At 32.8% G+C, this 144,179-nt stretch overlaps 7 protein-coding genes and 1 pseudogene across 8 annotated transcripts; 2 read left to right on the top strand and 6 right to left on the bottom strand.

Annotated features, from left to right (window-relative positions):
• The first annotated feature begins 23,576 nt into the window (after positions 1-23,576).
• Positions 23,577-37,307, top strand: LOC145610775 (cysteine-rich receptor-like protein kinase 10). Its single transcript, XM_081666070.1, has 7 exons — positions 23,577-24,387; positions 32,792-32,932; positions 33,073-33,194; positions 33,639-33,849; positions 33,930-34,167; positions 36,752-36,902; positions 36,990-37,307. Exons 1-7 carry the CDS (start codon positions 23,577-23,579, stop codon positions 37,305-37,307), a joined length of 1,992 nt encoding a protein of 663 aa, XP_081522196.1.
• Positions 37,308-45,443: 8,136 nt separating this feature from the next.
• LOC145610774 (dynamin-related protein 3A-like) lies at positions 45,444-55,150 on the bottom strand. The gene is made up of 22 exons (XM_081666069.1): positions 54,602-55,150; positions 53,459-53,741; positions 53,306-53,334; positions 53,094-53,195; positions 52,893-52,961; positions 52,745-52,804; positions 52,521-52,634; positions 52,296-52,344; positions 51,980-52,089; positions 51,762-51,854; positions 51,565-51,657; positions 51,324-51,461; positions 51,132-51,218; positions 50,916-51,012; positions 50,115-50,302; positions 49,876-50,022; positions 49,736-49,788; positions 49,550-49,649; positions 49,171-49,328; positions 46,174-46,246; positions 45,548-45,647; positions 45,444-45,448 (listed from the first exon to the last, which is right to left on the bottom strand). Exons 1-22 carry the CDS (start codon positions 55,148-55,150, stop codon positions 45,444-45,446), a joined length of 2,697 nt encoding a protein of 898 aa, XP_081522195.1.
• Positions 55,151-78,723: 23,573 nt separating this feature from the next.
• LOC145610772 (uncharacterized) lies at positions 78,724-79,856 on the bottom strand. Its single transcript, XM_081666068.1, has 2 exons — positions 79,749-79,856; positions 78,724-79,065 (listed from the first exon to the last, which is right to left on the bottom strand). Exons 1-2 carry the CDS (start codon positions 79,854-79,856, stop codon positions 78,724-78,726), a joined length of 450 nt encoding a protein of 149 aa, XP_081522194.1.
• Positions 79,832-83,824, bottom strand: LOC145612392 (GDSL esterase/lipase At1g29660-like). Its single transcript, XM_081667767.1, has 5 exons — positions 83,561-83,824; positions 82,963-83,087; positions 82,472-82,711; positions 82,111-82,351; positions 79,832-80,201 (listed from the first exon to the last, which is right to left on the bottom strand). Exons 1-5 carry the CDS (start codon positions 83,781-83,783, stop codon positions 79,969-79,971), a joined length of 1,062 nt encoding a protein of 353 aa, XP_081523893.1. The 5' UTR covers positions 83,784-83,824; the 3' UTR covers positions 79,832-79,968.
• Positions 83,825-93,310: 9,486 nt separating this feature from the next.
• LOC145612548 (GDSL esterase/lipase At4g18970-like) lies at positions 93,311-97,992 on the bottom strand. Its single transcript, XM_081667898.1, has 5 exons — positions 97,726-97,992; positions 97,437-97,561; positions 94,682-94,921; positions 94,324-94,564; positions 93,311-93,657 (listed from the first exon to the last, which is right to left on the bottom strand). The coding sequence occupies exons 1-5, from the start codon at positions 97,952-97,954 to the stop codon at positions 93,425-93,427; spliced, it is 1,068 nt and encodes a 355-aa protein (XP_081524024.1). The 5' UTR covers positions 97,955-97,992; the 3' UTR covers positions 93,311-93,424.
• Positions 97,993-119,292: 21,300 nt separating this feature from the next.
• On the bottom strand, positions 119,293-122,155 carry LOC145612294 (GDSL esterase/lipase At1g29660-like; annotated as a pseudogene). The gene is made up of 5 exons (XR_014106568.1): positions 121,874-122,155; positions 121,052-121,176; positions 120,559-120,798; positions 120,189-120,430; positions 119,293-119,696 (listed from the first exon to the last, which is right to left on the bottom strand). The product of XR_014106568.1 is annotated as a GDSL esterase/lipase At1g29660-like (transcript).
• A 7,884-nt stretch (positions 122,156-130,039) lies between these two features.
• LOC145610771 (uncharacterized) lies at positions 130,040-130,639 on the top strand. The gene is made up of 2 exons (XM_081666067.1): positions 130,040-130,160; positions 130,203-130,639. Exons 1-2 carry the CDS (start codon positions 130,040-130,042, stop codon positions 130,637-130,639), a joined length of 558 nt encoding a protein of 185 aa, XP_081522193.1.
• A 4,924-nt stretch (positions 130,640-135,563) lies between these two features.
• Positions 135,564-142,017, bottom strand: LOC145611595 (GDSL esterase/lipase At4g18970-like). Its single transcript, XM_081666934.1, has 5 exons — positions 141,676-142,017; positions 140,394-140,518; positions 136,897-137,130; positions 136,207-136,438; positions 135,564-136,016 (listed from the first exon to the last, which is right to left on the bottom strand). Exons 1-5 carry the CDS (start codon positions 141,917-141,919, stop codon positions 135,742-135,744), a joined length of 1,110 nt encoding a protein of 369 aa, XP_081523060.1. The 5' UTR covers positions 141,920-142,017; the 3' UTR covers positions 135,564-135,741.
• Positions 142,018-144,179: the final 2,162 nt, after the last annotated feature.

Here is a 144,179-nt window from a genome sequence, read left to right as displayed (position 1 = left end):
TACAAAAGAGTACATATGTACATTAAGAATATATTACCGTAACAAATTAAATGGCAATGGTCCAGGAAAAAAATCTTTTTTTTTTATCTCCCTTCCAGTAAATAGTCATCTTCTTCAAGCTATCTACTGTATAGGAAGACTAGTCAAATTTTGAAATTTTGTTGGTGTCAGCTGTTGTGTACATGAACCTATCATAAAAAAAAACAACAACTAATAAGATAAAGAACAAGACATTGTATAAAAAGAACGCAAATTTTATATAAAAAGAACAACAACTTTATATAAAAAGAACACAAACTTTTGAGAAAAGAACACTATTTTTTTTACCTAAAATAAGGCTGCGTGTTAGACACGGACTTGATGCAGGAATTCACTACAATAAGTAAGAAACTCCTCTTCCAATTATCATCAAGGGGAGTGTCTGGATTACCTAACTTTCCAGCTAAATTTGTTAAGTTTGGAATACTCCCATCACTATATGCTTTTACTTCTTTCATCACCTCAACTAAACTTCATCCTCAAGGGCTGCATCTTTTATCTCTTCACCTCCTATTGGTAAACAATATACCCGGTGGACATCAATTGGTTGTATATCAATTTTCTTATTTTCTTCACATAAACAATAGAGACCATCAACTTCCAAATTCTCCACAAGTGTGGCTGAATACTTAGGGGTGCCCTTTTGGCATATCAAGATGCAAGAAACCGCCAAACCCCATATCTTCAATGGCTTGCAATTTCTCCTCGTGTTTTGTGCTTTGCAAAGTTCTTACCAAGTTTTGTAAAGGCTTAACAGTGTGCCTTTGCTTCAACTATAAATCCTTATCATCCTTTGTTTTCCTTCTCTTGTTTTTTGGTTTGGGCACACTAACTATTGAAGATTCAGCCTTTGATTGTGAAGTTGGTTGTGAAACACCAGCATCATCTTTCTCCATAACTGGGAACATAGGCTCTCCCAATGGTGCCCTCCTTTTCTTTAAAACAATTTTTTTCCACCAACATCCTCCACTTTTCCTTCTTCTACAACTTTATCAGTAGCTGGTTTCCCAGTTGACTTAGCTGGGTTAGTCTTCCTGACATTTTATATACAAAAAACAATTTAATATAATTTTTAAAGAACATTTACCACAATCAAAATGAACATTCTTACTAAAAAGATTAATTAAATTGAACATGATTACTTAAAAGAACACCCAGAACAAATCTACTGAAAAGAACATTTATAACATTGAAAAAAAACATCAACTAAAAAGAACATCCAGAATATGTAAATGAACACATGTACACCGAAAAGAACATTTATGATACATAAAAAGAACATCTCACTAAAAAGAACATCCATAATATATCTCAAGAACATGCACACTGAAAAGAACATTTATAACAATAAAAAAGAACATGCACACTGAAAAGAACATTTACAACAATTAAAAAGAACGTCAACTAAAAAAGAACATCCAGAATATATAAAATAACATGCACATTGAAATGAAAATTTATAATGCAGTAAAAGAACATCTCACTAAAAACAACATCCACAACATATCTCAACAATAGCACACTAAAAAGAACATCCAGAATATATCATGCAATACCTTTTCTTGGTAGCAATTTGTTTGAAACGATAATCTTTCTTCTTTTTTCCTTTGTCTTTTAATTCTTGGGATTCTGAAGGATCTTCAGTTTTGACTTCTTTTATTTGATTCTTCTTCTTTTTCCCTTCATTAATTTTTTAAAATTATGTATTAATTTAAATAATAAAATAACATACCCATATCTCAAAAAGAACATTATTGACATTATCTTAACCAAAAAGAACATCATAATATATATAATTTTAGTGACCCTACCAACCAGATCTACAATTTATAATAAAGTTTAAATGTCATTGAAGTTTTCAATAACCAAAAAAGGACCACAACAACATGAATATTCTAGATAATGATACTTTAACTTACTTGGGAATATCTTGATCCATAGTTTCTATGGATCTTAGGATGAGGGGGTCCACAATTGGTTCCATATCATCATGTTTTTTTTTACTCACATTTCCTTTTACTTTAAACATTTCAGAAAGTGGTAAAGATTCCCCATCTTCATCTAGTTCTTGTAATTTACTGTAAAACAATTACAAAACAACAACATGAAACCAACTGAAAATTCAATAATTTCAAAACCAAGAAAAAATTCAACTGAAAAATTGACAAGTTAAAAATTAAACTTTCTTGGTTTTCCTCCAATTGTTGTTCTTCTTTCTCCTCCAACTGTTCTTTTGGAACAATTTGTACTTCTATGCTTTAATCATTTAACACTACTAGAAAACACCCAAATTACGACGGAAATTTTCCGTCGGAAACACCCCATTTTCCGTCGGAAAACCCGTTTCCGACGGAATTTCCGTCGGAACCGGTTGTCGGAATATGCTTCGTCGAAAAAACGCACTTTTTCGACGGAATTTCCGTCGGAACCACTTTTCCGACGAAATCCAGTCCGTCTGAAGAGGATTTCGGGACTGGGAAAGTCCGTCGGAAATTTACGACGGAATGTATTCCGCCGGAAAATTCCGACGGACTTTCCGTCGGAAAATGCTTTAAAAAAAAGAAAAAAAAAAGCCTCCAAACCACCAGCCACCACCGCACAGCACCACACCACACCATCCCACCTAACCCGTACCACCGCACAGCACCAGCCCACCTAACCCATACCACCACCGCACAGCACCCGCCACACCAGCCCACCGAAACCTCCACCAGAACCCTAAAAGATCAGACTCCCCACCTAACCCAAGCCCACCCAAAACAAACCAGATCTACAACCCTAACCCCTAAAAACCACCACTGTGGCCACCGTCACCACCAAAAATATAAAAAAAAAAATGAAAAAACCACTGTGACCAGTCACCACCAAAAATATACAAAAAAAAAAAATGGAAGAAAAAATAAAATCATTAACCATTACCCACAAAACCCAAATTCCAACAACCACCACCTTCCACCACCATAAATTGTAAAAAAAAATACAATAAAACAACAAAATAAAATCAAAATTGGAAAAAAAAAATGCATACCTTAATTCGACCACACATAACTTTGAAATTGGGTTTAAGAGGCCAAATTCGACCATAAAAACTCTAGATCTAGAGTTTTCATGGTCGAATTTGACCCGAAAACCTTTGTTTTAAGCATGGAAAGAGAGATAATAAGGACGAAAAAGATGAAAATTGTTGTTGATGTTGATGTCGGTGATGGTGTTGTTGATGTCGGTGTTGCTGGTGTTGTTCGTTGTTGATGTCGGTGGTTAGTGTTGGCGGTGGTGGTGGGAGATTTGAGGAGGTCGAAAGAGGGGAAAGAAGAAGAGATAGAGAAGAAGAAGGAGAGAGAAGGAGCAGTAGAACGAGAGAGAAAGAAGAAGAGAACGCGAGAGATGAAGAAGGAGAAGGAGAATGAGCAGTAGATTTAGAGAGAGAAGGGGTGAGAAAGGAGAACGAAAGAGAAGGAGAGGAAAGAGGAGAGAGGAGAGAGAAGAGGAAAAAGAAGGAGAAAAAGAGAGGAGGCGGAAACTGAAATGGTTATTAGGGTTTCTAGGGGTTTTTTTGTTTTTTTTTTTAATTTTTAAAATTATATTCCGACGGATATTTTTCCGACGGACAGAAAATCCGTCGGAAAAAGTAATTTTCCGACGGAAATATCCGTCGGAAAGCACATATATTTCGACGGATCTTTATTCCGTCGGAAATTTCCGACGGATTTTCGACGGATTTGTAAATTTCGTCGGAAATATCCGACGGAATTTAAATCCGTCGGAAATTTCGATTTTTCCGACGGAATATTGGGTCCGTCGGAAGTAGTCCGTCGCTATTTCCCTGTTTTCTAGTAGTGTAAAAAAAAAAACCCAAAATGAACAAAATTAAACATTTTAAACTCCAAATTATTGACGAGAAACTGATTTCATGTACAAAATTAATACTTACACTTCACCAGAATCCACCATTTGTTCAAATTTGAAAGTTGAATTGTTGAAATTAGAACAATTTTTTCTAGGTTTTCACTTTGAAGATGATGGTTTTACTTTGAAATTTTTTGGAAAAATAGAAAAAAGATAGAGAGAAAAGATCTAGAGAGAGAGAGAGAGAGAGGGAGAGAGAGAGAGAAAAGATCTAGAGAGAGAAAATATTACTTTTGAAATGATTTTTACCCTCAATTTTTACCAAAAAAGGTGAGGCATGTGTCAGTTATTTTCCGAAAAAAATTAACCCACCTTTCCATTTCACGCGTTCTTTTTATCAAACCCTTTATGTTCTTTTATTAACCCATTTTCTTTACAACCCTTCTTAATGTTCTTTCTGTCTTTTTTAATTTGCGAGGGTTTTGCGTTTTATGTTTTAGCGTAGGTCGTTTTGATCGGGTGCACCATGCGCATGGTGCACCCCGGTGCACCAACCAATAATTGCATAGTATAGCTTTATCATTGGATGTTTGAACGATTTTTTGTAGAATTGTAGCTAGCGGGGGATCTAAACAAACTTGCCAAGTCTTAGTGAACAACACATTATTAAGTCGAGAACAATGAATGACAGTTTTCAATTGAGGATTTTAATTTTTGGCTTCAAATCCTTTATTATTTTCCTGTTTGTAATTTATGTTCGTCCTTGTTTAATTACTACCAGATTGTTGACTAGGGTACAATATAAATGTGTTTGATTTGACCAGCACAAAACACAAATAAAATAAATTAATAACCAAAAGAACAAAGCAAGAACATCAACAATTATACATTTCCAAATCTATGAGGACAAAGTGTTTAGTATTTAAATAGTTTATGTAACTCCACCGAGAGATTAGTCCTTAGGAAAATTTGATCGATCAACAAGATACACTTACAAATATAGTCCTCAATAGTCTGGTTGTTGGTAAACCTTCCAGTGGATACACCTCCAGGGAAATCAACCCCATAAGGCGGGAAATTTGCCTTAGCTAATGTTACAAGGTGGTTGTTGTTTCCAACATCGGACAGTGAGTCCCCGAAAATGAAATAACATGGCACTCTTGGTTCACCTTTAACCAAAACACCAAAAACCATAGAATAAACAAAAACTATAATTCTCAACATATTGGGATTTGGGAATTGATTGCGTAGAACGGTAGAAGAGTTAGTCTTAAGACTATGTGATATTGAAGATGAGAGTAGTACGTGGTCTTGGCCTGGATTGAATGTAGATACGATACTTATAGCAAGTCATTGTGATAAGATGCCCATGCAACGTACGTACGTCATTTCAAAACTTTAAAGTTTGATTGAAAAAAAAAAAACAATTATTGAAAGATTAAGACCAGCTAATGCCCAATGATTTTTTTTTTTTTGAAAAAAAATTGAAAAAAAGAATGTGTTTTTATTAGATGATTTGACCTGGATACCGGATACGCTACTTACATTGCATATAGATATTTTCAATTTTTTTTGGACATGAGCTTAAACAAATGTTCTTATGAGTTATGACTATGGATGTTGATAATGGATTACAATTTGATGTAGATTAATTGTTTTTTTTTTTTATTTATTCCAATGATATAAAAGTTGTTACTTTAGAAGAATACTACAAGAGGGGGTGAATATTAGTTAGGGAGAATTTAGCTAACTTCTTTGCAGAATTGATAAAACTAAGATAAAGGAACTTTAAAGTCACACAGAGAGATTTTACGTACGTGGAAAACCTCTTGGCCCTAACAAAAGAAAAAACCATGACCACTTGGGATTTTAGGAAAGATTCTTCACTATAATAGGGCAAACAACCTATTACAAGCTAAAGGATCTATCTTCAAGTTCCTCTGCGAACTGGAAGTTACCAGCAACAAGTCTCTCTACTTGCCACTCTTCTCTTCTCTATTCTCTTTTCTCTCTTTCTCTACTGACTTCTCTTAGAGTTCACTCAAACTCTTAATTCCCAATTACAACTCAAATAGACAATACTCTAGTGAAAGTAATTAAGAAAGTTAACTCTTAAGTAGAATGCGACTCTTGACTCTTTTAGAAAACAAGAAAGACAGAAAGATATGATTGAGCAAGGTGAAGTTTTCCAAAGAACAACTTCGAAATTTATAGGCAAACATAGCTTGATTAAAACGCCACGACTTCCACCACTTACGCCACTACTGCTGCACATCGATGCTACTTCTTTTCACCAATACCAGAGCTTCAAATATGTCCTAAAAACCAGGGAACTTTGAACCTCTTAAAAGTAATTTCTGCGTTAGTGGTGAAGACTAAATCAACAGTTAGTTGCGCAAGTTTAGGAAGCTAGTTTTTCTCATCCTTTTAAAGATATTTTTTTGAAATAAAAAGATATTAATTAAAGATAAAATCTGAAAAGACATTTTCAAAAACCATCTTTCCACTAGGCGAAAAAACCGCTTAGCCACCAGTTCAAAACCCCCCTAAGCCACCGGTTTTGAACCGGTGGTCATTTGGGGGGTGGCAATTACCCCAAGAAATGCCACCGGTTCAAAACCGGTGGCAAAAATGATTATTGCCACCGGTTAACCGGTGGTAATATTTATTATGGCCACCGGTTAACCGGTGGCAAAAACCCATTCCCGCTTTTTCTAAAGAGGTTTTTGACACCGGTTCTGTTCAAAACCGGTGGCAAAAATGGCCCAAAAAAATAATTTTTTTTTTTTTTTTTTTTTTTTTTGCATTTTTTCCACATAAATTAATATATAAACACTAACACATATATATACTTACATATTTTCATTAAAAAAAGGCTGTAATATTACAATTTTGGTCCAAAAAACTTAAAAAAAAATACTAGTCACTGTTAAATACAAGCTTATAGTTTCGCAGCTTCTTCTAGACGATTAAGTTTCAGCAGAAGAGAAGTTTCCTGCTCTTTGTAAGACAATCTATCAACCTATATCCAAACCAACAAAGAAAAAATCAAGATTATAGATCAACACATAGAAACTATACCAAGACAAAAGTAATATTATTCAATCATCTCACAATTTAGACGGAAGTATTACTTTATCTTTGATGCATAGATCAACAAACAACCATTTAATTAGGAAGGATTCATTTGAGAATTTCAGCACAATAATCCTCCCAGCTTATGTGAAATCTAATTAAAATAAAAAATAAAAAAAAAAACAACACACAACACACACGCAGCCACCACACACGCAACACACAACACACACGCAGCCACCACCCAATAGCAGCAACACCACCGCAAACACCAGCAATTAACCGCCACCAATTTAACCACCAACTAGCCCCTGCTCTGCCGCACCACCCTCCAGCAGCAGCAGCAAACTCCAGCCACACTCCTCACAGCCTCCACCCCAAATAACCACGCAACAGCAGCCACTAACAACCACCTCACGCAACCCCCTGCTGCCCCTTTATATCCGCCATCAAGACAGCCACCATCCTCCACTCAAACACCAACAACAACCCCAATTATCACACACGACCCATCACCCAAACCCACCACAACCCGTAACCGAACCCACAACCAAACCAAAACCCTACCCAACGCCACACCCACCACGACAGCAACCACAACAGCCGCAACTAAAACCCTACCCACCGCCAGAACCACCACGACAGTAACCAAAAAACGCGAAATTTTTTTTAAAAAAAAAAAAAAAAAACCAAAAAACATACCTTTATAACCGAAATTGGTTTGAATTTGGTTTAATAAGGTCAAATTCGACCATGAAAAGTCTAGATCTAGAAATTTCATGGTCGAATTTAACCTTAAAAACCATTAATTTGTTAACACCACCAACCACAAAAGCTTTTGACACCACCGCCGGCGACGAGAGAGCTAGGAGGAAAGAGAAGTGAGACGAGAGAGGGGTGAGACGAGAGAGAGAGAGCAGGAGAGAGTGAGACGAGAGAGAGTGAGCAGGAGAGAGAGTGAGACGAGAGAGAGAGAGCAGGAGGAGAAGGGAGGGAAGAGAGAGGCTGAGAGAGGATTTAGTTAGGGTTAGGGGTTTATATAGGGGAGGGGGCGGTTTTTTTTTTAAACAAAGCCACCGGTTTTGAACCGGTGGAATTAATATTTTGACCACCGGTTCGGTTCAAACCGGTGGCAATACCCTTCCAACAAAATCCCGCCCATTTTTCCTTATTTTTTTGCCACCGGTTTTTAAAAACCGGTGGCCATTTGGCGATGCCAAATTCAATTTTTCTACTAGTGTTCCTTTTTTCTAGCAATCAAAGAAATTCTATCTTTTTAACTTATTAAAATCACATTCCACTCATAATCAACTCCTAATTATTCTCACTTACATAAAACCTAAAACATAAAATTATTTGAGACTTTAATTCTCTAAAAAGTCTCTGCTCCAAGTCTTCTTTCCTTAGCTTTTGCTCCGAAGCTTCAGGTCCTTCACAGGAACACTGCAACAAGTCTTTTAATCTTTTAGCTCTTGTTCCTTTGCCACAAATTAATCCTGAAACTTAACGTAAGCAAACTACAAAACTTATCAAGGCATTAGTCCGTTTATTTGACTTGTGTTATCATTAAAACATCAAGGGCAACAAAAGTTAATAATCTAAAAAATTAACCACTTAGAGTTAGAAAATGGAGCATCGATCATGTTAGTATTTTACTATGATTTTTGATAATCCGGATCCTAAATCAATCCTATTTTCTCAATTAAGAAGGCTTAGAAGAATAGCAGAATAAGATTAATTTATACACAAGGAGAACACTTGTTTTAAGATGGCTAAACGCCGAAAAATTAGGTCAACAGTGGAAATTTTCGACCAAAAGTAGTATATTAAAACATTAAACCTTTTATTAGCTTAGCTATTGATTTCATACATCATTTTTATTATGTAAGTTGTTACAAAATTAGGGTTTTATTAGGTAATTTCAGACAAAAATTCCTTAAATTATTAAACATGTTTGCCACACAATACACTCAACTTGGCTAAATTATAGGACAAAAATACGCATGAAAAAATTAAGCAAATAATAAAATATGAAGGGAGTACAAGTTTTATAATAATGACTTGGCTAAGTTGGTTCCTTGCACACTTTTTTCAACGATTGGTTGTAAGGTCGACTCCAATAGGCAATAGCCCATACCATTTCGCTTCTTATTATGTTTTATTTTTCTATGACATTTATTGCTCATAATACTGATAGGCCAGTCAGCTTTTAATTCTTTTTTTTTTTTTTTTTTGGTTCAATAAAAGCTATAAATATCTAATTCGTACATGTATTTTTTATAATCTTTTCTTCTCATTCTTTGTTGTAATGTTAGGAAAATAATCAAAGGGATGTGTAGAATCACTATCCTTAAAGTATTATTTGCCCCCACTAAATTTGCACTTGGGAGATGGCAAAGATACTTCCAGGTTTTGAAGCATAAACTCTAATTGATTTTGTGAGGACTTAGGAGAAGACACATAACGTGCTGGTTTGAGTATTTATATACTTACCTTATATATATATATATATATATATATATATATATATATATATATATATATATATATATATATATATATATATATATATATATATATGTATGTATATTTTTTAAAAAACTATTAATTCCACAATCTTTCCTAAAAAAATCCCGCACTAATTTTCTTCTACTACCTCCGTTTCGTATTAGTTGCAACTTTGGAATATTATATATCTCACAAATAATACCCCAAACTTGCAACTAATACGAAACGGAGGTAGTATAATTTTTAATACTCTATCTACCATACTTACCAGTTATTATATTTAAGTATATCTATCTATCTATAACTATATACTAAAGGCGAAACCAAATATGACACGTGTTATCTTTTCGTTAAAAATTTTCTGCCAAAAGTTTTTTTTTTCTTTTTCAAAACAAATCTTCTTAGAAAATATTTAATATACGTAATATCGACATTTGAGATTCTCTGACGCTCGGTTTCGACGCTCCAAGCTCGAATTTTCGACGTTTAAGTATTTGATACTCGGGTGACAAATTAATTTCTTCCGAATCAATTCGTCGAGTCGGTTCGTATATTTTGCTTGGGTGTGACCCGAAGGGTTCAGTCAAGATTAAGCTGTAATATTAATTATATTAATATTACTGGTCGGAAGCGGCGTCCACCCAAGCCTTCCGATCACTTTACCTTACTGAATATATTAGCTTTCTAATAATTCTGAACCCGCTATCTGAATAATACACTTGTTCGAAGGACACCATTCCTTTCACCAATAACCCAACCATTACAAAATATATGATACCTAGTATATAATAGGTAAGCTATGCACGAAACCCGAAACTAATATGACAAAGTTATAAGCTTGGCAAACTTACACAAATTAAGCACATAGATTTCTTCACGCATAAACTCACATAAAATTTATGAAATGAGATCTCTACTATTTATACAAGATTAACTCGCATAGCAAGTAGGGTTTCCAAAAGATAAAGATGTTAATTTTCCAAATCTCAAAACACGGGTTTTAAGTAAATTATTTTGAAAGATAATCTTTTCGGAAAATAAGATAAAGAAAGATTTATCAAAAAGAATAATATCTTTTCATTAACTAGATTTTAAGCAAATAAAACATTTATAAAATCTTTTCTTAAAATCTATCCTTTTATCTTTTATGTTTTAATTAGATTTTCCAAGCATCTTTGTCACGCTTCTAATAGGTTTTGTTGGACTTAATAATTTTGATGATGACATAACCTCACTTACTTACCTACTAATAAAGGCTTGATTGTTTAAGTGTGTGATCAGTGCAAAGACTAGGAGAATTAAGTGTCAAGCAAAGATACCATGAGGAACAGGAAGGTCAGAAACAAAGCTATCCAAAAAGAAGAGTTCCCTCACAGGAACTGAGCAATGAAGACTTGAGAAAAGAAGGTTCCCTCAGGGAACAGAAGCAAGAGAAGAGAAGTTCCTTCCAAGGAACAGAAGCCTTAGAGTTGAAGCTTCATCAGTGAACATGAAGACTAAATATAATTTTATATTTTAGGATTTATGTAAGTATGGGAAAATTAGTTACACTTGAAAAATCTATGTGGAATTGGTCTTAGGATAGAACATTGTGCATGCTAGTTTTTAGGAAAACTGTTACAATTTAAATATTTATCTTTTTCTTAAATTAAAAAGATTTTATTTTTTTTTCTTTTTCTAATTTTCGGAAAATATTTTTTTAACAAAATAAAATCTCCCATGTTTTTCAAAACTTGCGGCCTACTCTCCCATGTTTTTCATCAGTCATGGCCACATTGAGGAGTTCATGGTTCCTTAATTCAAGGGACATGATCTTTTTAGTGGGTATGAGTAGTGGCGTAGTGGATTTGCTGCACAATGAAGTTTTTCCAATGCGTCTATTGCTCTATAAATAACTCATAATTTCTATTGAAAAAACTCATCCTTGCTCACATAAGTTTTAAGCTTTCAATCGAGTTAAGAATCCAATTCCACATAAGTCAATTAGAGTGTTCTTAATGTTCTTGTACTAGAGTTTTTAATTCTTTCTTTCGAGTTGTAATTTGGGGAATGTGGAAGTTTGAGTGAACTTCTGTATTGTGAGAAAGAGAAGAGAAAGAGCAGAGAGAAGAAAGAAAGAGAAGATAAGGAACTTGAAGTAAGAGTCTTTAGTTTGTAATAGGATGTACTGCTCTATTCTAGTGAAGATTCTTTTCCTAAAATCCCAAGTGGTCGTGGTTTTTCTCCTTGATTAGGGCCAAGGAGTTTTCCACGTAAAAATCTCTCGTGCACTTTTGTTCCTTCAGTTTATCTTTCTGCTCCTTTAGCTTACTTAGTTTTAATTCCGCAAAAAGTTTGGCTAAACTCTCATACTACAATTCAACTCCCCACCCCCCTTCTTGTAGTATTCATTGAAACAACAGGTTTCATGCATATCCTACCTAACATATTTAACAACAAATCTAGAAGATAAAATCTTAACTGATTTTTGTTGTTGCGCACACGTAATTGAGGATTACTTTGGCTTCACGCAGACCAGGACTAAGTTCTTGCTGTCACTTGTGCTCAAGTTCTCAACTGGAACAATAGTAGTGTTGGGCAAGGAGCAACATGAACAATGTCCTGCAGGCAGCAACATCAATAAAAGCCACACCCCGTCATAGTGTTGTACTACAGTCGTACAATTGTTTCTGCAGTTCTACTGTCAAGGCAAAGATAAGCAAAAAAAACTATTGTTATAAATTTGATTACAAAATTGATTATACAAAAAATTCCACCTCAAAATAAAGGTTTGAATTGAAGTGCATATATCTAGTTTCTACTATACAAAAATGTAATCAAGAGGTTATAAACTCATAATATCCAACATTTATCAAAAATAAAATTGAGTCTATACCTTGTTTCTCTAACATAATGAACAAAAGCACGGTGAAGAATTCTCAAAGTACATCTAAGGCCATATCAGTAAGGCCCAATTAGTAGGCTAATAGTGATAGCAATCATAGCATACACTTTATCTAGTTATTTTGTTAAGTAGATGAGATATAAAAAAGAAAAAACAAAAAATAGCTGATAAGGTAGCAACAATAACTTAAACTATATGATCTATTATTTCTTTCATACTAGGTTTGATTGATTATAAATCCATCTTACCCCTTCCATATATTTCTACAATGTCTATTACTCAGTTAGTGACATAGGTTGCTTGAGGTGGGTCCATCTACCAGGACATGGCATTATCCAGCTTCATTTTTAAGTAACTTATGGATTTAACACTTTGCTTACAAGGAATATGGTGAAAACACATTAGAAGTCAGCCTCTTTGGACTCTAATGCCTACTTTACTTTTTCATAATAGAAAAATAAATGGAAACTTCTCTTCAATTAAAATGGGAGACACATACATATAAATCCTTTGTCTTTCTATTTCCTCAATTTATTATTCAACGTGGATTCCTTACAATTTGATAGATTATTTCCTCCAAAAATAGGAAAATAATTAAGTGTAGATAAACAGATTGAGAAGAACAGGCATACATTGAGATTAATATACGGTAGTGCTCATTCATGATTAAAAGCAAACAATTCAAAATAAAGGTCTAGGTATAAAAATAAATCAATAAAAGAATGCATCTTTAGTAAAAGATACTAAAATGGAGGGCAATCAAATAATCAATAATCAATACTCCCTCCGTTCCACAATGATGTTCCTGTTTTGAATCTTTGACTTTTTTTAAGAAAGAGAGAATCTTCTAAATTTCTCTTAATCTATAAGAGCAAATATAGTCATGTGGGATCTAGTTTGATTCGTCTTGGTGAGTAGATTATTAATATCTAACTTTTATAATTTTTGCTAGTGTGAGATTAAAGATATTTGCGGTCAAAGATGGGTAAAATTTTGCATCGATTTGCGAAACAGGAACATCTTTATGAAACGGAGGGAGTACTGAATAATTTCATCATCAAGAGACCAGGACCACAAGGTCCAACAAATAGCACAATAGTGTACTCATAATAGGCACCATAACAACACAACTAACAGCACAAAATCATTAAACGTAATGCATATATATAGCGCAAGTTCAAGATAAACAACACAACTAACAACATTTAAATCAAGAAAAGCACAAATAATGCTTAATAATCAGATCGAACTCAACATCAGACTTAATGAAGATAGTGAAAAATCAATATTACAATCAATTAGCATAGTTGATTTTTTAAAATAAACCCTAGAATTTCAAACATATGCAAATAAAATTGAATCTTTAGTGAAAGAGAGATTACTTGGACCAGAACCATGGAGAAGGGATTTAGGCCCTGTTTGATTCACCTTAATTTTGCTGAACTGAAATTATTTTTATTGAACTGAACTTATTTTTTAATGAACTGAACTTAATTTTATTGAACTAAAATTATTTTTACTGAAATTAAATTATTTATACTGAACTGAAATTATTTTTACTGATTTTCTATTATAATTATTCTTTAAGAAAACTGAATTTTACAGAACTGAACTTATTTTTACTGAACTGAAATTATTTTTACTGAACTGAAATTAATTTTACAACTGAACTAATTTTTACTGAACTGGAATTATTTTTACTTAATATTATTTTTTTAAGGTGAAAAGAACAGGGCCTTACAAAGAAAGGATCTGGAGGAGTGGCGGGAGAAAGAGCTGAGAAATGAGGGTGAAGAGCGCAGCGACGAAAAGTGACAATGGTGCTGAAGATGAGGTGAAGCGTCGACGGTGGGGATGATGGTGGGTGAGATCCTCAAAGTAGCGAAGCGTCGACAGTGGGGATGATGGTGGGTGAGGGGGTTAGCAAATCACCAGTGAGGAAAGAGGGCGGTGAGGTTAAGAGAAGTAGTGATGGAGAACGAGAAATGAATTTGTCAGGGGTAAGGGATGAGGGTTTAGATGTATAGGGGAGATAATTGATTTGCTGCGATTTTAAAGTTTAACCCCTGCAAATGAATAGTTTATAATTAAAAAAAGATGCTAAATACAAAATTCGTCAATTTTTTTGCAGCGAATTACAATAAATGCAGCAAATAAATATTTTTCTTGTAGGGTTCGCAGGCTAAGTTCCTTCCAGAACTTACCGTCTTCAACACAGACCAAGTTAAGACCTCAACTTGCTGTCTTCAAGTTCTCGTTAGGGAACGTTTCTATTAGGGAACTTAATTCTTGTTAGAGAAGTCATCTTCTATTTTGTTTGGCTTTTCTTCAAAGGTCTCTTCATGTCTTCTTAGCTTGGGTTGCTCTTCCACCACGAAGGTCTAATTCACCTGTTCTAATCAAACACTCATAAACCTTCATTAGTTGAGTTTGCTTTAGATTAAGTCTATCATCATCAAAACCTTTAAGTTTAAACAAGAATTATTAAAAGAATGTAATTAGAATACACAAATTCCCAAATAATAAAACTCCTATATAATACATCAGAATTGTCTAGTTTGTTGAATAATTGATTTTCCTATCAATGAGATTTTCCTCTACCTCAAAATAATTAAAAAGTAAAGACTTTTTCACTATTCATATACTATGTTTGACCATAATTTTTAGTTAAGTATTACTCCCTTTGTCCATAATTTTTTTGCTCGATTTGACTTTTTACGATTTTCGAAACCCAAAAACGTGTATATCTCCATTTTTATAATCGTGAAAATTATAAAAATTTGATATTAATAAAATATACAATTAGACAAATTCAACAATATCCTACATAACTATATTATTTATTGTAGATTAATGAAAATTTATGATCAAAGTTATTAAAAGTTGACCCAAATGTTGGTTATTAGGACAAAAAAATTGGGACATAGAGAGTAATAACAAATTTTATCATAAAATGTGTTGTAATATACTCCCTCCGATTTTTTTATATGCATCACTTTCCTTTTATGGGTGTTTTTTTCATATGCATCACTTCTATATTTGGTAAAGTTATACTATATTTTATTCTCTCTTACTTTAAACCCCACTCAAATTATTTTATCATTTCTCTCTCTTCTATGTCCCCACTTAAATAATAAAATATCTACTCTCTCTCACATACTTTCTTTTTCATGGTCCCCATCTGTAGGCGTCGTTTGAAGTGCGCCTACGTAGAAGCATGTTGTGAATATGCTTGGCACTCATAGGAAGTGGGAATTGACATATACGATTAGGGACACGATTAGGGACAAGGAAAGTAGGGACCCGCCAACAAGTTTTTAAGGAGCTTGTAAACCGTTCACGGATCATAAAAGGAAACCACGATTAAGGGACAACGATAGGCAACAACGATTGGCCCGTGAAGGTTACACCCCATTCATAATCCATGAGATTACTAACTCCATATGGTTCGGAACCACGAAAGGAGGATCGGGGATGATGGTACAAAGTGAGTCATGGAGTCACATTCGCCCGTATTGGCCTCTACTCGATTCTTATTGTGAAAAGTATTCCTGCGATCTCAAAGGCATACAAACAAAATATTCAATTTGCTCCAAACTATTATTAAGCTAAATTGGTTGAATATTAATGCAACATATAATTCTAAAATATTGGTGATCACTTGATTGAACAACAAGATTAAAAAGAAACCTAAACCGGTTGTCCTAATTATCTAATTAGGCGTGATTTTCAATTACATATTCAATGGTGATCATAAAATAATAATAAAATAAACATTAATATTGGAAGCAATTCAACAATAATAACGTTAGTCAAAATCAAATAAAAATAATCCTAATCATGATACTAGCAATAAGAAATAAAAATAAGAGTAATTAATTAATTACTCACATTTCGCGTGTTCCTTTAAATTGCTACATCATGAATAAATTGTTAGTAACTTCAATAAAAATATAAATCAAATGGAAATTAAATTAAATAAAAGGTAGAGTTGATTTGGTCCAAACCCTCAGTTAATTCTACCTTTCACGCCTTGGTTTAAGTATAGAACTTCGGGTATTGTATGGACTCCATAGAGTGCTTAAGGGATATAAAATGAGAGAGTAGGGTGGCTAGAATTTAAGCTAGAGCAAGAGAATGAGAGAATATTTTTGGGGTAGAAGAGAGGAAGAGAGAAGGATTTAATAATCAAGCTTGTTCATGATTGAAAAAGGGGAAACATGACCTCTATTGATAAGGAAAAAAGAGGGGTCGAATCAAGAAAAGATAAGAATTCGAATCGGATAAAACTTTGCGATAGACAGCAGTTTTTACGATTTTTGTTTTCATCATATCTTTTGATCCAGAAGTCGAAATACGATGAATAAGATGTCGTTGGAAAGCTATTGAAGTCTACTTTCTAACCCAATTAGAATCAGATTAAAATATTTTGTAGAATAAAAGATATGGCCGAAATAGTGAGACGGTGCCAGTTTTGGATAGAGTTTCGTATTTGTTTTATATATTTTTCGTTATAGCTTGGAATTAATATTATAATATATCGTTGGAAAGATAATTTCAAGAGCTATCCAACCATTTAAGAATTAGATAAAAACTATGAGGAACGAAAATAATATCTGTCAATCTTTGAACGTCTTTCAATTCGAATTAAATTACTAGTGGAGTTTTATTCTATTTCAAACTCTTTAATCTTATCTTTTCAAAAAGGATAATTAAGATCTTTTAGAAGCTTATATAAGCTATAAGCTTCTAATTAATCCTAATTGGTTTAGGAATGAGATTAAATCCTTTGGACCCTCCACATGATCATTGGGTCGTAGGTAAGGTGGGCTTAGGTTCGATTTAGACTTAGTTTAGTATTTTGGCCATAACTTATTTGTTATAACTCGGATTTGGGCTTATAATATATCGTTAGAAAGCTCTTTTAAAGCCCCATCCAAATATTTAATTATTGGACCCAGATTATGGACCAAAATAAACAAGTCTAAACGTTTTTATAAAAAGGACACGAAATGAATGATTTTAATGGACACGAAATGAATTATTTTGGGTTTAAAGGCACGAAATGAGGAAAATAAGTTATGGTTTGGTAAAATGGGCTAGAAATGTATTGAGAATGAACATGGATTTAAGCACTCCAAAGATTATATACTCAACCCGACCAATAATGGCGGTGAAAGGTTGTTCATCATCGGGTTTGGTTTAGGGGAGACATTTTTAAGTGTCTACACCATCATACTTTTATTATAATAATTTATTCACCCACTCACAATATGATATTTATCTCCTAAAACTATGTGCATTTTTAAGTGATGCATATAAAAAAAAACAGAGAGGGAGTACGAAATATAATAGAGAAGGTATTGTGTAAGGCTTGCCTCACCAATAGTTTGGTGAATCAAGCCTTAAAATAACAAGTTCAATAATAATTTTTTTTTTACATTTTCTATTTTGTTTGTTCGAGAAAATGTATTTTTTATTTATTTTATTTTTATTTTTATTTTTATTTTTATTTATTTATTTTATTTTTATTTATTTGATTTTTTTAAAAAGATACTTATTACAATACTTAATAGAAGATACATAAAATTTGTTGAACAATATGTATTATTTGATAGAGGATATGTATACTTTGTTAAAGGATATTTATTTGATAGAGGATATGTATACTTTGTTAAAGGATATTTATTTGATAGAGGATATGTACAGTTTGTTTGATAATATAAATTATTTGACGGAGGATATCTATAGTTTGTTACAGGATAATTATTATTTGATCGATGATATAATCAGTTTGTTAGAGGATACATATAATCGTTCGAGAATATTTATTATTTGTTGGAGGATATGTACAGTTTCTTAAAGGTTATGTAGTATTTGATGTACGTAGGATATGTATTACTTAATGGATGATATACTTAGTTTGTTAGAGGATATGTATAGTTTGTTGGAGGATATGTATTATTTGTTGGAAGATATGTACAATTTGTTAGAGGATATGTACTGTATAGTTTATTAGAGAATATGCATTATTTGATAGAGGATATGTATTATTTGAAGGAAAAATTGCCCACAATAATCCCACCTTTGCCTCATCTGCCCAAAATTATCCCACCTTGATTTTTTTAATAATAAAACCTTTGATGTCTATCCGTTAAAAATGGTTTCAAGTGACTAGTAACCTGTTAAAGAGGTAAATTTTTTTTATTTTTATTTAAAGCATACGTGTCACCACATAATATGTCTATATTTTTAAATTTCAAATTAAATCGAATTTTTTTTATAAAAAAATAACGACAGCCCTAGCTAGGGGTGTTCAAAAAAACCCGACCCGATTTCCCGATGACCCGATAGATACCCGATGGGAAAATTTTTTTAAAAAGCTATTTTTTCGGGACGGGTACCCGACCCGGAAAAATTACATGTAATCCGGGTCGGGACATGGGACACATATTTTAATACTCGGGTACCCGGATTTCCCGAAAATAATAAAAAAAAAATAAAAAATAAATCTCAAAGTTTAGCCCAGCCCATTCAGTATTTCAGTTTTGTTCAAATAAGGGTTCTTTCTTTTCCCCTCTCTCTCCTCTCTCGCCGTTCTCTCTCTCTTCCCCTCTCTCTCCTCCTCTCTTCCTCATCCTCTATCTCTCTTCATTCCTCATCTGCCGCTCTCTCTCTCTCCTCCTCCTCCTCTATTCCTCTTCTTCTCTTTTTCTTCCTCGATCTGCAGACTGCCGCTCTCGTGCCCCTCTCTTCCTCTTTGCTTCGAAATAATTAGGGATCCTCTCTACTTCGAAAGACTGCAAATTAGGCTTCAAGCGACTCAATCCTGAGTTCACACGATTTCAAGCGACTCAAGCCTTCAATGTATGGTATTTTTAGGGGTATTTTAAATTTCGTTGTAATTTGTGGTTTTTAAATTTCGTTGTAATTTGTAGTAGATTTGAATTTATGTAATCCAATTGATAGTATTTTATGGTAATTGGACTAAATTCGTAGTGTATTTCGTTGAATTCGTGGTATTGCGTTTGTCTATGGCTATATTCTTCATTGTTCATGGAATTCAAGGTATCTGTAGTATATTTGTTTCCCTAGTTTTTTTTCCCTCCATTAGATTACAGTAGGATAAATACAAATTTTTCTTTTTTGACAATTTTTTTTTGTTTTTGAAACCATAAATACATAAAATTAAGATGCCCATAAAATTTCAAGGTATCTGTAGTATATTTATCTATTGACTTGTAAATGTTTTTTCATACCAAGTTTTTTTTTATGTGTTAAGATGCCTTCTCTATGTTAAAATTAAAAAAAAAAAAAATCCGGGTACCCTATGTCCCGACCCGAATAATTCGGGTACCCGAAACCCGGGTACCCAAGATATTCGGGTTGGGACATGGGACAAATGAACAACTATCCGAAACTCCGGGTACCCGGATTTGAACACCCCTAGCCCCAGCCACCCCACCCCTCAGCCACTGCCGATTTGAAGCCCCAGCCACCGCTAATTTCAATCCCCAAACAACGTTGAAGCCCCCAAACACCGCTGATTTGAAGCCCCAGCCACCACCGACGAATTGTAGCCCTAGCCACCACAATGTCGTCGCTATTTATCAGGGCAGTTGCTTTAAAAAGGGCGGCTGAAATCGGAGCTCGGGAAGGTGAGGAAGGACGAACTCGAGGTGGGGGAAGGGGAGGGAGGCCGAGATTAGGGTGGGAAAAGGGGAGAGGGGCCGAAATCGGTCATAGAAGGCCAGGGGTTTTCGAGGGTGGGGGATGGTTTTAGTGGTTTTCGTGAGGAAGGGAGGGGGTTAGTGGTTCGGGGGAGGGGAAGGGGAAGGGCTCTGCCACTGCGACGGCACTGGAGAGTGGGTTTGAGTGGCCGGATTCGCAAGGCATGCAGGAGATTCAGGCGATGGGAAGGTTGTTTGGGCTGCTGGCCGAATTTTAGACGTTTTTGTTTTTTTATTTTTTCTTAATAAGATTTTTCCTTTTTAGTGAAAAAGTAATTTACTTTTAATTGATTTTTAACACAGGCCAATACGTGGCATATAACTTGTTATAATAAGTTACATGATCGGTTGGGACCATTTGCAGCGAATTGATATCAAAGTTCGGATTATTAAAAAATAATCGAAGGTGGCATTATTTTGGGCGGATGAGGAAAATGTAAGATTATTTTGAACAGATGAGGCAAAGGTGGGATTATTTTGGGCAATATTTTCTTATTTGATAGAGAGTATGTACAATTTGTTGGAGGACATGTATAATTTGATAGAGGACATGTAGAATTGATTAGAAGAAATATATTTTTTGATGGAGTATATGTATTATTTGATAGAGAATATGTATAGTTTATTGGAGGACATGTATTATTTGATGGAGGATATGGACAATTTGTTAGAGGATATGTAGTATTTGTCAATTTGATAAAGGATATGCATCGTATATTAGAGAATATACAGCTTATCGAGTTTGGGTCGGGTTTAAGTCGGGTTACATTTAGGTCGGGTGAATAGTAGGTTGAGTTTAATTCGGGTTTTCACGGGTTAAAACAGGTTAGGGTCATTCTCGGGATCGAGTCGGATTCGGTTCAGGTTAATAATTTGCGAGTTATAATCAGGTCGGGTCACTTTTAAGTTTAGGTCGGGTTCGGTTCAAGTCAATAATTTGCATGTTATAAGTCAGGTTCGATTCAAGTCACTAATTTACGGGTTCGGTTCACGTAAAGACAAAATACTTCAATACTCCCTCCGTTTTTAAATACTTGCTCCACTTTCCTTTTTCGGCCGTTACTTGCTCCATTTCCTTATTTGGAAAGTTTTTACAATATTTAATTAATTTCTCTCACCTAGTGGATCCAACATATATTTTCTCTCCTCCAATTCTCTCCACTACTTTTGTTTTTTAAATTTTTTATTTTTCCTCTAACCCCACTATCTCTATATTTTATTACTTTCTCCAACTTCTCCTAAAATTTCGCGCATGGAGAAATGGAGAAAGTATTTAAAAACGGAGGGAGTATTAACATATAGTTGTTTTAGCCATACGAAGATATGACTTTACAAGTAGATTACAGTATTTATACCATATATCTTTAAATAGCTAGTCAATATCTACAATAATAAAGATGTATAAAACAATAAGTTGAGTTAATTTCGAGTCGGGTGAATAACAGGTACAAGTCGTGTTTATTTCGGGTTGGGTTTGTAACACGTTTGAATTTCGAGTCGGGTCTGTAACAAGTAGGATTAAATTCGGGTCGGGTTAGGAACAGGTCGGATTGAATTCAGGTCGGGTTAAATTTGTGTTTTGACGAATTAAAACGGGTTTGGATCGATTTCGGTTTAGATCGGGTTCAGTTCAAGTTAATAATTTACGGGTTGTATTCGGGCCGGGTCATCTCCAAGGCGGTTCATGTTCGGGTTTGGGTCTCAAATACTCGGGTGTAAGGTTAATTTCAGGTCGGGTTAGATCAGGTTCGGGTCACCATTTTTCCGAGTTCAGACGGGTCGGTTAATAATTGAGTTCGGCTCGGTATTTCAGGTCAGATCAACTTTTGACAGCTCTAATAATGAGTATGTAGTTATCCTAGCTGACTGAAATGTAATCAATGCCTAAAAATAGGTTAAGGCATTCATTTGCTGGACAGTGAATTTTGAGAGCTCTAAAGAGTGAAACTACATACTTGCATTGTATTTGTAAGCCACAGATATAATAAAGTGTTCTTACTTGTGTTGGTGCTTGTCTCTTACTTGCGTGCGTGTGTTCTTATTCTTTGAGTGTTAGGCTGGTCTAGACTTAGTCTAGGTGCCATCATGGAACATCCTAGGTCCCTAACTTAGGAAAAACAAAAGTTAGGTCCACAAATTATCCCGTGACAACATCCAAGGGTGAGTGTTATGAAATATTTGTGGACGCCTAATATATATATATATATATATATATATATATATATATATATATATATATATATATATATATATATATATATATATATATATATATATATATATATATATATATATATATATATATATATATATGTTACACACATCTCTATGACTCTATATATTCTCCCTCAATTAATTCTCTTATATATTTTATAACATTTTAGAATTTCCATGTAGAAATGTGTTGTTTTAAAAATGAGAGGATTTAAAATTGAGTGAAATTCAAGAGAGCGGACAGTGTAACCAATAGTAGACCGTGTAGTCAATTAGGCTATGAATGAAGACTTGTAGAATCTTCCTTAGAAAAGAACTTGTCAACAATAACAAGACACAGGCCATGCAGCTTCGAAGAAATAGTGGTTCGTTAAATCTGTGGAATTGTGGATTGACTAGTTTTGTTATTTTTTTATTTTTTTTTTTTGTTTTTTTTTTTTTTGACTGGTAAACTACGGGGAGGGGGCCCCATCCTATCACAGGAATGGGGGCTGTGAGGAGTCGAACCCCCATCACATGGGGGGAGATGGTCAGATGGAGGGACTAACCATCCCTCCATCCCCTCACTCTTCGTGGATTGTCTAGTTATTAAAAGCTTACACTAGAACTTTTCTAAGGCAAAGAGATAAAAACCCAAAAAGTCATGATTTACTCTTACGCTTTGTTTGGATAGCAAAGAAAAAATGGAATGGGAGGGAAAAAGGAGGAAGGGAAGGGAAAAGAAAGGGAGGGAGAGGTGAGCTCTATTTTCCCTTCAAATCTCTCTAAATCTGGAGAGATTATGCTTATTAAAGAGAAAGGAAAATTGGATTCCTCCTTCTCCTTCCCCTTCCCCTTCCTCTTTTACCCAAACAATAGAATTTGTCTCCCTCCTTCCCTTTCTCTTCTCTTCTTTTCCTTCCATTTCTTTCTATCCAAACAAAGTGTTAATCAATCGATCTATCAAATAAATGAAATAAAATAATTTGAAAGGTAACAAAAGAAAAAAAAAAAAAAAGTTGTTCTTATGGCTTTTCGTTTCCTTGCTGACTATTCATCTTTGGAATCGAGCTACGAAAGTTACAGATTGAAAATTATAAGTCTTCCGATCGAACAATTCTAATCACCAGTTTTAGTCATGTGTATATTGCCATCTTTATTGGACTAGCCAGGTTTGACCCGTCTTCTTGCCTCCCTATAGAGCTTCTTATTCAGTGTTATGTTATTTATGTTGTTATATGCTTCGTTTATGATTTAATAAATACTAGTATATACAACTAAAATAAAAAATTACAGCAACAATGGCTCATTACATAAGTCGATCTTCAATATACATCACTATATCTGCACCAATTATCTTAATGATGATTTCCCAATCATCTGGTCAAATATTTTATGATTGCCTAAACGACACTATGTTCGCCAACAATAGCCAATATCAATCCAATCTCAATACGCTCTTCCTCTTTCTTTCTTCTAATTCTACCATCAGCGATGGCTATTATCAATCGGTTTCTAACAATGGCAACACCACAGACGAGGCTGTGTACGGACACTTTCTTTGTCGGGGTGACGTGAATCCTAGCGCGTGCCAAGTCTGTGTTACCACTGCCACCAGCACTGACCTCCCGATTACATACTGCCCAAACCGAAAAAATGCCATCATATGGTACGAAGATTGTATGGTGAGGTATTCTAACCACTCATTTTTTAATACAATGGATGTATCACCAATGTTTTTCGAGTGGAGTACCAACAACATGACAGGAAATTCGACTCGATTGATGGAAGTTCTTGAAAATCAGAGCAGTTTAATTGCGACCAAAGCTGCCACTGGGTCTTTGAAAAAATTTGCCACAAGTTTTGCAAATTTTTCTAATTTGGAAACATTATATAGCTTAGGGCAGTGTACTCCAGACTTGAACCCCAGTGATTGTTATACATGTTTGCAGACTAGTTTTCATGCTGTGCTGCTTCCTAGAACTGCTATTGGTAAGCGTGTTTATCTGCCAAGCTGTTATATTCGATATGAGAATTATCTTTTCTTTGATATTTCTTCACAACCTCCACCACCACCACCACCAGCCCATAGTTCTCATTCCAATCATTCTAGTGGTAATTTTTTGCACTTCCTTCTTCACAGTTATATGACTAGTATGAGTTAGTAGCCTCTCCATCCCTAATTGTTTGCTCTTATTTATGGAAAATTTTAATCATGTGAAATCTTGTTAAACGAAGCAGACAATTAAGGATAAAGGGAGTTAGTTGCGGGGATTATTAGCAAAGACCATTTTTTTTATAACAGGACAGGTGACAAAAATCAAGATAATAAACAATTGCAACTACACAGTGTGGCCGGTGATTAACAGTATCTCTGAAGGGAATAATATTGATGTCCCAAAAAATATCACTCTCCTAACAGGGCAGTCGAAGATTCTGACGATCCAATCCAATTGGGCAGGAAATATATGGGGTCGGACCTTCTGTACAACGGACAATGTGACGGGACATTTCTCATGCCAGACAGGCGACTGTGGTACAGGAAAGATCGATTGCCACGGTCCGCTTTTTAAACATCCTGCGACTGTGGCCGAGTTTCATATCGCCCAAATTGAGAATACTGATACCTATTTAATCAGTGTGGTTGCGGGCTACAACCTCCCTATGATGGTAGCACCACAAGGAAGTGGACTACGTTGCGCTGTCACCGGTTGCGCATTAAACCAGGATAGTAATAGCTGCATGGAAGAGTTTATGGAAGTGAATGCAAATTCTGAAATGATTGGGTGCAATAATCCGTGTGATTTGTTTCAAACCGATGAATATTGCTGCAAAAATATGAGTTTGTGTCAGTTTAGTGACTATTCTATTCCATCGACTGTTTTCAAGTCCTGCCCGCGGGCGCATAACAATCAATTTGACATAACTACAACGACGTTTAATTGTATGAGCTACCGCACATCTTACAATCTTACTTTCTGCCCCTCACCGAGCTTGACCAGGTAAACACATTTGAATAAAGTTGATTGATTATTTTTACATGTGCTTAAATATGTAATTAAAACATAAAAAAAAACTTAAAAAGTGAAAAGTAGTGAAAAATGACAAAGAAAATTATATTTGCGTACTAGCCTATTAGCCAAATAGATATTTTAAAATAAGCATTTGACTATATATTGTATCGTAGAAGGATACATCCATGCATCACACATTTTATTTATGTAAATAAGAAATTTTGTTTTACACTTAAGTTTATAGTTGTCAATTAATATAAAAATGCATCAAATCTTTTATTTATATATAAATTTGTTTTTTTATATGTATAAGGGACACACCAGGAAATGACATGTGTCTACTGATGTGTCTTTTAGTATAAAATATTAATATTGATATTGATTGATTGATTAATGATTGATAGATGGCTTTGCTTTGTCTTAAAAAAATGGCTTTGATTTGGGAAAAGTTGGCCCACAGGCTTTAGGGCTGTCCATATGAGGCTTATGCTTAACCACAAATTTTTACCTAGTCTAGAATTCAATCATTTTTACTAATCCCTCATTTTGAAAATGAACATTGTCTTTTTATAGGATATTTATTCTTAGTATAAAATTAAATATTCATTTTCATACCATCAGATGTTCATTCTTATAGTATTATTGTTCTTAATTTAGTATAACAAAAATGAACATTTTCTTGCAATAGGATATTTATTTTTATAAATTTAAATGCTAGTATTCATACTATCAGATGTTCATTTTTATAATATTAATGTTCACAATTCAATGTAACAAAAATGAACATTTTATTGCTATTAATTTTTATAATATTAAATGTTCATTTACATAATATCAAATGTTCATTCTCATAATATTAATGTTCACAATTTTAACATTATATAATCATAATTATACTGACTTTGACTGATGGACTGACTATGTCACTTAATATCTTAAAGTATTCCAACTTTCAATTTCCCAACACAATAAGGTCAACTACATACACCCACACAATCATTTAAATTAAATCTAAAAAAACCCAATCAATTTGTTGTCATCGTCTTCCTCTAAATCCACCACCATTTTCTCTCTCTCCAAATCTTCAAACATCCTAGAATAATGGCAGCAGCACTACGAGCCACATCCTCCGCCATATCACGAGCAGTCACCTCCACTACACCTTTGATGGGCGGAGCTCGGCAGTTGTCGTCGTTGCCGAGGTGGGGTCATGTGGATCCGACCCCTAAAGCTTTCTTGGCCAATCCTTCTCCTAATAAAGTCAATGTTTATTTTATACGAATAAATATTATAATGCATGAAATCGAACATGTATTTTTGTAAAAAATGAACATCATACTGTATGAAAATGAACATTAGTTCTTGAGAAATATGTAATATTTGTAAAATATGTTTAGCTAGAAAATGTTCACTTTTAGTTTTGTAAATGTTCATTTCTAATCGAGTGGCCATGAATATGTACCTAGTCTTGAGACCAGCCTTCAACAGTTGGTGAGACCCGCATTGTGCTGGGTTGGGTAAGCTCAAATTTTGAAAGGTAATAAGGCCCAAGAATAGCATGGGCCTCAAAGGCTGGGTTGCAATTAGTCTGAGGTGCACCCATGTGCACCTTAGATATGTGTAACAACGCAACCTAGAAGCCCAATTACACATAATCTAATAAAAAAATAACCCTTAAAACTAAAAAACATGAAAACTACAATACACTCACCCACACCCAATACACCCACCCACATCTAATAAATGTAACGTCACTTCTAAACTCAAAACTCTTCTTCTTCTATATGATTTTCTCTCTCCTCTTTTTCATTATCTCTCTCCTCTTATTCACTTTTTCTCTCTATTTCATTTTCTCTCACTAAAAAACTGCAAAAACATGAATGAACATTAGAGAAAAGATGCAAAATTAAAAGGATCCTCCCCTAAAAAAAGGCAATTTTATGTAAATTTCACTTAATTTTGTTTGAATTTATATGATTATCACTTCATTTTTTTGAATATTGTTCGACATTCTATTGTTCGACATTCTATTGTTCGAAATTTTTTATTGGAATTGTCAAAAAAATATTAGTGAAATTAAATGGTTACCTTATGTTCACATTCTGAAATGCATATGTTCATATTTTGAATTCTTATGTTCATATATTGAATCCTTTTGTAAACTTTTTGAAATGCTTATATTCACTTTCTAAATCCATATGTTCATATTTTTTATGTATATGTTCACCTTCTGAAATGGTCAATTATGTTCTTACGCATTCAAAATAAATCAATGCATATGTTCATATTTTGAATGCATATGTTCATATTTTTAATACTTATGATGCATATGTTTCATAATCATATTATTTTTTATTTCTACAATTTTTATGTTCATAATTAAATGCCTTATATGCATAATAGTATTTTATATGTTCATAATGTAAATATTCATAGTAAATATTTGTTGTTCATAAATATTCTCATTAAGTCTGTTTATCCATATGTTCTCTTTCTTAAATGCATATGTTCATATTTTTGACGCTTATGTTCACCTTTGAAATGGTTATATTCACTTTAAGGAAACCAATGCTTACGTTCATATTTTAATTGGTTATGTTTACTTTTTAAAATGCATATGTTCATATTTTTTATGCCTATTTTCACTTTCTGAAAAGATAATGTTCACATTTAAGGGAACCTAAGCATATGCTCATATTTTGCATGATTATGTTCATTAATAAAAATAAATGCTGAAAATCAGATGAAATTCATACACAGATGAAATTGATTAAAGCTAAAAAAATTCAATCGATATGAATTCAAAAAATCAAATAAACAACCAGTTCCATATTGTAAGGAACATATTCAATTGGAAATAAAAAAACGAGAAAAATAGAAAAAATAAACAAACGAAAAAGAAATTAAAGAAGGAAGGAGAAAAAACATAGTATAATTTGTGAATTCAAAGATTCATATAAACCTTAATCAATTGAAATTAAGCACAAAATCGAAATTCACACAAAAATTTGTACTGAATAACTACTTTCATGTTGTAAGAGACAAATTCAATCAAAAATTGTAAAAAGGGGGAATATTAAAAAAAACATAGGAGAGAGAAAATAAAAAACGAAGGAGAAAAACAGAGGAGAAGAAAGCTAATGTTCTCCTTATGAAAAACTAATGTTCATATTGTGCTTTTGTTACACATATTTCTAGGTGCATGATTGTGCACCTAAGAATATGCCGCTAGGTTGAATGGATTTATTGTTTTTTTTTAGTCCGTTAATATTGTAATGATGTATCTATTATACTTTTGGTTTTTACAAAATCTATGCTAATTTTTAGAGCCTTTCTTCAAAAGTAAAAAAAAAAAACTAAATTTGATTTTATCACTAAGTTTACAAGTACAAAAACGAATACAAAGAAAAATGAAAAATAAAGTAGCATAAAGGTATGAAAAAGGAATTTTCACCATATGTCCCTAAATTTTTTGTTTATTCACTATATACCCCTAAGCTTTTTTTAAATTTATCATATACCCTTGAGTTTTCACAAAAATATAGTAATTACTCTTGATGACTAATGATTGTTAATTTCTTCCATCATAAGAGTTAATTGTGAATCGAAACTACTCACTAAATACATTCCTCTACTCCCGAAACCACCCAAATTCTTTTTTCCCACCCCAAAACTACCCTAATTTCAATTTCTCATCCTCGAAATCAATTACACGGACATGGATATGGAGATTTGGAGTGGTTTTGAGGGCTGAAGAAAGGAGAAGAGTGATTTTAGGGATGAGAGGGAGAGATCTAAGGTGGTTTCGATGTACAATTCACTAAATTCTACTCATCTTATTTTCATTACGGGTATATGGTGAATTTTTGTAACAACTTAGGTGTATATGGTGCATTTGAAAAATTTCATGGGTATATGGTGAAGAAAAAAAAAAAAAAAAAAACTCAAGGGTATGTGATGAGAAGACCGACATGAAAATTTTGGGTTTGTAGATTAGACAAGAATCACATGTTTTTTGAAAATTCCTATAACCCAATCCGAAAATCAAGTGATCCGATACAAAAATTAGATGAACTAACCAAGTATTTTCATCATAATCACTTAGAATTATAATTTTATTCTAATTTGGAAAATTTGTTTAAAAAACCACTTAAGTGGTCGTCTATTTTGTATAGAAGGTTCTAATAAGTAAAAGATTGTTTAAAAGGACCATATAAGATACTTTGGTTTGTGGAGGGAGATCAAGTCCAAATTTTAGGAAATTAAACGCCAGACTCCAATGTTGACCGTCATGTGCCTACCACGTTGACCAAAAAATCTTTTTTCTTTTCTTTTTTTTTCCTTCTATTCCACGATTTCCCCCCAAATTAAATTTCTGCTTTAACCCCAATTTTCCCTTTTACCTTCTTTCTCTCTCCTCAAATTTGTAACCGTAGATTTTATGCATCCTGCAATTGCGCCTTTTTTCTCCAAACGAATTCATCAAGACTGTAATTGATGACAATTCGCATAAGGTAAGCATTGTTAATTAGGTTTGATGATTGTGTCAAATTTAGGGAATTTAGGTTGATGTTGTCGTTTTTGTTTTTGTTAAAAACTGGATTTGCCATTGATAAGGTGGAAATTGTGAGGAAACACTCCAAATAATTAAGGTCGAAAACATAAAAAAAAAACACAAAAAAAAAGAAAAGAAAAATAAAGTAGCATAAAGATATGAAAACGGATTTTTCACCATATGCCCCTGAATTTTTTGTTTATTCATCATTTACCCCTAAACTTTTTTGAATTTATCATATATCCCTGAGTTTTCACAAAAATATACTAATTACTCTTGATGACTAATGATTGTTAAATTCTTCCATCATTAGAGTTAATTATGAACCGAAACTACTCGCTAAATACATTCCTCTACTCCCGAAACCACCCACATTCTTTTTTCCCACCCCAAAACTATCCTAATTTCAATTTCTCCCGAAACCACCTACAATTCGCATAGGGTAAGCATTGTTAATTGGGTTTGATGATTATGCCAAATTTAGGGAATTTAGGTTGATGTTGTCGTTTTTGTTTTTGTTAAAAACTAGATTCGCCATTGATAAGGTGGAAATTGTGAGGAAACACTCCAAATAATTAAGGTCAAAAACAAAAAAAAATGGAAATAAAGTCGAAATATATTTGCGTTTTCCCTTTCCTTTCGCCATTGATAAGGTCAAAGAAAAAAAAAAACAAAAAATTGAACAAAACGGTGAGTAAACATGAAAATTTTAAGGTATAGGTGGTGGTACAATGATTGTTACAGATAAAAATGCAGAAAGAACATGTAGCTATTTTATAAAGAACATATCGCTTTTTGTAAAGAACACATAGCTATTTTGTAAAGAACATCTAATTCTTTTTTTGTTTTTTTTTAATTCTAATATCTAAAGAACATCTGTAATATTAATAAAGAACATGATAATATTATGTAATGAACATTATTTTTATATAACCACTACAATTTAAAGACAAAATTCAAAGAACATTTCGTAATAAGCAAGGAACATTATATCAAAAATTAAAGTACATGATATTGACAATCAAAGAACATGAACGTTTGTTCTTTTCACTCATTTTTGGTAAGGTGCAAATATGATCTTTTTTATCTTTAGATATATATTCATTACAATTTAATAGTATGTTCTTTTCACTATAGCCATATGTTCTTTACATTTATATATACTAGGGCAGTCCACGCGCACGATGCGCGCGAAGTGATTTACCCTTTCTTGATGTCTATATTGGGTTGTGTTTAAACTTTTCGCAACATTGGGATTTTAGGGAAAATAGTTTGATAAATTAATGGTGTGTATTTAAAGTTTTCGTTTTTTCCTGCACAACCTTTCTTCAAGAAACATCAATGCAATTATTTAACAGTGTATTATTGCAAAAACATCTACAAACTTAATTTGAAATGGATTAAATACAATTCAAAAATCATAGAGCACATATTATATACTAAAAGAAGTAATTTAACATTACATATGCAATAGTAGAACAATTTTTCGGAACATTTACTATTTGAAAGTCTATACGCTTACCCAACCTAGTAATTACTCTACATAAATTATATGAGATTAACTATATGAAACTAAAAAAGAGAAACAATTACACCCTGCAACTCGCATAAACATTAACATTCAGGCAACAATTAGATAAAATAGTCCCTTGGTAGTTGGTAATAAATCATCTATTCGTACATACAATTTTTTTTTTCATTTTTAATAATAATAATAATAATAATATCATATGAAGTGTAAAGCATTAAATTTTAATAAAAAAAAACATTACATATATTTTGTTAAAAAAAACCGCATTAATTGATGATGTATGTTAAGTTTAATGAAAAAAAACATTAAATGTATTAATGATAGTAAATATATTATTGAGGGTAAAAAAGTAAATACACATTTTGCACACAATTTTGTACACAATAGTGAGAGTATAATTGGTAGCACACTATTCCTAAGAGTTATTTTCTACTTTTTATAAGGTAAGGAAGGGATGTACGACGCATGGTACAGGCGCCTAAACACTCCAAATAAGGTAAAGAAAGTGACAGAAGAGATTAGAGTACAAAGACTTTACCTTTAATACCCAAGTAACTTGCTGCCATGCTCTAACCTCACCACATAGACAATATTTAATGCCATGAACAGTGCTTCGAGGAGAGAGAAAAAGAGGGAAAGGGGAAATTTGGATTAACTTAATGAGTCACATGGAAGACATGTGATGGTCAATTCGGGAGTCTGGCGTTAACTTGCTTAAAAATTGGACAAGGTCCCCTTTCACAATCTAAAGTGTCTTTTATGATCCTTTTAAACAACCATTTACTTATTAAATTAGGTCCTTCTAAACAAAATAGACCACTTAAGTGATCATTTTAAACAAATTTTCCTTCTATTTTATATTTTAAAATTATTTTACAATGTTTTTAAAATAAAACAAGATCTATTAATGATATATTATAATGTAGGTTTAGAATGAATGTATTATTAATAGGTTTATAAGAATTGATTAATTTAATTATAAACAAGATATAATTCGCGGTAGTATTAGTGTATTACTATAGACTATAAATGTGTTAATATTTACTTCCTCTGTTTTCTATACTTGTAACAAACCTAGAGAGTTTTCAAGATCGTTTCCACTAACAAATAAGGCTTTGCCACCATCACCATCACCATCACCATTGCCTTCAACGGCCCCAACATATCTATCACCATCATCATTACCTACAAGTAAGTATTCATTAACCTGTTTATATTTAATTTAGTTATTTTTTACTTAAATTCTTATTGATAATTCAATGCATAGTTCCTTTTACTTCGTAATTTTTAGTCCCTTTTCTCTCATTTATACCTTAACATATACGTAGTATGATATATGTAACTTACAAAAAATGGTTATATCTTACCATTTTGCAATGGGCTAACAAATTAACAATTATTCATTTATACCTACAGGAATAAACAAAACTTCTGTAACCAAAGGCGTACTTGTCGCTGTCGTTGTGGCTTCTGTTGTCTTAGCAATACTGATTCCCCTGTGTGCATATCACTTTTGTAGGAAGACAAAGAAGTACCCCTCTCTAGATATTATGAATAGTAATCATCAAATCTTATAAAATATATCGTACTATCCTCAATCGATCAGTTTAGAGATTATCATCATGTGCTGATCATCGTTCTTTTATTTTATTTTTTATTTTATTTTTTTTTATTTTTTTTATTTTTTTATAACACAGTGCTTCAGGATTTCACAAGCGCAGAGTCATTGATGTTTGAACTTGGGACTCTTCAAGTTGCCACTAACTACTTTTCGGACGAACATAAACTCGGTGTAGGAGGTTTTGGCAGTGTTTATAAGGTACTTGTGTAGTTGTGTTAGTAACGAAGAAAAATGCTATAGATTACAACGAAATCTTGCAAAAAATAGTCCGACAAAAGATCATTACTCATGACATGATTAGCATTATATGTGAATAATTTTTAGTTAGGTATTTAGATAAATTTTAAGTGGTTATGATGAAAATAAGAGGTTGTATTTTGCTTTTCAGTTGGTCTTGTATGCGGCTGACCACATCATGTGGCCAGTTGTATAAGAACAAAGTAACTCTCTATAACACTGACTTATTAACCCCTTGTAACACAGAGTTAGTAACTCCTATGATACTGACCAAGTAATCCTGGTAATACTGACCTAGTATCTCCTATGACACTAACAAAGTAACTTCTGTTATGACTAGTCACACGGTGTGACCAGCCACATACAAGAACTTGTGTATTTCAATCACTTTTGCTTTTTTCTTAGGGAATCCTCCCGAATGAACAGGAAATAGCGGTTAAAAGACTATCAAGGATCTCCGACCAAGGTGTGGAGGCATTTAAGAACGAAGCTGTGTTGATAGCCAAGCTTCAACATAGAAATCTAGTAAGGTTGTTGGGGTTTTGCATTGAAGAGGAGGAAAGGTTACTTGTGTATGAATTTGTTCCCAACAAAAGCCTTAATTATCTTATATTTGGTATGCTCATACCCTCTCGATAACTAACTTAATTTTGACCATTTTCATACTTCACGAATACTAATTAAATGACTTCACAGATCCAAGAAGACAGAGGGAACTAGATTGGCCTACTCGCTATACTATTATAGCAGGCATTGCTAGAGGGTTGCTTTATCTTCATGAAGACTCTCGACCTAGGATCATACACCGTGACCTTAAAGCAGCCAATATATTGCTCGAAGAAGATATGAATCCAAAAATCGCAGACTTTGGTTTGGCAAGGATGTTCAAAGTTGAACAAACGGAGGATGACACAAGTATTGTTGTCGGAACATTGTAAGTTTTGTTTATGTTCCTTATATTACTTCCATTGATCAATCACAATATATATTAGTTGGACATTATCTTGCAAGAAGGATACTCCCTCGCTTTCATAATAATCGCAACAAAAATAAATTTTGAGGAAGTCTTATGCTCAAGCTAAGAATAGAGAAAAATAAATAAGAATTATATAAGATTAGAAAGAAAATGTGTCGATCTTGTCTTCTACGTTAAATATATAATTCTCTCCCTTCAATCACCCTATACAACATCAGAATCCGGTAATAACTTCTGAAATCCATGTTCAATTGTTCAACATAGAAAGTGTTTTAAAAATAAGTTACAAAGGATTCCAACCTTTTTAATTACTAGACTCAACTAACACAAATATAAGCTTTAACAAAATGATTATTTAGATCTTACCCTCCAAAAATAAGCCATCATTTGAACAAACCATATATTGTAATCTTTATTTATAGTACCACCTGAAGAAGACCAAAAATTAGATTTCACCACTTTTGAAAAAAAAAAAATTCTTGATTTCCGAGCTAAAAATCCGCTTTTTGTAGATTTTGGGGTCATTTTATTTTGCAAAAGTTAGATTTCGATTAGAAATGCATCATTTTATGTTCTACAAATCAGTACTTCATTTTGTGTGAAACACGTAAAATGAAACATTTTCGATTTATTTTATTTTTCAATTTTGACTTCAAATCAGAACCTTAAAAGCCAGAATGACCTTCAAAACCTCAATAAAGCAAGTTTAAGCATACAAATCGAAAATCATTGATTTTTTTTTTTAGAAAGGTAGAGACAAAAACGCAGAAAAAACATGTAACTGTTTTGTAGAAAATCAATTTTATGTTTTATTTTCATATCTAAAGAACCACTGCTACAAAAATAGGAATACAGAACGTCTAAAACAAGCAATATAGAGCGCCTCACAGGCGTTCTTCTAGTGGGGTACTCTATAAAGTTTACAGAACGCCTCTTGGAGGCGTTTTATATCTAACACAATACAAATCGCCTATCTAAGATCTATAATACTAATAAAGAACATGAAAATATTGTGTAATGAACATTATTAATATATATCCACCATAATTTTAAGACAAAATTCGAAGAGTATTTCACAATAAACAATGAACATTATATCACTAATAAATAAAATTACATTATATTACAATGACAATCAAAGAACATGGACATATGTTCTTCTCACTCTTTTTTGGTGCATATATGTTCTTTTTATTTTAAGTATATGTTATTACATTTCAATAGTATGTTATTTTCACTACAACTGTATGTTCTTTACATTTGTATTATGTGTTCTTTGCACCAAACAGTTGTACGATGTAAGGTAACGCTTGTATAGTAGGATTCACGCACTGTACTGTGTTATTATTTTTTTTTTTTTTAAATATGGGATTAAAGATTTTTTTATGGAAGCTAGCGTTAAGGTGGTTTTTTTAAAAAAAAATAATCAAAATGGGTGGTTATTAGTTTAAAATATAAATACAGCTAGATGAAGTCCGTGCAATGCACGGTTTTTTGAATTTTTTTTAAATAATTTTTTTTTAATATATGTGCTAAAATTGATTATATATTTAGATAAAATTCCTAATACCAAAAGATAATATTTTATTTTTAATTACTTTAAAGTTAAAAATCTCATTCGCCAATTTTTGCTTACGTGACATTTAAATTATTTGATTAAAAGATTTTATCTCTTATTTAATTGGCTAGTACTAAAATTTATAATCCTACGCGGCGCACAAAGAAAAATTAGATCCTACGTAGCTTTCTGGAAAAAAATTCCCCTTTATATATATATATATATATATAGGGGAAGGCTCTCATGAGAATTTTTCTTATGTGAGAATTTTTCTTATGTGAGAACACTCTTTATGTTCTAAATTTTTACTCATATGTTCTTAATTTTAAATCTGATGTTCTAAACTTTTTCCTAGGTGTTCTAAATTAAATCAAATTTTCTAATTTAGTTCTCACATGTTCTAAACCATAAATTAGTTAAGTTTGATGTCATAAATTTTAAATAACTTGTTCCAAAATTTTATTTATATGTTCTAAATTTTAAAACGTGTGTTTAAAGAATTTTAATTATATGTTCTAGATTTCAAAGCATATGTTCTATTTTTTTACTCGTATGTTCTAAATACTATACTCACACTTTCTATATTCTATATTAGTTTGTTCTAAATTTTTATTCACATGTTTATAATCTTAAATCAGATGTTCTAAATTTTACTAGTATGTTTAAAATTTCATAAAGCAATTTTTATAAATATTTAATCACTTGTTCTAATTCTTAAATCAGATGTTCTAAACTTATTACTCACACAAATGTTCTAAATTATTACTCATATGTTCAAAATTTTAATTTGAGTCACATGTTCTAAATTTTAAATCAGTTCTAATATAACTATGAATTCTCACATATGAACCTATTCTCACCGGATTCCTCCCCTATATATATATATATATTTTATTTTTTATTTTTTCTAAAAACAAAGAATGAAATATAAATCTCTGTTAAATTTTTTATTATTCTAATAATTTTTTCAATGTCTTTGATCAGAGGTTATATGGCCCCTGAATACGCAATGCATGGGCAATTTTCTGTAAAGTCAGATGTATACAGCTTTGGTGTGTTATTATTAGAAATTATAAGCGGAAAAAAGATCAATAGCAAATTCCACCCATCCGGAGAGGGAGACCTCTTGACCTACGTAAGACCAATATAATCGATTTATTTGATCAATTAAAATTGTAGTTGTATTTATTCTAATATTTAATCATTAATTATTTTCTCTTAGGCATGGACAACCTGGAAGGAAGGCACACATTTGGAATTTACGGATCCAACAATGAGAGATTCTTACTCAAATGATGAAGTCTTACGGTGCATTTACTTAGGCTTATTATGTGTACAAGAGAATGCATGTGATAGGCCAACCATGTCAACAATAGTCTCCATGCTCAACAACGGCATTACTTCCAATACACTCTCATCATCACCTCAGTGCCCTCGATCATTCAATAATACTAGCTCGTCTACTCATATCACAAGGTCTAGTGAATCAACGAACGTGTCCTGTAACCAAGTTTCAATCACAGAGATGAATCCAAGGTAGTCGATGATTTATTAATAATGTACCTTGCATTATAGCTTTTAAAGATGGAGAAAATTCTATTTCCATTATTCCATAGCCAATTATGTCGCAAGATATGTCGTATATCGTATTAACAATTGGAATTTTGAAAGGAAAAATTGCAATTAATAATACAATTTTTGGACCATTCTTTTTAAATAATACAGTCTTTGGATTATAGATGAATATTACAACCTTTAGGGGAGTCTCAATTTTATACAAGACAAAACCGGATGTAACCTAATAAACAAGTTAACAATGCCACGTGTGGCCATATGATTGGCTTAAAAAAATTATAATTTTTTTTCCTTCTCTCTGATAGGCGTGTGGCACACCTAACAAAAATAAGCCTAACAAGACCACTACTATGTAGATAGGCAAGCAAGGGTTGGATCCCAAGAGACTATTGTTCAACCAACTATAACGACTCAAGCAATTACTAAGCAAGGAATCAATTCAAATAATAAGAAGTATATTAACTACTCCGTAATTAACTAAATAGCACAATTATTCTAAATAATAAGAGAAATTCAATAATAAAAACATCCAAGATCAAACATCACCACAAATATAGTCAATGCATAGTCATTCTACCCCTAACATATAATACAATTGACAAGAGGAAAGTAATCCCTATAAAATACCAAAGGTCTCTCTTGAGTTATCAATGGCTTCCCTAATCACAATCAAGCCTACTCTCGTGGAACATAATCATGCAATTTAGATACATTAAGCATACTAATCTAACTTCCTAATCTATTATTCATTAACCTATTTTCATGATGAACTTCAAACCCTTAATGGATCTGATCTATTCAAATCCTTTAAAACTTAACTCTCGTCGCGATTAAAACAAATGAATAATAACAATACTAATTATCTCTATTATAGTATTGACATAAACACAATCGATTAAGCATGTAAATTGCAATTATCATTAAAGAATTTACAGAAATAATTCATGCATCAATCATATTGGGGTTCCGCTAGATCTTAGAATAAGAAAACTACTCACGCATGATTATAAAACCAAGAACAAGAATTAAAGAATACATAATTAATAATAATAAAAAAAAAATTAAAGAGAGTAATAAAGTACCAAATCTTGAATTACAATGAAAAACAAGTTCTAGAGAGAAAACTAGGTCTAAGAGTTCATAAAAATAAAACTAAGGAATTAAGGAAGTATTTATACTTTAGTAAAAAAAAAACCTAGATAAAAGATAGAAATTATCTCAAATTTCCTAAAATACGCGCCTAGGCACGGATGTGCCAAAATTGGGCACGGATGTGTCTACACTACATCATGCTTCACTCGTATCCACATGTCCACGCCTGCACAAAGGCATGGACACCCTACTCGGGCATGGACGTGCCTCCATCAAGCACAGACACGCCTGGGCATTTTTCTTCTTTTCTCAGCTTCTTAGGGCCTGTTCACATTTACTTAATTTCAGTTCAGTTCAGTTCAGTTCAGCTCCAATCAGTTAAGTTCAGTTCAGTTCAGTTCCAATCAGTTCAGTTCAGTTCAGTTCAGCTCTTAATTTCTCTCTCACATAAAATATTCATTTCCGCTCAATTCAGTTCATTTCAGTTCAGTTCAGTTCCAATCAGTTCAGTGCAGTTCAGTTCAGTTCCAATCAGTTCAGCTTAATTCAGTAAATATGAACAGGCCCTTACTTCAATTCCTTCCTAGACTAGGTACGTCCAAGCCTTATCCAACATGGACGTGCTTGACTTGAAAACTACTCCAAATGACTTAGCTTTGGTCTTTGATCCTCGTGAGCCTTGGTTTAGATTCTCAACACCATAAAATCTCCAAATTAGCTCCGTTAATACTGAAATACATCAAAATTAGAAAAACTACCCATACAAGTAAAGGTGGGCATGGGCCGTGTCGACACGTGGGCGGCACAGGCCTGGCACAATCCGCCACGGCACGGCCACCGGCACGACACGGCTGCCCAATTGCGGGTCGTGGGCCGTGGGTCGGCAAGCCAACACACTACTACAAAACAAGCCATTTCCGACGGAATTTTTCCGTTGGAAACATCCTTAAATCCGTCGGAAAAGCACTTTCTGACGGAATTCCGTCGGAACTGGTTGTCGGAAAATCCTTCGTAGGAAAAATGGCATATTCCGACGGAATTTCCGTCGGAAACCTTTTTCCGACGGAATTTCCGACGGAATTCCGTTGTCGGAACAAAAATTCTGGGTCCAGCAAGGTCCGTCGCAACTTTCCGACGAAACGTGTCCGTCGGAAAGTTGCGACGGAATTTCCGTCGGAAAGTATTCCAACTAAAATAAAAAAAAAACACGCCGCACCACCCAAGGGCACAACGTGTCACGCACCACCCTAGCCCCAACAGCAAACCACCACCGCCACTACCCCCACATCACCCACAACCAGCCTCTACCCCTCACCCACCGCCACTCTAGACCAGATCTAAACCATCCCCAACCAGACCCACCAACCCTAACCCGAACCAGACCCACCCTTACCCGAACCAGACCCACCCACAAATCCGAACCAGACCCACCCACGACCATTTTCATCACCCTAACCCATCCAAATCAACCTTTACCACCGAGACAAACCTAGATCTACAACCCTAATACTACCAACACCCATCCAAATTCCACCACCACCGCCAAAATCCACCAAAATCCTAACCCACACCCTAACCGAACCCACACCCAATCCGACCCACCTAAAACCATCATCATGAACGACTAAACCAAACACCACAACACAAAAATTTAATAAAAAATTCAAAACATTAAAACGTACCTTAAAAATCGAATTAGCTTCAAAACCTCGAACTTGGTTTACAAAGGCCAAATTCGACCATGAAAATTCTAAATCTAGCATTTTCATGGTCGAATTTGACCTTAAAACCATTAAAGTTATATAAAAACTCACCATTTTAAGCTTTTACCCACCATAGAAAAATCAGAGAGGAGAAGAACACTAGGGGGTGTGAGAAGATCGAGAGAAAGGAGAGGAGAGAGAAAGAGAAGGCGTGAGATGAGAAGAGAATTAGAGGGAAGAGAAGAGAAGGGCGTGTCTGAGAGGAGAAGAGGGAAGAGGAGAGGAAGGAGAGAGGAGAGGAAGAGGAGAGAGGAGAGGAAGAGGAGGCGGTGAGAGAGGAGAGAGAAATGATAAATGAAAGGGGGATGAATCTGATTTAATTAGGGTTTTGTGGGGTTTTTTTTTTAATTCATAATCCGTCAGAAAGGGTTAAAATTCCGTCGGAAATTTCCATTGGAATTATTTTCCGTTGGAAAATGTACCATTTCCGACGGAATTTTCCGTCGTAAATAAAGAATTTTCCAACGGATTAAAATTCCGTCGGAAAATTCCGACGGACGTTCGATGGAAATAAAATCCGTCGGAAATTTAGCATTTTCCGACGGATTTTCATGTCCGTTGGAATTTGACTGTTTTTTAGTAATGACACAACCCACCAGCCCGTCACGTGGCACGACCCATGCCCTATATAAACAAAAAAATAATCCAAAGACTGTATTATTTAAACAAAAAAATTGAAATTCGGCGCGGCACGACGGGCGACACGGTCATCGGCCCGTGGGTCGGCAAGCCAACACAGCCCACCAGCCCGGCACGTGGCACGGCCCATGCCATATGTAAACTTAATTAAATAAACGTATTTTAATTAAATAAATTTATTTAATTAATAAATAAATAAGTTTATTTATATAAACTTATTTAATTAAGTTTATTTATATTAACTTATTTAATTAATTTTATATACATATTTTATTTTTAAGTTTATAATATATATCGATTTTTTTGATACACATATATATATAACAATCGGTGGGTTGGGTGGTCGAAGATCGAACCATCGAGGATGTACGTGTACGTAGGATTGGGTGTAGGGGAGGTGGGCTAACCACCATGGCTGACGTAGGAAAGGGTTGGGAAAAAACTTTGTTGAAAATCAAAATTTAATATTTAGACCAAATACATAATGATATGTGTCATGGCCTCATGGGTAACTGATTTAGCAGATTATTATAAGTTTTTTGTCTTGTTTAAAATCGAGACCCCCTAAAAGTTGTAATATTCATATACAATCCAAATGATGTATTTATTCTAAAAGAATGACCCAAAGGTTGTATTATTAATGACAATTTTATCAAAGTAGAATACAAAAGCATCAAAGTTGGATTTTAATCTACTAATAATATCACAAGGGAGCATGATCAATACTCCAATCCACTGCAAAACTAAATTGCGAAAGCATTGGAAGTTCTTCTAATTAATTTTATATATAAATAATTTTAAATGATGTTTCAAATTGTTTAACTTCAATATATGAATGAATTTATTCCTTCTATATAGTTGAGCTTTTGTGCAGGGAGCTTACATATGTTCCTTTTTCATTCTGCTTCAAGTATCAAAGAGGACCTCTCTTACAGCTGAACCAAGCAAATACATGGCTATATTAGTATAACAATTTTTCACCCAAGATAGAATTGCACAAAGCAAGCAATTTAAGATGGAATTTGATAGATACAGCATACACTTGATCATCTCGACCAGCAGTTTTTATTATTTTTGTAAGCAGGAAAAGGCTACATATCTAAAGTACTTTATATGTTTGTTACAAAGCAACCTCCACATTCGAGGATTCTTAACTTCACTAATACTCAATCAATCATCAGTACTTAGTAGAAACTAAACAAAGTTTGTTATAAGAGTATCAAACTGACCCATACAAATACACAACCGATTAAAAGCTTGACTTATACGGGCCGTATAGCAATAATGGCTTCACCACCAGGACAAAGTGACAACTTATTAAGGTTTCCAATGCTATAGAATGCTTTGCAGAAGAACACGATATCACCAAGCTCTGGGATGCTAATTCGGATCATGACAGTCTTTGCTGGTTCAGTAAGAAAATATATATGACAGGGACCTTTTGCAAATAATGCAAACCTCATTACTGACAAGGGATGCGAATTGAACCATACATGATGAATCTTCCCTGCTCTCATTTGATCATTAACCTGGTCACCCACAAGAAAAAATAAATTAATATCATACTACTTATATAACTTTTTTCAGTCCGTTGTAGTTAATAAAATGATGTTTGATATGAGATTTGAACATTACGTACTCTTGGATTTTTATACATCCAATTAGTCTCCAGAGTTCTGGCTGTCACAAATGTTCTTGGCAGGTTCACCGAAACTCCAACTGATTAGACGACGAAAAAGTACAGATTAGAAACAGGTTTAAGACTTTAAATTGATGACTTGGTAGACTTATACATTTGAGTTTATGGTAAGAACCTATTTTAGGCGCCTTAATTATATCGAGTTGGTCGAAGATCATCTGCCACATACATGGAAAAACAGTCTCACAGAAGATTTTGATGCTAGGAATCCTCTCAATTTCAGTATTCATTTCGGTGAGCGGTACACTGATTTCTGAATCAAGACCTCCTGGAAAATTTATCAGAATCTCAACAATCAGCCAACAAGTCAAAAATCCGAAATTTATTCGAATTTCCTTAGTGCCATATTCAGTTTTTAATTAAAATGGATAGGATTGAAGTTATCATGAGAAGTTCCATTATTATAAGCCTAAGAATTCCAAATTAATTCTGCATTCAAGAATGCCCAAATCTGTATAACATGGATAATTCTTCAAGTGATTTAGTAAAGTGTTAATTCATAAAAACCCAGGAAACTCTTCGCTTCAAAATTGAATTCAAGAAATGAGATTCTTATCCAATTTACATATAAACTTGAACATTTATAACATGGGGGCTTCCACAATATTGAAATTATATTAGTAAGTAGTATAAATTTATTTATGAAATGATTCATGCATGCATTGTAAAAGAGAAAATACAAAAGAAAAATGAAGTATGAAATTCTTTAAACTTTAAACATACTCAGAAATCGGAAATTCTGTTTTAAGAACTTCTTTAAACAGGAAAATCAACAATAATCTTGAACTAATTAATATGAAACTTGATTAAAACCAGAAGAGTATATAAAAATTGTTACCTGGTATGAAGGTTAGCTTATTAGACCCATCAAGATAAAGAATGGTAATGGGTTTATGATAGAAATACATAGCCTGAAACACGATATCATAAATCCGAATAACTTGAATAACCTTGCCAAGAATGGGTTTGGTGCAATGGAAGTTGATCAACCAAGATGACTTCCAAAGAAGACGAGCAGCAGCTTGAGTTTTGGCGTCTCGAACCGTGATCTCAAAACCTTCTTCAGTGATGTCCACCCTTCCTATACCATTTGTGTCAAAGCTCCTATCACATAGTGATGCAATTGGGTGAAGAACTTTTTGTGATGGGTATATCTCAAAACTAATGACTATTTCTTGGTTTAGATCAATAGGTTTGGCCATGGTTGAAAACAGAAAGGAAATTTTAGTTAGTTGTTTCTTGATGAAGTTAGTTATAGTATAACAGAGTTAGTTATTAGTATATGAGGGGAGAAGAGAGGGGGTTTTATAGGCCTACTAAACTTACCCGCCTAATTATATTGGATGTATTTTGACTAAAATGTTTATCACCCAAAAATATAAATAAAGCAATTGATGAAGAAACGAGATTAGTTCGAATGATGTTTTGATTAAAATTAGTTTGGATATGAAGTATTATGGCTAATTAGGGGTTGAAACAATACATTATAACATTTTCACATATGGTTTCACACTAGAGGTGTTCATTTTTGAACCTTGATGAACTTGAATGTTGGGGTCAAAGAGGTCAAACCAAATGTTATTACATCCATCCTACTCATTTAGACTGACTTAGGGGTGGTAAACGAGGTGGCCTGTTCCGTAAACAATCTGAGCTCGGCTCGGTCAAAGCCCGACTCGTTGTGGCTCGACTCGAGTTCAAGTTCGGCTCGAAACCTTTACGAGCCGAGCTGAGTTATGAAAACACCCAAAAATAATAATTAAAAAAAGAAAGAAAAACTAGCTTAAACTGGATGATTGGATCAACCAAGCTTGGTTACCAACTAAACCTTAGTTAGTTTTAGGCCATAATGTATTGCTAGCTGCTGAGTTACATAAATTACATAGTAAGATACTAAGATATTTGAAAAATCAAACCTTATATAGTAAAATACAAACCAGCATTACTTCTAGTACAGGATGCCAAAGGTTCAGAATATCTAGTATTGAAAAAACTAGCCTCTTAATAACCTCTTTCAACTTTTGTTGAAGCAGAATGACCAATGTGCATGTCAGAGTTCGACAGCCACTTACAATCAGCCTTGTCAGCCTTTTCATAAGCAAGAAGCAGAAGAGAAGGCCTGCTGAATAAGGCAGTCCACTGTCAAGAACATTCCTGATTGAAAAGATGCAAAATTCATGACAAGAATGTAATTTTTCTATCAGGAAAAACTGGAAAAGTACTACGGATTACAACAATAAAGGCAGAACCACAATTCGCAAGTAGCATTCTGATAAACGCTGACATGTGATTTTATCGATCATGCAATAGCTTTTTACTATACACACAACACGCATATAGCAAGCAAACTTCAATATCCCTATGAAAGCCATGATATCCATTGCAGAACAGAAAAAGTACAACAACAATAACAGCAGAATTGAACCACAACCGGAATTAAGATCTTAATAAATGCTTACAAGCGTTAAGCTTCACCAGCCTAATTAGAAAGCACAATCAAATAAAGGAATCTCGATAAATACTAGTTACATGATTTCCTATCACACTAACTGATGCTGGCATACTTGGACTACAAAAAAAGACTAAATTTACCTTCTAGTTGCAACTGATAGGAACACCCATGGTAATGATTGTCCTTGCATTCGTAGAAAGGATTCTTGAAAGGCAGTTGGCAACGGGAAATTTTCACACTTCAATAAGGCAAGCATAAAAGGTCAAAATTCTATATATATCTTTTGAATTACATGTAACTACATGGGAAACTTTAGAAGCTTAATACCTTCGAGAAACTGCTTCTCTAGCCTTCATCTTTTGTTCATGCTAATCTTTGTTGAGACAATCCATTGATAGAGACATAAAGACAAAAGTTGTTCGATAGTGAGCATATTCACTTCCAATTATTGGTGCATTAACCTGAGCCATATGGAAAAGAATTATAAGTTAAGCTCTTTTAGATTTAAAAAGTTTACAGTAAAATCCAGTTGCATATATCCATCATATGATCCTAATAACCTAGCCAAAATGCTTCGAGAAACTGCACACGTAGCAGTGCAAATTGAATAGAACCCAATGCTTCTAGTGGCTCTGTCCTGTAAACACTAGTTCTATCCATCTGTAATTGAAGAAGTAAGCAATTAATAGCATCATCAAGAAAACAGAAGTTATCATAAATTACTATATGAACAATCAACATTGGACTTTTAAGGTAATGATCATTATGCAATGGAAAACGCACTGTAAATCAGACGTCTACCTAACAAACTCATAAAATATGGTTTTTGAAACCTATAATCAATTTCAATATCTATGATCATATCCGAACTGCTTAAGTCCTGCAGACATATATGAAACATAACCCATTGGTAGAAACCCTAATCTTGGATACCATGTTTATACTTCGTTGTAGATATAACAAAGCCACACAAGGAAACTAAACAATTAAAAACCACATGATATAGGTCCTCACAAAGTAGCTGATTTTAGTAAACTATTAGCATATGACTTCCTTATGAATATACTCACTCTGTTCTTACAACATTCAAGAATAGAAGCAATATATTAATGACAACACGAATAATCATGGTATCCTAGATCTTTACACAAACGAAAAGTAGATTAATAAATCATCACTACCCCACATTCCCATAACAGATATTATTTGACCATAATGCAACTTCATAAACAGCACTTAAATGCAAGAATTTCGCCTTTCTACATAAGAGCACAAGAATTACAACGTTGAGCTGGTATTGGATACATTGTTTCCGCGGAAAATCTGCAATAGTCTTTTCTTACTTTAAACAAAAGAAAACTAATTTTGCAATTGTATCTTCCATTGAAAAATGTTATCCTCGGAAATCATTTTACATTGAAAATGCATTACATTCAACCCAAACGCAGCCTAATTCAAAGAAAACCTAAGAATCGCAAGCGGACAATCTAACAATGGTGAAACTCATAAGAGTAAGCTAAAAGAATATAAAACAAAGCATTACAAGCTATGTTACCTCGACACCCTCGTATGCGGGAGAAAATCATCTGTCCCATAATTTGTGTCCCATTGATGTTCCACTAGATATGATTGGTTCTTAAAATGTTTATTTGCCTTTTAAAATTTGAGAAGTGGGACCTTGTAATTAATACAACCAATGATATTAAGCGGAACACAAATAGAACATGAAAAATGGGACAGATGATTTAAACCACTCGTATGCGGGAGAAAATCATTTGTCGTGTCGGACATAATATGACATTCATATACTTCCTTTTTAACTAAAAACTTGACTTATTTCTACAAAACGGCAAAGTCCATTAGACACTATTATTTGAGTACAATAACATAAAAACATAACTAATCTCATAATTCCAACACACTTTGCTTTTCATAAACAGGAGAATAAGCACTGAAACTTGAAATTATGCATATATATATTACTCCCTCCGTCCCCTATTGATGGTCACTTTTGCCATTTTTGGTGACTCAAAATGTTAGTCATATTTGCTTTTTTCAAGTACCATTAATATTATTTTTTTACCAAAATTCTCTAACATTTGCAAAAATGTTTGTGCAAATTTAACTTTCTCATGTAAATTTTACTTTCCCATGTACTTTAATTACTTTCTCTCTCTACTTTTTTGCATACCCAATGTAAATTTACTTTTTCAATATACTTTCTTTATTTCTCCTTGATTCCCGTGATTTTTTAGCAAAAGTGACCATCAATAGGAGACGGAGGTAGTAATATATATCTGGGTACTAGGCAAAAGGGTAATGGAAAAAACATTGGAATTGACAAAGAGGGCAAATCAAAGCATCCCCTTCATTTATTGATTAATAAGGCAACTTCAACATAAATTATCATTCTTTTTTGTATCAGATATGAATTTTGAACTGATAATTCGTGATCAAACTCCAAATTAAATTATAATCTAATATTTATCAACCACGATATCACAAATTAATTAGAGTGCGAAAAGGAATATAATCAATTGCTTCCCACAAAAAAGATTCAAACTTTAAAGAACAAAAGGAGTATTAATACACACAAATAAGCATATATTAGCAGAAATTCAAGCCATATTAATTTGGAATTATGTGAAAATAAAGGGTTTAAACAAGAATTATATCGAGATAATACATTCATAGCATAATTTGCATAAGACCAAATAAATTGAGTTAAAATTAACTACTTTAAAATTGAAACAAGTCTTAAATACGAATTAAAGGAGTATAATTGAATAGGAAATATGAACTTACAGCGTATAATAGCATGTTTCGCCGCTCAGTGGAAAATCGAAATTATAAACATGTTGGGTTTGGGTTGAGGCAGTGGAAAATCTTAAAATCAATTCAACTGGGTATAAGTATAACTTACACTTTATAGGATTTATTTAGGTTGGTCAAAATTTACTAGAGATTTTCATAACATTTCAAGAGTAGTTTTTGATTTTAATTATTTAAGAGGGGTCAAAGGACCCCACTTTCTTGAATGTGACTGGGTTGAGGCTACTAAACAGGATTTTTTTTTTTTTTTTTTTTATTATTATTATTTTTTTTTTTTTTTTTTACAAATTCTAAATAGAATATTTACACATATAACAACCTGTTTATATAAAGAAGTTAAAACCAGGTCAGATTGGCATATGAACACATTATTAAGGGCCTGTTCATATTTACTGAATTGAGCTGAACTGAACTGAACTGAACTGAACTGATTGGAACTGAACTGAACTGAACTGAACTGAATTGAGCTGAAATAAATATTTTATGTGAGAGAGAAATTAAGAGCTGAACTGAACTGAACTGAACTGAACTGATTGGAGCTGAACTGAACTGAACTGAACTGAAATTAAGTAAATGTGAACAGGCCCTAACTCGTTTAAAAATAAAGCCTAATACTTCTAATATTATAATCCTTCTGTTTTAGCAAATTGTGCACATTTCTGATTATTTCACTAATTACAAGTGGAGTGAATTCTCAAAATAACTTTCAACTAGCCTTTTGGCCTAGCTTTGTCTGGGCTATCTTCGTTAATTGACAATTTTTTTTTTTCAAATGCGTCATTTTGGGAAATTTAATGTTGAGTTAACTATTGGTTTGAATTGAGAGAGGAGATGATGGGGCATGATATTATTGGCCCGTGCATAGGGAAGAACTGAAGAATGAAATGAGATGACATTGATTTTTTTACTAAGAAGTTTGGTAGTCAAAAAAAATTATAAACAAAAAATGGTCAAATATATAAGTATAAATGAAAGAGAGAGCATGACACGTGACTTATAAGGTTTGGAATAACATTGATTTTCATTACACTAGTAAGGTTATAATGATATTACAACAGCGCCAACACACATAAAACAAAGCCACGAGGATAAACGTAAATGGGTCGTAAGTCGTATCTGGAGTTCTGGACCACTCTATTAGTTTAAGGCACAACAAAATAATGGAAACACACAATCTTAATACGGCCCAACATTATGGTTTTGCATATGAGTTTAATCAGTGCATAAAATGACTTATAAATTATACCTTGTAATATAAATATATGGCAAACTATTACAATGTGTTGGCTTGTTCTAAAAGGCTGCTAAGAGTTGTCTAATTATTATATCTGCTTAATTGGAGCAAAGTTACACAATATCATGTTGCTCCATTGAATAATACAATCTTTGAGCTTTTTTACTGTTAGACAATGATACACTTGAAAACTTGTTGCTGCTGCTTTGTTGTGGTTGGCTTTGGTAGCTACTTGGCTTCGACGATGGAATGTTGGACTCGAATTCCTCAAGGGTCTGCAGCAACATCAAACAAACAGCAGTTTCAATTTTTATACTTCGATCTGATAACATGATCCTTGTACTCCAGATATACCTTTGTCAAAATAAGTGAATACTAAATGCAGATGCATTAATTAACTAATGTTTCCTACAAACTCGTAACAAAGCCTATTACCCTTAAACAGCTACTTGTATTACAGTAAAATGAAACGGAGGAAGTATAACACAATACACACCTGAACAGCCTGCTTCAACACCCTGTACATTTCACTCGTACGCTTTCTCTTCTTCACAACCTCAGCATTTTCCTCCAATAACTCTTCATATAGTTCCTCCCTGTCATGAGAAATGGTAGTAATGAATTAATCAAATTGTTTGAGTTCATCCATCCTGCTTCATGAATTAAGATGAAAGTGAAGTACCTATAAATGGCCTGAATGAAGGTCGAATGAAGGTCCCTTTTTATACGATTGACCTGAGCAAGTTAAAGATGACCATAAACTCGGGAATCAAAAATCAAAAAAATCCAGAGAACATCAAAAGTTTAAGCCCTTGCACATACCAGAAAGTGCATTATAGCTTTGGGAACATCATCTTCAACTTTCTTTCTGACAATATCAAAGTAAGATTTCAACAGCATTCGTGTTATTAGTACTTCTGTTAGCTCATCTTCTGTTGGATCCTCTGTAGGCCTTATGGATGCTAAAGGCTGCACTTACACCAACCAATATGTGTTATCCCCCGACAAGAAGAAAAACAATAAAGCGCGACAAGAGATACACAAACTGAAAGGCTTCATACCTCTACCAGCTGAATTGATGACGGAGTTTGAAAGGCAATATCAGGTTTGTATTGATCATTTCCAACAGGTGTTCCATTGGATGTCCGGTTCCAAAATTGAAACGGCATGCCCCAAAATGTTGTTGAAGGATCCGGCATGGAATTATTATTTGCATGTGTAAAAACTTTCTTTTGAGATGTCTGCCCACCTATCACATAAACCAGAACCAGAAATAATTAGCAAAAGTCACGGAAGAAAGATGAAAACTTAGTGTAACAATAATATGTTAGAAAAGCATACAAAAACCACCTTAGTTAGAAAGTTAAACGAAAATACTCAGAAGCCAATAAAAGAGGTTAGAAGTTTGGTGGTTTAATAAAATTTATCTAGTGAGACAGTCTCATGGGATAATTAGCAACCAGCCAATATGCATTTTCATAGCATGACTAAGGGTCTGTTCTCTTCAACTTAATTTCAGTTCAACTCCAATCAGTTTAGTTAAGTTCATTTCCTAATTAAAGCTCTATTCAGTTCAGTTCAATTTAACTCAGTTAATCACAACAGGCCCTAAAACATGAAGATGACTCCTATTACCTCAGATAGTTAGACCTTTGTAGAAAACTGAAATAGGGTACTTTAACAAAGGATAATTAAAATTACAGTAATTCAAATAAGAAGAATCTACATTGCAAAAGTATATACATTAGTCAATAGCATCATGCTAGGATAATAAACTGTGTTCTACTGAATGATAACATATTTATAGAATTTCACCTAATATTTACATTTGCATAAGTAGCATGTTCATTATGAGGACATACCAGCTGATCCTGATCTCTCAACCACCACTGACTGATACTTCTGAGAGTTCTGACTAGAACGATCTGGTGAAGCCAATTGTTCAAGATCAACAACACCCTAAAATCACAAGCAAAAATGCAACCTTAGCCATTGATGATACGTATTAAAGACAGTTATGTCAACCACAGACAAGATATAATATGTTTGCTGCTTATTAAGGATGGGGAGCATTGTACCCTAGAAGCACGGATACGCTGTTTTGCAACCTCTATTGCCCTTTGTCCACCAATAAAATTAGGGTGAGAAGTGTTTATGTCATCAGCCTGAAACAGAGAATATGACAAACCATTATAACACTTAGAATCATGCTGTCATGCGCATTATATATAGCTACATATCAGAGTATATAGCGATAATTTAAGACAAACCTCCATGGAGATTGTGTCCACAATCCTCTGCTCCACAGGTTTCATTGAATTACAGACAAAGTCCAGCATCACTGCATCCAAACGCTTCTTTAAACCCAGAAACCTTCTCAACTCCCTTGATTCACAACAGTGACTCATCTGCATCAAAATGTAATTTCCCAAAAAACTTGAGCACACATTGAACACATATTGGTGACTTACTAGCATAATATTATGTAAATAGACCAAATTTTCTTCAAACCTTCATCAGTTCATCGCATGCAAATTGAAGACACTGGAGACTAGGATCTAACAACCTTTCGATTTGTCTTCTTATCAAAACTTCAAATGGCACCTGAAAAGCATCATGAAAATTATTTATGCTATCATGGATATGTTCATGAATTTACAACCAGATAATCAAATAGTTGTCACATTTATTTTCAGAATTATACTCACCTCTGGAACAAATAATTTATTTCTTGGGCCCATAGAATTCTGAATTGCAATTCTGATATCATCATCAGATAGATCTTCACAAGGATCAACTTCCTTCAAACAGAAATCGGAGATATGAATGACTATTGAACATTAATACATACCACCATTTTTGCTATATATGCAAATACTACTATTTCATAATACCAGAGTTAAAGCTGCAAAAACATTCTTCATACCTCTAAGGCTTTTATAAAAATTGACTGGAAAAGGTAGCGAATCCTAGCTCCTCCTGTCAGCTCTTTTGTCGATGTATCGTGGTTCTTTCCCTCAATCAATGAAGAGAAAGCTGTTGCCAAAGCACATACTTCATTAAAATATAGTATACAAGTGGCAAAAACTCAAAACAAGAATTCAAAATAGACTATAACATCAACAATCTGCAGGGATTTCGTCGAATATATAATATCTAAGTGTCAAAATAAACACTGATGTATACTAAAGCTTCAAGACTCAAGATTTGGTTAGGATGATAGGAAAAGGAAGTAAAATTACCATCACTATAGCTCCGTAGGATGTCCAGCACAATTATTCCTTGTTTTTCCTGCAAAATGTCATCAGAAAAGCTGAATTGGTAATTGAACAAACAAAATACTAAACTTAAATAAATGATTCATCAATTTCTTTCAGACTAGATGTTATGAGCATAATTAAGAGTATGATACAATGAACGCGATAAAGGGTATTGACAGAGTAATTAGAAAGAGTGTTTGAACCCACTTTGGAATCCATGGCATTTCCATATGTCCTCATTTCTCCTTCAACAGCTCGAAAATATGACTGAAGTTGGGACCTTAAGGCTGGGAGGGTTGCTCTTATATGGTGCTCCAGAATCTGAAAAATAAACAGAAGACAGGTTTGTATGGTGACAAAGGATAAATTAAAAAAAAAAAAAAAAAAAAAAAAAAAAAAAAATCACACACTAATCAAGAGATAAGAATGACCTCATTCAATTTCTTTGCTAGTTGAGGAATGCCACAACGATCTCGAATACTATGATACTCCTTCAATATTAAAAGGCATCCTATGAGCTGAAAGCAATATAATGAAAAAAACTACTGGTATTAGACAGATAAGGACACATAGATTTACAGGATGATCCTGGAAGAATTGTTCCTCATAGTTAAGCGCTTCCCCAACACTTTTATTCTTGTTAATGTCCTGAAAAAACAGAAATCATACTCGATTAATGAATCATCTTGTCCAAGCAAGACCTTCATGGTGAAAATTACCATACAAAGCTAGATACTGATAGCAGACAACATATTTAATAAGTCGAGTTGGAACATATACCGCTTGACTTCGATTAACCACACCAATATAACCTAGGTGAAGGGGGATAACTTTTCCAAGGAGGAAGTTGCAAGCATTAGTACCCCTATCCATGATATCAAGCTGCAGCAAAACATGTCACACAGCATTTACCTTCCAAGGTCAATATGATAAGTTATAAACAGAGAAATATAACCGCGCAAAAAGTAATGAAGACTCAATTAATTAAGTACCTTAGTGATGACTCCAATTGTCCTGTTACCTGTCAAAGTACATGAAACAATTCTATGAAGTTGCCATAAAATCGAAATGGGAATGGAATCAGAAAAGATATTCAAAATAGGCATCTAAATATTAAATGATCGAGGTATATATAGTACGAGTACCCTTGGGATCAGCTTGTTTGGCCATTTGAATGGCATCAGAAGTTGCCAAATCAGAATTTGCAGGACTCACTGCTAAAATGATACAGTTTTCTTGCAGAATATGGTCCATTATCATCTTCCGAATCCTGGCTTCTATGTCAGTAGGTTGATCTCCAACAGGAACCTTAGTTATCCCTGGTAGATCAATCAGTGTTATATTCAGAACATTTGGTGACGAAATCTTTAACCTTATTGGCCTGTCTGAAACTCCTTTATTCTTTCCTGCTTCTCGCTCCGTCTCAGCCTGCAACCACATGACAGATGCTAGATACAAACATAGCTAGAAACTTATATAATAGCAAGAAAAAGTTCAAATATTGACAGGCCTATGATACAAACATGAACAATTAGATTAAGTCAAATAAATGGAATTGCATTGTTAGCATTAGCATATATAGCTTTAAAACATAAATGGGGTTAAATAATTCCCAGCATATATCAGGAGGATTCACAATCCAAGTACTTTTCTCTTAATCATGAATGAATTACTACTGAAAATTCTGTTTTTGTCACACAATTGTAATTCCGTATACTCTATAAAATGATTTAAGATCGAGGAAAACTATAACAAACGTAAACAATTAAAAAGTAGCATAAATGGAATCGAATTGTTAGCATATATAGGTTGGATTCCCACAATTGAACACTACTTTGTTGGATTATTAGCATATACAAGATGAAAACATATGATTAAATTGGATATTATTAAGATAAATAAGTAGGATTCACATTTATTTAAGTACTTTTCATTGCTAACCATGAGTGAATTACTGAAAATTCTTAATTTGTCACACAAATGTAATGCACATTAATCATATCAAAATCCTGCAAATTGATGACATAGCAATAATTCCAACCATCAAATTTTAAAATTATCATGTAAACTGTAAAAAGAACCCAAATTTAGAAGTTTCAATAATTTAATTAATCAAATTGACTAAATTTTGTGAACAAATGAACATTTAACTAAACTCATTAACACGTACACGTGTAAGTTGTTAGGTTTAATTTGTTACTCCCTCCGTCCCAATTTAATTACAAACCTAATTCAAACGATCAAACAAAAATACTCGTATAATTATACGAAGTAGTAAAAACACAAACCTGAATTTCAGTACGAATATGAGCGAAATCATAGAACCGAGACTGAGGCATGTGAAGAAATTCCCCCCACTCTCGATCATCATCAACGACACCACCACTACTACCATCACTCGTACCATTATTGTCATTACCAATATCATTATCACTGTCACTAGTACTCGCTTTGACAGTACGACGCTCAAGCTGTAAAATAAGAGGACGACGAGTACAAATATCGGAACCACGAGGAAGAAAGTCACGACCAACAAGCGATTCGAGAACACTAGACTTGCCACTGCTTTGACTACCAACAACAGCAACATGAGGGAGAGGGATTTTAGAGAGCTCATCGGAACCGAGTGGCGAAAGAATGTCTTGAAGTTTGTTTATGATTGGGATTACTGATGATCCGATTGATGGTAATGGTTTTCCCGTATTAGTATTATCATTAGTAGTAGTATTATTATACGTAGTATCATTATTATTATGATGATTATTAAGAGGTGTTGAAGTTTTTGATTCTTTCTTTTGTGATTGTTTGGTTGTTCGAGAGTGAGATTGGCCTGCCATGGTAGAAGGAAGAATGATGAACAAATTGTGATTTTTTTTTTTTTATTAGGGTTTTTTTTTTTAGGGAGGAGGTTTTTTCAGAGAGGAAATGGAAAGTAGTTTAGCTTTTTTTTATTATTAACATAAATATTTGACCCCAATTATATTTATGTAATTCGGGTATTACTTTAGGGGAAAATTACTTAAATTGAGATGATCACAATTTTTCTTAACTCAAATAATTAACACAAAAATTTAAAAAAACCCGGTGTACAGTATTTTACTGAATGGCGGCGGAAAGAAAAGGAAGGTTTTACTCACCCACCCAAGTTAAGCATATTTCTCACTCCTTCATTCTCATTTCCCACTTTCAGATACTAAAACTTCTCTCTCCTCCTTTTTTTCTCTCTCCTCTTCATTTACTCAGACTTTCTCTTCCATTCTTTTTGGGTGATTCAAGTTTTTTTTTTTTCTCAGCTTCTAATTATAATGGTAAGTGTTTTTTTTTTTTTTTTTTTTTTTGAGAAGATAATTGCTCCTTGTACTTTTCAAACAAAGGAATAGATGTTATACGAAGTACCAGTATAATTTCTGAAGTTGTGATGTAACTTTTTTTTATTTTATCTTTTGTGTTAATTTTTTTATTTTTTTATTTTTATCTTTTTTTTGTTTATTTTGATGATTTTCAATGTTTTTTGTCAACTTTTGTTAGATTATGGGTAACTTTTTCAAGATTATGGATAACTTCTGTAAATATATGACTAATGTTTTATGAGTGAAGATATAATAGGTAACTTTTTTTGATTTTAAAAGGGTAACGTTTGTGTATATAAGGGTAACTTTTATTAGAATAAAGGGTAACTTTTGTGGATAATATACGCTTTATGTGTTCATTTTGTGCAAGTCATGGCAGTTTTGATGTACAACTATTTCTGGGTAATACACATAGTTGATTTCATTAAATATTTGGTATTTCACATGAAATTGTTAATTTAATAGTTTACCATCTGCAAATTTGTGAAATCATTTGAAATGTGGCAAAGTAATGTGATTATATTCATTTTGCTGGAGCTAGTTTTGTACTGCAATTACTGTGTTGCTAGTGTAAATCCAATGACGGGGATGCAACCCGCCAACAATGGATATGGCAGGGACGTTGGCAGATATTAGTGCGTTTTTGTAAAATATGGGTCACTTTTGTAGAAAAAAAAGGGTCACTTTTGTGAAAAAAAGGTCACTTTTGTGAGAAAAAGGGTCACTTTGTGAAATATGGGTCGTTTTTGTAAAAAACCAAAGGGTCACTTTTATAAGAAAAAAGGGTCACTTTTCGCAAAATATTCGATGTAGAATAAAATTATTGTAAACCGGGGGCATGCAAAAGTTTTTGAATAATTAATTCATTTAAAATTTTGACACTTAAATTACAAAATTTTAGTTTTTTTATTTTTTTCTTTTTTTTTATGAGAATAAAAAAATCATTAATAAAAGATAGTCAAACGGCACTTAAAAACAATTCCTATAAAATCTAAAATTCCAACTCAAGTACATATCACCTTATAACTAGTTACATCGCAGATTCGATCAACGATCGCCTTAATAAAAAAATTCATTCGAAGCAATACAATCTGTGAGTTAGCACTAATTCGGTTTGAGATCCACAGATGAGTAGTTGTTTGGGTGAAAAAATTCATATGACCTTCTAGATACTTTCGAAGACGATGAAACTCTAAATCTTTAAACTTTAGCACACGAACAAACAAAGAAAATAACCCTAGTTGAATAAACACCATCATAAAGATGAGATCCATTTATTGAAAGCAATTAAAATTTTTTTTGGGGATTACCATCGGTAAAAACACTGGTGGAAGCCCTTACAAAAATTTACAAATGAGATCAGAAGAGAAGAGAAGAAAGAGAAAGAACGAAAAGGAAAAGAGTGAATGAAAACCTTCAAAAAAAACCAAAAAAAATCTAGCAATGGAGGCTAGAAAAACCCTCCCAAGGTAATACCCTAGAGGGAACCAAAAAAACCCTCCCAAGGAGAAAACCTAGAGAGAATTATCACGCATTCCTAAATTAATACGAATTAATTAGTATTATATATTCCTGGAGTACTATGGATCATGGTACTCCATATACAATATATTTGAGTTATTTTGCGCACACTTTATATTATTTTGTTTAAATGTTGTGTTATTTTGTTACAAAATATGTTATTTACTTATTTATTACTTCAACCTCAACTCATGCTATTTTTTATTTACATTAAATAACATGTCCTTATTTAATAATAACATATATATAAATTGAAATAATAAGAAATTCACATCAAAATTAATAACATTAGCATTGTTGAGTTTTAAAGCATCGTGAAGAAAATCAAACACTTTAGAAGATACTAAATTCCTGGACATAAACACATTTAAACACTTTAATTACCTTCAAATCAATTGATTTCTAAGAAATCCAAAAAATTTGAAGAAGAAATGAGGAGAGAGAAAGTGTGTATGATTTAGAGTTGGAGTAGTAAGAGGAAGAGAGAGAGAGAGAGAGAGAGTGAGAGTGACGTTGATTCCTCAAAAACCCAGAAATTGAAAGAACAGAGGAGAAAGAAAGTGTATGATTTTGTTTGAGTCACTGAGAGGAAGATAGAGTGAGTGTGGGAGTAAGATAAATGAGAAAAAGGGCAAAATAACATACATATATTTAAAAATAACATATATATAATTTGAAGTAACAAAGAGTTAACATCAAAATAACATGAATTTTATAAAACCTGGAGTACCGTGTACATGGTACTCTAAAGAGTATGATAGAAATTGCGTCAATAGTTTGCACATACTCGAAAGATATTATGTTGTTAGTAGGGTTGTGCAAAAAAACCATAACTGTTAACCGGTATAACTGACTCATTTTATAGGTTAATTAATCGTATCGTTACAAATAAACGGTTACGGTTAATCGAACCGTTAAATATAGCGGTTAATGGTTACGGTTACAGTCACACTTTTGAGCAACACATATATTTTTTAAGGAAAAGAGAAGTATTATTAAGTAATTAAGTTAACCCTAAAATAATTTTTATTGATTTGTAATCAATTAATTGGAGCTTATTCTTGTTTATATCAAAATTTGTATTAGAGTTGAAACTCTTGGAAAGGCAAAAAATATTGATTTATAATTTATTTATTGGTTAACGGTTAACCGGTAATCATACCGTAAAGAAATGGTTAACCGTTTCTTAACGGTATGGTTACGATTCGTATTTTTAAGTAACCGCTCTAGCAGTTAACCGTAGGCTTAACGGTACGGTTAACCTAATATGTACATCTTAGTATATAACAATCATTATAAAAAAATCGTATATCTTAGAGATACTAATCATACACAAATTTATATATATATATAAGGTAAATTGGTATAAACCACCTTTTTTGTCCGACTTTTTTGAAAAAACCACCTTTTAAGTTTTTTTTTTTAACTAAACCACCTTTTAAGTACCTAAATTTTTTATTGCACCACCCCTATTTCAAATCTAACATATTGTATCTCAACCATCCACTTCCAAATCATCAACCATAGCAAATCTTTCCCTTCCATCTCAACCATCCACTTCAATTACCTCAATTTAGGTTTTGAGAATAAACAAATACTACAATTTAATTTTTGCAGCAAAATTAAGTTTGGTTTTTTTAGAGCTTTACTCAATTTAGTCATGCATATATATAAAGGGGAGGGTCAAATGTTTTTGGAGGTGAAAAACATACATGATTTAGGAGCGAATTGAAAGTCACAAGTTGTGGGCCCCTTTGACGTTTTAGTTAATTTTTTCGTCATGATTGAAATAGGGGTAGTGCAATTAAAAATTTAGATACTTAAAAGGTGGTTTAATTAAAAAAAAAACATAAAAGGTGGTTTTTTAAAAAAGTTGAACATAAAAGGTGGTTTTTACCAATTTTACCTATATATAATAAATAAATAAAAATAAAAAAAAATGCTTGATTATGTGACTACAATTGTCATAGTTGATTACCTATATTTTAAATAAGTTCTTCAAAGGATCAGCTAATTATGATTATTATTGCTGACTAAAATTCATATATATTGGCATTTCAACTTCTAACGCAATATGATTTTACAACAATGAAATTTATGAAATAACAATGTGATATTACTTTGTATGAGAGATAGTTCATTCAAATCACTTAATCTATAGTTAGTCTATACTTAGTATTTAAAAAAGAAAACTAATTCTATTCCACTTCTCTATCTTCTTTTTCAACGAACTCAACGTGTCACATGTCGTTTACATGTTTTATTTTTAATTATACAATTTTTCTTAACTCTTTCATTAAACACTTCATCTTCATCTCCGTCCCCTCTTTAATTCAACCTTTTTATTTTCCCTCTTTGGTTTTAGTCCCTCCATCTTCTTTCTATTAAGTCTCATTTCGAATTAAAGTCCCAAAAATTGTATTTCGTTAATTATGTTTTCATTTACATATTACACTCGTAATTATTTATTAGTATTTCCTCACTCATCTCTCAATGCAATTTTCTATGAACAAGCCATGCATTGCACGGGTCAGAAGCCTAGTTAAGGGTTAATAGTTCAATCCTTCTGTCCCATAACTCCATGATCAACGTGACATTTGTTTATTCATAAGTTCAAAATTATTGTCACACTTTCTTTTATATATGAAATAATGGTAAAATTAAAATTAAATAGCTTATTCCTTTGAAGTGTGTGTATATGTATACATAGATCGTGTCAAATCAGTATACATGTCCAAGTAATCCAATAAATCTAATCTAATCTAATATATATAAATAAAGTAGGCATTTTTCGAGAGCATTGGGAGCGCCACGTAAGAAAAGGTATATTTTCGACCAATGAAAAATTAGATTTCTATTTTATTTTAGAATTAAAAAATTTACTTGCCACCTAGGTAAAACTGACGAATGAGATTATGGAATTTTCCCACGAAATTATTTAAAAAAAAAACTAAAATTATCTTTTTACGAACAACGATTTATAAGGATTTAATTTTTTTAAAAAATAAAAATTATCTATTTTTTTTTTTTTAAAAAAAAAATCATCTATAGATATAGAATTTATATAACTAAGATAATCTTGACAGTGTTTATGATAAGAAATAAAAAATCTTCCTTAATAATAATTAAAATAATATTTTTTTTATGCCGACCACTATAAATTGACACATCCTACAACACCAATAAAATTTCATATCAATACAAAACCAACCACCCGGTCTTTCTCCGATGTCTCCAAGCCTCTAAGAGAGTTTTGTGTCAGTTTTAGGTCATCTATGGTTGTGTAATTCTTAGTTTAATTCTTATTTTTATTTTTGATTATTGCTTACATTGTGTTTATTTGGAATACTTAATGATTATAATGTTTGTGTTTTATTCACTGAATTTTGTTTTTACATACAGATTCAATTTAATCAGAGAATTAAATTTGGGCAAAAGTGATTGAAAAATTCAAGTACGAGGAGGTATTATAGCTGTATAAATTGTTTACATTTGTTAATATTTTTATATACCTTTTTAGTCTTTAATAATTAATTTTATGGTTAAAATATTTTTTTGTGATTTAGGTAGCTTAATCAAGCATCAAATTAACTTAATTTTTAGCGGCGATTGGGAACTAATAAAAAATTTCAATTCATAGCTTTGATTTTGTACAATTATAATTTTTAAATCAATTTCACAAAAAAAAATCACTCATGATAAATATATTGATTTATTTTATAAGACTATAAATTTAATTTTATATAAATTTTATTTTGTTAACATATGTTTTATTTATCCAGTTTTATTAGATGGAAAAGATATGGGTGTGAATGAAGAAATAGAAATAAATTGTATACATATTTTTATTACTTTTTAATATTTCTATTTTATAAACCAACCAATAATGATTTAGGATTAAAATATGTAAACAAAAAAAAAATATATTTTCACATAAAAAATTTTATCCTAATATGTAACTAATAAATTATCATATTTACATTTTTTTGAGATATCATATTTACAATTTATTCATATTTTTAAATTCAATTGATATATAACTAACAAACACAAATAAAATACAAATAAACAATAAATAAAGTCGCATTATAAATTACATATACAAAAAAATTATACTTTTATAATAGGCAATAACACTTTAATTAAATTATTATGTGTTTTTTTTTTCTGAAATTATTATATAGTAAAATAATCAAATACAATAGTATCTTTTCTTGAGATTTATATATGAAAAACCGTGCATCGCACATGCTTTCATCTAGTATATTATATATTTAAAGGGGAGTTTTTCCCGAGTTTTTAAAGAGCCACGTAGGATCTAATTTTTTCAGCGCGCCATGTAGGATTATAAATCTTAGTAGTAGCCAATTAAATAAGAGATTATTAATTTATTGTAGAATTAAATAATTCAAATGCCACATAAGCAAAATTGGCGAATGAGATTTTTAAGTTTAGATTAATTAAATATTAAATATTATCTTTTAATATTAGGAATTTTATCTAAATATAATACAAATTTTATCAAAAAAAAAAAAAAATAAATTAATAAATAAAAACATTAAACAAAAAAATCAAACAAACAGTGTATCGCACGGGCTTCATCTAGTGTTGTCATGAAATTAAACTTCTCTTATATTTTATGCATGATTAATATTGAAATTTATAATCATGAATTATTTCACACATTTTTAATGCTTAATTTTGTAAGCCGTGAGATCAGTGCTTAGTTGCTTACAAAGAGAACTTCCTAGTCCATCATAGCAGCAGAATCAACGAAGTTAGGCCCTTTTTTTTTTCTAAATATAATCACCTGTTTTTGTTTAACATTTCTGGTAATGCCAAACAAAACATGACATTTACTTGTCCAATCTAAATCCACAACCTCGTAATTAAATTAAAATAAAACAGAAGATGAGAAACTAGAAATCAAACTTCGGACCAAATTATTCACAAATCGATGAAATTAAATCAAATGCTCCTACTAAGCTCAAATCATTTCAATTTTCCCTAATAGTAACAATTACAGCTCTAACAATCATATTTTTAGCATAAAAATACGGAAAAAAAATGTAAGAAAATAAGAGATTACCTGCTCAATATCCTTTTCCACAAGATTTTTAATCTGAGTAAAATCTGTAATCATATTATCCATATCCATCTTTTAAAAAGTTCTTCGATTTTCGGGCCAAAACCATGATCTTTAAGGGTTTTTGAGGGCCTTTTGGCCTTTGTATCCAATTTGTGATCAGAATTGACAAAAAATATCGAAAATGCCTTGTTTTTTCTACTAAAAATACCTCAATTTGCATGTGGCATTTCCGATTATTTTTCGTCAATTCTAACCTCAAATTGGACCCATAGTTCCAAAATGCCTCCTAAACCTACATAATTGTGTTGCGCATGAAAATCAATGAATTTTTTTTATATCCGTTATTTATTAGTTTTCTTGATGGTAGGTGGTAAAAAAAACAATATTTAGATTTTTTTGTGGTAAATAAAAGTATTACAAGTTTTGGTTGGTGGTAAATAACAATTTTGTGTTTTTTGGTGGTAAAAGTAAAAAAAAAAAATTCTATACAATTAGATGATTATTGAAGACAATGATGATAAAACAAGTATAATACCCAAAATAATACAAGGTTTAAAGCAAACGAACATGAACATAGAAGAACATATTATTTAAGTAAAAATAACATACTTTTTATTATTGATCAAAATCCAAATAACATTATAATCTTAATACCTTAGAAGAGCATGGTTTGTAATAAAGAACATATAGTAGACCCAAATAACAATATAACATATTCCATTTCAATTTAAAAAATGAATATGAATCCAGGCCAAGACATTATGATTAAAAAAACATTCATCATAATATATACTTTTTCTGTTCTTTTTTATTCGACCCACTTTGACTTACACTATTTGTCACCCCTTCTTTAACCGTCTTTTGTGAATAATATGTAAGAAAAAACATATTCATGTGATATCTTTTTGAATTCGTCTTACGAAGTCCTATCATAATATATCACTTTTATAATTTTTACTTATGGACAAGTAAAATTATTGATCATTAAAATTTTACATTGCCAAGCATGATAAAAGACATAGGTCAAGTAAAAAAGAATGAAGGAAGTATAGGTAAAACATCATCTTCAACTTTTAAAAATAACACAAAAATAGAACAATTTCCCTAGAAATTGTTTAAATCAAAATTAATTCATACTTTTCATCGTTTAAAAGACCATAAGTACTAAATGCAATATAAAATAACCTAAATGCGGGATTTAAAAATTAACACTTAAATATGTTAAAGCCTATATTATCCTTTTTTTTATAAACCCAAACTTATTCCATTATAGTTATTACTAAGTACTCTGGTTTTTTTTTTTTTTTTTTTTTTTTGGTGAAAGAGAGGGAAAAAACCCCAAAAAAGAAATACAAGAAACGAAACTAAGGGAAAAACAAAACAAACCAGACAAAAGTAAAAGAAAACCAAAACGAAGAAAACAAAAACAAAAATAACACCAAACTCAGCTAAGCCCTATTCCTAGGAACAAGTCTTGCACGAGCAACTCCACACAAGTCCTCCAATAAAACGGCCCGAAGATCCGAAGCGATCACCTCAAAAATCACTATCTTCTGATCAGAGTTGACACCATTGTTCGCCAACCAATCAGCTACTCGATTGGCTTCCCTATAGCAATGACTCACCGTCACTTCCCAACCATGACGCAAGATAAGAGATTTACACTTACGAATGATATGAATGAAAGGAGAGTGTGGAGGGAAATCCTCCACCAAAACTCGAACCACTACTTCCGAATCCACTGCCAAAAGAACTCTTCTATGCCCCGCATTCCATGCCACCGCAAGCCCTCGAAGAACCCCCAGCAACTCGGCCTTATTATTCGTACATAACCCATAATGAGAAGCAAAAACCTGAAGAATTTCACCATCAGCCCCCCTGAATCAAGCCTCCAGCTCCAGCTCTCCCGGGATTACCCTTCGATGCCCCATCCGTATTGAGCTTGACCCATCCAACTCTAGAGACCTCCCATCAAATAAATACCTCCTTACGCTTATGACTCCCATCAGAACTCCTTCCCAAAGGTCTGTCCAAGGCACGTTTCACATCGCCCACCCTAGCCATGAGAAATGCAATCTGATCTATGGGAATATTAGCTTCTCTTGCAAACACTCGTTCATTTCTCCACCGCCAAAGCCACAATATAGTTAAAGCAAAGACAATAGCCCTCTGCTCCCCCACCTCAGAAGAGAGAGTCCCTATATTAAACAAAATCTAGTCGTTGCACGACATATCTGCATCTAAACTAGAGACGCCTACTCCAAGCTTCATCCAAATTGCAGTAGCAACAGGGCACTTTCGCAAGATATGATCCGTGTCCTCGACAGCCATACCACACACCTTACACCTTGGATCATTAGTAAGTTTGCGCAAGAATCTATTCATATTAGACATAATTCGATCATGCATCACAAGCCACATAAACATACGAACTCTTTGTGGCACTGGTGTTTTCCACACACACTTCCACGCCTGTCTCGCCTCAGGGCTAATGGGAGTCGTGTTTCTAATAATATCAATAGCAGAACTAATAGTAAACCCACCTAATGCAGCCCCATTCCAGAAAACCTCATCTACAGCACTCTCATCTTCGACAACTTCAAAGGAAGTTAACTCCTCCAGCACACTATTTGGCAAAAACTCAGCAAAGAATTCAAGTCTCCACCCTGTGTTCAAGTCCCAGAATTCATTCACTGTGGCATCTTGAAGATCTGCAGGAGGGATGGGATCGGCTAATTCAATCAGAGGCACTTTTGCAGCCCACCTATCCCTCCAAAACAGAATTTTCCTGCCATTACCAAGAGCCATACTTACCCCTTTCTTGAGCACATCTACATTGCTCACAATGCCCTTCCACGATTCGAGGCATTTGCTTTCTCTTTGAACATATTAACATCACAGCGACCCTGGCAATAGTTATTTCGAAGCACCCGAGCCCAAAGAGCTTGAGGTCCCGTAAGCAACCTCCAACCTAGCTTAGCTAAGAACGCAGCATTAGCTTGCCTCATTGAACGAATCCCCAATCCACCTTCTAATTTGGGTTTAGAGACATTTTCAGAAACTAAGTACTCTGTAAGTCAATTCATGAACTACTTACAATCTAGCATGATAGATGGCAACAGGAAGAGTGACAAGAAACATCAAGAAATTAACAAGAAAAAAGCAGAAAAAGTTGCCTGCAATCCAAACTCTGGTATAACTCCAAATCCGACAAACAAAACAACTACAACAATCATTACAATCAAAATGTTAAACACACTATCCGGTAAAATTGGGGAAGAACATACAAAAATTATAGAAATTAGAGAAGGCGATTCTCCAATCTCCAATCTCAAAGTTTCATCTTTTTGGTGATTTGATAATAAAAAAAAATGCAAAATAAATACTTTTTTTTAGGAAATTTTGACAATTACCACCTTCTGTTATGTCCATTTTAGCAATTACCACTTTCTATTTTTTTATTTGAAAATTACCACCTTCTATTTTCAAAAACATCAAAAATTACCACCTTCTTGCCCCCCAACTACCACGTGACGTCATTTTGGGCCCATTCTTTCCTTTTTCTACCTATTTTCCTCACATTTCTCATTCCTATTTAGATTTTCATCTCTCCTTTCACTTTTTATTACCCCAAACCACCAATAATTGTTCGTCAATTTTGATTTGGAGGAGTGAATTGAAGTGTTTTTGATTGTTTGGGGGAAAAAAAGTGAGAGGGGGAATTAGAATCGAGTTAAGAATGAGAAATGTGAAGGAAATAGGGAGGAAAGGGAAAGAATGAGCCCAAAATGACGTCATGTGGTACTTGGGAGTCAAGAAGGTGGTAACTTTTGATGTTTTTGAAAATAGAAGGTGGTAATTTTCAAAATAAAAAATAGAAGGTGGTAATTGCTAAAATGGACATAATAGAAGGTGGTAATTGTCAAAATTTCCTTTTTTTTAGGCCAAATAAAACTTTTTTTTTATGGAAGAGGATATAGAATTACAGAAGGTGAATAATATAATTAATCCCCAAACTCATCAGACATGAGATGTTCATGCATCATGCTCTTAAACTCTGCAAAGTACAGGTAGTAAAGGCCTTGGAACATAACTCCGGTAGGTTGCAAAGGGTCCCGGAAAATAACTCCAAGAGATGGTAGAAAGCCCCGGAAATTAATTCCGAGGGTGGTAAAGAGTCCTGGTAATTAATTCCGGTAGGTAGCAAAGAGCAGGGCCGTCTTATACATTTTGGATGCCCTGTTCTAATCTTGAATATTGGGCCCTAATAAAAGCAATAGAATACTCAAATTATTATCGTTATTATTATTATATCTGCCAAATGAAGTACCAAATAAACTCAATAATTTTGACGCTTAAAATTTTGCCATTGATCTCAACCTTTAAAAAATCAGAAAAAAAAAAAGAAAAATGTATGCAATTTGTTCGCTTACTTGGTATATTGGAGTGGTGGCTTTCTTTTTCCAAACAATCCAAAAGCATAGAAAAAAATTTCAGACTTTCAGTTCATAGGAATTCATTAATTCAAGAATTGAAAAAAATTTAAAGATGTAAACGTTTTTTTTAAAAAAAATAAGGAAATGAGAAAATATTCTTCAAATATAATTTATAGCAAATTGATTGAGAATAATTAGATGAGAGTAAGTTAGAATGCAAAAGGTTTGTAATTAAAATCTGAAATTGGAAAGAGAAAAAGTAATCAAGCACATTTTTGGTAAATTCAACAGATATTTAAAGATTTGATTAATTGGTAATTTATTGCTGCAGCTTTGAATGAGAAAGCTAATTTAAAGCAAATATAAAAATTTGGGCTTTTGGTTTATGAGGCCCTTATCTATCTGGGGCCCTGTGCTGAGGACCAGGATGCACAGGGCCTTAGCCGGCTCTGGCAAAGAGCCCTAGGTTCTCATTGCAGTTGGCGGTGAAGAGGCTCGGAAATCAAAGTCAGTATTAAGATGAAGAATTTTACAAATATAGTAGGTAGAATCTAGGTATCAAAAAGTTTTAGTGATAAACATGGCTTTGGCTATGAAAATTTGAATATAGGCAAATTAAATGTCGTGTCAATCTAAGTTCATGTAAATTAACTGAGATTTGTAAGTTGAGGACTTGAGGATGCATAATGGTTGAAGATTATGGGTCTACGACATATTTACATTTTTAATGTTAAAATAAAATAGTTAAGGACTTGCTTGATGGGTGTGGGTTTAAATTTAAAACAAGGGTAAGCTTGGAATAATAAAATTTGACAAAATTTAACTTGTCCTGCATTTAGGTAAAACTAGGTTAAGTCCCGTGCCATGCACGGTCATAATTAAACTTTACAACAAAAATTATAAAGAATAGTGTTAATTCAACTATATTTTAACCAAAAAAAAAAATATACGTAACAAAATAGTAGTGTCTAATTAAAGGTATTGATGGTCAAAGTTGTGTCTCGACAAATGTGCAAATCCAACTACTCTTATAACTTATAAAGAAAAACGGAGGAGTATAATTTAGTAAAATGACTTTGTTCATTTTTTCTTATAAACGTTATGTATAATTTTAAGATTTATATATAAAAAGTATGCTACCAAAGTAATTTTTTCTATTTTTAATGAAAAGAAATTTTAAGTTGGAGGAAAAAAAATTGATTATATTATAATAATCTTGGATAATGATATATTTCAATACCTTAATTATAATCTATGTTAGTATATTTGTAACTAAAAGATTTCTAGTATGTAAACTATATTTTAAAATAATAATAATAAAAAAAAAATTAATTGAGTATGATTGGATTATATATGTTGTCAAAATGGAAATAAGTATTATTATAGGATATATAATATGAAAGTCATTAAAATTTGCAAAAAAAAAAAAAAAAAAAAAAAAAAAAAAGCGGGAAAAATTTTAATGACATCGTGACAAGTGTCACTATAGGTTCGCTTTTAGTATAGGTTAATTGATCATACTTGCATTTAGTACCTCCCTTAAATACTTATTCCTTGAATGGTGTCTACATAGGATCTGGTATTAGCTTTGTATTTCTTTATTTTTTTTTTTTTTTGGTTCGGTGTAAAACCGCAATATCGGGCTTGTTTGGCATCATTTTTAGTTTTTAATTTCCTGTTTTTTTGAAAACTAAAAACTAAAAACAGGAAACAAAAAAAAGGTGCTTCCACTTTTCTGTTGTCAGTTTTCAAAATTATCATAATTTTAATACTTCTAAATAATTTTTGATTCATTATGTGACATATATAATATACTTTTAAAAAACAAAAAACCAAAAAACAGAAAATCACAACAATGCCAAACGAACCCGTTGATACGATAGCGCTTTTATATTTACAAAACCGCAATTGTTGGCAGCGGATTTATGTTCTTTCTACAGAATTGTTTAAAGTTCTTGAGGTTGATCGATGTTGAGATATTCCCCTAAAATCAAAACAGGAAGTATATATATATATATATATATATATATATATATATATATATATATGGGAATAATTCATAATTGTATGAAATTGCCCAGAAAATAGTGATATTAATTCGCAGCAATTCCAATGGTGTCCAAGCTCTCAACTTCATCCATGAATTCCGTCGTCTTCTACTCTACTCAAGTTCAACATCATCATCATCTTCAATTTCATCATAAGTCAGCCTTGGTTTCAATGTTTTTGTACTCTTAATAAACTTGTATTTCAAATAGTATGATTATATCAAAACAAAATTACCCAAAAAATAGTGAGATTATATCAAATTGTATGAAATAACTCAGAAAATAAATACAAAATTACAAATTAAAACCGGTGTTTTAGAGAGAGAAAGAGGAGAGAGAAGATCTAAGAAGAAAGAAAAGGTTTGAAATGAAAAAGAAAAATAACAGTGAGACCTGAGGAGAGAGAAATGGGAAGAGTGGAAAACAGGGGAGATGTCAGATGTGGTAAAGTACGTGTGTACGATCTACTATGTATAACCGTTGTCACCAATTGTGGTTTTACCCTTAAAAAAATTTACAAAGCTAATACCCGATCCTACGTGGACACTATTTAGAGAATAAGTTTTTAAAATGACGTAGAGTAGGAATTAATTTTGATTTAAACAATATCTAGGGAAATCGTTCCACAAAAATAGAAAAAAAAAATAAAATAAAATTTAGAATTTGAGAAATACCTTTTCTCAAAAAAGAAATTTTCAATTTATTACTATGAATTTTATTCTATATAAACTCAATTTCTCTTTCTTAACAATAAAAATGAAATTGTATAAAAAACACATCAATCCATTAAATTAACGAGAAAGTTGAAAAAAAACCTAGTATGCTCGTGTACTTTGTATTTGTATACAATGTTTTTTCCGCATTATTTATAACCCTTATATTTGACGGGGTGTATTAGCACCCAAGTGTATACATATGATAAAATTTTGATAGCTCAAATCTACCCTGATTAAAAAAAAATGTTACCTAGTTCTAAAAATGATCCCAAAATAAAATGATTGAGCCCAAATTCTACTCCTTTGAATAAGTGTCGTAGTAAATCTAATCTAGTCGAGGCCTTGGAGAAGTTAGTCCTTTGAATTAGTGTTATAGTAAACCTAATCTAATCGATACCTTTGAGAAGGAAAAACTCTAATAAAGTATGCCACCTTTTAATATTATTTCTTTGTTTTTTTAGTTCCACTATTTTTTCCTCTATTTTTTTTTTTTTTTTGAAGTTATGAGAATAAGTATATGATAATTCGTATAAGAGTTGTTCTATTAGCGTCTCATGTTGAATTAATGAGAGAGAGAGAAAAGCATATAATCCTGGTCTGCTCAAGTTAATATCAATTATTTTGTGACAGAAACATATTGGTTTTGTTAGGAGAAGACACATACATAATGCTCATTTGAGTATTTAATAAATACTAGATACAAATTTAGTGTTAGGGTTGGTGAGTGCACAGCAAAAGCAGGAAAGCATTTGAGATAAACAGTGAAAGAAATGGACTCAAGATATTTAATGTGGAAATAAATCCACTAAATAAAAATAGGAGTCTAAAGAATTGTTGAACTCAAAAAAGATTATTACAAAAAGATAGAATAGTGGAGTAGAGAAGGTGTACGATGTATTGTATACAATTAAGAAGGGTAAAAAGGCTTATGTATAAGTATGACTTCTTGTGGGTGTATGTACCTTGATTGAATTTCCATGACTTATATTTATAGTTGTAGATGGAAGTTGAAAGAAATGGTTTGTAATTTCAAAACTTTCTTTATTTTTTTGAAATACCAAAACTTTCTTTATTTAGTACTCTTATATCCATAATATTCTAGAATGTTCACGAACCATGAATTCTAATTGTTTCCAATGTCAAAAATTCTCTAGAACGATAAAGTAGATAATCAATTACATAATACTAAAAGCGAATCTGACATGACACTTGTCATGTTCTTATTAAAAGTTTTTCCGCCATTTTTTTCTTTCCTTTTTTTTTTTTTTGTACAAAATCTTCATTAATATCAATTTATATCATCTATAATATTTGACCTTCAATTTGGCATTCATATTCGAAATATATTTTATATGCATATTTTTTATAATTTTTTATAATAGGTATTTTTCTATAATAAACAAACATATAAGGTAATATATTAAATTAGAATAATGTACTAATCCTATACTTCGTATCATTCTACAATGTATTTTTTCCTTGAAAGTTTTTTTTTTTTGCTCCAACCAGGATTAGACACTTTAGCTTTTACTATAAATTTTTTGATTTATTTATAATAATAACGCTACAATTCAATAACTATAAACATATATATAAAACAAAAATTAAAAAGCCTTAATTATTAATTGTCATAAAAGTTAAGTCAATTAAATTTGTATAAAATATTTTTCCGGTTATAGTATACTACTAGGTTAGATCCCGTGCCATGCACGGTAATTTCAAAATTTATCATTAGTTTAATACAATTATTTTACTATAAAAAATAATATTAAATTGCAAAATAGGATGAAAGTTCTGTAATTACAATTTTTTGAATTTTTAAAGAAAACAGAGGAAGAAATGCATGCACGACTAATAAAAATAACCATGGATTACATTACAAAGTTATAGATAATATTACATTATTGTATTATATGACTTTGTTCCCGTCATAAAATAAATAAATATATAAATCTTTGTTGAATGTGTAAAAATGAATATACTTGCCAAATTGAAAAGAAATATTATTGTAAAGTAAGTATTAAACTAAATACATCTCTAAGAAGCTTTGAAAAAAAAAGGAAAAAAAAAAAAAAACCTTTTGGAGGGAAAATTTTTAACCAGGTTATGACAAGTGTCATCCTTTAGTATAAGTATATTGATAAAATATTGTGCCTGTCAGAACATGCCAACAAAATAGGGAAATATGGGGTATATAATTACATTGCACGGGTTATAATTAACATAAATTTTATTCTCATATAAAACAGTATAATTATTAAATTTGAGTGTTTTTTTAATGTTTAATAATCAATAACTTTTGATAACAATATAATATTAATTCAAGTTAATTTTTTTTTGTTGATAAATTCAAGTATTTGTTTTAATTTTATATATATATATATATAAATATATTAATGTTATAGTAACATTGTAATTCATAATTTGATTAAGTAAAACCGTGCATTGCACGGGACCTTAAACTAGTTTTAGATAAAATATGTGCAAAAACTAACTTTAGTTGATTTTTCTGGAAAATTCTAAAACATGCCTAAAAACTCCATCAAAGTAATGGGCCTAAAAATTTGTGCCACACCCAACATCTATACTAATATATCTATACTATGGAAAACTTTTGTATACACCCGGTTTACACTAATATTACTGTACATCGAGCAGTATAAGGGTAACTTTCACCTAATTTTAAGGTAACTTTTTGCCTTTTTTTGGGTAACTTTAAACATAATACAATTTTTATATATATAGATAATAAGAAAAGTTTTATAATGGTAATTTAATTACATTCAATCACTAATAATTGATTTTTAGTCATTTAAAATGTGATTCCTTACTAATAAAGCGTAGATAATTTTATTTGTATTGGGTTACTTTTATGCATATTAGGGTAACATATAGGATGATAATTAGGGGAATTCCATGTTAATATTCATGATTGACAAACTTTGTCAATCTAAGGTCATTTATGGTATTTCAACCTATTAATTTGAGGCTATGATTGTCGAATTGCCCTGTTGAGTTGGATTACTACTCTTGACTAAGCATCCACATATGAATAGGCTTGCATAGTTGGACTTCACGGACTATACCACACATTCAATGTCGTTAGTCAACAAACTTTCAATGCCATAACTTGATTTCATTAATGGGCACACACATGACATAATTTGATTTGGGAAAAATGAAGCATTATTTGATTTGGTAAAAATGAGTTGAGGCATCTGATTTACCAAAACCTTGGATTTTTTTATGTAAAATCGTGACTCCCTCTGTCCCCAAAGATCAGCCTTTTTGGGTTGATTTTGCGGGTATTAAAAAGTTAAATAAAATATTGGAAAGATAAATTTACAAGGGGTCTGTAAAAAAGTTTAGAGAGATAGTTATAAAAGTATATGGAAAAACAAAATTTTATATGGGAAAACTAAATTTGCACAAATATTGTTGCAAATTGGTGGATATTTTGATGCTAATGGGTCGATCATTTTGAGATTAAAAGTAGGCCATAAGGGTCGAACTTTTGGGACGGAAGGAGTATTTAACTTTGTTTATTTGTGTAAATCATCACATGTAAATAAATAGATTAATTAGGTACAATAGAATTTCAAAATTATATAGTGAATTAGGAGTATTGTAGTTTAATTTGTGAATTGTTATAAAATACTGTATAAATTTGTATAGTAGATCTCTGGAATTGGAAATGGAATTGTTCAATACACAACTGATTTATATCTGGACTAATTGAAATATTATGTATGTGTTGTGTAGGATGTTTCTCAGATCCTTGGTACACGGTATTTGCTTATGAAATAAGTCTTTGAGGATACGACCTCCCAAATGTAGATGGTGATATGAAAAAATAGTCAAGCAGTTGATTAACCAATAAACACTTTGAATGTTATGGCTTTTGTTTTGACTTGTTGGACATTTGATATGAGATAATAAACAAAGGAAGCCGCCCAATTCCAAGATCTTAGTTAGTTGTGTATATATAAGAAAGCTAAATGCTTAGGCCCATGGTCATTGAGTCACTGAAGACACCGATATAGAATAAGTGTTGGGGGTTTAGTTAGAGGCCCAATGACACAAAGTGTATAATTTTATATACCAACTATGACAAGGACATATTAGGGACAGGCCGAACAACAAGTCCATAAAAATTAAATAACATTTATTTATATTATAATATCACATAATATGCTAAAAAAAAACAACATATATAAACAATTAGGGCTGTCAAAAGCTGACACGACACGATACCCGATACGAACCCGACACGAAATAAGCAAGTTTGGGACAAGATTTCTCGACCCGTTTAAATAATTGGGTCGACACGAACACGACACGTAATTAAACGGGTTAGGTTTGGGTTGAAATTTCAACCCGAAACTGACACGCATAACCCAATTATGTAAATGGGTTGAACGACAACCCGTTAATACGAACTCGACACGCTCAACCCGGTTATTAAGTAGAAAAAGAAACCTGGATTTTTTAATCTAATTTTTTTTTTGAAACATTATTCTAAACTTGTACTCTACTGGTTGTAGAAAGCATTGGCGCTATACTTAAATTTTGGGGATTGTTTGGCGGTTTAATTTGGCGGACAAATAATTTTTTTTTTTTTTTAACTTTTTTACATTTCACTTTTCCACTTTAGAGGTTTCTAGATAGTACTCAGTTACTCTTTATTTAAGACTTAATCATATATGTAATCCATGAACTTAAGTACTTATGCATGTTTTAGAAGTTGTCATTTTGAAGGTTGGGACTTGAGACAACTCTTATGTATTGGTTGGGTTGCTAAAACCATTTATCTTTATGTTCATGCGGTATTTTTTGCCAAAATCAGTAGCTTTAATCTCTTGTAGTATCGTTAATGATGTATGTCTTTTTAATTATTATGTTGAATATTAATTAGTTTATTATATATTATGTGGGTTAAAAGGTTACACGGGTAACCCGTTTAATAAATGGGTTAGGTTTGGGTCAAGGGTTTTCAACCCGTTTAATAAATGGGTTAGGTTTGGGTAAAGGGTTTTTCAACCCGTTTAATATTGACATGAACACGACACGACACGACACGACACGTTTGACAGCCCTATAAACAATTGCCTTAAAGAATTAATATATTATGAAAATTTGTGTCATAAATGATTTAATCAACAAAATAAATATTTTAAGAAGATAATGATCTATAGGTAGAATAAATTATGTTTTGTTTGGAAAATAATTGGTTGTGTTGGTGATTAGTGTTTGGGTTAATTTGTATGCTCTTTTGGAGAATATAATAAGTAAATTAAACAAATAAAAGTGTAAGGTAAAAACAAAAACATATTACCAATTTCTATTTAAAGTTTGCAATTATTAACATTATTACTCTCCTTTCGATGAGTTGTTGAAATCATATTTTTTAAATCTCATTGTAAAGATCGCTACTTCCATCTACTTTATGTTCCGCTCTTTCTCTCTCACCCCAAAGTTGTACACATGTACTTCCAATCATTAGTTTTTTTTAATGGTTTCAATTATCTTAGTTCTTCCATAAAAACCCAAAGAACTAAAGAAGCATTGTATAGCAACTTTTATTATGAGACGGAGGAAGTACTAATTATAAAATACTTCTTTTTAGGTCTTTGATAGGCCGTCGTCGAGCCTGCCAAAGATAAAAACCTAACTTGGTCTCTCTAATGGGTAGAAAGGGCAAGTGGGTCGATCCCATAAAGACTAAGGGGAGCACTAACAAATATTGATTTGTGATAAGCTAAGACAAGTCTTTTTGGGTTTTGAGTTATAAAGAAAAACTACAAACAATCATAAAAAAGATCTTTGGAAGGTATCCGCTAATTAAGTCATTCACAAACTACAATTTAACATACAAAACATAGCATTTGGGGATAAATTAGGGGAAGTCATCTAAGGCACTCAACTACTCTCTCAAGCTAGAGGGACTATTTGAATCATGAATACAACCTAGCTACTCTCGTGGTTACGAAGCATAAAGCAAGTATTAAAGCATAATCACGATGACATAAATATTTCCTTGACAGGAAATTCCTATTCTCGTGGCATTTCAAGTCAATTAAGCATTAACTCAAGTTCATCTCTCGATCCTTTATTGAGAAAGCTTAGATAAATAGTTCTAGCAATAGCCACTTATAATAACTAACAATGACACCACTTAAGCTCAACTAATTAACATCCCACATTAGCTAAATCAACACATGCAAACAAGTATTTGTGAATTCATCAATGGTTTCAACCACCCCAAGTAAATAAACTACTCACAAAACATTATAAGTTCCAAAACTAAGGGAGCTAATAACAACTAAGAACATAAAACCAAACACTAATTTAACATAACAAGTAATAAAACTAGAAAAGATAAAAAAAAAAAAAAAAAAGTAATTAAAGCAATAAAATAAGAGAGATAGTAAGAAATTCTCATTGATATTGCAAGAAATAATCAAATATTCAAGTCTTCTTCCTTCAATTCTTCATATTCCAAGCTTTCAACAAGTTTTTCCCACTTTCTCTCTCTAGAAAATGAGAGTTTTTCTCTCTAAAAACCCTAACCTCAGCTAAAACTACCCTAAGAAGATCTTCTTTCAACAGTTTATGATGTGTAATGTATATACCATGTAAGTTCAATCATCTATAATCATCTACTTGTTTTTAGGCCTTGTTGCACATTATTTTTTTAGTAAAATATTAAACTCGATCAACAATTTATTATTTGTAATGCATATATCGTTTAAGTTCAATCATCTACAAATAAATATATAAGATGTCCTATTTATCCAATTTCCCAAAAAACACAAATGGAAAAATTGCTGGGAATAATCCCACCTTTGGGGCGTCCGCGAAAAATAATCCCACCTTTGGCATATTTTTAAATAATCCGACCTTTATACTCAATCCGCTCACAATAGTCCCAACCGGTCATTTAACCTCTTATAAAAATTAACATGACACGTGGCGGACTGTGATTGGTCAAAAAAATAGAAATAAAATAAAATAAAATTTAAAAAAAGTTAGTTTTTTTTTTAAAAAAAATAATTTTTTTTTTTAAAAAAAAAACCATCCACCACCCACCAGCTGCCCAAGCCGCCGCCACCTGAGCCCATATCCTTGCCCGCGGCTTCGGCCACCCAGGCCCCAACCAGTGCCGGCGTCGCAACCGATCCCCTCCCCTGAAAACCCCTTTCCCGTCTCGATCCCAACCCCCTCCCTTGAAAACCCCTTTCTCGTCCCGATCCCAGCCCCTTCCCCGTCCCCCAGAACCACCAAGCACTGCACCTTCAATTCGGAACAGTCCCAATCCCGACCACCCACTTCTCCGACCACGTTTTCGCTCCCATCCCCTTCCCATGTCCTTTTTTGGCTTTCTCCCCCTCTCCTCGGCCAGATTTCGACCTTCACCACCCTTCCCATGCCTCGATTTCGACCCCCTCTTCTCAGCCTAAATATCGGTTAGAGGAGGTGACCGAATGCATTAGGGGAGGGGCGGCAACTGGCGTGTGGGAAATGCGGTCTGGGTGCGGAGGAGGTTGACGGGTCTGGGTCGACGGTGGGGCGGAGAGGTGGCTTGTGCTCACTACTAGAAAACAGGCAAATTCCGACGGACTGGTTCCGACGGACATGTAATTCCGTCGAAAAATTTGAAATTTTCGACGGATTTTTTTTTCCGTCGTATATTTCCAATGAATTTAAGCAATCTGTCGCAAATCCGTCGGAATGTTTGTACTTTTGGACGGAAAAATTTGTCGGAAATAGTCATTTCCGACGGATAAATATTCCGTCGGAAATTTCCGACGGATTTTCCGTCGGAATATAACTTAAAAAAAGAAATAAAAGATATTTCTTTAAACCCTAACCCTAACCCCTTTTTCTCTTCCGCCCCTTTTCTCCATCCCTCTCTTCTTTCCAGTCTTTCTCTCTCCTGGTCCGCCTTTTCTTCTCCTTCCTCTCTTCTCTTTCTCTCTCCTCCTAGTCCGCCTCTTTTCTTCTCCTTCTTTTCTTCTCCATCTTTCCTCTGTTCTCTCTGTCCGCCTCTTTCTTCTATCCTCTTCTTTCCCCTCTTTCTTCTATCCTTGACCAACAACAACCAACACCACCGTACCTCCATCACCAACAACCAACAACAACAACATAGACTACAACACCACAATTACCGTGCATCAACAACGATGACTACAACAACATCGGCTACGCGCGACAACGTTAATTGCGAGAATCGTCAACCGCACAACTGCACAAGTATTGTAGATCTTGTTTAATTCAGAATAGGTTGTACATCTAGTTTTATTTTTTGGTTAATTTCTGATTTTGTTTAAATTTTGAAGTAATTGTAATATTAGGTTATAAAATTTATGGATAATTGTATATTTATTTAATTAATTTTACTGTAATTTGTTTTTCTCCTGTTTCGATTTTTTTTTTTACTTTATTTCGGAAATAGATCTGCTGGTTTCGATTTGGTTTGGTGCTAATTTCATATTATTTGTGGTATATTTTGATTTTATTGTGGACGGGGTTTGGGGCGGGTGTGAGGTGAGGCCATGGCGCTGGTGGATGTTGGGGTTGGTGTATGGTGAGGTTGTGGTGCTGGTGGAGGTTGGGGCTGATGCTGGTGTGGGCTGGTGGTACGGGCTAGGGGGCTAGTGGTGTGGGCTGGTGGTGGGGGTAGTGGGAGGCGTTTTTTTTTTTAAAACCATTTTCCGACGGAATTTCCTTCGCAATTTTTTTACGGAATGCAGTCCGTCGCAATTTTCCTACGAAATGCAGGCCGTCGCAATTTTCCGACGGAATGCAGTCCGTCGGGAATTTCCAACGGACTGTTTTGGGCCTGAAAATCACTTATGACGGACTGAATTCCGTCGAAATAGTGTTTCCGACGGAATTTTCCGTCGGAAAACTCCCATTTTCTGATGAAGGGTTTTCCGACAACCAGTATCGACTGAATTTTCGTCGGAAATGGGTTTTTCGACGGAAAACAAGGTGTTTCCGACGGAATTTTTCCGTCGTTATTTGTCAGTTTTCTAGTAGTGGCTGAGGCTAGGGCTGGTGGTGGGGGTTGTTTTAATTTTTAATTATTTTAAGAAAGTTAGTTTTTTTTGAAAGAAAGCGGTTAGTGCATTAAATTAATGAAAGGTTGTCCAAAAGTACATACGGGGAAACCTCATCAGGAACTAGGTACTCCCACAATTGTTCACGACCAAACGACACTAACCTCGCTAGGTGATGGGCAACAAAATTAATTACCCTCACGCTTTACATGAGACCACACAATGGAAGAAAAATTCGAGCAAACAGCAATAATATCCTCTAAAATTCCATCAACAAAGGCAAAGGAAAAAGAGTTCTTCTTGATCTTGGAGACTAGCTGCAGTGAATCAGACTCGAGAATGATGTCTGTATAGCCTAGATCTCTAGCCTTCTTCAAGCCAAACATGGCAGCCTTGCTCTCTGCAATCAAAGGCTCCCAATGTGCTCTAAACCTGCTCACTGCTGCGAATAACACTTGCCCCCTGCTGTCACGAGCTATAGTGCCAAGACCCACCCAACCATCATCGGAGATAGAGGCATCAACATTAATCTATTAGGCTTAATTAATGTTAATTAGTAATAATTATTTTAAGACCAATAACGTTATGACACGTGTAGATTAGGCTTAATTATAAAAAAAAATTACCTATTCAGCCGGTTACAAGTCACTTGGGACTATTTTGAGCGGATTATGCCAACGGCTGAATTATTTTTCGCGGACGCCCCAAAGGTGGGATTATTCCCAGCGATTTTTCCAAACTTACCAACATAAAAGTTTGATCACATTGGGCAAGATTACTTTTCTACCTAAGATTATGAAATTGATGATATAATAATATGCTTTCAAAATTGAAAACTAGTCAAGTTTTATTTTAACATTTCTTTATACATGTATGAGCTGAATATACTTGAACTACTAGTTATAAATCCTTAGAATTAGTACTTTGGATCGATTTTAAAGCGTTAAATAGGGGTAATATTTGATGTACTTTTTGAATAATAAAGGTTTGACAAATACGATTGCTAAGTAATTTTGATTCTTGATATTATGAACATTCTTTCACAAATGTGTCAGATTTTTCCTTTTTTTAAAAAAAATAAAAAAAAATATTTAAAGGAGATAAAAAGGGTTTTAGATGGTACGCTGCCCTACCATTGTAAAAAGTCTGGCTCTGCCACTGCAGATATACATTCATACAAAACATTAACAACGAAGAGTCATAAAATAGTAACCTTTCTTTTTGAAGATAAATTTATTATATTGTCCAATTCATTTGTAACATCAGAAGTACAAATTATTAGACTCGGAGCCATTTGAAGATTAAGATCAATCTCCGGCATTTTTATTAGCAACCCAAAATGAAAAAAAAAGGTGGGAATAGTCGAGAAATAAACGTGAATGTTGATTAATAAAACCACATATTTAGAGCAACCATAATTGATGTCACTGATATCAGTACGTCGTTTTGCCCTGCTGACTGCTAGTTAATTCATTGATGTTCACCGGATTAGCGATCCGACGATCTAGAGAATTATATGCAGCTTCTGCTACTCCTCCATTTACAACATCAGTTGGATGAAATCCGTCGAAAAATGCATATAAGTCTCGATTGGCGCATGGAGTACTGTAAGGCTCACACTGGAAATCGCTCCTCAATATGCAACAAGTCGAATTTGAATTAATACCTGCATTTTTTAGCAATATGATTTTGTACATCAGATATATAGAAGTTACATTGTCCTAGTGTAGTTTGAACTTATAACATGACTGTTAAAGGGTCAACTCAACCAAAAGCTTAAACCAATGGTTGAAGCCCAGAAATATGTTTTATACATACTTTATCACGCCCCCTCACACGAGAGGCCCATTGGGCTTGAAGTATAGATGCATCATAGGTCCACCTCATAGCCTACGTACGCTTCATATCTATATCTATACTAGTATATTAAAAAGCTTTTTTAAAAACGTCTATATGTCACGTAGACCCCTTCATTGCGCCACATTATATACTCCATTCCTCATTACGCCACGTCATATACTCAATTCCTTAATACGCCACATTACCCACGCAACCAACTATGCTCAATGTTATCTCACCTAAATCTAAAAAAATATGGATGATGAGGTTCAAACACTCAACCTATGAGAATAAAGATTATTGTTTAACCATCTAAGCTAATTATCACTTATGCTTTAATCTTGCACACAAACTAATAATATAGTATAAATGTATTGAAAACACATACAGGCTATTTTCCTTTTACAAAATTAGCAGTTGCCAACTAAAAAAGTAGCAACCTGGGTAACGTCCAGTCTACTCACTAGTCTATCTATACAATATATTAAAAGGTGTTCATAAAATTGTGTATGTGCTACGTGTTTCCTTTCTTACACCCTTATAGCGCCATATCATCATTCAACAACCTTTAGCATCATGCCACATCATCATCAAATGACCTTAATTAAAAATGCATACAAAGAGATTTGAACCCCAAGCCTCATTGAATGGAAACTAAAAGCATTACCATCTTAGCTAGAATTAATTCATGTTTGATTAATCCAAATTTATATATAAATACGTACATGTATTGATGTATTAGAATGTAGAATAAAAAAAAATCCAAAATAAATTATTATTGTCATTGTATTCTAATTTACCCATGTTAAACAAATTAATAGTCTTTTAAAGCTTCTAATATAAAAACAAAATTATTCAAAGTATCACCCGAGGCAAAGTCCGGTTCACACACTAGTTTATACTAATCTATTAAAAGACGTTCCTAAAAACGTCCACGTGTCAAATAAATCCTCCTCACTACGCCACGTCACCTACTCAACCATTCATTACGCCACGTGGCTCCCCTTCCATTTGTTTTTCATTCCATGTCATGCACTCATCAAAATTTAAAAAAAAATGGTTCTCCACAAGAATTGAACCCACAACCTCCAATTTTAGAACTCGGTATCTTACCACCAAGCTAAGTGATTTTTATGTAATGTTTTGAATACTAAATTTTAATATGTAACAAATGACAATATAAACAACAAATTTAGTTACAAGAAAACTAAATCATACATTACAATGTATATTAATGTTCAATCCCATGTAATAATCCGGGGCATCGCCCGAGCACAAAAACTAGTTATATATTAAAAGGCATTTCTAAAAACGTTTAGATGCCACGTGGCACCTTCCTCGATCAATCAAACCTTTAATTTACGTGCTTAAAAATATGACTTGTACAAGAATTGAACCCATGACCTTAAGTTTTATAAGTATAGTATATGTAAGCTACTAATCTATTACCATATTGCATTTTTTTTTTTTTTTACTAAAATTATATATAAAAAGGATTTCAATCATGAAATTAATGTGGTAATTCGAGACATCACCGGAGCCTAAAAACTAGTTCCACTTTGAAAGGAGGGGTGGACGGATGAAATTCGAACCTGTAACTTTTGTGTCACGCTGGACCAACTTAACCAAAAACTTTTTAACAGTGATAACTAGTTTAATACACATTACCAAAAGTTTTTATTTTTTTAACGGTGATAACTAGCTTGATACACATGTAAAATTGTTAAATGACGTACCTTCAGGAAGGGGGCTTAAGGCTTGCTGCGCGGAAACACTAATTAGTGTGAATTTAGCCTCAGGGAGCCCTGCATTCAATTCATCCACAAGCGATTCAAGCTTTGTATTGAACATATTCGCTGCTTGATTGATTTCATCTACACAGCCAGTTGCATTGTTCCTAATAATTTGAGACGGAATGCACCCAATATTACCCAAACCGAAAATTGCTACCATTCTAGCACCAGTATTGTATAGTGTCTAACACATGAAAAATAAAACCAAAATTAAGTAGACATTATCGACGTTAGTCAAATTCATTGCTTCGTTAAATAAATAGATTAGGGAGGGATCAATGGTGTGAAGCAACAAAGAAAATACCCGTAATCGTGATCTATATCGAGAAATTAGTAGATCAGTATACTGATCAAGGGTGAAGAGCCTCTGTGAAGGATAATATTGCGGCAAGAAGTAATTATTAATGTAGTCATTGCCACCAATATCCACAGTGTACAAGCACTTGTTCAAGTAGTTTGAAACTGGACCAAAAACCATAAATTGGAGCCTTAAGATGGTCATCATATAATTTTGTATTTGTCGATCCAACCATATCCGATCACCCTGTAATAAAATTTATGATCAATACAAATGATTATATACGTCTTGTAGAAAATGCAGGCTTATGTCATGTATATTTTTAATTAATACTAGTAAGAATTTAAAATCAATCTTTAATTATTTATTGATGAACGACTTCCTAGCTTGTCATATATATAATTGAGAGTTTGTGGCTTGTTATTAGTACGATAGTTTTTTGGACAAGCAAGTTATTATAGTACAATATCATTGCCAATTTAGAAAAATGATCATACCACTTGTGATCCAGTTTCCATGAGAATTCCAGCAGATCCAGATGCAAAATTGACACCTCTCAATATATCTTGACCCATTTGATCTCTATATGGTGCTATAGACTTGTCGAATCCCAGATATGTAGCTGTAAAATCAACAAATTTGAATATTCTTCTATTAAGAAAGTTACCATACAGAATAGCAAAACTAACAAAAAAGGAAAAATTATATACTAAAATTGGACGAGGCTTTGCAAATTTAGGTCTATGATTTACCACTAGCATAGCCATATAACATGAACAATTCATCCATTCTACTCTTTTGTATATTCTTTACAATAGCTTAATACTACTATAATGGATGTATGAATTTTTATAATGGTTATAATAAAACATGCCAAATCTTAGAGAAAATATTGTTTAAGTATCGTGGGAAAAATTAAATATGTTTTGTCAAAAGAATTGCAAGCTAGTGATTAGAATTTTGAGCTATAAATCATCCTTTAATATACTTGTGTGTTTTTATTGTTTATCCCTATAGTAACAGGTTGTTCAAAGGACAGACAACATTTCAATGAGGTTAACCTTTCAGTAATTGATAAAAATGAGGTATACTTACTGATATAATCCTCAATAGTCCGGTTATTGGTAAACCTGCCAGTTGGTACGCCGCCAGGAAAATCAACCCCATACGGCGGGTAGTTTGTTTTAGACATTGTCCTGAGGTTATTGTTGTTTCCAACATCGGCCAACGAGTCCCCGAAAATGAAGTAACATGGCACTTTTGGTTCACCCTTAACCAGAACCACGCAAACCATAACAAAAACTATAATTCGTGACATTTTGGGAATTGATTGCGTGAGAAGAGTAAGTCTTACAACTTTGTGATATTGTAGATGAGATTAGTGGTCTTGGATTGCATGTTGCTACCATACTTATAGCACGTTTAAAAAAAAATAATTATTAAAGGATTGAGACTAGTTGATGTTCATTTTATTGAATAATTAGTTGATAGTTGGTCTTATTAGCTGTTAAATGATATGTCATTTTGTCAGATGATTTGACCCGTTAATCGAATACATACGCTACTACGGACGGATATTTCTATAGTGTCATTTTTCTATAAATGACACTATAATATAATGATGTGTCAAGTTATAATTGGTCATTTTTTTATTTATTTTTAAAAGGCTAAATGTACTATACATGTATATATGGTTATAAATACATGTATTTTTATAAAGAATACATCATTAAAGTATTTTTTTTAAAAAAAAATCATTTCCAAAAATTAGAATATAATTAAAATTCAGAAAATCAAACTTAAAAAAAAAACTGCAAATAAAATATTAAATTGACAATTGTTTTTATCATCGTTAATTGAAGAACACATGAGGCTGAGGAAGGTATAAAAAAAAAATTGGCCATCATCGTTAATTGTGTGCCGCTTGCTTGTGCTATCAGAAGAAGTTGAAATGAGCACAATTGTCAATTGAAGAACAGAGTAATAACCGTAGACTTTCAACCGTTCTAAAGCGATTAGGTTGCAGGTTCCGGCGACTCTTCCGGCGCACGTAGATCCGGTGAAGGTTCAAGGCGGCGGCTCAAGGTTCCGACGAATTTTCAAGCGGTTTTAGGCGTATTTTGGGTGCGTTTTGGTGCTTTTTTAGGGGTCTTTCTGGGTGGGTTTCCTGATTCGTTTTCCGCGGTTTTCAGACAATGTTTCCGGCAGCATATCCATGAACATTATTTTTGATTTTAAGTATATTTTCGAAAATTTATTAATATTATAAAATAGATTTTCATAATTTATGAAATGATTGATGAAAGATGACGAACGATGAACGATGATGAACAATTTTGACGTAGATGATGAACGAAATTAATTTTATGATTTTTAATTATAATTATAAATTCGAAAATTAATATTTATTATAATTTATAATTATATATTTCTAAAAAAGTATATGTATTAAAAAAAATATAAAAAAATACAGTTTTAATACATTATGAGTATTAAAAATAATTCAAAATGAAAATAAAAATACAAAATACAGGTCAATCAGATTTTGCCACCTCAGCAAGTTGTGGTGTCATTTTTAAAGAATGACATTGTAGAATTTTTAACTATGGACAAGCATTTTAAGATATTTTGTGTGATTTTGGATGTTGATTTTAAATTATCAATCAAGTTAATCAAATGGAGTATTCATTGTAGTCACTAGAACGTCAAGTACCACCATAAAATGTTGCAAACTGAAATATTTATGAATTAATGATCCAATAAATTCTTGTAGAATACACTCTTAGAGTTTGAAAATAGAGTACTACTTTATGATGATCTTGACCCACTATTATCGTAAACTGATCTTGTTCAAAACATACAAATATATACTTTTTCCGTTCCAATAATATTGCAACAAGATGAAATTACGCATCCTAATACACGTTTTATAATTTATATGTTAAATATCTATAATTGTATAAGAGTAAAAATTATAAAAAGTTAATATTGTGAAAATATTTTATGACATGTAACAAGATTCCACATGATTATATTTTGCTTAGCGTGCGTATAAATCATATTATATGGTCAAACAAGATTGATGAATAGCGCAAAAGTCTCATTGTTACAATTTTATTAGAATGGAGGAATTATTCTTTTGACGGAATTGAACTTAAGATCTTTATTGTGAAAATATTTTATGAGACGGATTTAATAAGATCCCACATGATTATATTTTGTTTAACGTAAAAATCATATTATATGGTCAAACAAGATTGATGAATAGTGCAAAAGTCTCATTGTTACAATATTATTAGAATGGAAGAAGTACTATTTTTACAGAATTGAACTTAAGATTATTCCATTAAATAAATTAAGTTAATAATAAATTCAATTCAGTCAAAGTAGGGCATGTTCACTTCAGCTTAATTTCAGTTCAGTTCAGCTCCAATCATTTCAGTTCAATTCAGTTCAGTTCAAATCCCAATTTCCTTCTCTCATAAAATATTCATTTCAGCTTAGTTCAGTTCAGTTCAGTTTAGTTCAACTCCAATCAGTTCAGTTCAGTTCAGTTCAGCTTAGTTTAGTAAATGTGAACAGGCCCGTAGTAAATAAAAATGGAATGATAAAAAATAGCCTATCTCTCCTCTCTTCTCTCTCTAAAACCCTAACCCCCATTGTTGAATTTTGAAGGGGCTTCCATTGTTTTTTACCGGTGGAAAGCCCCAATTGTTGTTTTTGTGTGTATTTTCTCTTGTTTGAGATTTATAATAATAACTCTTCCTCTTCTAGAAGGAATATTTCTCCCTCAAAAGATAGGGTTTTTTCTTCTTCTTTAAAAGGATTTGGCTCCTTCGAAATACCTGGTTTTTCTTCTCTCTTTTGAGGGAAGATTTGGTTTTTTTAATTTCATGGATTGCTACACAGTTGTTTCATTGATAAAATTTTGTACAGGATCGAAAAAGAGGTTAATATTTCGACAACAATCTAACGAATCATACAGAAATTTTCTGCACGGCTACAACTGATCGATAGACCGCTCGCCGAAGAAGGCTATAAATTATAGAGATATGAAAGAGGTTATGAAGAATATACGGTTTGCAACAACGATCGTAGCTTTGCTTACATAATGTTTTTATTTGATTCAATTATTATGTATTTGTTAGATCTAAAACTCTTTGTAGATGTTGTATGACTTATTTATGAATCAATTTTATTTCAAAAAAAACAAAGGAATGACCAAAATAGTATATATGAACATTATTTGAAAAAATAATGTAAATTCTCAAATTTATTTTTAAATTTATAAGGAAAAATTGCCTAAAATTGTTCGACCTTTGCCTCATCGATCCGCCTAATAATCCTACCTTTTGATCATTTTTAATAATCCTCCCTCTAATACGAATAGCTCAAAATGGTCCGAATCTGTCATGTAACTTGGTAAAAAAAGAAGTTATCTGACACGTAGCGGCCTATAATTGGTCAAAAAACAAAAATGAAATAAATTAAAATTTTAAAAAAAGTTAAACTTTTGTAAGGAAAAAATAAAATTAATTAATTAATTATTTAAAAATTAACGTAAGTGTCTCGTTTTCATAGCAATAAATAGTTGCACAAAATTAATTCATTTTTTATATGCAAAACGAGACACTTGTATTATCTTTTTTGTTAATTTCTAGCTTAATTCGGTCCCCTAAGAACAAAAATGATCTTTAAATTCTTAACGGAACATTTTTTTTAGCATGCAAATCGAGGAAGAAATTGATTTGGGTGGCAAATAACAAGTTAATAGTACTTTTGGGTTGTAATTTATATTTTTTTTAAAATGACTGCAATTCGCAAAATACAAACCTTAAATGACTGAAATTAACAAATTTGGAAATGAAAAGTTACTCTTTAATAAGGTTAGCTTGGACTGAGGGAAGTGGGGAGAAAATATTATTGTGGACTAAGGCCATGTTCACCTCAACTTAAAAACTAATATTCGGTAAAAAATAATTCAGTTCAATAAAATTAATTTCATTTTAGTAAAAATTAATTCAGTTCAACAAATTTTTTTTCATTTCAGTAAAAATAATTTCAGTTTAGTTAAAATTAGTAAACTGAAAGAAGAATAATAACTGAAGATCAGTAAAATTTCAGTTCATCAAAAATAATTTCAATTTTGTAAATTTAATTTCAGTTTAGTAAAACTAGTTTAAGTTCAGCGAATCAGTTCAGTAAAAATAATTTCAGTTCAGTAAAAATAAGGTGAAGTAAACGGGCCTTAATATGGAATTTAACCTAGTACGTTGAATGTAGGTGATTTGTTATGCTCATTATATTTTCCCCTAATTTGACGGTTATGCATTACCCAGAGTCCCAAACTCACTCCTTAGGGAAACAATTCGCATGGTAAATATATACAAGTACCTAATGTGAAAGGCCAAGGCATAACTCATTCCTCATCTCTCTTCTCCCACCTCAATCTCCTCGTCACTTTCAAAGTTTTATACTTCGTATATTTAGGCGTTTCACATCTTTCTTCTAGAAGAAAGATTCGAAATTTCAAAGTATAGCTCTTCAATGTTCCTTAGTTAGGTTTTCAATTTGGCAAACTTAGGCCCCGTACCGTTCTTTTCACCTTAATTTTGCTGAACTTAAATTATTTTTACTGAAATTATTTTTGCTGAACTGATATTATTTTTACTGATTTTCTATTATAATTCTTCTTTATGAAAACTGAATTTTACTGAACTGAAATTAATTTTACTGAACTGAAAATATTTTTACTTAATATTATTTTTTTAAGGTGAAGAGAACAGGGTCTTACACTCATAGACACCAGAGTATGTTGCATATATTGACCGAACTTGTATCACTCGTTGATTGATACCAAAACTTGCTAAAAGATAAAAAATAAATAAATAAATAACACAAATAATCATTAATCAGTCATGTTAACTCCACATAATCAATCATCTATATAATCATTTTACTTCCGATTAACACATGCAATAAGAACTTTTGCAAGCAAATGAATATTGGAAAGGAATGTTGTATTAGTACCCCTCCGTTTTTTCAATGCATTAATTTGACTTTTGCATTATTCGCATGTCATGTTTGACTTAATTAATTAATTTGCTATTATAAAATAAATACCTGTTATTATATAATTAATACTCCCTCATTCCCTTAATACAAAACCTCTTTCTAGCATTTATTACTCTCACAAAATAAAAAAAAAGAGGCTTTTAATTTAGGGACGGAGAGAGTATATCAATAGATTCGTCACAATGTCTACTTTTATAATATAATTTTATTACAATTTTTACTAATAGACAATTGTAATAAAATTATATGTTAATGATGAAAGTTAATGATGAAAGTTCCATCTTGGCACATGTACCGATCAGATGCAAAAATAGAGGAAGTCTGACTTATGAGGGTTTAAAGTTAAATAAATTCAATACTCCCTCCGTCCCTAAATTACATTCCTCTTTGGAAATTTACACGGGAATTAAGGAGGGAAGAATAAGACAAATAACAATAATTAGATAATGCAATGGGATTTACAAAGATAGATTAGTTATTACTCATGACAAATCATCAATCCTTTGCAAAAAAAAAGGACGAATCACATGCTCCTAATTAAAAAATTTTAACCAATCATATTCATTGTAATTTGGCACAAGGATTATGAGTAAGATTAGGTAAGGATGAGTGAGAAAGCATTAAATATAAAACAGAAAAAGAGAGTTGATTTACTAAAAAAAACTTACCAAAAATAGAAGGGATGAATGTAATTTTGAAATACCAAAAATAAAAAGGAGGAATGTAATTTAGGGACGGAGGGAGTATTTTTTTTTTTGTGGGAAACCGATTAGTGCATAAATAAATTTAATTTGGTTAATCATCAGTGTCATTTATGTCAATTTAGTTGTATTTGTAGCAAGTTGGGATTAATCTGATAAGTAGGGGTGTCAATTCGGGTAAACAGTTCGGGTTTGGGTTGGGTTTATCAGTTTTGGGTTATAACGGGTCGGTTTATAACGGGTTGAAATAATTAGCGGATCAGTTTGTTGGGTTGGTTTTGAAAATTATCGGGTCAGTTCGGTTTGAATTTTTTAATTGCAGTTTCTATTCGGATCAAGTCCTTATCGGGTCGGTCGGGTTTTAGTTGGTTCGGGTCATAATTAATTTGGGTTAAACCGGGTCGGTTTAAAAACGGGTTTAGCCCGTTTAATGTGGGTTTCGGTTAAAAACAGTTCGGGTCTTAATCAAGACGGGTCGTAATTGGTTCTAGTCATAATCAGTTTGGGTTAAACTGGGTCGGTTCGAAAATGGGTTTCGGTTCATCAAAACATATCGGGTGAAATCGGGTCCAATCATTATCGTTTTAGGTTAAAATAGGTTTAGATTGAACTTGGTTGGTTTGAATACTAGTTTACCCAATTTGAAGCTGGTTTCTAATCAAATCATATTGGGTTAAAATTGAGTCGGATGATTATCGAGTCGAATTAGTCAGATAACGGGTAGGAACGGGTCATGTTATAATCAAGTCAAGTCGTTAATAAGTTGGGTTTATAGAGTACTGGGTTGAAATGGATTAGATGATAAACATATTGGGTAACATGTTGTAATAACGGGTTACGAGTTTTAGACTATTTGGTCTCAACAGGTTACGGGTCGTAAACGGTTCGGTCACAACGGGTTAAGGATTATAACCGGTTCGGTCACAACGGGTTACGGGTTGGAACGATATTGGTTTATCAGATTTTTATCAGGTTTTAACGGTTTTCGGTTTAAAATGGGTCGGGTTACTATCGGGTTTAGGCGTAATCTGTTTGGGTTGCTTTCAGTTTCGGGTTGTAACGGTTTGGCTTGATAACGGGTCGGTTTAGTAACGGTTCGTACAAATTCAGTTCAGTTCAGCTTCAAGTTGGAAAAATTGGGTCGGGTCAGTTTCCGGTTTCCAAAAAGCGGGTTTTAAACAGTTAAATTCCTTTTCGGATCGGTTCGAAATAGTCGGGTTTAACGGTTCGGGTCAGAAACTGACAGCTCTACTGATAAGAGATACATGTAAAGGTTAATATCTAATTATAAAACACCACAAAGTTGGTATCATTGAGATTAATTTTGCTTTTCAAATTTACTTACTTTCATATTATTTTTCAGATAGAGAATGTCCGTAGAATATTCACCTCCTAGGTTTAGGATATATTTTGTATAAGAATATCTTTATGATGTTTTTACATATCTTGTTAGTTACCTAATATGATTAGGACTCCCAATGTAACCCAATATATATTGATCAATGGAAATCACTCTAATCACAGAGTTAATTTCACTTAAAATATGACCTTTGAATAGGTATTAGAATTTTTTTTTTTCAAGATTTCTTTGTTTAAATATCAACAAATTACAATTCTGAAATTCTTTTTTAAACCCATTCAAAAAAAAAAAAAAATCTTTTTTAAACCCATTCAAAAAATAAATCTTTTTTTAATATTAAATCTAGGACTTTTTCTTTTAAATATCTTAAGTTAATTAATTGCATGCATAGTAATTTGCGATGAAAATTAACCTTTTCTATTATTTTTTTAAATATTAAAAAAAAATACAAATTAAACAAAATGCAGACATTACAATTTAATATGCAAAGATACGAACTAGCTGATATTGATCCACTTCCTAAATGAAAAATAATCAATATCATCTTCAAATTCTTTGAGCAAAGTTTATTACATTTTTTTAAGGATTGGAAAGATATACAAGAAGTTAATACATCGTGAATACTTTACCGTACAAATTCTTAAATGAACCTGGTTCACATTAATTTAATTTTTGTGGACCACTAACATTAGAGAAACTATGATTGTTTTATTAATAAACCAAAGGTCACTATAATAAAAATAAGGTCACTATGTTGAAATAAAAGTCATTTTAATAATATAAACGCTATAAAGGTTAATTTTTTCAATGAAATATTTTATATAGTGGTCAATATAAATAATAAAGGTCACTATGTTAAAATTAGGGTCATACGCCGTACTTCAACCTCACAATAATATCAAGTGTTATACTAGTTTTAATAAAGGTTACTATGCTAAAAATAAGGTTACTATGTCAAAAATTAAATAAAGATCACTATGTTCACTATAATGTCAGCTGCGTGTGTATAAACCCCGGGTCCACAATAATTGTGGACCAGGTCCACGCAAGTTTTTCCGTGTCATTCTAATTGTATGTTTGAAAAATGACCCCTAATTTCTACTCCATTGAATTAGTGTCCTAGTACTTTATCGTTTTATTTACGATTTTTTTTAATTGCCGAATAACTTTAATTTCGTAAAGAAAATAATTATGAAAACTGCTATATATTAAAAAACATACACATTATTACGAATCTAATAAATAAGTTATTTTCTTTATAGATTATCGTTCACATAATGTTAAAATTTGGTTAAATCAGACCATCAAATCAGATTAGATTAAACCATAATAGATTAAATCAGATCAGATAAGCAAATATAAGGTGAAATAAACAATCCTTTAGTTTCCTAATAAACCCAATCCAGTCGCTCCTTTAAAGAAAGAAAACTTTTTTATGTAAAAAGAATGTACGCCACAATTTTCATTTTATTTCTTTGTTTTCTCTCTTTTTTTTTTTATCTCAGTTCCACTATCTTTTTCCTCTTTTTTACTTTTAATAAATAAGAAGAAGCTAAGTATAGAATAATTTATTGGTAAAATTGGCCGCAACACCTTAAACTATGGCTTAGGTACACTAAGCACCTTGAACTTTGCATAGTATCCAAAAGATCACCAACTTTAGTGTTAGGTGTAATGCGTGCCTTAAATGAGAATTATTTTTAGCCAATAATTCATTGGAGGAGGTGAATCTTCACTCTCTAGAATAATTAAAAGAAATGTTGAACAATTCTCATCCATTTGGCATGCATGGATCACCTCATCCGGTGAAATAAGTGACCGGAAATTTTCATATAAGACACACGTCGCACCTAGCTAACACCGTAGTTTGTGGTGTTTTGGCTAATATATAAAGTTCGGGGTATTGAGTACACCTAAGCTATACTTCAGGGTGTTGCGGCCAAATTTGCCTAATTTATATTGGAGTTGTTCTACTGTTTCACATTGAATTAGTGAGAGACTAAGAGAGAGAATGACAAGCATATAATCCCGGTCAACTACACAAGTTAATACCAATTTATTTTGTAACAGAAACTGAAGTGAACTCTCTCTCTTGGTTTGCGGGTGCGGCCCAGGCCCGCGTTTAACACGGTATCAGAGCAAGGCCCACGATATGGGACCTCTAATGGTTTGAGTATATTGCCAGGCCCAAAGTTTGGGACCTTTAATGGCATTAAGTATTTTGGGCCAAATTGAATTGGATCAAGTGATCCTTGAGTTAAAAGGGACCTTACATGTGAGGGGGAGTGTTGAAGTATCTCCCACCAAGTAACACATGTAACAGTCCCACATTGATTAAAGAAGAAAAAGTTAAACACTTTATAAGGCTAAGAGGCTACTCCTCCTATTGCCATATGGTTTTGGGATGGAACCTCCTTTAATTTGGACTTGTGAAGTGAACTCTCTCTCTTGGTTTGCGGGTGCGGCCCAGGCCCGCGTTTAACAGAAACATATATAAAGCTAAAATAGTCAAATTGATTTTAATTTGGGAGGAGAAGACACGTATGTGATGCAAGTTTGAGCTTTTAAATACCAGATACAAATTTAGAAATACAAACATGAATAAACAAAAATACGTAGTATATACTTTGTATATTGCACTATAGAATGATAATAATTAACAACGATGGGGTCATAAGATAACCTTTCTAACTGAAGATAAAAAAAAAAAAAAAGATTTATTATATGGTCCAATTTATTTCTAACATGAACAAATACATCTAACATTTTAGTTAAAAGAGGACGCATAGTAAGAATTTTGAAAAAATTCAGATATCACTCATATCAGTATGTTGCTTTGCCCTTCTGAGTGTTTGTTAATTGATTGATATTCATTGGATGAGCTATCCGACGATCCGAAGTGTTATATGCAGCTTGTGCTACCATTCCATTCATAACATCACTTGGATGAACTCCGTCAAAGTATGCATAAAAGTCCCGATTTGCGCATGGTGTACTGTGAGGCTCACACTCGAAAACAATATTCAATTTGCAACAAGGCGAGCTCGTATTGATATCTGCATCATTTGATTTGATATTCGTATCAGATTTTATAGCTTGAAGTTACGTTTTTATGCTCTATGTTACTTGGACTCAGATACCCATATCTAACAAAAGTACGTGTTTAAATGTCTAACTCGACTATTTTGTGAGAAAATTCTATAATTTTAAATATAAAATGTCCAAGTGTCATATCCATGTCCAAAGTATCTAGGACTGACACAAGTATTTGAGGTGAAATGAAGATTTTCAGTGACGTATTGACATAGCATTAACTCCATTTAATTTTTTTATAGTCTATACAAGATTTATATGCAACATTATCTTTAAAGAGTTCTAACACTAGCCGTTTGTCCACTAAGGCCTTGTTCACTTCACTTTTTAAAAAAATAATATTTAATAAAAATAAGTTTAGTTAAGTAAAATTAATTTCAATTTAGTAAAAAGCAATAACTTTACAGAAAAAATTTAATAGAAGTCAGTAAAATTAAAAATAAAATCTTATTAAATAAGAGAGGATTGAGTCATGAGTCAAAGGTACCGTAACGCCATAGGTCAACATGGGCACTTTAGTAGATATAATCTTAATAATGACCTTAGTGTTACACATATAATTGCTAAGTTCTTGTAATGACCAGGCCTTTGCTTGGAACCAAATACTATTTGATTGTAAAACGACGTACCTGCAGGAAGGGGATTTAAGGCTTGGAAGGTGGAGAAATTAATGATCGTAAATTTGGCCCCAGGAAGCATTGCATTGAAATCATCCACAAGCGATTCAAGCTTTGTATTGAATATATTTGCGGCTTGGTTAACTTCATCTACGCATTGAGTTGTATTGTTCATGATCATTTGAACCGGCACACAACCTAGTTGACCAAGGCCGAAAACTGCTACCGTTCTAGCACCAGTATTATATAGCGTCTAACAAACAACAAAAACAAAACTAAAATTAATTTGTAGACATAATCGTCGTATGTTAGCTAACTTCATTTCTTCATTTTTAGAGGGATCGGAGGTGAGAAGGAACAAAGAACATACCTGTAATTGTAATTTATATCGAGCAATTAATCGATTAGCGTACTGATCTGGGGTGAAGAGCCTCTTTGAAGGATATAATAGCGGCAAGAAGTAGTTATTAATGTAGTCATTGCTACCAATATTCACAGTGTACAAGCACTTGTTCAAGTAGTTAGAAACTGGACCACGAACCATAAATTGAAGCCTTAAGATAGTCTTCATATAATTTATTATTTGTCGATCCAACCATATACGATCACCCTGAAATAAAATGTAACTTAAGAACAAAATTATGTTTACAGTAAAAATGATTATATATTTTTAGCAGAAAATGTAGGTTTACCTTGTTTTTGTTAAAACTAAATTAAATTTATTAACTAGATTAGATCCGATTGCACGGGTTTAACAAAATTTTATTATGACTTATTAAAATCTTTGAAAAGTTGTACAATATAGTTTCTTTTAATATAAACAAAATTACGTAGTTTTATACCGGTTTTAAATTTAAAAAAGACACCAAGGTTGGTACCATGCAATACTCTGTTAATAACAACCTTTAGTTAGCTCTACAGTAATTTAGAAAAAAAAAAATTAAAGAGAATCATAACATTTATAATACACATAAAATGACATAATTTTTTTTTTTCCCAAAGTTATACCTTAGAACAAAGATATCTAGGTTACTGATACAGCACTGTCCCCCCTTACCAATTTAGTTGTCAAATATTGATCGACACATTGTTTGGGCAATAATATTAAATTACCTTATATAAAAGGTATAAAAGATATGAAATTAAAAATATGGAACATATATGTTAAATAAATATTGAAAAAATATCTTCGTTGGTATAATAGAAGATTGTTTGAGAAAATTAATACACCACCAAGAAATGAAACGTGTCATTCCGAAGTATAATATATATCTGTTTTAGTATTATGTTATTGATTTATATGTGTTACTAAAAATATTATCATTTTAATTGAAATAATTTTACGGCCAAATAAAAGATTTACGAAGTATAATATATATTAATCTTGGATCATATATTGCAATATGGAAAGAAAATATTATAGGTACGTGATGAAGATTTGACCTTATAACAAACAAAAAAATTCAAAAAAAGGAAAGAACTACATGCGGGAAATAAAATTCAATCGAGAGATGACATGTTTTATTTGGTCTTAGATTCTCATAATTAAAATAGTTATTAAATTCAATTTATAGTTAATATTTAAATTGAAAAATATAGTAGAGGTATTTGAAAAAAAAAATTAAGTGATTTTAAAGTATTCTCAATATCAATTATATGAATCAACTAAACTCTACTATTTTGTTTTGGCAAATCTAATAACATTCCGTTTAAAAGATAATTGAAAAGGAGTTGAAATAATATTTTAGGTAAATGTGTGTGAAAGACTTATGAACACCAAATAAAAAGGAATATATTTGTCATAAAGATCGATGATATAAAGATTTGGACTAATATAATTATAAATGCAACTATTAAAAAAATTAATTAAAAAGGAAGGAGAAGTTTTAGAGGGAAAAAACAACACGGGGATGTGACATATGTCACTCCCGGTGCAATCGTTGGCTTGTACACTCGGATCAAAGCGGAAAGAATATAGCTTACAGTTGTAAAGAACATCACTAATTTGTAAAAGAACACAACATTGATAGATAAAGAACATAGTAAATTCAGAGAAATAGTTTCAAATAAAGTAAAAGATAATTATTAATTGATTTTTATCACGTAATAATGTTAAATTATTTCAAACTATTAAGTTTCTATCTGAAATTATCTTCTCCAAAAAAAAATAATTCCATATTTTGTTTTCAAATTTCAAAAATTCAAAATTTAAAACTTTATTTCAAAATTTTAGTTTTTAAATGAACATAAAAGAACAAACTATTCAAGTAAAAAGAACATATCTTGTGTTATTAAAAATCAAAATGCATTTTAAATTTATAAACCATACATAATATAAATAAATTTGTAATGAACATATAATTCAGACCCAAAAAAACATATTAATTAAACTCAATAATGAACATTCCAATTAAAAAAATGAATATGGATCCTAGAAATGGTAAAAGAACATTCATCATAAGTTAAAGAACATCTTCTTCAAACTTTGAAAATACACAAAATTTAAAAAAAAAAGATAGTAAAATTAATAAATAAATTGAAAAGTACCTTTTTTGCTAAACATCGAATTCATGAATTACATCTTTCTATTACAAATTGAAACAACTCTATAATAATATTAAATCACTTTGAAATTCAAAATTTTCCATTGTTTCTCTCTCTGTAAAACCACTTTCTCTCTACATACAAAGAAATGAAAGTTTTTTAACCAATAGTATTTTATAAGATGGAGTGTAAATAATAAATCAAATATTGGAATATCAGTAACAAATCAATACATTAGATCAAGGGAGGAAATGTTTTGAACTTTTTTTTTTCAACTTTATGTTAATATACAATAATGTTCTTTATATTAATATACAATGTTTTTTCCATGTTTAAGTCTTGTATTTTGACCGGGTATACCATGTGCATGGTAGATCTGGGTGGATGATAAAATTTTCACTCCCAGTGTATGATTTATTATTTAGTTATGATTGATTGACTATTTTTTAATTATGAACTATTTCCTAGCTAGCTTGTCATGCAATGCTAGAGAATCTGTGATTTGTTTGTAGTACTATATAATTGCTTGCCTTTAAAAAAAAAATGTGTAGTATATATACGAGTAGGATTTATGATCATACCAATACAAATCCTGTTTCAATGAGGATTCCAGCAGAACCGGACGCGAAATTGGCACCTCTCAATATATCTTGATCCATTTGATCTCTATATGGTGCTATAGACTTGTTGAATCCAAGAAATGTAGCTGTAAATCCAACATTTGAATATTCAATAATGCATCCAATGTATTTGGCATATTCGTTACAATATTACATAGTATAGCTTTATCATTGGATGTATGAACGAATTTTTATTGAATTGTAGCTAGCGGATCTAAACAAACTTTATCGATCAACAAGCTATACTTACAAATATAGTCCTCAATAGTCCGGTTGTTGGTAAACCTTCCAGTGGATACACCTCCAGGGAAATCAACCCCATAAGGCGGGAAATTTGCCTTAGCTAGTGTTAGAAGGTGGTTGTTGTTTCCAACATCGGACAATGAGTCCCCGAAAATGAAATAACATGGCACTCCTGGTTCACCTTTAACCAAAACACCGCAAACCATAGAAAAAATAAAAACTATAATTCTCAACATATTGGGATTTTGGGAATTGATTGCGTAGAAGAGTTAGTCTTAAAACTATGTGATATTGAAGAAGAGAGTAGTGGTCTTGGATTGAATGTTGATACGATACTTATAGCAAGTTATTGTGGTAAGGATGCCCATGCAACGTACGTACGTCATTTCAAAACTTTTAAGTTTGATTGAAAAAAAAGAAAACAATTATTGAAAGATTAAGACTAGCTAATGCCTAATGATAATTTGTTTTGAAAAAATAGTTGAAAAAAAGAATGTGTTTTTATTAGATGATTTGACCCGGATACGCTACTTACATTGCATATAGATTTTTTTTTTCCTTTTTTTTTTTTTTTTTTTTTTTTTTGACATGAGCTTAAACAAATGTTCTTATGAGTTATGACTATAGATGTTGATTATGGATTATAATTTGCTGTAGATTAATTGATTTTTTATTTATTCCAATGATGTAAAAGTTAATATATAATCTAAAAAATTAACCACTTAGAGTTATAAAATGGAGTATCGATCATGTTAGTATTTTACTATGATTTTTGATAATCCAAATCCTAAATCAATTTATTTTCTTAATTGAGAAGGATGAGAAGAATAGCGGCATAAGATTGATTTATACACAAGGAGAACACCTGTTTTAAGATGGCTCAATGTTGGAAAATTAGGTCAATAGTGGAAATTTCCTGCCAAAAGTAGTATATTAAAACATAAAACCTTTTATTAGTAGCTACTAATTTCATACATCTTTTTTATTAAGTAAGTTATCTCAAAATCAGGGTTTTATTAGTTAGTTTAAAACAAAAACTTCCAAAAATTATTAAACATTTTCGCCACACAATACACTCAAACTTATCTAAATTAAAGTACAAATATACACATGAAAAAATAAAACAAGTAATAAAATACAAAGAGATTACAAGTATAATGACTTGGCTAAGTTGGTTTCTTGCACACTTTTTTGAACAATTGGTTATGAGGTCGACTCCAATAGGCAATTGCCCATACCATTTTGCTTCTTATTATGTTTTATTTTTCTATAACATTTATTGCTCAAGATACTGATAAGCCAGTCAGCTTTTAATTCTTTTTTTTGGTTCAATAAAAGTTATAAATAAAAGCTATAAATATCTAATTCGTATTCCTTATAATCTTTTCGGGAGGAAGGGATGGACTATACTATTTTCGGGAGGAGGCATCCATAGCGGCCGTTTCTATGGAAGAATTGTCAACCTTAAAGCTTTGGCATAGAAGATTGGGTCACCCTCCCGAGAAAGTTGTAAAGCTCCGTCCTTTTCTTAGCAATTCTAAGGGTCATTTAAATAAAAATTGTGAAGTGTGTCATCGTTCTAAACACACTAGGGACAAATTTCCTTTAAGTGAAAATAAAGCTTCTCGTATTTTTGAAATAGTTCATTGTGATTTATGGGGGCCGTACAACGAACCCTCTTCTTGTGGTGCTCAATATTTTTTGACTTTAGTTGATGATTATTCTCGTGCCGTCTGGATATATTTATTAAATGATAAAACAGAGGTGTTTAAGATGTTTATGTCCTTTATAGCCATGATTGATAGACAATTTTCACAGAAAAAAAAAATAATACGCAGTGATAATGGTACTGAATACTTTTGTATGAAAAATTATAATTCGGCTCAAGGCATTCTATTTCAATCATCTTGTGTGGGAACCCCTCAACAAAACGGGAGAGTGGGGAGAAAACACCAACACATCCTCAATGTTGCTCGAGCCCTTAGATTTCAGGGGGGTTACCAATTTATTTTTGAAGAGAGTGTGCCCTTGCAGCTACTCATATAATAAATAGAACACCATCTGTCCTCCTCAACAATAAAACTCCTTATGAAATGTTATTTGGCACCCCACCTTTGTTTAGTGAGTTGCGTGTGTTTGGGTCCTTGTGCTTTGCTCATAACCAAAAGGCAAAGAGTGACAAATTTGCGAGTCGTAGTCGAAAGTGTGTATTTGTTGGGTACCCTTTCGGGAAGAAGGGATGGTATTTGTATGACTTGGATAAAAAAACAATTTGTCTCAAGGAATGTTCGATTTTTTGAGGATGTGTATCCCTACTTGGATGCCGAAGGTACAAATATAGATATTTCAACACCTAATACGGATGCTAGTGTTGATATGGGAAGGGACTTGGATATTATATATGCTCTCGACGAGGGCTATGACACCCTTGAAGAGCAACTGCAGCAGCAACCGCCTGTGGTTGCTGTGCCCACACCACAGCCGGCTGTGGCTAACTCCTCCCCAGCTCCCAAAGCTACTGTCCAAGAGGAGCTACAAGAAGCAGCCACGACCCCCGATGCAATGGGGCGTGGGCATTGACAGAAATTTGTCTCGAGCAAACTCCGAGGTTTTGTGACTCATGCTCAAGTAACCCGAAATAGTCTATCTCCTTCACCTGCTCCAGTTGCTCCACCTCCTTTAGGTATACTGTATCCTATAGCACATTATGTTAGTTGTGATAAGTTTTCTGTAAAACATCGAAATTTTGTTGCAGCAATAACAGCAGGTAAAGAGCCTCGTTCCTTCAAAGAGGCAATGCAAGATGAAGATTGGAAGGTGACCATGAAAGAAGAAATGTGTGCTCTTGAGAATAATGGCACGTGGACTTTGGAAAAATTGCCTCCCGGGAAAAAGGCCCTTGGTAGCCAATGGTTGTGCAAAATTAAGTACAAATCTGATGGAAGTATTGAGCGACTAAAGGCACGCTTGGTTGTTTTTGGTAATCATCAAACCGAAGGCATTGACTATGATGAAAATTTTGCCTCGGTGGTCAAGATGACAACCGTTCGTGCTTTCCTTGCTTAGCTGCCTCGAAAAATAATGCGTTCCTTCATGGTGATTTAAATGAGGAAGTATACATGAAACTTCCTCCGGGATTCACTAAAGATGAACCGGGTCTTGTTTATCGTTTTCGCAAATCTTTATATGGCCTCAAACAAGCTCCGAGGTGTTGGTTTTCCAAGCTCACTACCGCTTTGAAAAAATATGGTTCTGTACAATCAAACCCGGACTACTCTCTTTTTACATATACCAAGGGGTCTATTCAACTTAACGTTCTTGTTTATGTTGATGATTTAATTGTGTCCGACAATAATTCCAATGCTATAAATTGTTCAATCAAGCATTATTTGAGCACTTGTTTCCATATGAAGGACTTGGGAGTACTAAAATATTTTCTAGCCGTTGAAGTGGCTAGGAGCATTACGGGGCTGTTCTTATGTCAACGCAAGTATGACCTTGACATCATCTCAGGGACAGGTCTTCTCGGGTCTAAGCCAGTTCACACTCCGATGGAGAAAAACCATAAATTGGCTCGTGCTACAGGGCCTTTACTCACGGATCTAGCAGGCTATAGAAGACTTGTTGGGCGCTTGGTTTACTTAGGTGTCACTCGCCCCGACTTGACTTACTCGGTTCATGTCCTATCCCAATTCATGAAGGCGCCTCAACAAGAGCATTGGGAGGCTGCTTTAAGAGTGGTATGCTACCTAAAGTGTACTCCAAGCCAAGGCATTTTACTTCGCTCGGATAGTGAGCTCACGTTACAAGGATGGTGTGACTCCGACTCGGCAGCATGTCCCCTCAAACGACACTCTTTGTCAGGGTGGCTGGTGTTCTTAGGCCACTCACCGATTGCATGGAAAACTAAAAAGCAAGCCACGGCTGCAACTTCATCTGCCGAAGCTGAGTACCGATCAATGTATGGCATCACGTGTGAAGTAAAATGGTTAAGAGGCTTACTTCTAAGCTTGGGGGTCCAATATCCTCGTGCTGTACCTATTTATTGTGATAGTCAAGCGGCAATACACATTGCTCAAAAACCCGTGTACCACGAACACACAAAATATATTGAAGTGGATTGCCACTTTGTTAGAGATGTCGTGCAAGAAGGCCTTATTACCACTACTCATGTGCGCACAAATGAGCAATTGGCTGACATATTCACGAAAGCCTTGGGTCGACCACAAGTTGACTATCTTCTTATCAAGTTGGGCATCTTTGATCCTAGTGCTCCAACTTGAAGGGGGGTGTTAGGAAAGATATGATAATATGTTTATGATATATTATTTGATTATGCAAGATATATTTTCCAGCTTATCTTAGGAAAGGATAGTTAGTTTCCTAAGCTTGATAAGATTTGATATTATCTCTTCCATGGAGAGGGAGGGGGAAGTCTTGTATATATAAATAATTATGTTGGTCGAATTATATGATCAAGAAATACAATTCTAATTCTTCTAATTCTATTCTAATTCTCTCAATATTATCACCCAGCAACAACAATTAGGAAGGGATTGGAATCTAATTGCCCATAACAGAGCCCTGAATTCGGATTAGCCCAAAGGGTGAATTGGGTAGAACACCAAAAAAAAAAAGAATCAGCGGAAATTAGACAATTGTAAAATATGATCAGACAAACGAGAAATGCTTTCTCTTTTTGCAAATACATAATATTAAGCATTAATACACTAAAAAAGAGCACTAATGGCCCAAACTAGAGATTCTTTGGAACTAGAAGATGTCAAGGAATAAACAGAAAAACTGAGTTGGAAACTTGAGCTTGCATATAACAGCTTGATCCTTTAGATAAATGACCATGGTAACCATATTAGTTGCTGGACCAACTAAATCAAAAATTGTTTTGATTTATATAATCACTCTATTACGCCCCTTCACATAAGGTTCCGTTGGATTTGTAATGTGGATTGGTTTGGGTCTTCCTATAGGCATCGTGGAATAAATCTTACTTGAAAAGAGGGGTAGATTGGATAGGGTTTCCAGATGTCGTGATTTTTTGTCACACTGCCTCTGATACCATGATCAATGACGACTAACTTAACCATAAGATTTTGATTGAGTTTTCCTCATTAGGTGAAGCTAATTTAGTGTTATAAATTTGAGTATTTCTTTGAAGTTGATAATGTGTTATTAATCAAGTCTTTCCTTTTGAAAAACTCCCGTATACGTTTTGCTTACCTATGATTGGCTACCTTGATTTACTAAAAGTAACTATATGAACATTAACGCCATGTTTGGATAACAATAGTGGAGGGAAAGGGAGGAGAAGGAAAAAGAGGGAAGGGAAAGGGAGGGAGAAGGAGACCTTTCATTTTCCTTCCAAATCTCTCCAACAAAGGAGGGATTTGATTTATTAAAAGTTGAAGGAAAATGGATCCTTTTAATTCTCTCCCCTTCCTTCCTTAATTGCATAAAATATCCAAACAAGGGAGGATGCATCCCTTTATTTCTCTTTTCTTCCTTTCCCTTCATTTCTCTCTATCCAAACATAGGGTAAAAGAAAACTCTAGACTTGAACAAATAACGTCAAAAGTGTATGAATTCATTAGCTCTCTTGCACAAGATACATACGCATGATTCATTGATTCCTTTCTAATTTAAATTGATTTTAGATTGTCATTGATAACACGATAAAATACATGTTTTATATGCCATATTTATATGATATTTGTCTTACTTTCTCCCTATATTTAATTACTTGATCGTCATTTTACTATATATTTCGATTATTGCTCTACTCGAGTTCTTTTTCTTTGTAGGTTTTTGCTCCTAAGATTATATTAGCAAGGATATTCAAGTTGGAGGTGTTGCACTTAGGACAAACATTGTAGCTTAGTCATGGAATAAAAGTTCTATAAGTTGCTCACAACATTTATGGTACTCTTGTGAAGCTAAATACAATATATGGCAATAACATTGTTGCACCAAGCATGGCATGGCAGCCTACTCCGCAACCCGGTTGCGACTTGAAACACTCTACCGCAACCTACCCGCGGCCAACTTGCCAAACACTAAAGAAGAAGAATGTGTGGCAGATTACACCACAGCCTACCTACGGCTTGGGGCATCACACCGCAACATGTCTGCGGCCTCTTCTTGGATAGCGATTGAGAAGGCCGGGTTTAAAAAAGATTTTGGGCCAAATTAAGGGACTCCTAATTCCACTTAACTTCCTTAATATTCTAGCTTATATACATCCTTATGAGTTTAACATGAGGGGGGTCTTGGAAGCCACATAAGAGGCGTAGAAATTAGAAACCTCAGACATCTTTGGAGTATGAGATTTAGTTTTGTACTTTCTTTTTGTTAGTTTTCAATTCTTCACTACTAGAAAACACCTTATTTCTGACGGAATCCTTCCGACGGACCTTAATTTTCGTCGGAAAGTTTGAAATTTACGACGGAATTGTGTGCCTCGTAATATTTCGTCGGAAAATCCCTCGCTAATTTTCCGACGGAATTTAATTTCCTCGGAAAAAATAAATTACGACGGAAATATCCGTCGAAAATTGGTTTCCGACGGAAATTTCCGTCGCAATTTAAATTTTCCGAGGAAATTAAATTCCGTCGGAAAATATTTAACACAAATCCCCTTTTCTCGTGGCTTAGCCACAGAACAGAAGAGAAGAGAGAGAAAGAAAGGGGAAGAGAAGAGAGAGAAAGAAAGGGGAAGAGAAGGGAGAAAGAGGAAGACCGCCCGCCCGCCACGCCGGACTTTCTCCCGTTCATCCGCCGTGGTCGGTGCGCACCTCAGGTAAGTGCCGCAGTTCGTGTTTTTTTTTTTTAATTTTCGAAGAACCCTAACCCTAACTAATGACCAGCCACCGCCACCGCCCTGAGGTGCCGGACTTTCTCCCGTACATCGACCGTCGGTGCGCACCTCAGGTAAGTGCCGCACTATGTTTTTTTTTTTTAATTTTCGAATATCTAACGGAGTGAGGGGGATGGGGTTTACGGGGTGAGGGGAAGGGAGGGTAGGGGTTTCGTGGGTGGGGGAAGGAGGGGGAGGGTGGGGAGTGGAGGTCGGGGGGTGGGGGGAGTTTTCGGGCTGGGTGAGGGTATTTTCGGGGGTGGGGGCTGGAGGAAAGGGTGGGGATGGGGTGGTTTAGGTGGGGAACTGGTGGTTTGTGGGGTGGGGGAATTTTTTTTTTTTTTTAATTTCTGATTTTTAATTTATTTTAATTTTTATTTTATTTTTAACTAATGGACCAGCCACCGCCACCGCCACTGACCCCTGAAGTTTCTCTGCCACCGCCACCGCCCCTTTCCCTTCTACCACCACCGCTTGGCTGCCGACGGTAAGTGAATTGTGGTTTTTATTAATTTTTTTTTTAAACACTAACCCTTACCTGTTTTGGGTTGACAGGCGCCACAGCCACCACCTTTGGGTTGACGACCACAACCTCCGGCCACTGTGCGTAGGTGGTAAGTTTTGTGGTTGTTTTCTGTTTTTTTTTTTGTTTTTTTAATATTTTATTTTTTAAAACACTTTAATTAATTGAATCTCACGTTACACACTCTAAATTATATGTCAATTAAATTTATTTGTTATAAGTGTGGATTTTTTTGGTGTAATTGTCAATAAAAACGGTAGATCTAGAATTTAATGACATTATAAAACTTAAAATTCTTAGTTTAGTTGATGAATGACATGTTAGTAAAATATATAAATTTAATTGTATATAGAAATATGTTAGTTTAGTTTATTTGGTTAAAAATAGACATTAGTTTTGTTTATTTTGAATAAAAATATTAACTTAGTTAAATTAAGTTTAATTATACATGTTAATTTATAATGTTAACATTTTTGTTAGTTTAGTTTAGTTTAGTTTAGTTTATTTTAATTATGTTTGTTAGGTTATTTGGTTAAAAATAGACATTAGTTTTGTTTATTATGAAAAAAATGTTAACTTAGTTAAATTAAGTTTGATATATGTTAATTTATAATGTTAACATTTTTTGTTAGTTAAGTTTACTTTGGAAAAAATAATATGTTAGTTTAGTAAATAGCTTGTTTAAGTATGTATGTTAGTTTATTTGGTTTATAATAAGCATTAGTTTAGTTTACTTTGATAAAAAAATATTAATTGCCATTTTGTTTATTTTAGTTAAGTAAACGAGAATAACATATTATTTGCATTCCCATGACACTTTGATGGGTAATGAATATTCAACACATTTTGTGACTAATGTGATTATACATTTGCGTGAGTTGTGTAGAAGTTGTAATCATGAAACGAACTGAACGAAGCTGGATGTATGAAAGGAAAGTTGGACAATCTGTTAATCCGGCCTTTGTGAAAGGGGTAGATGAATTCCTTAAATGCGTGGAAGATCATCCCAAAAGTAGCAACCCCAATGTAAGAACAAAAAGCTTTGGGACACGGAAACGGTTAAACTTCATTTGTATCGGAACGGTTTTGTTCCTAATTACTATGAGTGGATGTGTCATAGGGAAGGGTTTCCAGGAGTTCCTGAACGACAAGTAAATGAATATCGTGAAATGGTCTTCGATGCTTTTGGTCATAATGAAGATGAAGAACGAGGGCATTCGGAAGAGGCGAGTGTTTCTGCAGAGGAGGAGCCTAATGCACAAGCTAAGCATTTTCTGGATTTGTTGAAGAATTCCGAACAACCATTATACGAAGGGAGTTCAATGTCTGTGTTAGAGATGGCTTCTAGAATTACTAGTCTTAAGTGTGAGTATAATTTGCCCCACAGATGTGTTGACGGGTTTGCTTCTTTGGTGAATGAAGCGATTCCTGACAACAACCATATGGCAGACACATTCTATGAGGTGAAAAAGATTGTGAAGGGGTTGGAGTTGCCTCATGAAAAGATTCATGCATGCCCGAAAGGATGTATGCTGTTTTGGAAGGATGATGTGCTGTTAACCACATGTAGGGTGTGTGGTAGCGATCGATACAAGAAGACTTCTAAAGGTAGCTTAGTGACTCTGAATGTTCTATTTTATTTCTTGATCACACCCAGGTTGCAAAGGCTCTATGCAACCAAGAAAGTTTCGGAGGAAATGACATGGCATTCGAACAATCCTCGGGTTCAAGGCATGATGGCGCACCCTAGTGATACTGAAGCTTGGAAGCATCTTGATAGTTGCTTTCCAGATTTTGCCAATGAGCCTCGTAATGTTCGACTTGGCTTGTGTACAGATGGTTTTGCTCCTCATGGTAAGTTTGGGGGACAGTATTCTTGTTGGCCTGTCATTTTGACCCCTTATAACTTGCCTCCCTCGATGTGTATGAAAAGGCAATTCATGTTCCTTTCGTTGCTCGTTCCCGGTCCTAAAAACCCTAAGGGCAACTTGGATGTGTATATGCAACCGCTGGTAGAAGAGTTGAAACAATTATGGGAAGTTGGGGCAAACACATATGACATTTCGAGGAAACAAAATTTCACACTTCGAGCAGCCATCCTTTGGACCATTAGTGACTTCCCGGCTTATGGCATGTTGTCTGGTTGGACTACAGCTGGTAAGAAGGCTTGTCCTTATTGCATGGAGAAAAGCAAAGCATTTTGGCTTGACCATGGAGGAAAAGTCTCCTGGTTTGATTGTCATCGCCAATTCCTTCCAGTAGATCACCCTTTTCGAAAGAGTAAAACTGCATTTTGTAAAAACAAAGTCGAGAAAGGTTCACCACTACATATCATGTCTGGAGAGGAACTGTGGGAATGTGTTAAAGACCTTCCAAGGGCAGTAGATGGGCCTGAAGCACTGAAACTTCTCAAAAAAGCCAAAAAAGGGTGGTTCAAGCAAAGCACGCTCTGGGACCTTCCTTATTGGAAGCATTTGCTCGTCCGTCACAACTTAGATGTCATGCACATTGAAAAGAACTTCTTTGATCAGTTAATTCACACTATCATGGATGTCAAAAAGCATACATGTGACATGCCATCTGCCCGAAATGACATTGCCAAATACTGTAAACGGCTATAACTCCATCTTCAAGAGGATGACAGGGGAAAAGAGTTCATGCCAAAAGCCCCATTCGCCCTTGACAAGGCTCAGAGAAAAGTGTTGTGTGAGTGGGTTAAACAGTTGCGGTTTCCTGATGGATACGCCTCCAATTTGAGCAGATGCGTAGATTTGCAAGCATGTAAGTTTCATGGAATGAAGAGCCACGACTGTCATGTGTTCATGGAGAGGTTGTTTCCCACCGCCTTGAGGGAATTGCTCCCTGTCCATATGTGGAATGCGATTACAGAGATCAGTCTATTCTTCCGCGATTTGTGTTGCTACACAATCACAGTTAGTGACATGGAGCGGTTGGAGAAAAACATCGCTGAAATCCTTTGTAAGCTTGAGAAGGTTTTCCCCCCTGCTTTCTTTAACTCCATGGAGCATTTACCTATTCATTTGCCATATGAAGGCAAGTTATGTGGTCCTGTTCAATATAGATGGATGTATCCCTTCGAAAGGTAATTTCAACACCTTTTCACATCCTCTTTCTTAAAAACCATTCATTGTCATGACTTGTTCAATGTAATTGCAGGTTCTTGAATCACTTGAAACGAAAAATTGGGAACAAGGCTCGGGTTGAAGGTTCCATATGCAATGTTTATCTATCTGAAGAGATAGCAAACTTCTGCTCAAATTACTTTCAAGCGTCGGTCGACACAAAAACACGAGATCTCGGTCGTAATGTGAATGTAGATGTTGATAGCAATATGGACAACGCAGATTTACCAGAGTTGTTCTCGGTGGACAGTGGTCGTGTCTCAACTGAGGGTAAAACTTGGTATTTAGATGACAAGGAACTCGAGTGTGCTCATTTGTTCGTGTTAAGAAACAGTGGTGTTCTTGGCGAATACGAAAGGTATACGTTTTAAGGAATGAATTGAATTCAAAGTTCTAAACAATTAAAATGGTTGAACTACTAATTTATCTTGGTTCATTTATGAAATAGGAAGTTTAAGGACTACATTCTTAGTACTCGACCTTACTTGCGTAGAGAAGAAGTCATGGAGAAATGTGAATCTCAATTCTCTGATTGGTTTCATCACAAGGTGATAGAAACTTTCTAGCTTTTATGTAAAAATGAATTATAGATGTTGCAATTTTATCGATTTGATGTATTGTGACATGTGTAGGTGGTTGAAGAAAAACCAAATTCGGATGTCTTGCAAGCATTGTCCATGCGCCCTTTCAAGCGTGTTCGAACATGGAAGCAGATTTTTGTGGGTGGATTTAAATTCCATACACATTCCCATGGCAAACACAAGTCTACCATGAATTATGGTGTGTGTGTGTCTAGTGAGGACGGTGGAGAGTACTTTGGGATTCTAGATGACATCATTGAACTAGTCTACACTGTCCCGGAAAAACAGTACAAGACTATTCTGTTTAAGTGTAGTTGGATGGATTGTGGTAGGGGTATGAACATACATGAACAATACAAGCTAGTGGAAGTAAATCATACTAAAAAATACCCCAAGTATGATCCCTTTGTGTTATCTTATCAAGTGACCCAAGTGTACTACGCATCCTACCCTAGCCTAAAACGGGATCGAGTTCAATGGTGGGCTGTGTTTAAAACACAAGCAAGGTCAGTCGTTGATGCTCCGGTGGACCTTGAGTTTTTGCAGGCACCGTCCCCACAAGTACATGCTACGCTTTGTCCACCAAATGACAATCCTGACTATGACCTTGAAGATGATGATGAAGATGAAGATGATGATGTCGGCCTAATTATCTCAAGCGATGAGGATGACGAATCTAGTGTTGACTCTAGTGACAGTGACGAGGATGATGACATCGATGTGTTTTTAGATGATAGTAGTGATGAATCCACTAGTGATAATAGTGTTGAAAGTGATAATAGTGTTGAAAGTACTGATTAGGACAATTTGTTTGTTATTGTAAAATCAATATGAGATTATGAAACTCTATGTATTTTGTGTCATATAACATTGCTCTATTTTGTATTATGTCTATTACATAACACTACATTGCATTATATGTATTATAACGCAGTATACTTCTAATTATTGTCATTTGCATAATATTATGTATTGGTTACTAACAATTATTATCTCAGGTGGTTATGGCGGGAGGCAAAAAAGGGGAAGCGTCGAAGAAGAAAAAAGGAAAGGAGAAAGCACGTGCTCTGGTGTGGATCCCGCCTTCACCCAATCTGAAATTCAAGTACAAGGCAATGGCCAACAGCTTCAGGGGCACCAGGGGCAGAGGCAGCAAGGACAGGGATCACAGTCTGCTGAGTTGATAGTATTAGATCCTGCTTTGCAATGGTATGTCTGTAGATTTGTTTACATTACTTAAACTTATATTCCAATTTCCATATTTAATGTAGATTTGTTTACATTACTTGAACTTATATTCCAATTTCCACATTAAATGTAGGTTTGATGATGGGGACGTGACTAAGTGCGTCTCCGGTGTCCTGACAGGCTACTATCGAGATCCTTGGCGAAACTATGGAGAGGTTGATGAGAATACAAAGAAACATTGGTGGAACTTGTTCAACGTATATCATTTTCTACTTTAGACATATATTACTAAATGTGTTAATGGACATGTGGTTACTAACTTTAAAAGTTTGTCATTGCAGAAACAATGCACATGGCCACCTGAGTTGGATGACCATGTGAAGAGAGCCTTTGAAGTGAAGTTAGCTGATCGGCTGAGAGACATGTTCCACACAATCACCAAAAGGATGAATGGCGTCAAGCCTGGCTGGCTTAACGAGGAGGTCCACAAGAAGATGATGGACATTGTTACCAAAGATGAGAAATTTTTGAAGCGGTCTGAACAGAACAAGAAGAACAGAAGAGGTGGTTCTATGGACAAAGTGGTTCAACCAACACACTATCAGGGTTCAATTTCAGCTTTGCAGCATGCAAAAAGGATGGTAAAGTTGTTTATTACGCAAGTGAAATTCAAGTTAATTGTGTTCTATAGTGAAATCATGTCTAACACCTCTCCTTTCATTTTTTTGCATGTACACTCAAAGGCTAAGAAGAATAAAGGCCATTTCCCAACTCCGCATGAGCTTTTCTTGAAGACACACTTCAAGGATGTCCCTGGGAAAGGACTAGTGCCTGCCAATGACCAAGCCAAGGAGATTGCGGTAAGCACTTGAACTATGCTTAGCCATGATCATCAAATGTCATTTGAAGCCATGATCACCTATAACTATGTAAAAGTGAAGTAATTTGAGAAAGAATGAGTTCATAATCCTAGAAATGTAGAGAATAGGCAAACTAGAAGGCCTTTTGGCCTTATTTGGCTCTATTTTGAGTAAAATGGCTCCCATACTTAGAAAATACCTCATTAAATGTTATTTGATGCCATGATCACCTATAACTGTGTAAAAGTGAAGTAATTTGAGAAATAATGAGTTCATAATCCTAGAAATGTAGAGAATAGGCAAACTAGAAGGCCTTTTGCCCTTATTTGGCTCTATTTTGAGTAAAATGGCTCCTATACGTAGCAAATACCTCATTTAATGTCATTTGAAGCCATGACCACCTATAACTATGTAAAAGTGAAGTAATTTGAGAAAGAATGAGTTCATAATCCTAGAAATATAGAGAATAGGCAAACTAGAAGGCCTTTTGGCCTTATTTGGCTCTATTTTGAGTAAAATGGCTCCTATACTTAGCAAATACCTCATTAAATGTCATTTGAAGCCATGATCACCTATAACTATGTAAAAGTGAAGTAATTTTAGAAAGAATGAGTTCATAATCCTAGAAATGTAGAGAATAGGCAAACTAGAAGGCCTTTTGGCCTTATTTGGCTCTATTTTGAGTAAAATGGCTCCTATACTTAGCAAATACCTCATTAAATGTCATTTGAAGCCATGATCACCTATAACTATGTAAAAGTGAAGTAATTTGAGAAAGAATGAGTTCATAATCCTAGAAATGTAGAGAATAGGCAAACTAGAAGGCCTTTTGGCCTTATTTGGCTCTATTTTGAGTAAAATGGCTCCTATACTTAGCAAATACCTCATTTAATGTCATTTGAAGCCATGACCACCTATAACTATGTAAAATTAAAGTAATTTGAGAAAGAATGAGTTCATAATCCTAGAAATGTAGAGAATAGGCAAACTAGAAGGCCTTTTGGCCTTATTTGGCTCTATTTTGAGTAAAATGTCTCCTATACTTAGCAAATACTTCATGAAATGTCAATTGAAGCCATTATCACCTATAACTATGTAAAAGTGAAGTAATTTGTGAAAGAATGAGTTCATAATCCTAGAACTGTAGAGAATAGGCAAACTAGAAGACCTTTTGCCCTTATTTGGCTCTATTTTGAGTAAAATGGCTCCTATACTTAGCAAATACCTCATTTAATGTCATTTCAAGCCATAACCATCTATAACTATGTAAAAGTGAAGTAATTTGTGAAAGAATGAGTTCATAATCCAAGAAATGAAGAGAATAGGCAAACTAGAAGGCCTTTTGCCCTTATTTGGCTCTATTTTGAGTAAAATGGCTCCTATACTTAGCAAATACCTCATTTAATGTCATTTCAAGCCATAACCATGAATCACAATGTAAAAGTGAAGTAATTTGTGAAAGAATGAGTTCAAAATCCAAGAAATGAAGAGAATAGGCAAACTAGAAGACCTTTTGCCCTTATTTGGCTCTATTTTGAGTAAAATGGCTCCTTCACTTAGCAAATACCTTATTTAATGTCATTTCAAGCCATAACCATCTATAACTATGTAAAAGTGAAGTAATTTGTGAAAGAATGAGTTCATAATCCAAGAAATGAAGAGAATAGGCAAACTAGAAGGCCTTTTGCCCTTATTTGGCTCTATTTTGAGTAAAATGGCTCCTATACTTAGCAAATACCTCATTAAATGTCATTTCAAGCCATAAACATCTATAACTATGTAAAAGTGAAGTAATTTGTGAAATAATGAGTTCATAATCCAAGAAATGAAGAGAATAGGCAAACTAGATGGCAATTAAGCCAATATTGAATGTGTGTAGGTGAAAATGGTTCCTAATTTCAAGTATTTGGTTGTTTTATTTCATTTCAAGTCATGGACACCTTTAAAAACTATTAACTTATGCTGTTTCATGCATTTTTTTATTTAATATATGTTTGTATAATGAATATCTTGTAGGAAACCTACCAGAAGAAGGCTGAAAAAGCAAGTACTCAAGGGATTAAGAAGAGTCCCAATGTGTTGTATTGGGAGAGTGTGGGTGGCCGCAACAAGAAGGGTCGAGTAAGGGGTCTTGGTCAAAGTGCGGAGTTGTACTACAGCAACCGGATGGGTCGAGTTTCTAGGTCGTCACAGCAGTACACACCGTCCGTTGTTTCCCAAATGCAGGATCAGATGGAGCATAGGGTTCAGGCTCTTCGCAATGAAATCAGAAGTGAAATGGAAACTAAGATGCAACTCCGAATTCAAAGTGAAGTGGCTGAAATAGAGAGGAAGAACAAGGAGCGGTGGGATGAGTTTATGAGTCGATTCGCTAGCAACGACTCATGTTCTACCTTTCAGCCTCAGCATCGAGACCCCAGGGATGACCCGGGTAGTGGAGGAGCTGGTCAGGGTACCTCGGCAATTGTGTAGCCTAGCTTATGTTTATGTAGTATGGACATGTAGTCTCATGTAGTACGGACATGTAGTTAATCTAATTTGTATAGCTTTTGATTATGTTTCCGCTCTTTTGGAAATAACTATATATTATTATGTTCAACTGGGTGCATGGCTTTTGTGGAAATATATATAAAAAAATTTTCAATATTCGATAAATTTTGTAAACAGGAACTAGGTGCAGGAATAGGTTTTAAATATTAGTTTGTGGCAGAAAATAAATTGATTTCGATGCCTTGTTTACACTAATTTCCGACGGAAAATTGATAAAAAAAATTTCGTCGAAAACCTTTTTTGCGACGGAATTATGGCACATAAAATCCGTCACAAAAGGGAAAAATTTGCGAGGAAAATAATTCCGTCGCAAAATTGCGACGGCTTTTTCTGTCGGAAAGTTGCGACGGAATTATATTCCTCGCAATCATTTCCCTTTTGCGAAGGAAAATTCCGTCGTAAAATTAAACCTTTCCGACGGATTTTTCCATCGCAAAATATAATCTGCGACGAAAATAGTTCATCGTAGATTTCCGACGGACCAAGAGCAAAAGTCAATTTTTTTCCAAGGCCACTAATTTCGTCGGAAAATTCGTCGGAAACACGTTTCCGACGGAATTTTCCTCGGAAAATTGCTGATATCCTACGAACGTATTTCCGACGAGCCTTTACGACGAATTTCCGTCGGAAAGTTTATTTGCGACGGATTTTAGACCCTTACCGACGGAAAATTTCCGTCGGAGACAAGGTGTTTTCTAGTAGTGCTTCCTGTTTTCCTTTATTACTTTTAGTAGTTTATTCTTCTTTGTTCTTAATTATGTGTTTCTAGTCTTATTTCTAGGGTTAGGTTGAACCCTAGCCATGATTAATACTTGATTTATTCTTTTAAATTCTCAATTAATTTTAATTTTTATATTGTTCATGCTTAATCGATTGTGCTTATGCCAATACTAGATTAGAAATAATTGGTATTGTTATTATTCCTTTGTTTTAATCGCAACGAGAGTTGGGTTTTAACGGATTTGAATAGATCAGTTAAGGGTTTGAAGCTCATCATGAAAATAGTTGAATGGATGTTTAGGAAGTTAGAGTAATGTGCTTAATTAATGTCTCTAATTTGCATGATTCCATGAAAATAGGCTTGATTGTGATTAGAGAAGCCATTGATAACTCGAAAGAGACCTTTGGTATTATCTAGAAATTACTTTTCCTTGTGAACATATAATTAATTAATTTGTGGTTGGTGCACCCGGGTGCACCATGTGCATGGTGCAACTAAAAGAACATTTAGTATATTTAAAAGAACATGGATAAAAAATGAACATGTTTTTATTTTCTTGCAACTGCAAATCCATCAGTCTCTTCTCCTGCAATTTCTCACTCCTCTTTCCCTTCCTATCACTCTCTTTCTTGCTGCCAATTTTACCTCTCCTTTACACCATCGTTTTCATCTAAAAATTTCAATGAAGGTCTCAATTTGGTCTCACTTTGCTGTCAATCTCGTAATACTGGTACTTCTTATATTGTTTAGGTAAAAATCATTTCCAAAGTACTCATTTCTCTCTCTAGAACTTTTCTCTCTATCTTTTTCTATTTTTCAAATAAATTTCAAAATAGCAAAATTGTTCATCTTCAAAGTGAAACCCAAGAAAAAAAATTGAACTTATTTCAACAATTCAACCTTCAAACTTGAACAAATGGTGGATTCAAGTAAAATGTAAGTATAAATTTTGTACATGCAAATTGTTTTTCATCAATAATTTAAAAGTCAAAGTGTTTAATTTTGTGAATTTGGGGTTTTTTTTTTAAAAAAAATTAATTAAAGCTATAAAGTACATGTTATTCAAAAAAGAACAATTGGAGGAGAAAGAAGAATAGTAACGAATTGAAGCCAACTGGAAGATAACCAAGCAATGTTAATTATTCAAACACTAGCTTGTTCTTTTTTAAACACTAACATGTTCTTTTATTCCATGTTCTTTAAAATATGCCTAATGTTCTTTTTAGAGGCCATGTTCTTTGTCAAATACAAACATGTTCTTTTGTTGAACACTATTATGCATGTTCTTTGTCAAAAACTAGCATTTTTTTTTCAAACACTAGCTTGTTTTTTTTTTCTTTTTTTTTTCTTTTTTTTTTGACAGGAATAGCTTGTTCTTTTTCAAACACTAATATGTTCTTTTTATTCCATGTTCTTTAAAATATGTCTAATGTTCTTTTCGGAAGCCATGTTCTTTGTCAAACACAAACATGTTCTTTTGTTGAACACTATTACTAGCATGTTCTTTTTCAAACACTATTACACGCATGTTCTTTTGTTGAACACTATTACACGCATGTTCTTTTTCAAATACTAGCATGTTCTTTTTCAAACACTCATATGTTCTTTTTTTTCTCATGTTCTTTAAAATAAGTCTAATGTTCTTTTCGGGTGCACCATGCGCATGGTGCACCCGGGTGCACTATACTATTTTCAATATATAATTAATTGGATGGGGTAAGAATTTGTCTTGTATTGATTATGCTAGTGGTGATACTTAATTCTAGATGTTTTTATTATTTGATTTTCTTGCTTTAATAGTATAATACTTTCAACCCTATTTTGATTGACTCGACTAGTTTTAATTCATAGTATAATATTGATACTACCTTCTCTGTGGGATCGACCCTGACCTACCCTACTACGTAATTAGGAGGTTTAGTTAGGTATTAATTTTGTTAGGTGTGCGACCGCCTATTAGTCATCCTTATCGTTGGCTTGGGTTTGTGGCATGTTCTCTTAATTTGAAATGTTGGGTTAATGTGGTCCAAATTCCATAAGCACAACTTATTACATTTCAATCTTTCTCAAAGGTTTCTAGAAAACTCTAAAAGTACTGAGGAAATGATGGAGAATAGTGGAAGAATCTAGAACTAGTGAATGCTCATGAAGATTCTAGATTTATATGGACAATTAGAAGAGTTGTGTAGAAAATTCCACATATTTCTTCCACCTCCATACATCACCTATAAATATAAGATGTTGGGCAACATTTGGGAGCAATGGATCCACCTACATCATCCTCCAATACCCTTATACACTCTATGAGTGTCCATCCATACATATCATGATCGGAGTTTCTACATACACACAATTTCACGCATCCATTATTCCTATTTTGTACTACTTTTTTGAGAGTTTCGAGAGTTCTGTTGTAATCTCACCCTTTTAAAGTTTCTTGTACTCCTATTTTTCATATAGTTGATTATTTTTCGATGCTTATCGTTCGTGAGTTTTTTTTATAATTTTTCCCACGTTAAATATTGTGTGTCCAATTCTCTACTACTTATTTTGCCTTTATCTTTCTTCTAATTATTTATCAATCTCTACATCTTTAATTTGCTTCCGTTGTGCACTCACCAACTTTAACATGAAAGTAGGTCATCGTATCAAGAGCAAATGATTATTATTCATTCCCGCACCCCTTGTTAACCCCAAGTTTAGAGAAGTCGTATTAATCTAAAAAAATCATAAATGGAGAAATTTAATTTTTATTATTAGATATTTAATTATTAAAGTTTTTATAAATTTCTCGCCTTAAGAGATGGTTTTTAAACCTTATGATGGAAGTGTAGTGCCAACAATAAAGTTCACAACTATAATTTACGAGTAATAAAAAAATACTTCCCGTATCTAAATAAGTTAAACATTTTTCTTATGCTAGTATGCCATTGCAAAACTTTGACTTATATATACAAGGTATTTCGGATATGCTGTAATATAATTAAGATATTGTATATCAATAAGTAAAAATTATAACTATTGATATTTATAAAATGTTCATTGAAACGATTCCAACAATATCAATAATTAAAAATTATAACTATTGATATTTATAAAATATTCATTGAGACGATTCCAACGAGTATCCATACGTAACTATTTATTCTTAACACTAGTTAAAGTAAATTAGATAAATAGTGCAAAAAGTCAAAATGTTTTACTTACTTAATGAGGGGTATATAATAATCCATATAGGGTCGTTTCCATTGTCCACATTGAATTAATAAGAGGTGGAGTGACTACATTAGAATCCTAGCTTAGTGAACTACTCACATAAGTAACATCATTGACATTTAGTTTTGTAATAGAGCATAAACTCTAATTGATTCTGTGAGGACTTAGGAGAAGACACATAACGTGGTAGTTTGAGTATTTATATACTTACTTTTTTTTTCTCAAAAAAAAAATACTTACTTTTTTTTTAATAAACTATTAATTCTACAATCTTTTCTAAAAAAAAACCGCACTATTTTTCTTCTACAATTTGTAATATCCTATCTATCATACTTACCTGTTATTATATTTAAGTCAATAAATTGCCTAAAACTATGTGTCGGTTAATAGGTAAGACTTAAAAAGTAAAAAAAAAAATGGAGGGAGTACTATAGGCATTTGGATATTTCTATAGTGTCATTTTTCAATACATGACACCATAATAGGATGACGTGTCAAGTTGTAATTGGTCAATTTTTAATTTATTTTTAAAAGTTTAAATATAGTGTACATGTATATATGCTTGTAAACACATGTATTTTTATAACGAATACATTATAATATTTTTTTTTAAGAAAATCATTTCTATAAAGAAATTATAATTAAAATTCTGAAATCAACTTTACAAAAAAAAAGAGAGAAAAATCTACAAATCAAATATACAGTGTTCTTCAACTGTGTTCATCATCGTTGATGGGCATTTTATTTATGATCTCTCTCCTGGGCAATTAGGGTGCAACAATTAGGTTGCAGGTTCCGGCGTCTCTTCCGGCGCACGTAGCTGCTACACACGGCGACACACGACATCCTAAAGCGGGTTCCACCCAGAGGAGTTTTGCAGTGACACGTCAGCGCCGGTGGATGCGAGCGAAAACGGCGTCATTTAGGCGGGCTGCAAGGTGGAGGGGAGTGTCACGGAAGGGGATATCGTCGTGGCGGTCGAGGAGGAAGGAGATCTGATCGGAGAGTTTTTCCTAGTGGAGTGGGTCGGGTCGGCGAGTTTTGGGGAGGGTTGAGAGGAGGCGGGTTAGGTGGGGTGGTCGTGGAGTGCGACGGCGTAGTGGGTCGGCTTGGGCTTGGGCCTGGGTGAGGTGGTGGTTTCGACATTGGAGGGGAGTGAGTGAGTTGCAGAGAGAATGTTTAGGGGGTTGGAGAACAGGGGTGATTTTAGCTCCGATTATATGATCAGTTTTGGTTAATTTTAGGAAGATTTAAGACGACTTTCTCAGGAAGGAAATGGTCAGTTTTTCGGCGATTTTCAAGAAATATTTCCGACAGTCATTCTTCTTCTCTGGCAACATATCCATAATCTTGATTATTCATTATAAATTTTAAGTATATTTTCGAAAATTTATTAATGTTATGAAATAGATTCTCATAATTTATGAAATGAATGATGAACGATGATAAACGATGAACAATATGATGAACGATTTTGACATAGATGATGAAGGAATTTAATTTTATGATTTTTAATTATAATTATAAATTTGAAAATTAATTTTTATTATAAAATTAGATTTTTATAGTTTTTAATTATGTATTTCTAAAAAGAATTTCATGTATTAAAAAGAATACAAAAAATAAATTTAATACATTATGGATATTAAAAATAATTCAAAATGAAAATAAAAATACAAAATACAGGCCAATTAGATTTTGCCACATCAGCAAGTTGTTGTGGTGTCATTTTTAAAGAATGACATTGTAGAATATTTAATAGGCGTACTGTGCAGATATATATAGAGATCAGATATACATTCATACAAAACATTAACAACGAAGAGTCATAAAATAGCAAACTTTCTTATAGATGATAAATTTATTATATGCTCCAATTCATTTGTAAGTTTGTAACATCCGATCGAAGTACAAATTATTAGACTCGGAGCCATTTGAAGATTAAATTCAGGTTGACCATTATAAGATCAATCTGTGGCACTTTTATTAGAACACAAATTTAAAAAAATAAAGTGGGAATAATCGACAAATAAACGTGAATGTTGATTTATAAAATCGCATATTTAGAGCAACCATATTGATGTCACTGGTATCAGTACGTTGCTTTGCCCTGCTGATTGCTAGTTAATTCATTGATGTTCACCGGATTAGCGATCCGACGATCTGGAGAGCTATATGCAGCTTCGGCTACTCCTCCATTTATAACATCAGTTGGATGAAATCCGTCGAAGAATGCATACAAGTCCCGATTGGCGCATGGTGTACTATAGGGCTCACACTGGAAATCACTCCTCAATGTGCAACAAGTCGAGTTTGAATTAAGACCTGCATTATTAACCAATATGATTTATCTTTGTGATAAACAAAAATCGTTCATCTAATAGCATTTTTGTAGTTCTCAAAAAAATAACATTTTTGTAAATAAATCAACAGAACATCCCAGTAAGCATGACATTCAGTGCGTCTTGTGTGCGGCTGGTCACACCATGTGACCACTTGTAAAAGAACAAAGTAACCCCAATAACACTGACCCGGTAACCCTTGTAATACTCACCAAGTAACCCCTAAGTAACCCATATATCACTAACGAAGTAACCCCTGAAAAACTGAATGAGTAATCCCTAATACACTAATGAAGTAACCCTCGTTTTGAATGACCACATCGTGTGGCCAGCCACAAATAAGACTTTGTGATTAAACACTGTTTTGCTTATCATCATGAAGATAAACTTGTATTTTCTCCATTATTCTAGTGTAGTTTGAACTAATAACGTGACAACTAGCTTAATACACGTGTTTAATTTTTAAACAACGTACCTTCAGGAAGGGGGCTTAAAGCTTGCAGGGCGGAGAGACTAATTTAAGGTAAATTGAGCCCCAGGGAGCCGTGCATTTAATTCATCCACAAGCGATTCAAGCTTTGTATTGAACATATTCGCTGCTTGGTTGATTTCATCTACACAGCCAGTTGCATTGTACCTCATAATTTGAGACGGAACGCAACCAAGATTACCCACGCCAAAAATTGCTACCATTCTAGCACCAGAATTGTATAATGTCTAACACAACAACAAAAATAAAACCAAATTTAATGTGTATTAGACATAATCAACGTTAGTCAACAACATTTTTTCCGTAAAAAATAAATAGATTAGGGAGGGATCGAAGATGGCAACAAAGAAAGTACCCGTAATTGTGATCTATATCGAGCAATTAGTAGATTAGCGAACTGATCAGGAGTGTAGAGCCTCTGTGAAGGATAATATTGCGGCATGAAGTAATTATTAAGGTAGTCATTGCTACCAATATTCACAGTGTACAAACACTTGTTCAAGTAGTTTGAAACTGGACCACGAACCATAAATTGGAGCCTTAAGATGGTCATCATATAATTTTGTATTTGTCGATCCAACCATATCCGATCACCCTGTAACACAAATTATGATCAATACAAATGATTATATAAGTGTAGTAGGAAATATAGGCTTATCTCAAATACATATTTAATTAGTACTAGTAATTAAGAATTTCAAATTAATCTTTTTATTGATGAACTATTTCCTAGCTTGTTCATTTATACTTGAGAATTTGTGGTTTGTTATTAGTACGACATCATGGCTTAGCTTAGCTTGTCAATTTAGAATAATGTATGTATTATACAATAGAAATTATGGTCATACCAATTGTGATCCAGTTTCCGTGAGAATTCCAGCAGAACCTGATGCGAAATTGACACCTCTTAATATATCTTGACTCATTTGATCTCTATATGGTGCTATAGACCTGTTGAATCCTAGATATGTAGCTATAAAATCAACATATTTGAATATTGTTAAGCAAATTACCATACAGAATAGCAAAACTAAATAAAAAGAAAAAATTATATACTAAAATAGGACCGGATGAGACTATGTTAAATTCTATTTACGATTAAAGATTTGCATCAATTCAATTATACATCCAAAAAGTCTATGATTAACCACTAGCATAGTGTTCACCAAGCCCATATGTTATAGGCCCAAAATAATTTATTCATTTATAGGACAAACAAGTTAATATAGACGCATCAAAGCCTTCATTTTCTTTCCATCATATGGGAGAAGTTTCCACTCTTATATCCACACCATTGAAGACAGAAGACTACACATGACATATACAATTCATCCTATGTATTTTGTGTTTTCATTATAATATTGCATACTATAGCTTAATATACTACGACAATAATGAATTAATGGATGTATGAACTATTACAATGGGTATAACAAAACCTGCCAAAGCTTAGAGAAAATATTGTTTAAGTTTTATATTGTGAGAAAAATTAATACATTTTGTCAAAAGAATTGCGAGCTAGAGATAAGAATTTTGAGCTATAAATCCTTTAATACACTTGTATGTTAGCTGTGTTCATCCCTATTTAATTGGTACCAAATTGTTCAAAGGACGTACAACATTTCAATGAGGTAAACCTTCCGGTAATTGATGAAATAAGGTATACTTACATATATAATCCTCAATAGTCCGGTTATTGGTAAATCTGCCAGTTGCTACGCCACCAGGAAAATCAACCCCATACGGCGGGTAGTTTGCTTTAGCCATTGTCCTGAGGTTATTGTTGTTTCCTACATCGGACAACGAGTTCCCGAAAATGAAGTAACATGGCACTTTTGGTTCGCCCTTAACCAAAACCACGCAAACCATAAAAATAACAAAAACTATAATTCTCAACATTTTGAGAGTTTATTGCGTGAGAAGGGCTAGTCTTAAAAATTTGAGATATTGAAGATGAGATTAGTGGTCTTGAATTGCATGTTAACAGCTACGATACTTATAGCACGTTATTGTGACAAGGAAGCCCATGCAACATACGTCATTTCAAAACGTTTAAGTTTGTTATTAAAAAATATTAATTATTAAAGGATTAAGACTGCTAGTTGATGTTAGTTTTATTTAATAATTAGTTGATAGTTGGTCTTATTAGTTGTTAAATGACATGTGATTTTGTAAGATAATTTGATCGGCTATTCAGATACGCTACCACGGATTACGGAGTAGCATTTTAAGATATTTTTGTGAGATCATGGATGTTGATATTAAAAGATGTTGATAATATATTCCATTAAGTTAATCAAATGGAGTGTATTGTTGTCACTAGAACGTCAACTACGACCTTTTAGAAGTTGCGAACTTTTTCTTTTTATTTTATTTATTTATTTTTTTTTTTTTTTTTTTTGACAAAAACTGAAATTTTATAGTACAGTAATTGATTTTCCTAAAATATTTTAAGAATTAATGGTCCAATATATTTTATTATATATTAATGATATATATCTCGTGTGATTATAAACATTTTATCTTTTTTATTTGCTTCATAAGTTATCCATCATAGTCCTGATTTATATCAATCATTGGACATTATTTCATGAGCTAGACCCGGTTAATATCAAATATAAACAACCCAACGTTTATACATCATCCAAAATCTGACGTGGATGGGCAAAAAAAAAAGCTAAAAAAATTAAAGTATGTTCACGTCGTTTACTCTGTTTTGCAGCCGTTAATGGAATGTTATGAGCTTTTGTCTGCTTAAGCTCTCACCCTCCATTGATGACACTCAACCTTCCGTCGTCCTCCATTGAAGATGCCCAACCATGTCCACCTCCACCATATTTTCGGCTGTCGTAATCAACGAAAACCCGAAGAATAAAAGGTAAAAGGGCATGGTTAATCCTTTAGGGATTTATCATCTTCTTCGAATTGACCATTGGAGGTGAACATTCCCCATTAAAGGTTTCAACTTTTAGTGAAGAAAAAGTGATAATGGAGGTGGTAGCTTTGACAGAGTTAACTAGAAAACCAATTAATTTGTGGATTTCTTTCAACTGTTAGTAGTACTGTACTTGAATTTACTCCACTACCCCTCACTAAATCAGTCGAAATGACCTCTGTGCCCTTACTAAACCATGTGAAATGACAGCATTGTCTTGATATTAACAAAGGTCGTTAATATCAGATATCAACTTGAATTTACTCTTATTCCATTATATTTTGGTTCCTATATGTTAAAGGACTACGCAACACAAAACAAACACCATTTGAAAGGGGGATAGATATGATTTGAAACTATACGTGTTTCTTTTTTATCACAATGACTATCAACCAATAGCTGTAGTTGATGGTTAAAACCCATAATTGAATTATATAATGTATTTTTATTCTTGAGTTCAGCAATAATTCTTATTCTTTCACTACTTGCGACCTTTGGTAGTAAATGATATTATACACTTCTTCATATTCTTTTATTTATTCAATACTTTTAATAAGAACACAAAACATTATTATTCATCTTTTTTCTTATTAGGACGGCTAACGCGCGATGTGTGCGTTATAGTAAGTCATCATGTCTGGAAATACTTTCGGTTTGGCATTGTTAGTAGTGTCAATTAAGGAAAATATATGTCAACAAATATTTTTAGGGACATAAATGTTCACATACACGCTATTCTTAAGAGTTAAAAAAAAAAAAAAAAAAGACAATTATTATTAATGAGGGCAAATATATAAATAAATTTTTTTAGGGATATAATCATCTCAACATTATTCATAAAGTGTTGTCTTACTTTTGAAAGAGGTAAATACATAAATAAACATTTTTAGGGGCACAATAGTCTCAACACTATTCATAAGAGTTTACTTAACTCATACTTTTAAAAAGGTAGGAATTCTCTTGGAATAAGTTTATGTGACTTGTCAAAAATAAGTTCATGTGACTTAGCTTTAACCTTGATTGGTTTTACCTAAAAGCATCTTAGTGTACGAGAAGTGTCTTAATGTTAAGACCAAAACAACGAATATAATTAGTGTTTGTTTTACATCGTTGTGTTTTTCTGTTTTTTTGGCTTTTTGATTTTTAAAATCACATGATACATATCATATATAATGAATCAAAAAATTGTAAAACTTATTAAAATCATGATAATTTTAAAAACTGTCAACAAAAAATTAAAGTGAAAACACCTTTTTCTTGTTTCTTGTTTTTGGCTTTTTGTTTTGAGAAAAACCAAAAACTAAAACAACGAACGATGCCAAACAAACCATAAGCTCCCAATTGCGCTAAACTATCATTTTCAAATCAATGCGTTTAATTTTCCATGACAACCAATCCTAATAATCCATTGATTTTTTTAAAATTTTCCCTTGAAAATTATTTTAATACCAAAAAAAATAAAGGTAGAATGGAGGTGGAATAAATTATCTGTTCGTGGGACTAAGGCCCCGTTCTTTAGAGTTGTTCTGCTCTGCTGAGCCCTGCTCTGCTCTACTCTGCTCAAATTAAATCTGCTCTACTCTATTTTCAAATAATAATTAATAATAACAACAATAATAATTAAAATTTAATAATAATAATTAATATTGTATTGATGATAATAATTTATTATTTTGAATAACTACAATAATTATTAATATTAAAAATCATTTTAATAATTATTAATATTAATAATAATTAAGATTATTATTAATATTAATAATCATAATAATCATTAATAATAATAATTATCAATAATATTTAATAATTCAAACTATTAAAAATTAATATTTAATAATGTTATTAATTAATAATTTCTAATAATTATGACAATTCTTTCAAAAAAATAAATAATAATAATAACAATTAATAACAATTTCTTTCATAAACATTAGACATTAGAATCACAATGTGTAGAAAAATTTTATGTGGGTATTGATTGTTAATTCATTGACTTGAATTATTTTTCAAATCTTTCCATACATTTTAAGAATTGAAAAAAAGAGAGTGTTTTCAAGTAGTACTTTGTATATTATTATTATTTTTAGGGTTAAAAATATATGATTAAGAAAAATTTATAAGTAATAAATCATTATTAATCGTTAAATCATTTTATTTTAAAATTTTGTGAAATAAATATAAGTAAACCGTTGCCTTTTATTTTTTTACTATTAACATATGTTAGATATTGTACACATATATTTATGTTTTCACTCACCTAAATTGTATATGCACATAATAATAATAATAATAATAATAATAATAATAATAATAATAAAGTAGTAGTAATAATAATAATAATAATAATAATAATAATAATAATAATAATAATAATAATAATAATAATAATAATAATAATATTTGTTTTCGGTCTGAGATTTCTGCTCGAAAGGAGGTTAACATTGGGTTAATTGGAGGAAACGACGGGGCTTTACGACCAGCAGATGTGCTGCTTTATTCCTGGGATAGAGGCCTTGATGTATGTGTTGATTTGACGGGGTCTTCACCTTTGACACAATCAGGGTTGTCTGACTTCGTTCCTGGTCGTGTTGTGTCGGCGGCAGCTCAGCGAAAGCGGGACAAGTATGGGGCGCGTTGCAGGGCTATTGGCTATGGCTTTCTTCCTTCCTTTCTCCTTTTCTTCGTTGGGGGAATTAGAGAAGGATGTTATTGCGTTGCTGAAGCGGGTTCAAGCGTTCGCTATGACTCAGGATATTGGTGCTCGTGTAGCTGCTCACATCTTCAGCAGGATCGGGTTCGCTATAGCTAGAGGGGTGGGGGCCCCCACCAATTTCTTGTAAATTGATTGACTCTGTAGGTTTTTTATATTTATATAATAATAATAATAATAATAATAATAATAATAATAATAATAATAATAATAATTTATTGTAATAATAATAATAATAATAATAATAATTTATTGTAATAATAATAATAATAATAATAATAACAACAACAACATTATTAATAATAACATTAATAATAGTATTAATTATAATATTGAAATCTGCTCTGCTCTGCTCTGCTGAAATTTAATCTGCTCTGCTCGGCTCTGCTGACCCTTGCTCTGCTCTGCCCAAAAGCTTAAAAGAACAGGGCCTAAGGCAGCTAACGCTATACCCGAGGAGCTCTTTGGGTTGGGTCTTATATCACATTACTTTAGTTTTTACCAGCATTAATAGGAGAAAATAAGTATATAAATATTTGTAGCAGCTTGTAAATGTTGCACACATTTACACAATTTTAGAAACAACTTAATGAGGGCAACTAAGTATGTAATCTATTCTTCGATATTAAAAAGCGTTCCTAAAGCAGATTATGTGCCACGTGTCACCCTTTTAACCTCTATAAACATGCCAAGTCATCAGTATATGCCACGTGTCATGTATTTAAACACTATAAATATGACATGTCACCTCCACAATAAGAATTAGATTTGAAATTTAAAAAATGTTTATGGCATGATTTGAACTTGAGACCAATAAGTACTACGATACAAGTCTTAGCACCTCAGCCAACCATATCCAACAAAATTATTGTTAACTTGGATGAGATGATTAGCCCTTAATTGTACTGTTTGTTACATATCATTGGATAATTTAACAACTTATATTAAATTTTGTTACAAATATTGAATATGGTTCTCCTAATACAAATCTTAATTCAAAATATTACATTTTGAAGATAATTATCAATACATTAAGCAAAATAATCAAACGTTAATTACATACTAGCAACTCGGGGCATCGCTCGAGCCACACACTAGTTAAACATATTAAAAGGCATTATCTTCTCAACACTATTCTTAAAAATAGAACAACTATATTAAAGGATTGATAAATATATGTAAATTAATATTTTTAAGAAGCATAATTGTCAACAATATTCAAAACAATGAAGTAACAAATATAATACTCGTATAAGATAGGATAATTATGTCCCGTAAAAAAACAAAAAAAAAGATAGGATAAATATGTTAAAATAAACATTTTAAGAGCCATAATTGTCTGGGTCAAAAAAAAAAAAAAAAAAAAAAAGAGCCATAATTGTCTCAACACTATGAATAAATGTTTATTTATACTTTTCAAAAGGTAGGGATTTAAGAAGTACCTTACCCTATAACTATTTAGCATTAACTTTATCATTTATTTGATTATTTGGATTATTGAGTCATCGCCAATATACTTACTTATTATGCATGTTATTAAAGAATTGAACTCTAACATCGACGTTTATCTTCCGTGATGTGTGATCCTTTGAAGTTACAACCATCATTAAAGCATTAATAGAGGACTCATTATTTCATCAATGGTGACCTATTTTCCTACACGAAATAAACAACTCAATTTCCATATATATTTATGTTTTTTTTTTGATATTATCTACCACTAATGGTTATGCATTATCAAAGATGAACAAGTAATGCCTCAACAAATTATAGCGTTGAAATTCCAAAATTTGCCTTCAATCGTGATCCTTATTGTCCACATGTTTCTTCATGGAGCTTCTCATTCATATTAATTATTATTTGACCATAATAAATTTGAACCCGGTTTCTATAAACACTATTCCACGTTCTACAGTACAAATTCATAGGAGGATTACTTTATAACGTTATTAAAAAGCAATGTACTCCGTAATATTTATTTAAACTTTTTAGACCCTATTAAAATTTATTTTGGATGTTAATAAACTTTAATAGACATTATTAGAATACCCAAAACGCAAACCCTAAGTTGCCTAATATATGCCCAAACTCTGATTGTGTGCGATCACCACTTAAAAAACACAAATTCTTAAATGGACCTGATTCACACTAATTTATTGTGGACCACTAACATTAGAGAAACTATGGTTATTTTATTAATAGAAAAAAAAGTCACTATGTTGAAATAAAAGTGACTATGTTGACATAAAAGTCATTTTGGTAATATATAGACTATAAGATATTAATTTTTTTAATGAAATATTTTATATATGGGTCAATATGAATAATAAAGGTCACTATGTAAATATTATGGTCATAACGACGTATTTCAAGCTCACAATAATATTAAACGTTATACAAGTTTTAATAAAAGTTATTATCTTAAAAATAAGAGTCACTATGTTAAAAATAAGGGCCATTATGTTTAATATAATGTTAGTTGTGTGTGTATAAACCTCGGGTCCACAATAATATTGTGAACCAGGTCCACGCAAGTCTTTTTGCTCAAAAAAATCCACGGTGTTGCAACCTCAATCTATCTCACTGACACTGCCACCCTCGTTAGCCTCCGGCAAAATAGCATTTTGGGCCACAATACTTGAATCGAAATTAAATGATGCCCAAAAGATTTTGGGCTTTCTGGAACAACATATGGCTTTTTATAGGAAGTTCATATAGTATTTCCAAAACTAATTTGGAATAGCCCAAATTAATAGGTTACCATTCTTAGACTCGTAGTCCACTAGGAAGGACAAGGGAGACAAGTCCGCAAGCAATGTCCAAAGCGAGGTTTCATCCTAATTATAATTAGCAATACGAAAACAAATTAGCCCAATTAGATAATAAATTGAAATCTCTTTGCTTTAACTTTTGAAATGAGGCACACTAAGCAATACTCACACTTACACTTAATAAATTTTAACGCGGCACATTGGTTCATTGATTAGATCCAGTATGCATCTGAGGTAGCATAGTTCATAGTGTATTGTGGATTTGTGGACATAGAAATTTGTCTTTAACTTTGTTCTGTAGTTCAAATCAATTCAACCCAACAATTTGGAAGGCTATCTGTTGCCCTTGATGTTTTGATGATAACACAAGTCAAACAAGTGGACTAATGTATTTTATGAGTCTTGTGGTCTGTTTATAAATTACAGGAATCACTCAAGGCAAAGGAACACGAGGAGCTAAAAGTAAAAGAGATCAGCTGAAGAGTTCCTGTGAAGGAACTAAAGCTTCGGAGCAGAAGCTAAGGAAAGAAGACTCGAAGCAGAGACTTCTTAGAGAAGAATAAAATCTGAAGTATTTTTCTATTTTAGATTTTATGTAAGTGAAAATAATTAGGATTAATGCTAAGTGGAATGTGTTTGAAAAAGGATAGTATTATTAACTTGCTAAAAAATAGGATAGTTTGTTTGGAAAAAATCTTTTCTAATTTTATCTTTTAAAGTTGATATTTTATTTCAGAAAAAAATTTCTTTGTAAAACTATTGGAGATAGTAGCAGTCAGCATGAGAGGAGCTCAAGCAAGCCTCAGTTGCGTAGCTCTCAGGGAAGTCAGACTGCAGGACAATCTTCTAGAAAGCTCTAGAATTAGTTTGTTATTGATCTTGCCATGTAAGCTTCTGATGTGGCAAGAAGTTTGTTACAGAGTTTGTTAGTGTAATAACAAACTCCTTTATTCTGTTTTCTCTCTATATATATGGGTATATACCCAAAATTGTATTATTCATTCATTCTTACAAAAATCAATAAAAAGTTTGCTCTGAGTTCATCTTCAACCTTGAGCTGATTTTAATGGATTCTCTGAAATTCATCATGGTATCAGAGCGAGTTCTTCCTGGTAGCTTCTGATCTTCCGCAATTTTCTTTGATCGTTTTGTTTGATTCGGACTGAGCTGAAGTAAGTCTTCATTCAAATTTTTCGATTTGAGGTTTTCTCCTTGATTTTGCTCTGCTTTTGCCGATATTGTGTGATCATCTATTCTGTTGATTTCGATCTTATTTTGTTGAGAAGTTCATCATATTCTTGGAGTTTTTGATCAGTATTCTGCTGAATTTGTGTTCAAATTGTTGTCGAGTTGTTTGTTTGACCTAGATTCTTCAATTTTATCTAGAATTTCTTGAAATTTCTGCTTTATCTCCTTGAAAATGGCTGGAAACTCGAACAATGATGTTCTTCCTTTGAACCAGAATCCTACTAACATTTACTATATTCATCCTTCAGATGCTAATTTGATTCAGTTAGTTTCCTTTAAGTTTGGTGGAGATGGTTTTACTAGCTGGAAATGAGCTATGTTACTCACTCTTTCAGCTAAGAACAAAATAGGTTTTGTTAATGGAACACACACCAAACCTACTGATACTTCCAGTGAGGAGTATAAGGCTTGGGAAAGATGCAATGATTTGGTGTGTTCTTGGATTTTGTTTAATCTGGAGGAGAGTATAGCTAGTAGTGTGATGTTCATGAAGTCTTCTAGGGCTATTTGGCTAGATCTTGAAGAACGTTTTGGTTACACTTCCCTTGCTCAGATTTATGCACTTGAACAGAAGTTAGCAGATATTTCTCAAGGATCTCAGTCTGTTTCTGAGTTTTTCACTGGTATTAAGTCTATTTGGGATGCAATAGACGAAGCTCAACCACTGCCATATTGCACATGTAACAACTGTACATGTAATCTGACCAAGAGAGTTTTTGAACAGCATCAGCAGAAAATGGTAATTCAGTTTATGATGAAGTTGACAGATTAGTTTGCAGCAGTAAGAGGAAATCTGTTGATGATGCAGACTTTGCCTAAGGTTATAGAAGCTTATAGAATGTTTGATCAGGAGGAAAAACATAAGGAGATTTCTGGTTTGTCTTCTCAGCATGAGTCTATGGCTTTTGCTGCTGACAGAAGGTTCCACAATGATTCAGCTAGACCTAAGAGTTACATACCACAAGGTGGTGGTGGTGGTGGAAATTTTCAGAGACAAAATCAGTTCTTGAAGCCACAAAGCACTAATACTTTCAGAAATGTAAGCAACACAATGAGGTTTGATAAACCTGGATCTAAGTACTATTACACACACTGCAAGGTACCAGGACACAGCATAGACAGATGCTTTGAGTTGAATGGATTTCCACCTGGTTTCAAGGGCTTCAAGGACAAGAGGTTTGCTGCATTTTCTTCAGCTGATGTCAGTGACATGGATACTGATGATAATCAAGCTAGAACAATTTCAGCAGATCAGTATAAACAGTTCATGGATTTGCTAAATTCTCAGAAGCAGAATGCTGGCAGTGAGAATTCTGCAGCACCTGGTTATGCTATGATGGCAGGTTCAGGTACTTTCTGTTTTCTTTCCTGTTCTAAAAATAAATGGATTTTAGACAGTGGTGCATCTGATCATTTTTGCTCTGATATTTCTCTTTTCTCTGAATATAAATCTGTGTCTCAATCTGGTATTTTCATCACTTTACCAGATGGTAGTAAGGTTACAGTCAAGTTTATAGGGCAGATTAAACTGACTGATCAAATAACTTTACACAATGTGCTATTTGTTCCAGACTTTAAGTACAACTTGATTTCTGTTCATAAGTTGTGCAAAGATATGGATTGTGAGTTACACTTTACTCATGATAAGTGTTTTGTTCACTCTCAGAAAGGGAGGTCGATTCTTCTTGGTAGTTTGAAGGTTGGTTTATACAATGTTGATGATCAATGCAGTGAGACTCAGAATAAGGTTCAAGTTCATAAGCATTCTTGCAATGCTGTTTGTTTAGCAGCTGTAGATGATGCTAAATTGTGGCATCTTAGGCTTGGTCATTTACCTTTCAAACAGCTGAAAATAGCTTATCCTAAGTGTGATATTAAGCCCTGTATAGATGATGTTGTTTGTCAAGTCTGTCCTAAGGCTAAACAAACTAGATCTGCATTTCCTGTCAATTCAATAAAAACAACTTCTCCTTTTAAGTTGTTACATATAGATGTCTGGGGTCCTCATCCAGTTAAGACTCCTTCAGGTTGTAATCAATTTTTGACAATAGTGGATGATTTTTCAAGATACACTTGGGTTCATTTGCTAAAACACAAGAATGATGTCGTTGCTGTTATGAAAAGTTTTTTTCAGATGGTTCAAACTCAGTTTAACACTGTGGTGAAATGTGTTAGGTCTGATAATGCTAATGAGCTATGTGAGGGTGATATGAAAGTGTTGTATCATAATTTGGGTATTTTAAGCCAAACTAGTTGCAGTGATACTCCACAACAGAATGGTGTGGTAGAAAGGAAACACAAACACTTACTTGAAACAACTAGGGCCTTATTCATTCAATCCAAAGTTCCAGACAGATTTTGGGGAGAATGTGTTCTTTGTGCTTCCTATTTAATTAATAGGATGCCCTTGAAGGTGATAGGTAATGATACATCCTATTTCAGACTTCATAAGATTGTTCCTAACCTTGATCATCTCAGAATCTTTGGCTGTCTGTGGTATGTTTCTTCATCTAAGGTGAAAAGATCAAAGATGAATGATAGGGCTAAACCTTGTGTTTTTGTTGGATATTCTTCTAGTCAGAAAGGATACAAAGTTCTTGATATGGCCACTCATAAAATTTTTGTTTCTAGGGATGTTTCTTTTCATGAGAGACATTTTCCTTTTCATCTCCTACGTAAATCTCAGTCCACAAATTCCATCTATTCTATTGCTATTTTTCTTCCAGCTTCTATTTCTTCTGTTGATTCATTTACAGATGATTTTTCTTCTGATGATATTTTTCCCACTAATGATCATTTCTCAGATTCAAGTTCTTCTCCTAACACATCAAACACTTCCTCTCCTTATCCTTTTCATACATATTCTACTTCTGATATTTTTAGTTCTTCTGCTTCCCCTGCTACTTCTTCTAATTCTTCTACAGCTCCTTCCAATCTTGTTGATCTTTCTACTCTTCTTCCTCCACCTGAGTTGAGGCAATCCTCTAGACCTCACAAAGCTCCTTCCTATCTTTCAGCATATGAATGTTATCATGCTTCCTCTGATAGTTCTTGGGTTAATATGGTTACTGATACTACAATTCCTGGTGATTTCAAAGCTTTTCTTGCTCAGTCTGCTGAAATTACAGAACCTACTTGTTATCAAGAAGCTTTTAGACATGCTATTTGGGTGGAAGCTATGGAAAAAGAAATTCAAGCTCTCATTGACAATAAAACTTGGAAATTGGTTGATTTACCTAAGGGTAAGAAACCAATTGGATGCAAATGGGTTTTCAAGGTCAAATTGAAAGCTAATGGTGATTTAGAAAGGTGTAAGGCTAGACTTGTAGCTAAGGGCTACAATCAAAAGTATGGTATTGACTATGAAGAGACTTTTAGCCCTATTGTCAAAATGAGTACAATTAGATGCATTCTTGCTTTGGCATCTAGTTATTCTTGGCCAGTTTTTCAATTGGATATCAACAATGCCTTTCTTCATGGTGATTTGAAGGAAGAGGTTTACATGAAGGTGCATGAGGGGATTCCTAATCCTCACAATAAAGTCTGCAAACTTGAGAAGTCTTTATATGGGCTCAAGCAAGCCTCTAGACAGTGGCATGAAAAGTTAGTTGATTCCCTGCTAAAATTGGGATTTCAGAGAGCTCAGAATGATTACAGCTTGTTTTTTAGAAGACAAGGGGATTTGTTTTGTGTTGCTGCTGTTTATGTTGATGACATAATTCTTACTGGAACTGATTCTGCTGGTATTGAGTCTCTCAAAACTCACTTACACAAGGAATTCAGTATCAAGGATCTTGGAAGATTGAACTATTTTCTTGGTATTGAAGTTGGCTATTCTGATCAAGAGATTATTCTGAGCCAGAAGAAATTTACCAAGGATTTATTAGCAAATTGTGGTTTGGATTTGACAAAAAGGGTTATATCTCCCTTGCCTGCAAATGTCAAACTTACAGATTCTGATGGTGATCTTTTGTCTGATGTTGAGTGGTATAGGTCTTTGGTGGGAAAGCTGAACTTTCTAACCAATACCAGGCCAGATTTGGCTTTTGATGTTCAGTCTCTCAGCCAATTCATGCATTTTCCTAGGAGCTCACACAGGGATGCCTTGCATCATACTCTCAGATACCTCAACTCTTCAGAAAAGCAAGGGATTTTACTTAAAGCTTCTGACACTTTGTGTTTACAAGCTTATTCTGATTCTGACTGGGCTTCTTGTTCTGAATCTAGAAAATCCACCACTGGTTATATCATGTTGTTGGGTGGTTCTCCTATTTCATGGATGTCTAAGAAACAGTCTACAATTTCTACTTCTTCATGTGAAGCAAAATACAGGGCAATGGCAACAGCAGCAGCTGAGGTCACTTGGTTGGTCAGGCTTTTGGCTGAACTTGGTGTTAATAATCTGAAACATGTTGTCTTACATTGTGACAACATGTCTGCTTTACACATTGCTAAAAACCTAGTGTTTCATGAGAGAACCAAGCATATAGACATTGACTGTCATTTCACTAGAGAGAAGGTGTTGGAAGGGTTACTGCAGCTTACTTATCTTCCTACTCAACATCAGTTAGCTGATATGTTTACAAAGGTGTTACCCTCAGCTCAGTTTCAGGATTTATTGTCCAAGGTGGGTATGTTTGATTCCTCACCTCCCACCTTAAGGGGGGGTATTGGAGATTGTAGCAGTCAGCATGAGAGGAGCTCAAGCAAGCCTCAGTTGCGTAGCTCTCAGGGAAGTCAGACTGCAGGACAATCTTCTAGAAAGCTCTAGAATTAGTTTTTTATTGATCTTGCCATGTAAGCTTCTGATGTAGCAAGAAGTTTGTTACAGAGTTTCTTAGTGTAATAACAAACTCCTTTATTCTGTTTTCTCTCTATATATATGGGTATATACCCAAAATTGTATTATTCATTCATTCTTACAAAAATCAATAAATAGTTTCTCTGAAAGTTTTATTTAGCTCTGAGTTCATCTTCAACCTTGAGCTGATTTTAATGGATTCTCTAAAATTCATCAAAAACTAACTTCCTAAGCTTGCGCAACTGACTAATGATTCAGTCTTCTCCACTCACAAACACATTGCTTCCTTAAGGCTCAACGTGCCCTGGTTTTTAGGACACGATTGAAAGTTTTGGAAGTGGTGGAGAGTAGTGGCGTTGATATGCAACAGTGGTGGTGTGAGTGGTGGAAAGTGTGGCGTTTTCACCAAGCAATCTTTTCCTATAAATATCGAAGTTATTTTTTTTGGATAACTTCACCTTGCTCAAATACTTTTATCTTTCTTTCTTGTTCATAAAAGAGTCAAGAGTCGCATTCCACTTAAGTGTTTTTCTTAATTACTTTCACTAGAGTTTTATGATTGAGTTGTAATTTGGGAATTGAGAGTTTGAGTAAACTCTAAGAGAAGATAGAAGAGAAAGAGAGAGAAGAGAATAAAGAAGAGAAGAGTGGCTAGTAGTGGGACTTGCTGCTGGGAACTTCAAGTTCATAAAGGAACTTGAAGATTGATTCTTTAGCTTGTAATAGGTTGTTTGCCTTGTTATAGTGGAGAATCTTTCTGTGTTCACTTTTAGTTCTTGTAGCTTAGTGTTTTTCAATTCTGCAAAAAGTTAGCTCAATTCTCACAAACTACAATTCAAACCCCCCCCCCCCCCTCTTGTAGTATTCCTCTAAAGTAACACTATCATTCAATATATTAAATACGTAAAATCATGATATTTTTAAAATGCATGGATACTATGGAGTACCAAGTTTTACCCAACTTCAAGCACACTACAAACAACAATGAGATTTTATTACACGTAATAAACTTCGTACCTTCGAACATGGAATAAAAAGGAATACATAAGCTTAGAGTTTCTTTATTTTACATATTATGCACTGCTTAGACGAGTAGAAATACGGTTTTGCACTTTCTTGAGCATGAATTCTCGATCACAAGACAATAGAGTTCTGATATCCACCGGATGTACATACTTGGAATCTATAGCACTGTATGCAGTTTCTCCGGAGAGTACATTCACGACTTCAGTAGTATGATAACCATCCCAGAATATGTAATTGTCGCGGTCTTCACATACTGTGTCGAATTCTACACACTGATAGTCATCCCTTACTTTGCAACAAGTAGTATTCGCTACAGCAGAACCTGATCGAAACCACAAAAACATATACACAATCTTAAGATTTAAAAAAAATAATAATAATACTGAATCACCTCATGTACTTATTAACGTTTCAAAATTGTAAATTTCATGTGTACACGTACGTATATACGAGGGATTTATAAAAAGAATGAATGAGGTAACGTTTGCAAATTAAAGTATAGTAGTACGTACCAGTGTCGGTACTTGTTGAAGCACCAATGTAAGTAAATTGTGATCCAGGAAGTTCCATATTAAGATCATCCACCAAATTAACGAGCTTTTCGTTGAAAATTTGGACAGCATTATTGATTTTATCTACGCATAATGATCCATCTGGGCCAAAGGTGTATATTTCTCCTAGACTGCACCCAACTAGACCAAGTCCAAATACCGCGATCTTCCTTGCTCCCAATAAATATAGAGACTGTATGTCCAAAAATATATATTTACATTAATCACTTAGTCCATGTTTGTACCAAAGTACTGAGAACAAGTAAGTTTCTTCATAATAAATCTGGCAGCAACATAATCATGTGAGTTCTTGTTTCATTTTTTATGATGTATATATGCTCGATCTGCATGTGTTTTCAAAATCAATCAATCAAAGCCTTAATCCCATAAATGGTGTCAGCATGTATTTTTAAAATAGTAAACTTTTATAATCTTACTTTTACAGTAAATTCAACATTATAAAAGTAATACTTTGTAATCAAAGTTATGTGATAGGAAGTATAAAACTCTACATGTTGCAATAATTGTGAAACCTATGAAGCTTGCTATAAGCTAGCGTCTTAATAACTAGTCGATTAGCGAATAGGGTACAAGTTAGTTAATTTTTTTATAGAAAACTAGAATATACAAAGTGTAAATCACAAGTCTGACCTTGAGTTGCCAACCATATTTAGTGATTAGTGCTTCAGCATATTCTTCGGGGCTATAGATGGAGCCCGAACTGTAGATCGAGTTAAAGTAGTTGTTGATGTAATCGTTGTTACCCATGTTGACAGTGTACAGACATTTTTCTAGATTCCGCAATGCTGTAAAGCCATACCAAGGAATTTTTGCTACTGTCAGTCCATGGTTCAGTAACTGTTGATCCATGCTTATTCTGTCACCCTGATGAAAAAAAAAAATTGAATTTAGTTAAGCCATTTGCATCTAGTGACTTGGTGAACTACATACATAATACGACTAAATGTATGTAAATTAAAAGATGAATATGTCACCCTATATATATATATATAAGCGATCTATTTTTTCACACTATATATATATATATATATATATATATATATATATATATATATATATATATATATATATATATATAAGCGATCTATTTTTTCACACTATAAAATGGACACAACTAGTATTTTAATATCTTCAATACAAATATAATTTTTGAAAATTTTAATCCAATATAAAATATATATTTTTTGAGAAACTATAGAATAAGAATTAAAAATTACATATTCGGAACTAATTAAAAAAAATATTGATAATAATATTTTATATAAAAAGTAAAGTAATATAATTAATTACTTGGAGAAAAATAAGTCACTTATGAACTACATAATCAGTAAAATATTATAGTAATTATATTTCAAATGACAATTATATAATTTTCAGAAGTGTAGTGTTTTTTCCCAGCGGAATGATTCTAGTGTTATCTAAATTACTTAATATTTTTGTCCTAGTGCACATAGAAACACTAATGGTAAATCTAAGATGTAAAGATGACTCAATTCTCAATCGTAAATTAGGTACCACTACGTCTCTTTATTATCAACTAATTAAGTTAATTGACAATCACAATGTACTAAAATTTTAGCACCCATTAGTACTTACATAACTCGAGGAGACCTAAGGTCTTATTGAAACATGCCAATAACTTAGCTTATACCTTAATTAGTAGGAAAGTCCGGAGATAATTGGGCGAAGGGTGCTTTCATTGGAATATTTGTGTCAAATTGTTAATGGTTAGTTCACTCCATCCTAATGTATAAGAATATGTTTACTTAAGTGATTAGTTTGTGTTAATATATCATAATGGTAGGTTTGCTGGGTTAATTGATGTTAAGCAGCATGAGATCTTGTTCCTTACTTTTAGCTTAGTTTTGCGCTATATATATGTGGTTGTATAATTCATTTTTCAATGAATTGAATACGTGACTGTTATATTTATTAAAAGTAAAATTAAATAAGATGACCTTAAATTAATTTTATGATGCTAGTTCAGAACTAAATTTCATTATTGAAGACGACTTCTAACAAAAAGTTGTTAAACCTATCACTTAACGTCATTCCTCATACCATGATTTGGTGAGGTTGAACGTCAGTTTCCTAGCTTTGTACTCAAAATCACAAAAACAAGGGATGAAAGTGGAAAAAAGAGCTTCTAGCTAATAGATGATGGGATCATTTGATTCATCTTATGTTAGAAGTAAAATGCAAATCTTTCATTCTACCTTGCGGATTACAACTCAAAAGTTGTACCATGGAGGAAATATCATCACATTCCTAATGATAATAATCCCTCCATGCTTGTATGTTCTACTCAATTACAAATTTACTGTAAATGCTCAATTTAAGAAAGTACACCTTTTTTTTTTAAACAACACTCTAATTTCTGTACAAGATGTAAAAGAAGTGTAATTTGTGGGAGAATTAAAAATTGAGATTTGAATTTGTGAGATAAAAGATATAATAAATCATGTAAGTAGATGTCATGATGAATTGTGTCCAAACAAAAAAAAAAAGATTACATGATGAAAGATTAATAATTTAAACGATCGAAAATAGTAAATGAGGGTTAGAGAGATAATTTAAATTAGTAGAATATGTGTTACTTAAAAAAGCAGGGGGATATTGAAAAAGTTGAATGCATTGATACAATATATCACATAAAGTAAGAAATGGAATGCAAAAAGATAGGAGAAAGTAAGAATTGAAGATTGTAGATAGAGCAAGTAAAAATAGAATATAAAGTAAAGTGAGTAGAAAAAAAAAGTGATAGGAAAGAAGAAAAACGAGGAGAATTTATTGTTTCTAATAAGGTCCTGTTCAATTCAGTAAAAATAAGTTCAATTTAGTAAAATTCAGTTTTCTTGTATTATAATCACAACTTACGTTCACATTTTGACAAGATTGTCCTTCAAAAGAGAATTAGTACGTACAAATATTACTGGAATTGAACAAAAGTACTCTTTTGTAAAGGACCTTATTTTTTTTTCAATCCTTTTTCACGCGCAAATGTAGTTCAATGCTTAGTATACATACTTGAAACATACGCCAGTGCAATTCATGTTAGGCTAACAGAATATTGAAGAAGATATTCTTCAAGTGACGACAATTAACTTGTGGGGTTATCTTCCATGAGAATATGAGGTTAGAAAATGAAACGTTAACAATCACACAAACTTCATTTCGTGCTATCGTAAGATTCGTAACATTATCTGACTACGATTGTCATATATTTCTCTTGGTTTATCCGGAAAGTCAATGCGATAGCCGATTACAAAGTTAATGGAGAAATTTATTACTACAAGTTGAAAATTTCAGTATTTTCTAAAACAATATTTCCTTATTTATATATGATGAAATTTTTAGTGAAATAATAATAAAAATTACATACATAAAACTAAAAATTTAAAAAATAATAAAATGTTGATAGTACTATTTTATACCAAAAATAAAGTAATATAATTAATTACTTGGAGAAAATTATGTCAATTAAAAACTACATAATCATTAAAACGTTAGAGTAGTCGTTTTAAAAACATATGACATTAGAGTTATAAACATTAGAAAAGTATTATAAACATTAGAGTTATAAAAATATAGATGTAAACAAATATTACTTTATTTTCTATTTTCTAATTGCTATTGAAAATTTTATAGTAGCCGTTTGATGTAGACTACTCTTTTTTTTTTTTTTTTTTTTTTTTTTTTTTTTTTTTTTTTTTTTTTTTTTTTGTCTCTACTATAAAATTTTCAATAGCAATTAGAAGATAGAAAATAAAAGTAACATTTGTTTACATCTATATTTTTACAACTCATATAAGTTCTTTACATGATTAAGGTAATAAGGGAGTACGTAAAAAGGTGACCAGGGAAAATTGTGCCTATTAATCGTCCAACATTGTAAGTACGTGCATAACTGCATAAGTATCTAACTGCATAAGTGCCTTTACATTTACGTATACGTTGCTGTAATAAACATTGTATGTAAATAAGTTGCGGTAGGCCAAATGAGAGTTAGTGTAATTTGTAAAAATCTAAGTCATATATAGACGAATAAATTGTGTAAAGAATTTACTGGAATTGAAAAAAAATGTAAAAGTGTAATGAACTAAAATTAAAGAGAGATAATAACTTACTAAATGTTGTCCAGTTTCAGGGCGAATTCCGGCCGCTCCAGAGGCATAATTCACACCCTTGAGTATTTGTCGTCCCTTTGCTGTGCTGTATGGTGGAATGTACTCGTCGAATCCCAAAAGTTCAGCTGCAACCAACATTTATATATTTAAAACTTTGTTGCATGGTGGAATAATGCACTTGTCAAATGTTATGTTACAATATGTGAAACTTATTAGAATTGTATTGTTAAAACTTAAAATTTCAATATATCAACTTTGTATAGTTTTTATTAATACACAATCAAAGAAATTAATATTCAAAGTAGTGAATTGGAGATCATGTTAAATGCAAGTGAGTAACACTTAGGAAAATGAAGGGAGTATAAGGTCAGGTTATGGCTTTGTTCGGCAATTGGCTGATGATTGATGACTATTTCTCTTGGTTAATTTGATCGGCTGCTTGTGTTGGCTTTTTATGTTTGCTCTTAATAAAAATGTTTGATAATATTGGTTGTTGTTTGTTGAATGTTTTATACAAAAATGCCAATTGCCAAAAGCCAACAACCAACACAAAAATTAAAACTAGTCTTTTAGCCAACAGAAAAGCCAAATAATCAAACTTATATTAATCACCATGCGAGATTGTTCATACTAATTAAGATGTTGTATTACAAAAAAATTATTTTTAAAGTGCAAGTGATCAAATAATAATAATAAAAAGTCAAACTTTGGTATTAAATAAAGATGTAGTGCGTCACTTGATAATTACTCCGTACTTAATTATTATTGGTCATGTTCAAAGCTATTTAAAAGTGTTATTATTTACATTCATAATTTGAGCGGATGATACTCCATCTTCTTGGTGCATAAGAGAAGTGTTACGAGACACATATAAACATAACTAGATATGGTTCATTATCCAACCCTTCAATTTGATATTAGTCAGTTTATGTTATCTAATCTAATATTTAAATCTAATGCCAACTGAACATGTGTTGAAAAAAGACAGATAAGATATTACTCCCTCCGTCTCTAAATTACATTTCTCTTTCTAGCATTAATTCCCCACATAATAGAGAGAAAGAGGAATGTAATTTAGAGACGGAGGGATTATCAATTTTAAAGTATGATGGAAACAACCTTTCCAAATAGAAGGACATTATCATTGTATACCTCTACTAATATGGGAGGTAAAGTACGTAGTCTCTCTATTTATTTCAATTATAGCATATAGAAAATTAAATAGTAATGACGTTAAGAGATTATAAAATAATGCATGAACATAATAATAAGCCGTACTTACTGATTCTATCAACAAAGTTTCGGCCATTAGAGAACCTTCCCGTGGCTACACCCCCTGGGAAATCGATACCGTAAGGCGGGTAATTGGCTTTGGCCTTGGTATCAAGGTCATTATTGTTTCCAGGGTCGGACAAAGAGTCTCCAAATACGAAGTAACAAGGGACCTGTGGTTCACAACGAACGAACGTCGTCGTAGAAGAAACCATGAGGAGTAGCGCAAGAACTACTACTGCTCCTCTCGTCATTGTGGCTAATTACTGAAAAGAAAAATTCAATAAGCAAGAGAATGATGGAGGTTAGAGAATATAAAGCACTACATATATAATGTATGGAGTTGTATTATGGAGTGTGTTGCCAATCTTGCCATATTTTATAGTGACAATGTAAGGCCCTGAATAATTTGTTATTTGTCTTTGTATAAAAAAATGATGTGATGGAACATGGAAAGCAACAACTTATTCTTCACATGTGAATTTATTCAGTTTAAACTGCTTACAAGTTAGCATCATGTAAAAGTAAAACCTTTCGTAGAAAATAATTTACTTAATAATCATATCTATGTAAATCAATAATTAAATTAATTAATTAACACCCTCTACACCCCATGACATAGTACTCGTAATTAGTTTGTAAGGTTTGTGAGCTACACTTAAGCTCTAAAGATCCTAATGGGCTAATGTCATACTTCCTTCGTTTTTAAATGATATTTGCATCAATTGGCTTTATATAATGTATGTTCTTATACTAACTTTTTACCATATTTACCACTAATGTATATATATAAATTTTACTATTTTATGGGTTGTTGAGTTAACTCCAATATATATTTTCAAATTATAATTCTTTTTAATAATTTTTAATTAAGTAGCAATAAATATATTAATAGTCAAAGTAATACATTGATAAATGTGTATTAATGGAGCTATTTGCTATATATAGGATTGTAAGATTATTAAATAATACAACGAACTCTCTCTCAAATATTCTCGTATGCTTTTCATTTTCTCTCTATTTTCTCATTCAAAATCCAAAGAAGAAATGTTTTGATTACTGTATTTAATGTGTATAATCAATTGATGCAAATATTAAGAAACGAAGAGAAAAAAAGGAAGATGATTTTAAGATGAAAACCCAATTGAATTATGCACTAATATGCTCTTGTTGTGGGCCTTGATTAAGGGCCCAAGACTTTATTGTCTTTGAGGTCTAGCCACGACCCATTTTCTAGTTTTAAGGGCTTTGTTTTGGCTGGTTTCTACTTTCTTCTATGTTATACTTTCGGTTAAAAAAGTTAGGTTTTCTTGCTTAACTTGATTTATTCTTCAAAATTATTTTTCATACATAAATGTATTCCTCCATAAAACCATAAATTAAGCTAAAAATAAGACTAAACGATATTATACAAAGCTTAACGTTAAAGAAAGAATTTTACCTGAAGATATATTAACCCAATTGTTAAATCCATATCTTGTATGGATCAGCTTGTCAAATTAGTAGAGTAACGTATATGCAAGTAAATCTGTCAGCAGTGTTTTGTGTATACAATCCCCATTTTGTCTATGGTATGGCTAGTTCTGTAATACACAAAGACGAGCAATTAATGCAAGTAAACAATCTATGACATGAAAAAAAAAAAAAAAAAAAAAAAAAAAAAAAAAAAAAAAAAAAAAAAAAAAAAAAAAAAAAACAGTTAGGCATTCTAACAAAATATGTGTCCATGAATATGATTTAACTAACATGGATAAACTACTAATAATAGCTAGATTGTAACAATGATGGATAAAGATGAATACTATAGAAACATTGATGACTTTAATTACTTAATCTAAATTTGGTCTTAGATAGATCTTAAATTAGTAACAAGATAGAAATTTGACCAAAACTCTAAACACAGACAATCAATCAAAAGGAGCTAGTAAACTCACAATATATATGTCTTAAACTTTTTATATGTGGCAAGTCACTATGGAATTACTCTGCTAGTGTTGTAGGGGTTACGCTATCAACATAATATGAGTTACTTCGTACTTTGTTAATTTAATGTTATATAGAGACTTATTCGTTTTTTTAGGCAGTCACACGATGTGGCCAATCTTAGGCGCGCACACACAATGACAAGTATAAATATATTTTACAGTACAATGGATGGAAGTTGTCCTTATTAATCCCTAACTAATTGTCATAATAACTAATATCCCGCTAGGTTACAAGAATAATTTTTGTAAGATTGTAGGTTGCGAAAATATCCACATGCTTAAGGACCATAATTTATGACACATAATTTTCTTATTAATTAATTTTGGCACGTATTTATGACACAAAATTTTGTTATTAATTAAGTTTGGCATGTATTTTGGCCCCTCTTTTAGAAGATAACAAAACGAAATTAATTGAGCAAAAGAATTAAATAAAAATATATTATTATTTTTGTAAAAAAAACAAGGATGATACAGAGTCGATCTTTAGTGCAAAATGTGATGTTTCTTACGGTGTGTTTGGATAAAG

Source organism: Chenopodium album, chromosome 24 (genome assembly GCF_948465745.1).
Source record: "Chenopodium album chromosome 24, dcCheAlbu1.1, whole genome shotgun sequence".
Lineage (NCBI taxonomy): Eukaryota > Viridiplantae > Streptophyta > Magnoliopsida > Caryophyllales > Amaranthaceae > Chenopodium > Chenopodium album.
The sequence above is the reverse complement of the archived record's forward strand: the minus strand, read 5'-3'. Positions and strand labels throughout refer to the sequence as shown.

Excerpts from the sequence above, each read along its gene's own strand:
- LOC145610775 (XM_081666070.1), top strand. The coding sequence starts at position 23,577 with ATGGCTCATTACATAAGTCGATCTTCAATATACATCACTATATCTGCA. Across the intron at positions 33,195-33,638 it reads GTTTTGGCAGTGTTTATAAG|GGAATCCTCCCGAATGAACA; the intron begins GTACTTGTGTAG and ends CTTTTTTCTTAG. Across the intron at positions 34,168-36,751 it reads AGTATTGTTGTCGGAACATT|AGGTTATATGGCCCCTGAAT; the intron begins GTAAGTTTTGTT and ends GTCTTTGATCAG.
- LOC145610774 (XM_081666069.1), bottom strand. The coding sequence starts at position 55,150 with ATGGCAGGCCAATCTCACTCTCGAACAACCAAACAATCACAAAAGAAA. Across the intron at positions 51,855-51,979 it reads TTTTTATAAAAGCCTTAGAG|GAAGTTGATCCTTGTGAAGA; the intron begins GTATGAAGAATG and ends TTCTGTTTGAAG. Across the intron at positions 46,247-49,170 it reads ATGGAGCAACATGATATTGT|AAAGGCGAAATTCTTGCATT; the intron begins GTAACTTTGCTC and ends GCTCTTATGTAG.
- LOC145610772 (XM_081666068.1), bottom strand. The coding sequence starts at position 79,856 with ATGCCGGAGATTGATCTTAATCTTCAAATGGCTCCGAGTCTAATAATT. Across the intron at positions 79,066-79,748 it reads ATTTATCTTCAAAAAGAAAG|ATTAATGTTGATGCCTCTAT; the intron begins GTTACTATTTTA and ends TAAGCCTAATAG.
- LOC145612392 (XM_081667767.1), bottom strand. The coding sequence starts at position 83,783 with ATGTCACGAATTATAGTTTTTGTTATGGTTTGCGTGGTTCTGGTTAAG. Across the intron at positions 82,712-82,962 it reads TGGAAACTGGATCACAAGTG|GGTGATCGGATATGGTTGGA; the intron begins GTATGATCATTT and ends ATTTTATTACAG. Across the intron at positions 80,202-82,110 it reads CTTAAGCCCCCTTCCTGAAG|GTATTAATTCAAATTCGACT; the intron begins GTACGTCATTTA and ends TAAAAAATGCAG.
- LOC145612548 (XM_081667898.1), bottom strand. The coding sequence starts at position 97,954 with ATGTTGAGAATTATAGTTTTTATTTTTTCTATGGTTTGCGGTGTTTTG. Across the intron at positions 97,562-97,725 it reads GACTATTGAGGACTATATTT|CTACATTTCTTGGATTCAAC; the intron begins GTAAGTATAGCT and ends TTGGATTTACAG. Across the intron at positions 94,565-94,681 it reads GATATAAATTACAATTACAG|ACGCTATATAATACTGGTGC; the intron begins GTATGTTCTTTG and ends GTTGTTTGTTAG.
- LOC145610771 (XM_081666067.1), top strand. The coding sequence starts at position 130,040 with ATGGCTGGAAACTCGAACAATGATGTTCTTCCTTTGAACCAGAATCCT. Across the intron at positions 130,161-130,202 it reads CTTTAAGTTTGGTGGAGATG|CTAAGAACAAAATAGGTTTT; the intron begins GTTTTACTAGCT and ends TCACTCTTTCAG.
- LOC145611595 (XM_081666934.1), bottom strand. The coding sequence starts at position 141,919 with ATGACGAGAGGAGCAGTAGTAGTTCTTGCGCTACTCCTCATGGTTTCT. Across the intron at positions 140,519-141,675 it reads AAACTTTGTTGATAGAATCA|CTGAACTTTTGGGATTCGAC; the intron begins GTAAGTACGGCT and ends TGTTGGTTGCAG. Across the intron at positions 136,439-136,896 it reads AATATGGTTGGCAACTCAAG|TCTCTATATTTATTGGGAGC; the intron begins GTCAGACTTGTG and ends TTGGACATACAG.